Below are 102,089 nucleotides of genomic sequence, written 5' to 3'. Positions count from 1 at the left end.
TCCATCCAAAGTGTTTGTATCCATCATATATGTGGACCCAAGGTTTAAAGTATTGGTATCAAATATCGTATCAATCAGATAATTTTAAAAATGTATCGTCATATATCAAGTATTGTATCACTCTAGCTAATGTATTTTAGTGTAATTCTATAGAGAGACGTATCGAGATGTATCGTATCGGTTGGGTCAATTATGAATATGTATCAGCTAGTATCGTATGATATCGTGGGATACTTTAAACCTTGTGTAGACCAACGCTTCCACATAAGAGTTTAGAGTTCGAACCCTTTCAACACTAGGGGCAAAGTTCTGCCTTATATTATATTATCTTCACATGGAATTTTTGGATAAGAAGGAGAATTGGCCCTAGAGGAATTGATCCAATCAAAATGAACCGATTCATAAGCAGGTGACTAGGATTAGAAACAAATTATTGGAAAACATCTTAAGATAGCATGAAAATGGAAGGATATGGAGCAATCTTGCTTGGGTGATAGCAACTCTTCTTTAAAAAACCTAAGTTCCTTTCTAGGTAAGTGAAAATTCTCAAAATTTCTATGGTCTTCTAACAAGAAGGGACATGGGCAATGAAGAAGTATCAGCTATATATATAGTGACAACTTTGCCCAATATCAATTACATGAAACCGGCGAGTTTGTGAAGAAGATAGTGAAAGGCTGCAAAGAGTTGGAAGTCCTTGATCATATGGATTGTTTTGGTTTTAATGCTTACGAAGACATTCTAAAAATGATTTATTTCGTATATGAAAATACTTTATGCATGGGGGGCTCACATCATATTTTTACGCATAAATGATCTTTCATTTCAAACTTGATGTTGTAAATGACTTCATTCTGTCAAAGAGATTGTTTCCAAACTCGAACTTCATGATAACTTGATCATAAAGAGATTTTGGTAACGTTTTCTATAATAGTTTAGGTGTTTAATTTTTTGGGGAAAGTTAAGAACCAATTAGTGAAAAAAAAAAAACAAAATGGATTGAAAGAGGAGGAACAAAAATTTGTAAGATAGTCCCAATGGTGTAAGTCTCCCAATAGAATCCCCACCTTAAACTTTACTAGTAGACCCTTTTACTTGCATACCTGTCTCATGGTTTTGTTCGATAATTAAAGTTTTCGTATTACAAGTCCTTTTTTAATTTTTTATTTTGTATTTATTTTTTATAATGCAAAAGGAACAAGAATTTCTGGTGCGATAGCTCAGGAGTTGAGATAATTGAATTTTACTGATAATTTCATTAGCTTCTGAAATCTTATAAATACTAATAAAGAGATCATGATCATCTGTAAACATTCATTTTCAAACAAAAAATATTATTTTTGCGTAAAAATTTTTAGAAACAGTCCTAGGCAAAAACTAATGTTTTAGAATGAAAATATTACCAAATGACCAGACTTCTCTAACTCAAAAAAATGTCTCATACACAAGGGGTCATAAGCAAATATAAATTCATATATAGGAAATGATATTATTATAGTCAACGAAAGAAGAAGTTCTATTCTTTCTTGAGGCTTTCATATGACTCTTATAAAACCAAAGAGCTGAATTGAAATATAAAAATATAAAATTTCAAGTAAATTATATAATTATATTATATTGATGACTAGTAAAATTAATCCATAGAAGGTTGGATATGCCACCAAATGTCATATTCCAATCGCTTGTGTTTTGTAATTTTTTACATTTTTTATGAAAGGTAAAAAAATCATTTCAAATTCAAAAAAATAAAAGCTTTTTTATTTTATTTTTTATGGTAGGGAATAGAAAGACATTAAACGTCAACCCTAATATATCGCTAAAGATCTTTTGTTTGGCTCGAAATTCTCCAAAATTAGCTTACCCAAAAGATGATAATACATACACCATTTGTTGAAGTTATTATTCCTTTTTTTGAACTCTTGAACTTATAATTTAATGGTAGAATGATCAGAGTCCCTCCACATTATGTGGGGCTGTAGGGGTGCCCCATATGGATATTTGTGTAGTTTGGTAGATACTAGATAGGAAGATGGCTGTTGTATCATAAAATGGACTAGGTTTGTCCTGGATCTAGAAAATTTTAAATTCACAGTTGTGATGGTGTGGGCCTGATTTTATGGGATTCAATCATTCAAACACGCTTTCCATTCAAAGTATTTGTATCCATCATATATGTAGACCAACGCGCTTCCTTCAAACCCTTTCAACACCAAGGGCAAAGTCCTATTTTATATTTATATTATATGTAACAACCACCTCTTGAAGAGTAGTCAAGGTCTGCATAAGCTAGACCAAGCAAACCTCAAATCCAAAAAGAAAAAGAAAATAATAATAATAAAAATAAAATAAAAAAGAAAGAAATAATATATCTTTACCTGGAATTTTTGGGTAAGAAGCAGAATTAGCCCTAGAGGAATTGATTCAATCAAAATGAACCGATTCATAAGTAGGTGATTGGGATTAGAAACAGATTGAAACATCATAAGATAGCAAGAAAATGGAAGGATTTGGAGAAATCTTGCTTGGGTGATAGCAACTCTTCTTTAAAAGACGTACATTCCTTCCAAATAAGTAAAAATTCGCAAAATTTCTCTGGTCTTCTAACAAGAATGGACATTGGCAATGAGGAAGTATAGTTATAGTGACAACTTTGCCCAAGATGAATAACTACATGAAACTGGCAAGTTTTGAGAAATAGATGGTGAAAGGCTGCAAGGAGTTGGAAGTCCTTGATCCAAGGGATTATTTTGGTTTTATGCTTATGAAGACATTCTAAAAATTATTTGTTTCGTATATAAAAATACTTCATGTACGGATCTAACGTCATATTTGTATGCATAAATGGTCTTTCATTTCAAACTTGATACTGTAAAGGACTTCTTTATTGACAAAGAGATTGTATCTAAACTTGAACTTCATGATAACTTGATCATAATGGAATAACATCACCATTATCATCATCAAGCTTACAATGGATATCCAGCTAGGGAACATATATAATATTCGAAGGAAAAAACTTATTCATAGACTTTTATTCTTTTTTTTTTGGTTGGTAAGATTTATTCATAGACTTTTATTTCATACATAATCAAGTCATATAGCGAATAAAGGAGATTAATTGTGTTGCTATATATGCATTCAGGGGCACTTGTGTCTACCACCATGGGTGGTCATGTGTGCATAGCAAGGGCAGGTATTCTCGTTCCCAGAAGTTCCTGGAGGCACACAGTTACAGCGGTTGCAGCAAGTGTTGCACGCCCTTATGCACATCTTATGCCTTGACGACTTGCTGCATCTATAGTTGCACTTGGCAGGACAATCTGTCAAACCCAGCTCAAAATGGTTTATATTAGCAAAAAAATTATCAAAAATCTTGTCAAAAATCACAACTTATCTAAACTGCAGAAGTACTAATGAACATCCATACCGATTCCCTGAACTGTCAAGTGTCCTCCATTGTAAACAGCCATCTGGAATTTTCAGAACAGATGAGTCAATAACAGTTAAAACAAGGAGTCAATGGGTTCTCCAAGCAACTGCATCAATGAGGAATGAAGAAGCAGTTTCATGCCTGGGATTCATTTCATGTAAAGAAAGATGGACAAAGAAGGTACAACCATATATATCTTTAGACTCATAGAACATAATAAAGAATCACAGAGGAACCCAGAATTAACTCACCTCAAACACAACAAGAATGCAGAAGACTGTGACCAGTAATGACCTGTGAACTCTATCCATGTCGCTTAACTTTTGGAGAGACAGTGAGACTACAGAAGTAGGTGGGGATACAGGAACTTACAACTACTTATACATGCGAGAGAGAGAGAGAGAGAGAACTTAACGTGAAGAGCAGGACCTATTAATTATCTTAACAAACCAATTATCTCAACAAACCTATGCATCTTTCTGTAGTTTCACACATAAATACATTTATTTTGGGAGTTAGGAGAAGTCCTTTTGTGGAAGGCCAACCAAATTCACTGATACCTGTTAGTTTTAATTTAAAACGTTAAAATCCAAAATAGTTATTTCAATAGTTTAAGTTTGTTCTTTATTTTATTTAATCAACTTAATTACTTTAATTTCATTTATTTATTTCGGTTCCGTTGAGTCTCCTTTACAGAGATGTACCTTAAGAATTTAAAGGAATCATCACGTGTTCCAACCGATTTGGATTTGTCCTTCTATTCAAAAAAAGGAGGGAGCAATCTGGTTTTAAGGGCGATTTTTTAATGAAGGGCAAATTAGACATTACATATTCACCTTAACGGCACTTAACACCTTTAAAGAAGGGGGGCAGTACTTAAAGAACAAAATTTATTTAGTAAAGTCATGACCCTATTAATTATCATCACTCATTCCACTTTTTTAATGACTTATATTCTTTACTTATAAATGGAGAGGTTCTTAGTTTATCTGTAATGGTGAATATAATGAAGACATCAAGAGTATTCACAGATAATAGATCGATGGATAGATGAAATACACTCTTGTCACAAGTTCACCATTTCGAGATAGTTGAGGATGACACTAACGCCACTATCTTTCATATTTCAGTCTCCATTAAGAAAAGAAAAGCCAAGAAGGCAGTGAGTTTATATTATATATTTTGAGGATGATCTGGGCTTAAGTGGGTAGTGTCAGCTGTTTCTGTGAAAAATGTTAAATGGGTATAAAGGATCAAGCGGCTTGGTCATTCCTTCCCCGGAGATACTTCCTCTAGTTTTCTTCAATTCAATTCATAGCATACGAAGTGATTTCATTTGCAGAGAGGTCTTTAATAAGTATATCTTTCAGATAACAATACTCATACAGTCATACTGTTTTATGACCAGTATCTGAAATTGGAGTTAATGGTTTGCATTATCAGATTAATTATGTATCTTTTTTCCCTTGATAATTTCGATTACAGAAAGGCTTCCTCACATGGACCACAAAGATACATAGCATATTTCATCTCATGGGGAATTTAAACTAAGAGATTACATATCAAGTTACGTAAGCAATGATGAAATAACGATCAAACCACTGATCTTTTAACAATCCTATTTTTGTAAAAGATAGAGATACAGTCATCGTCTGATTCGTCTCCAATGACATTTTTAACAATCAACAGTAGATCTTTCACCATTCATATATGCGTAGAAGAAGATTTAGGTTCGATCGAGATTATAGATACTAAGATGCAGTCATGCAGGAATAGGCATAGAAAATTTTGTTTTTTAAAATTTTTTCCAACCCGCACTTCAGACCCAACAAACAAAAGGTGCCTTCATGGATTGATTATAAGGTTGTTTCATTATAAATCTCCATGTCCAAAAAAAAAATCCTGATAGATTATTTATAATATTTTTTAGTAAAAAAAAATCATAGAGAACTCATACAAGTAGCGATGTCTACCTTACATAATTGTTGAAGTCAAGGATTGGACAAAGGCCACTCATTTGGGAATTCAATCAACAAGGCAAACTTAGACAATGAATCTATTATACAATTTGTACACTTTGGGACAAAATAGAATTGACAAGAATTAAAAAATTGTTTTAGATCTAAAACATCAGATTATTTATATAAGATTTTATCATAAATATGTACAATAGATTCTTCCATTATAATAAATCTAAGAGAATAGCGAGGCTAAGCGCCTAAGTGGTTGTAACTTATTTCCTAAAAGAAATTGCACTAGCACCTCAAAATAAAGGCCTTAAAACACTAACATTTCATTTTATATTTCAAAAAACACTGACACTCTAAAAATTGAAATTTTATTGGACACATTAATCCAATTTGTCAATGAAAACTGTAAAGTCATTTTTCCCCTTCATATTTTGATAGAGATGTTTTTAGAATTGAAAGAAAATAAATAGTAATTTAGTGATTTTTAGTGACAAATTAAATTAATACGTCTAGTGAAAATCTAATTTTGAGATGTTTGTGTTTTTCAATCATATTGTGGCTTTTGCTCGGTTCTCTTTGACTTACACCCAATCAATATAAAAAATGATTTGATAACCGGCTATTGACTCGATAGCCTTGGAATACGGAATCTCAAAACGACAAAAATGAAAAAGAGGAAAAATAAATCTGCAGGACAAGAACATGAGGAAAATAAAACACTTTGAGGGCGCCGGGAACCGGGGGGACCCGGGACGCCGACAAAGGAGAGTAGGGAGGGTCCGGCCCCCGAGCGAAATATTGACCGCCAAAGTTTTGGTAAAATAGATTCATTCAAGTGGGCAACCCGAATTGGCGCCGGATTGAGGAATGTTTTTATTCTCTCCTCCGCCCTTAAACATCTGATTGCAACAGCATTGAAGTGTAAAGACAATAAATTAAGATGCAGTTGAGGGTGCCCATAGACTAACCCAACTTGCATTGGGGTTTGATTGGAGAAGTCTTAGAGTCAGAAAGCTTAGTTTGACAAGAAATCTCACAGGTCACCCACAACAATGGAAGAAAGAGACCGATGTCATCATATTCTCCCAAAGTAACTGAAATCTTTTCTTATGGAGCACTTAAATGTCAAATGATTGAACTTCAAGATTTTGTTCCAAGCTTTGTGATCATCATCTTTATTTGTGTTGATATCCTATATAGAGAATTTGTATCCACATCAACATTTTTGAATCTTAAAGACTAGTTACTGAAATCTAATAATCGATCAATCGGGTAAGAATTTGTAGAATTCTATCATACATAGCTAATAGCAGATTTGGATGAAGAAAATGAAAGTGCTGAATAAAAAATAAAAATAAAAAGCCCCAACTCATCTATCTTAATGATCTGTCCTCAAACAATCTTTCGGATAAATTGCCTTCTTCACTGGCTAATCTTACAAGATTATTCAAGCTGGAACTTTTCAAAAACAAAATAAATGGTAAAATAGATGAACATCAATTCACCAATTGGACCAACCTCTCTTCATCAATTTTCACAACAATTCTATCCAAGGGAAACTCCCTGTTACTGTGGGTAACATGACCAACCTTAACATTCTCTAGTTTCTCCATCAATAGTATCAATGGTTCCATACCCTAAGAGATAGGAAACCTGGAAAATCTTAACCAGTTGGACCTATTAGGTAACAAGCTATCAGGTTCAATAACCCCACAGATTGGGAATTTGAGAAACTTAACTAGGTTGGACCTAGGAATTAACATGCTCTCGGGTTTGATACCTACATAGATTGGGAATTTGAGCAATCTAAGTAAGATGGAAAGAATTTCACGGTGGATTTTTCCTTTTTTAAGAATCGAGTCTTAGAAACGCATGGGGTTGACTAAAACGGATCATAAACATGGGTATCTTTCACTTAAAACTCACCCTTCTAATTTGAGCCATTAATTAAGAATATGATACATGCAAACTGTTGTGCCACACTGTTGTGCACAGCAGACGATTTTTTTTCCAGCTAAGTAAGTCATTTTGGAAATTACCCAAAAGAAGATAATACGTGCACCATTTGTTGAAGTTATCATTATTTGTTTTTTTTCCCTTTGTGTGGTGAACTTTGGATTTATTATTTAATGGTAGAATGACTCACAATGCCTCCATATGCTATTGGGGTGTAGGATTACCCCATGTAGATATCTGTGTCGTTGGGCAGGTATGAAGACAATTGTTGTAGCATAAAATGAATCAGGTTTGTCCTGCATCTAGACAAGTTTATACTCATGGTTGTGATGGTGGTGGGCCCAATTCTATGTGATCAAGATTCTTTCCATCCAAAGCATTTTTGTCTATCCTAAATGTAGACAATGCTTTTACATAAGAGGTTAGAATTCGAATTTTTCGGGGCCAAGGGTGAAGCCTTTTCCTATATTTAAATTATATGTAACCACTCCCCTTGAGGAGTAGTCAAGGTGTATGAATTGGCTCGAACAAACCTCAATCTCCCCCCCCCCCACCCAGAAAAAAAAAATAATAAAAAAAGAAAAGAAACAAAAAAAATGGAAGAAAAAGAATTGAAGACAATAAGGCTTGATTAATATATCTTTATATTTTCGGGTTAGAATCTGAATCAGCCCTTGACTTGGGAATCAGACATGGAATTGATCCAATCTAAATGAACCGATATCATAAGCAGGTGATAAAGATTAGAAACAGAATGGAAAGACATTCCTAAGATGGTAGGAAAATGGGAGGATCTGAGCAATCTGCAGCCTTGGGAGATATCAACTCTTCTTTAGAAGACATTCTTTTCCATATAAGTGAAAATTCAAAATTTTTTGTATTCTTACAAGAAGGGACGTTGGCAATGAGGAAGTATCAGCTATACTGACGTTTTTGCCCAAGATCAAGTACATGAAACTGGCGAGTTTGTGAAGAAGAGAGTGAAGGCTGCAAGGAGTTGGAAGTCCTTGATCTCAGGGATTATTTTGGTTTTTATGCTTGTGAAGACATTCTGAAAATGGTTTATTTCGTATATAAAAATAATTCATGTATGGGGGCTTACATCACATTTTAACGGATAAATGATCTCTCATTTCAAATTTGATATCGTAGGGGACTTCTTCTCTCACAAAGAAATTGTTTCCAAACTTGAACTTCATGATAATTTGGTCATAATGAGCAATCTCACACTGAAATCATCGTCAAGCTTACGTTGGATATCCAGCTAGGGTACATAATATTCAAAAGAAAAAGCTTTTTCATAGGACTTTTATTGCATGCATAGTTAAGTTATATAGCCAATAAAGGAGATTAACTGTGTTGCTATATATGAATTCAGGGGCACTTGCGTTTACCACCATGAGTGGTCATGTTTGCATAGCAAGGGCAGGTATTCTCGTTCCCAGAAGTACCAGGGGGCACACAGTTACAGCGATTGCAGCAAGTGTTGCAGGCCCTGTTGCACATCTTATGCCTTGACGCCTTGCTGCATCTATAGTTGCACTTGGCAGGACAATCTGTCAAACTCAAATCAAAATTGTTCCTATTAGCAAAAATTATTGAAAATCACAAAGTTATCTAAACTGCAGAAATATTAATTATAATGAACATCCATACCGATTCCTTGAACTGTCAATTGCTCTCCACTGTAAACAGCCATCTGAAATTTTCAGAATAAATGAGTCAACAATAGTTAAACAAAGAGCCAAAGGGTTCTCTCCAAGCAACTGCATTAATGAGGAATGACGAAGCAGTTTCATGCCCAGAAGAAGTTGTTAGCATACCATTAGATATATAACAAAGAATCACAGGGGAACCCAGAATTAACTCACCTCAAATACAACAAGAATGCAGAAGACTGTGATCAGCAATGACCTGTGAGCTCTATCCATGTCTTTTAACTCCGGGAGAGACAGTGAGACTACAGAAGTAGGTGGCGATACAAAAACTTACAACTACTAATTATTATATATGTGTGTGTGAGGGAGAGAGTGGCCATAGGACTTAACGTGAAGAGCAGGACCCAGTGATTATCTTAACAAACCCATTAATTATCTCAACAAACCCATGCACCTTTTTGTAGTTTCTCACATAATACATTTATTTTGAGACTTAAGAGAAGTCCTTTTGTGGAAGGCCAACCAATTAGGGTGAGGATTCGATGTAAATAAGAGTTTTATATCGATCAGACATACACAGATCGATCAAATATCCTCCAGTCACGTCAATATATCCATAAATATAGTATAGATAATAGGGTTTAACCTTTCCAGTCAGACCAGTTCACCATCTTGAGATAGGTAAGGATGACACTAACGTCACTATCTTTCATATTTCAGTCTCCATTAACAAGAGAAAAGCCAACAAGGCAGTGAGTCTATAGTGTATATTTTGAGGATCTGGGCTTCTTCTTTTTTTCTTTGGTAGGGATCTGGGCTTAAGTGGGTATGTCTATTTCTGTGGAAAATATAATGCCCAGGTTGGCTAGGCTAGATCGATCGACTTGATCATTCCTTCCCTGGAGATTCTTCCTCTAGTTTTCTTCGTGATCATCTCATTTGCAGAAAGCTTGTTAAGTGTTTCTTTCAGATAACCACACTCATGCATGCTGCTTTATTACTGGTACCTGAAATTGGAGTTAATGTGCAAATCAGATTTTTTTTTTTTTTTTCCCCTCGATGATTTCGATAACAGAAAGGCTTCCTCTCATAGTACACAAAGATGTAGCAAATTTGAACTCATGGGGAAGTTAAATTAAGAGACTACTTTAGTTGACCCATCTCAGACTAAATGTCAAGATACGCCTGCAATGATGAAATTAATGAACCACCGATCATTTAGATCGTCACCAATGACATTTAACAATCAAGAGTTAGGATTTTACACCATTCATGGATATGAGAACCACCAATGGGAACATGGGATCCATATCCTTACAGGAGATTGTCTGTGGTGGTTAAATGTCTTTGATACAGGATAAAGATTCAAACTTAAAATCTCCTTGGTTATTGTCGTCTTGGTCATATTATCTCTATATAAGAGATTACCATCACCAAAGCACATCCACAAAAAAAAAAAAAAAAAAAAAAAAACTGTATAAATCCAGTAGAATAGTGAGGCTAAGTGATTTTATAACCTATTCTCCATGGTAAGTGAAATAAATTTAATTAAATTTTAATATTATTATCGTTTGTGATTTCAATTCATTATTACATATTTTTTATGGTGAGGATGATCTATCTTGGCTGTAATTTCATTTCAATGTTTTAAGATTTGTCTTGAAATAAAAATAATTTTATATCCACGCCGTGAAATGTTTAATAAAAATAATCAAACAATTATTAAAAATTAGATTCATAATTTAACTAAAATCCATACAATCACATAACTTGTTCTACACGTAAAAAAAAAACCTGCAATGCATGAACCAAGTAAAGCCTAGTTAAGCATTGACTGTAATTATGTTTATTTATTGAAAGACCTTGATCTTATCACCCTGAATTGTACCAACTCACCGATTTAATTAGATCTGGGAAATCTTTTCAGGTATAAGGGAGCCATTTTTATTAAAATAAAGATATTCTTTTTGGTAGAATAAAGGGATTGAAGTTCAGAAACCGCACCAGAAGTAAATAGAAGAAAGACAATCTAAGCAGCTAGCTAAAAACTCTTCTTTTTTTGGGTAGGAAGCAAGCTAGAAACTCAAATTATGTATGAATATTCTAAAAAGAACTTTAGAACATCTCAAATTACGTATGAATATTCTGATTTGTTTTCTTTTTAGGCTTTAATTTGCTGTTTGTTATACTTTTAAGTCCCATTGTAAAAATTCTATCAATTTGAGTCAATAAAAAAAATATTTTTTAAAGGTGCAAAGACACAAGCTATAAACTTGAGTTGAGTCATACTAGGCAAAAAGATCATTTGTGTATAAAACATAAGATTACTTTAAAAAGGGTTTGTGATTTTTTTTTTTTTTTACAATTTTTTTCTTCCAAAATTTACTATAAAAAAAATCCAGGACCCAAAAACGTGCAAAAAACACAAGAAATAAATAACTTATTCCCGACCTAAAAATGTCTAAATTTTAATTCTCTTATTTAAAGAGAAGTTTGACAAGCAAGTTAGAACACCTTTGAGGTGTGGTCAATAGGAAGTATTTTACTATATCCAGGCAGCCATTTAGCTATTCATTAGTTTTTGCCTAGATTTTGAACTAAAATGAAAGAATTCAGAAAAGGTTCCATTTTCATTCATTTTCGGAGGCCTTGAAAACTGATTTCTCTGTTTTGCACTCAATAAATGGATGGATATAAAGTGAAAATATCCGAGCTTTAGAATTAGGGTGACAAGAAATCATGATTTCAGCCAATGCAAGATTAGTAGAATGATAAGAACCATGCTTTTTAGTGGAGAAGTCATGGATTCGACCCTTGTGAACGACTGTCTCCCCCCTTGAGGATATAGTCGAGGTTTACGTAAGCTATCTAGATGAACTTCAAATAAAAAAAAATGAAAAAGTAAGATTTCATTATATATATATCTTTGAGCAGCGTGCTCTTTTTTTTCATATACAAATGGGTTTTTGTTAGTTTGCGTCTATATAATTATTTATTTTATTATTTTTATATTTTTTTAGTACAAAAGTGTTGTTTAATGGAAATTAGGGATGGAGATATTACATATGCTGTCGACAAAAGTTTTAATTATTTATTATTATTTTTTTTTTAGTACAAAAGTGTTGTTTATATGGAAATTAGGGATGAATATATTACATATGCCATTGGCAAGGGTTGGCAAGGGCTGAACCATGACCTCTTTATTGAGAAATGTTTTGTAGATCTTTGTTCAACACATCCCTAGTTATTCTTGATTCCCTTAGTTTGGAATAAAGGGGGAAAAAATGGATGGAAAAATTCTTGAAAAAAGTGTAGATTTCTTATTTTTTCCTTAAATTTCAAAATGGTAAATTGTTTGGTTGATTGGGGGTGAGAAAGTGAGAGATAAATTTCCTGTCAAGGAAGGCCAACTTCCCACCCCGTGCCATTTAAACCCCACATATGGGCTTTGTGGGAAAGTTGGGAAAAGTAAAAGGTAGGACCCATCACTCTCTTTTCTACAAACATCCTTTCCCTAGTTATTCTCCCCCCCCCCCCTGTATTCTCCTACCGTTACCTAGTTATCTCTAGTTCAAAAAACCCTAGTATTTCTTGATTCTCTAGTTATCTCGGATTTTGAAATTGGTCGTTGATGAATTTGAAGATGAGATAAGAACAACTAAGTTTGCAATATTTGGAATTTACTCTAGAATTCTTCTCTGGTATAATTACAAAAGAGAAAACACAAAAACTTGGATCTTCCCATCTACAGGCACTGCAAGATAGGATGACAAGCAAGCAACGAAAATGCATCTTCCAAATCTTTTGCACAGGGAAGACAATAGAAGATAGGGATGGCAGCAACAACCGGATGCTAATGCAACACCATAAGGGCTACTGCTATTGCTTCCATGATTGTGAGTTTGATCGTTATAATGCTGGGGTGGTGGTGACCTACCTCTCAAAATCAATTTCAGAATCATATCTTCAATCTTTCCAGGAAGATCAGAGTGGTCGAGACATTACAGCTGTTACCAGTTACCACTGAACTCGTCCGAACAATCGGATCCACAGAAGATAAAGAGTACTCAGAAACGAACTCACCAAATGAAGATGAGAGAAAAGCAAAGTGGTGAGGGCAATTTGGTCATACTGCACACTAAGGGGTGTTATGATCCCTGACCTGTGCTCCCCGCCTCGGTGGGACCTTAATACCACAAAAATTCCCCCTCACCCAACCCGGGGAGAAAATTTAACTGTAGTTAGACTGTTGTCCATCTAAATCAAGGAGAAAATTTAATTGTGGCTAACTAGTGAAGTTGTAAAAATGTGCATCTACTAAGATTTTCCACTTAAGTCTTAGCTTTATCCACCCCCGCTGAAGCTAAATTGCTTCAATGCTGTGGCAGCTCCTTGCAGCCTACTATCTGAGTCGTTTTGCTTAAATGATCTTTTTTTAGTAAAGTTTAATATTGAAACGAGTGATCGAGATTTTGTCTTGACCTAAAATCGTAGGCCACACAGTGCGATAGGTGCTGCATGTGCGCATGTAGCACCCAAGTAGAGCTCCACTTAAATGGGCTACTAGTAAAAACCTCTATTCTTTTTCTTCTCTTTCTTTCTTTCTTTTTTTTTTTTTTTTTTTTTTTTTTTGTTTTTTTTTTTTTTTTTTTTTTTTTTTTTTTTTTTTTTTTTGGGTGAACTGTTGAACTTTTCATTTAATGATAGAATGACCCACAGTCCCTCCACATGTTTTGGGGCTGTAGGGGCATCTCATGTGGATCGGATCATCTCTCCCAACGACAGCTTTATAAGCACAATTTATGTGGGCTCACAATTAAAAAAATTTAAAAATTCATCATCCTAATCTTGTGGGCCCTCTATAATTTGTAGTCAATAGCCATCAGGAGAGCACAGAAGTCGGGGGAGACGATTCAAACCCCACCCTATGTAGATATTTGTGTAGTTGAGCAGATACGAGGACAACTGATGTAATACAAAATGGACCAATTTTATTTTGGGTCGAGAGAAATTTAGACCCACAGCTATGATGGTGGTACCATGGTAGGCCCCATTAAATGAGATTCAGATCCTCTCCGTCCAAAGCACGTGTCTGTCTTGTATGAATATGCTAATTTGTTTTTCCTTTCTGGGTTGAACCAGCTATTTGGCATACTTTTGAGTCTTATTGGAAAACTCTATCAATTTTGAGAAGAAAAAAAAGTAAAACTCTATCAATTTGAGAGTTTCTTCAATGGAAAAACATATTTTAGAAGTACAAAGACCCAAGCTATACACTTGAGTCATAACAGGCAAACTCTGGGTTTTGGTTTTTTCTTTGAAAAGTTACTATTGCAAGAAAGACAAGAAATAAAAAAATTATTGCCGACATAGAAATGTCTAAATTTTAATTCTCTTATTTAAAAAGGAAAATTTGATAAGCAAGCTACAAGGCCTTAGTGCCAGTGGTGGCAGAGTTTGAACGTTAAATGGATATGTTGCCATTCGTTTTACTCCACCCTCTCTACCTCACCAATCGTCACCAGAAAACTGGATTCATTTCATAGTTAATGATTGAAAAAAAATCTCAGAAATCTTGTTTGACAAGAAATCTCGTTAGTCACCCACTATAATGGAAGAGAGAGACTTGATGCCATCATAATCTCCCTTAAGTTTCTGAATATGCAATGGAAATCTTTTCTTATGGAGCACTTCACTGTCGTATTATTGGAATCCCAAGATTTTGTTTCAGACTTTTGTGATTATCATCTCTACTTTGTGTTCATATCCTACATAAAGAATTTGTATCCACACTAACATTTTTGAATCTGAAAGACTTGTTGGTGAAAACTAAGAACCAATCAGGTAGGAATTTGTAGAATTCTACCATGCATAGCCTAATGTCAGGTTTGGATGAAGAAAAAGGAAGGGCTGAATGTCAAATAAATAGATATGAATTCATTTAGTTTGGGAAAAGCTAAGACTCCAAGGTCACCGGCATATGCAAATAAATTCAAACAAGAATTGATGATCTGAGACGTAATTGACAAAACTTTCCAAAAGGGTTGGAAGTGAAATTCAATAGGAATACTTCATATTAAAGCAACCTATAAATATCTGCTGGTTACTGAAATCTGGACAGTTTAGATCCAATAGAGCTTTTGGGATACCTCAAAACTATTTGCTGATGGAAATCCAAATTTCTACCATCAGGACTGTAATCTCATCAGTTGCTTCCAAAATCATAATAGTGGTGAATGAAGAGATTCTCTGTTCAACATGCCTGAATGAAAACTCAGCCCCAACAAATACAATAATCCTGTGATGGCTTTGACTCAAGAACTACACAATAGTCAGTCTTATGGAATTTGAGGCTGCTACAGCTAATCTACAGGGTCGGGGTACAATGGCTGAAATGGCTCAAGAACAGCCACAGCTTCGGATTTTGCTTCGGTCCTGCGCATTACTTGTGATGACTTTGACCTACACAATAGTCATTCTTTGGAATTTGAGGCTGCTACAGCTTAACCTACAGGGTCGGGGTACAATGGCTGAAATGGCTCAAGAACAGCCACAGCTTCAGACTTTGCTTGGGTCCTGCACATTAAAATAATCATGTGATCGCTTTGACTCGGGAACTACACAATAGTCAGTCTTTGGAATTTGAGGCTGCTACAGCTTAACCTGCAAGGTTGGGGTACAATGTCTGAAATGGCTCAAGAACAGCCATAGCTTCAGACTTTGCTTGGGTCCTGCGCATTTACCGTCAAGCCGGTCGTCAAATCAGAATTTCGGTCGAAATTTTGATGTCGACATCCAATTTCGACCGAGATTTCGGATCTAATGGTCCCAAATCTTGGCTTGACGGTCACCCAAGCAATTTCGCACAGCTTCCTTCTTTAACTTTTGTACCTTTCATTTCTTAATCCAGTGTGAAAGAAGTGCACATGGGCACAAAACAATTTAGACTCGTAACACACAAGACTTTGTTTCTATGTAGGACCCCTTTAGATTAACACTTCAAGAAAATCCAGGTGAGTAGTTATACTATATAATATGCAGAGCTGAAAGCCTGGAAGTAAAGAGAAAAACTGACTCAAATTGCTCCATGGCATCCTTCATTGCATTTGTTTTGGAAGTAATAGCTGCTGTTGTATGGGTTTCTTTCAGTTTCATCCCTGCAATGATAGCAGTGGCATCTGAATCATCATCACGTGAAGCTGCAGCTCTACTCAACTGGAAAGCCAGTGGCACCAACTTTCCTGGTTCATGGAATGCAACTGATACAAGTCCATGCAAGTGGGAGGGGATAGCTTGCGACACAAATGGAAGAGTAACAAAGATAAGTTTACATTCTTACTCCATTCATGCTGAGCTCAACAAATTGAATTTTACCTCTTTCCAATATCTAGTCAATCTTGATCTGGGTAAGAATGGGCTGTCTGGAACTATACCAGATGACATTGGTATGCTATCTGAACTCATCTATCTTGATCTGTCCGCAAACAATCTTTCGGGTAAATTGCCTTCTTCACTGGCTAAACTTACCAGATTAGTCATGCTGGATCTTTCCAAAAACAAAATAAATGGTGAAATAGATGACATTCTATTCACCAATTGGACCAACCTCTCTACCATCAATTTTCACAACAATTCTATCCAAGGGAAACTCCCTGTTACTGTGGGTTACATGATCAACCTTAACATTCTCTGTTTCTCCATCAATAGTATCAATGGTTCCATACCCGAAGAGATAGGAAACCTGGAAAATCTTAGCCAGTTGGACCTATTAAGTAACAAACTATCAGGTTCAATACCCCCACAGATTGGGAACTTGAGAAACTTAAGTAGGTTGGACCTAGGAATTAACATGCTCTCGGGTTCGATACCTACACAGATTGGGAATTTGAGCAAAATAAGTAAGATGGACCTAAGCTACAATGTTCTTACTGGTCCAGTGCCAGCTGCAATGGGGGATTTGGGCAATTTGAACCAGTTGGAACTAAACAACAACAAACTAAATGGATCAATACCTGCAGCAATGGGAAATCTGGACAATCTCCATACATTGGATATGAGTAAGAACATGCTCACTGGTTCAATCCCAAGGCAAATTGGAGAATTAGGACAGTTGGTGCTACTTAATCTCAGCCACAACAACCTAAATGGTTCTATACCTGCAAAGTTGGGGAAAGTTAATGTTTCTTACATGGCTGTGGACTTGTCTTACAATAATTTTGATAATCCTGTTCCAGAGAGCAATGTTTCGTGCAGTACTTGTGATTCCCCATCTAAGAGCAGAGATAAAAGGTTTAAAATCATGATCTCAATTATTATCTCTATTTCTATCATCATCTTTGTTGGGTTTTTGACTGTTGCAATTCGATCCCTCTTGAGGAAAAAGGTGAAAAATTCTAGAACCAAACCTACTGCAGAAAACAATGGAGATCTATTTTCCATATGGAACTACAACGGGACGATTGCTTATAGTGACATCATGAAAGCAACTGAAGATTTTGATATCAAATACTGCATTGGCACCGGAGGTTATGGGAGTGTTTACATAGCAAAGCTACCCACAGGGAAAGTAGTAGCTGTGAAAAAGCTCCATCGCCTGGAAGCTGAAGAGAAAGCCAACCAAAAGAGCTTCAGTAATGAGATACATGTATTGACAAAAATTCGACATCGGAACATTGTGAAACTTTATGGGTTTTGCTCCCATTCAAGCTGCAAATTTCTAATTTATGAATACATAGAAAGGGGAAGCTTAACTTACATTCTTGGAAATGAAACAGAAGCTGTGGAACTGGACTGGATGAAACGCATAAATGTCATCAAAGGGGTTGCACAAGCTTTGTCTTACATGCATCATGACTGCAAGCCACCAATAATTCATCGGGACATATCAACCAATAATGTCTTGTTGGATGAAGAGTTTGAGCCTCATGTCTCCGACTTTGGAATTGCAAAATTTCTAAATCCTGATTCATCCAATCGCACCATAATTGCAGGCACATATGGATATATTGCTCCAGGTCAGTTACAGTAACTCATCCTTTCTCTAGGCCTATAATTCAAAGAATGTTGGTAATTATTTGGTCCCTGTAATCATTTGAATCCCTAGTTGATTGTTGTTGGCTCTGTTATTTCTTTACTATCTTTAGAATTTTCTTTTGTAAATAGAAAAGAGAAAACCATTCTGATTACTGTTGCTAAATATTTTGCGTTTCTTGAATTTGCAACCTTTGGATATTTATCCTGACAAGATCATATGAAGAAACTAAACTATTTTTCTTTCTTTTCCCCACCACCTTCTTCAGAGCTGGCTTATACAATGGTTGTGACAGAAAAATGTGATGTTTATAGCTTTGGGGTACTGGCACTAGAGATAATTATGGGACGACATCCAGGTGAATTCATATCTTCATTACCGTTGCAGAATGAAAAGGATATCATATTGGAGGATGTCTTGGACTCACGTCTCCCACCACCATCAAAAATGGTAGTACAAGATCTGGTTTTATCAATGATGCTTATAATTGAGTGCTTGCAAGCTAATCCAAGAGTTCGTCCAACTATGGAATACATATGTCAAGAACTAGCACCCCTTGGGAACTATCCTGACAAGTCTTCTCCACAGTTTGATCATGGCAAGGACATCTCCAAATAAAATCAATTTCATGAAGTTTCATCTAATTGGATCTTCTATTGCCAAGTGTTTTCCTACTGTATGTAAAGTACTTTTCAGTTTCTTTCTTGAACTGAACCTTTTTCCTTCCTTTAGGTATTCCTAAGTCAAATCTAAATAAGCACATTGTTGCCTGAACTGAAAAACTAAACAATCTATGGTAGATGTTATTCAGAATTTGTTATGGTTTACTTCAATCAGAAAATTACTGTAAATTCTTCTTTTGTATCATTAGTTATCTTATCTCTATTTGAAAACAGTATCATTCTCCAAAATTGTACCACACTAAATGATGGTGATTAACTTTGAAAGGAATTGGGAAATTGAGGGATACTTGAAATATCATCATTCTCATAAGTGGCCAATCCTAAGACTGCTGTAGGACCGAAGAGGTACCTGCTATTCTTAGACTCTTCTGCTTAGTGGTCTCACCCTCTTGTTTTGTTGTGTCCATGCCCCCCACCCCCAACTACTAACTTTTTGTCTTTTATTGCCTCTTTTATTTGCTGTATCTTTTCCCCCTCTCCTCTTTCTCTAATCTCTTGTATCCCTCCCTTTGGTCTAATGTTTTCTCATTCCCCTTTTGATGGCTGTTCTTGGTTTTCTTGGTTAGGGGTGTTCACTTGGATAGCCCAAGTAATGTCTTTTGAATTTGGTTTTTCTTTTGATATGTTTCATTCACCCAAAATAATAGGTCTGATGAGACCAACTCCTATGGTCTCAAATATTCTCTCCCTAGTCCCTACCCCTACATTACAACCCCTGGACCAACATGATCAATTTAATTTCATTTTAGTATCCTTCGAAAATTTAAATTGACACAAATCGAATCACATTGCTTCCCACCATACCCAGACAAAAAAGTGGGAGCAGCTCTCAGTTATGCAACACCTGTCTCAGTTGATTTTCAAGACAAAAAGGAAACCAAAAAATAACCTGAATATTTTGTGTTAGGTATTTTACAACTAATCAATTACATAGAACTTGGTGTACAATAATGCTTCCCTTTTTACTAGGATAACTAATGAAACAGCTAAAATCTAACCCAGCATCGTGTGCATTGAGCCATACAATCTCCCTTGCAATCTACATTATAACCCAGAACCTTGGGATTGCGGAGAAGAAGGTTCTGAAGGGTTTTTCCTTTGATTCCCCATTCCTTCTGCAGAATACTGACATTAGTAATCAACTCTTCTTCAAGACTGCATCCAAGAACTTCAGGGAATTTCTTAAGCAATTTTCCAAGATCATCATCCGAAAGACCTAAACTCCTCAGATAATTCAATGTATTATCCACAGTTTCAACTTTCGGAACTTCCCTTGGTCTATCCTCACCCCAATAAGGTGAATGAATTTGACCAAATGCTTTTCCTAATATCTTGTCTCCCTCCTCATCATTGAAGCTGAATGCAGATAGTGCTTGCTTGCAAGCTTCCCAAGTCTTTTTCTCTTCATCACCCAGGACTATAGTTTGGGTTTTTGCAGTTGAACGTATCAACCATTTGTCAGATGTGCAAACAGGGTTGCAAACTCTTCCTCTGATTGCATCAGTTCGGATATTCGGAATCGGACCATCCAAAAATGACAATTTGGACAGTGAAAATTTTGGTGCAGATGTTGCAGTATCTGACTGGAGAAGGAAAAAAAGGTAGAATAAATAAGAAAAAGAAGGCTTCTAAGGAGAAGTAAAATTATTTCCATATAAACATGCATGTAATTCCATCAACACTAGCACTTTATCATACAGGGAAAAAAAAATTCTACTTAGAATTACCAATAAACCCATCACTCTCAGGAAAAATTGAGCAATAATTTCCATCAGCTATGTATACCAAACATCAATTAAAGGTGGATGTTAGTCTTCTTACAAGACACACAAATCCATGAAAGGAAACAAGAGGGCTCTCTATTTTCTGCACTTTTGGGAGAACCATTAATAATTAAAAATGACGTATGCAGCACCCATGTCTGCATCTGTGTCACACATGGACTTTCCTGTTTTGTCAGCTTACAAGGGGAGATATTTTTTAGTATTTTCTTAATATTTCTCAGAAGAAAGCAGAGGAGACTTTGTTCTCAAAAGAATATAACGATAGAAACCTAGTCATTACTTAAGCTTGGAATGGAAGATATCAAGCCTGCAATTCAGTATAAAGTTTCAAATAGAATGAGAAGTGTTTTGCATAAGAAAAATAGTTCCATCAGTGGTTGTGTAGGTTGGCATTGTTGCAATGCCATGATGAACAAAAAATTGGACAACAGGGGAATCGATTCTCATGCAAGTATGCAAAAACATGAATTTTATTGCAATGCCATGATGAACAAAAAATTGGACAACAGGGGAGTCGATTCTCATGTAAGTGTATGCAAAAACATGAATTTTATAAGGTATAGTACGTCATCATTTCGGTAGAAGGTTTCCATTTCACATTTGAGTTAAATTGTGAGTCAAATGGATGTGAAATAATGTCACTACAGGACTACAAGCCTACATTTTGGCTTCAATAAGATTTTATAATTTGCTTTCCTTTTGGAGCAGGGTGGTTATTGGTAGATTTGCAGTCTTAAGCCAATGACAGGAAGAACCCAAACAGATGAAATTGGAGTAACAGGAAATAGTGAGGAAAATAATGAAATGATTAAATCCCAGAAGCTTCTCCAACTAAGCTTCCTACTCCATTAACTTTTGTTACTAGTGCATAAACTTGATCCATTAATCACATTCAATTCATTGCACAAACCCAGGTAGGATTGTGAATTCTATGGTTGGAGGGGGGATAAATATGGGAAGAACAAAAGAAGCAGATTGCCACCAAGGAGATGAGAAACACAAAGTGGAAGAATCAGTCACAGTGCAGACATGGGGTATGAAACAGTTTCATGTGCATGTTTGGAATGACAACCTGAGAACAAGATGCACAAAAACCAAAACAGGATTTTGGTTAATAAGGACTGGTAGGGATTTTATTTGTTTCTTGGATTTGTTCTTGTTTATCTTCATCTTTTTTTTTTTTTATTTAAGTTTCCTAGTTTTAGTTGTTTTATAACTATGTTATAGCTTTGGATTATAAATCCTTTTTCTTATGCATATATATACGTATCATTATAGGAAAAGTACAGTTAAACTAAGTAAAAGTTATAAGTTTCTTCATGGGTTTAATCGTGCATGTTCCTCTTCCTTGGATCGAATAAAAGCCTCTTCTCTCAGGTAAAATCTTCCTCACTTATGGTGGGAGTGGAACCATAGGAGATGAACCTCCAATTCCAAACCTCTAGATGTGATTTGAAAAGCCATTTGCTTTGATGTTTCTGTGAGGATTCTGTCTCTCCCCCACCCCAAGTTTTGGTTACCCCAAGGAACAGGCTTATTGTTGTCTCCTAGGGTCTTGGCTCTTCCCTCTCGCTGCCTAGTCATATGTAACACCCCCCCCCCCCCCAAAAAAAAAAAAAAAAAAAAAAAACCTTCCCTTTGTACATCTTCTTCTTCCCCATTTTTGGGTCTTTGGTTAATTTCATTCATCTAACAAGAAAAATCTTCCTCACAGATTATTCTCCTTTCCTTCTTCCATTTGTCTATCAGTTTTACTTCTGGATTCCTTATCTTTGTTCTTGATATTCAATACTTTTCTGGGTATTTACTTTGGAATGAAATGACACTGTAGGAGCTGAGATGAGTATTTATGAATCCATCACGTGTACCTACCCATTGGGCAACAATCTTCCTTTTCATAGGCAATCCTACATCCTACCACATTCTATTTTAATTTCTAAAGACCACCCCTATTCTGAGAAATACAACTCACACAATCATAATAGGCTTGAACTTCAGGACTAGTTGCAGCCATTTTTTTATTAGTTTTCCTCTAGTTACTAACATCATTTCAGATGTATATAAGAAGGTTGAAAGTTAAAATCTTAACCTCAAAGCCATTATTGAATTGAAAGTTTTTGGTGAGAGGCTGTTTTAGTCACGATCTGGTTCTGTTTTCCACCTGTTCTTCTGTGGTGAGGTTGAAAAAGTAATATTCATCCTATTTCTTCAGGCTCAGAGGGAAAGCAGTTAAAATTCACAAAAAAAGAGGACCTTTTCCTGTTCATTTCTGTTCTTTCTGTCTTCTATTTCTATTTTCAGAAATACCTTCTCCAAATTTAATCACCAATCAGTCCTTGTTACTGTTTTCCTTTACTACCAGTGCTTCTCTAAAATTGCTTTTCATATCAATTTAAAAGAAGGGTTTGGAACTCAAGGTTGCATTACATTGTACTAGCCGCAACAACTGTTATACCATTGGAGCTCTCCATGACAACAGTACTAATAAGAAATCATCAGTGATGATTGATACCTTCAGTGAATGTTCATATGAAGATTTTGTTAGAAAACAAGCTTTAAACAATCAAAATAGCAGTTGAACTTGAACAAAGAAAAGAGAGAAGAAGAGAAGAAGAGAAGAAGAGAAGAGAGACGAACTAGTAAAAGACCTGTGATTCTTAGCTAAAGAGTCTAGAATCACAAAGCACTTTTATTTATAGCTTCTAATGAATCTAATACAATTTGAGAGACAAGTAATTGTCCTCTAGAAAAAATGAAACAAAATATTACAGCTTTAGTAACTTCCTAACTCCTAAAATAGAAAGTTCTGAAAATAGAAACTACCACCAAAATAGAAACTATGCTTTCTAAAAACTCCCAAAACTTATGTAGCAAAACTCCCACATTAGAAATAGAAAATAAAAACAATAGCATAATACTGTTCACGTGAACAGTAAAACTTCAAATTTATGTATACTTCAACACTCCCCCTCAAGCTGGAGCATACAAATCTCCCATGCCCAGCTTGCAACAGATAGACTGAAAACTTGGTCTGAACAGAGCTTTGGTGAATAAATCAGCTAGTTGGTCAGTAGAGCTCACAAAAGGAGTTGCTATAAGCTTCTTCTTCACTGCATCACGCACAAAGTGACAATCTACCTTTATATGCTTCGTTCTCTCATGGAACACTGGATTACTAGCAATGTAAGTGGCTGCCTGATTATCACAAAACATTTTCATAGGGGTAGAAACTGGAAATCCTATTTCCTCTAACAACGAACGAAGCCACATCAATTCAGCAACGGTGTGGGCCATAGCCTTATACTCAGCTTCAGCACTAGATCGAGCAATGGTGGACTGTTTCTTACTCTTCCAAGTCACAAGATTTCCACCAAGAAAAGTACAATAACCTGTGGTTGACCGGCGATCAATGACGGATCCAGCCCAATCTGCATCAGAAAAGGCAACCAAGTCCATACTCCTATTTGGTCGATAGATAAGCCCTCTTCCGGGCGCACTCTTGAGGTACCGAAGCACTCTCATCGCTGCGTCCCAATGAGCCTTCCTAGGAGACTGCATAAACTGACTCAACACACCAACAGAATAAGAAATATTAGGACGAGTTACAGTAAGATAAATAAGTTTCCCAATAAGACTCCTGTAACGATGGACATCATCTAACAAGTCACCATCATCACGTTCTAACTTCAATTGAGGATCCATGGGAATGTCGCTAGGTTTAGAAGCAAGCATACCAGTCTCAGTCAAAAGATCTAACACATACTTTCTTTGTGACAAACTTACTCCTTGTTTACTGCGGATCACTTCAATCCCCAATAAATATTGTAGATCACCTAAATCTTTGGTTTGGAAAGATTTTTGTAAGTGTGCCTTAACTGTATGGATTGCATCAACATCATTTCCTGAAAGAACAATATCATCAACATAAACTGCCATAATGACAACACAATCACCCTGTCGTCTAACAAACATAGAGTGATCAGAATAACACTGTACAAAACCAAAAGACTCCACAGTCTTGCTAAATTTCTCAAACCAAGCCCGTGGAGACTGTTTGAGTCCATACATCGCTTTATGAAGCCTGCAAACACGAACACTGTCCTCCCCCTGAGCAACATACCCTGGAGGTTGCTCCATGTAAACTTCTTTATGAAGATCACCATATAAGAATGCATTTTTTATGTCAAGCTGAAAAAGAGTCCAATCATAATTCACAGCCAAAGATATCAAGACACGGACAAAATTAAGTCTTGCCACAGGAGAAAAAGTCTCAAAATAATCTACACCATATGTTTGTGTATAGCCCTTAGCCACCAAGCGGGCCTTAAGCCTTTCAACCGTACCATCAGAATGGTACTTAATAGTATACACCCACCGACAACGGACCGCATCTTTCCCAGGAGATAAGTTGACTAAAGACCATGTATGACGAGAATATAAAGCATCCATTTCCAAATCCATAACGGCTTTCCAACCAGGAATTTTAAGAGCTTCGGTATGATGGGTTGGAATATGAACGGCAGACATAGACAAAGCAAGGCAACGAAAGCTAGGAGGGAGATGAGAGGTAGAAACAAAATTGGAAACAGGATAAACAATGTTAGAGTGTAAAGTGCAAGTACGAGTACCTTTCCTTGAAGCAATTGGTAAGTCATCTGAAGGCGGAGTGGGATCTCCATTAGAAGAATTCGCCGGTAGAGAGGATGAAGAAGGAACATCCGTAGGGCCAACTTCAGGCTCCACTAAAGGAGAGCCGTTAATATTGTTAGGAGGAACTCTACTATCCACAATATGTTCTAGCAACTTATGTCTTCGCTGATAAACCTGTAGAGGAACATTGCTAGTGGAAGGAACTAAAGAGGGAATAGGAGGAGTATCATCCAAAACACAGTCTTCAACAGACACAGATTGACTAAGATAATAAGGAGTGTCTTCAAAAAAGGTCACATCCGCACTTGTAAATTGTTTGCGAAGAACTGGATCATAACAACGAAATCCTTTTTGAGTTCGTGAGTACCCAAGAAAAATACACTTAATAGAACGGGGGGAAAGTTTATCCAAAGGATGTGGTATGTGAACAAAACACACACAACCAAAAATTTTGGGTGGAACTGAAAACGGTTCTCTATTGGGAAAAACAATTGAAAAAGGAGATTTTTCAGAAAGCAAAGGCATAGGCATGCGGCTAATTAAATGACCAGCAATCAAAATCGCATCACACCAGTAACTCTTTGGAACATTCATCTGAATCAAAATAGCGCGTGCAACCTCCAAGAGGTGACGATTTTTGCGTTCAGCCACTTCATTTTGTTGGGAAGTGAATGAACAACTAGTTTGATGAATCATTCCAAGAGAATCACACAAGTTAGATATATCATGTTACACATATTCTAAAGCATTATCAGACCGAAAAGTTTTAATAGGAAGAGAAAATTGAGTCCGAATTTCATGAATAAAACTTTTAAATGCAGTTAAGAACTCTGTCCGATCCTTTAAAAGATACAACCATGTAAGACGGGAGAAATCGTCCACAAAAGTAACAAAATATCGAAAACCATGCCTATTACTAATTCTACAAGGGCCCCAAATATCGGAATGAACAAGAGAAAATAAGGACTCACTACGAGAGATAAAGCGTGGAGGATAGGTGGCACGATGATGCTTCCCTAACTCACACGCTTCACAATTTAATCTAAACACTGATTTAAGGAGAAAAAAAAATTTTAATCTAGGTAAAGACAGATGGCATAAACGACAGTGCCACTGGAGAGCATCTACACAATCATCAGAAAGAGCCGCAATAAGGGGTAGCATAGTCCAGATAGTAGAGTCCGTTCCTTTCACACCCTCCACCAATCGTCTTCCTCGTGTGAAGGTCCTGGAAAACACAATAAGTGGGAGTAAAAGTCATAGAGCAGTTTAGTGCTTTAGTTAATTGACTAACAGATAATAAGTTAAAAGGAAAGTTAGCAACATGAAGTACGGATGATAAAGTAAGAGAAGGTGTAGGAGAAACACTTCCAGAGCTTAGAATAGGTGTGGATGTCCCATTAGCTATGACAACAGAATTTTTAGTGGTAGATTTAGAAAAAGAGCTAAAAAGTGATGACTTACCAATCATATGGGAAGAGGCCCCTGAATCAATGATCCAAGGGGTGGGAGTAGAAGTGAGAAGTGAGAAGTGTTGTGTTACCTGCTTGAGAAAGTGTGGCAGCAAAAGTACTAGTGGATGTGGAAGCGCCAGTTTCAATATTTTGCAATCGGTGAAGGATTTGGCTTACATCATCTCTTAGAGTCTAAGTCCCCTGAAGAAGATCCAGAACCACTATCGTTGTTTGCTACAGTATCAGTACCACCATCAGAAACGGCATGATTGGCAAGGTGCTTGGCCCACACGGTTTTCCATGTTTGGCCCAACAAGCTTCCACTGAGTGCCCTGTTTTACCGCAATGAGTACAAAGTCGAGATGTCTTATCAGACAGTTGAACACCACGACCTCCAAAAGACCTACTAACTCCCCCTGAACCACGACCACGTCCCCTTCCATAAGAGGTAGTGAAGGCTGAATTTTCTCCTTTATAACTTTTGTTTGGAGAACTCTCTTCAGGCAAGGCAATACGTTGAAGTCTAGAATATGCTTCACTAAGATTAGGGACATGCTCACCAGCAAGAAGATGTCCTTTGACAGATTTCAGTTCAGGGTTCAATCCTGCAAGAAACTTAGACACAAAAATTCATTCCGTTGGGCCTTCAGCTTCTCTATATCAGTGGTGAGAGGTTGAAAGACATTCAACTCCTCCATCATGCCTCTAAAGGAGTTGTAATAATCCTGCAGAGACTTGTCAGCTTGCTGAAATTGAAATAGCTTTTCATAAATACTAAAAATCCGAGTCATATTTTTAGCTTGGGAATAAGTCGCTTGCAAATCATCCCATATTCCCTTTGCAGTCTTATGGAACATAACATTCGCTGCAATATCAGGTGCCATACTATTCCACATCCAAATTTTGATGATTGCATCATCTTGGATCCAACTAAAATAGGATTTGTCAGTCTCAGCAGGAGCTTACCTTTTGCAAGTATGTACACCCGAACCGCTTGTAACCACAACAAGTAATTAGAACTACCTTTGAGCTTGATAGATGTAATTTGAACGTTTACATGATCTCCTTGAGATCCTTTTGACTCAGCCGTACTCATGATTGAGTCACGTGTAAGTGAAGACATTAAATTAAGGTAGATAGCACTCAAATCAGTTTTCCAAAACTTGAAGTTAAAATGAGCAAAAAAAAATTCTGCAACCTTAGGAGAGAATAGGAGAAAAAAAAAAAAAAAAAGAGAGGTAACAAAGGTATCCAAGTTCTGGAACGTGTAAGAGTAAGGTAATAGGTAGAAAAGATCAGTTCACATGAATATCTGATCTAACAGTCCATAATATACAGCATTAGGTGGCTGCACACCAAGGAAACAGGAAAAAAAAAAAGAGAATATTGAGAACAACACTATTTTGATTAAAAAAAGCTCTGATGCCAAGTTAAAAAACAAGCTTTAAACAATCAAAATAGCAGTTGAACTTGAACAAAGAAAAGAGAGAAGAAGAGAAGAGAGATGAACTAGTAGAAAAGACTTGTGATTCTTAGCTAAAGAGTCTAGAATCACAAAGCACTTTTATTTATAGCTTCTAATGAATCTAATACAACTTGAGAGACAAGTAATTGTCCTCTAGAAAAAAGGAAACAAAATATTACAGCTTTAGTAACTTCCTAACTCCTAAAATAGAAAGTTCTGAAAATAGAAACTACCACCAAAATAGAAACTATGCTTTCTAAAAACTCCCAATAACTTATGTAGCAAGACTCCCACATTAGAAATAGAAAATATAATAAAAACAATAGCATAATATTGTTCACGTGAACAGTAAAAGCTGTTTTTACTGTTCACGTGAACAGTAACGTGAACAGTAAAACTTCAAATTTACGTATACTTCAACAGATTTCTTCGAGAGTGAATCCAGACTGAATACAAAAACCTTGGGATCTAATGCAAATCGAGGGTTCAACTTGTTCTTTTAATTCTAATATGCTCCCACTTCTTCCAAAAGGTTCATTGTGCATCAGAAAGTCTTCTTACTAGGCGCAGAGCCCACAAAAACTTTCACATGAAATGACCACCTGCAGTGTCTATATCAACAATGGCAAGATGCAATGACTACCCAAACAAGTCCACGATGGATATATATGCTAATCATGTATGGATTCATTGACTAGTGAAGTAATTAAGATCTACCAAGAGTTTATTCTTGAAGCTGCTTATGTGTTGAAAGTCAGATGCATCTTGCAGGATCTAGGACCACATAAGTTCTCCAATAATTATGAACACATTCATGAAAAAGTAATGAATAGATGGAGATGCTGGAGGCTAGGTGATGCAGAATTGGCAGCAGATACAAAAGAGAGAAAAGCCCAAAGCTCAAGCCCATTTAAGCCTAAGGACATGACCCAAAACAGCCCATGGCTTGCATGGGCTAGGACTATTGGAGTGGGTTAAAATGAGCCCATGGTTTCATGGGCTTGGATCACTTTAGTGGAAGAAGAATATCAGCCCACTATTTTGAACTAAGCCCAAGTCTAGCTTTGAAAAGTCAACAAAAGGAGCTAATAGGTGGTGTTGGTTAGTGGTGGGGTATAGTTGGTGGATATTTCCATTATTGTTTTGACTAGTGGTGTTGGGTAGTAGTTGGATATTTCCAATGTTCTTTTGACTAGTGGTGTTGGGTAGTAGTTGGATGTTTCCATTAATGTTTGTAGTAGGTTGTGTTAGCTAGTGGTTGGATGTTACCATTAATGTTTTTGTCTCTTTAGAATGCTATATAAAGAGACTTATGTAAATGGTGAAAAAACAACTGGTGAAATGAAATCAAATTGCTTGCTAGCATTCCTCCTCTTGGAAAACCCTTGTGTTTGATCAAGGTAAATTGGTGTTCAATCTAATCGATCCACCTTGCGATGAGAAGCCCGGGTGTTAAGACTCCTTGTGTTTGATCAAGGAAGGTTGGTGTTTGATCCAATCGATCCACCTTGCGGTGAGAAGCCCGGGTGTTACATGTTACTTTGTTGTCCTTATTGTTCTCTTAATTCTCTTATATTGTTCCATCCATTCTTCTTTATAGCATACTGCTGTTTTGAAGACCTAGTTAGTCCTTGTTCTTAAACCAATATCCTTGTTCTACCACTTCGGTTTTCAGCCTTCCATTATATCTGAATTTTATCTATCTTAAGTCTATCAAATTTGAAGTTGATTCCCTGTAAAAGGTCCTATTTGGCTACTGTTTTGATCATTCAAATACAGTACTACATTACTAGGTATGGTTCTCATGGCTTAGCGGGGCCATCTATTTGCAGTTGGTAAATTTTGTTTAGTTTTAGAGGTGAGCTGTTCTATTCCGCCTTTTTTGCTTTTTGGGCTTCTATCAGACTCGACCAGCTGTCTCTTTCTAAGACTCAGACATCCTTAGACAATTCTGTATTTAGAGAAAGATTTTCTCAGCAAATGTCTTTTCTTCATCATTTGTCACTCACCTTGTTCACCAACCAAAGAAAATATTCTTCCTAATCATATCCATTTCAGGAATGAATATGATTAGCATAAACTGCTTGAGCTATGCAGATCTTTGTGATTCACTTTTTTCTTTTTGTATCAACCATTTACCTGTTCAAGTCCTAGTTTCTATCACTTATTATTAACTAAGGTGCTGAGTCCAAAGACTCAATCTTATGTAGAAGAAAATGTTAGCACCAACCAGTGAAATCCACCATTCAACCAACAGGTTATTTGATGATTGATTAAGATCATAGAAGATTCAATAAGTTACGAAGAAGAAAAACTTACAGTGGAATATGAACAATTTATTGTGGGTAGGAAGGTAAGCACAGGTGAAGTCAATGATTTTCCCACCATTACTCACTGTTAAAAGCCCAGATAAAAGAAAGAACAATTATTACAAGAGCAAAGGAAAATAATAGATGGAACAAATACAAAACCAACATGAAGAGAACTAAATAGTTTCATAAGAAAGAAAAATCCAAGAACCATAAAGAATTGATTAAAACAGCCAAATCTGAATTCCAACATGTAGTGGTAGGATTCATAAATGTTTCCCTTGGAAATTCAAAAGAATAAACAAATTGAAAAAATAAACAGCCAAGATATAGAAACACATTTTATCCGAACAATCTGAACAATATAGCATTTATATCATTAAATGATCTATACAGAAAATTACAAGCTTACTTAGGGACTTCAACCGGCTGAATTTTGGAAAGTAATTGGGATTTCCCCGATCATTTGGTAACAATCGACTTTAAATCCAACACTAATTTAGTTTTTTTCTGAACATGGTGGGCAGGAGAAGACTCAAGGAATTAAATGTAGGTACGGAAGATTTGGCAAACTAAAGAAAACAAGGTAACTGAATCAAGATTGACCATATCCTTTTTTTTGGGATGAATAAATAATTATATTAAAACAAGAGACAAACAAGAGATACAAAGAGAAGCAGGGGGGCAGCAGTCAGCAGCCAATCAAGAGGGCGACTGAAAGGAGGTGTTTAGATTCCAGGAACTAACAATCAACCTATTCCTTGGAGAGTAATAAACAGGGGGTTGGGGGAGAGAAATAAGCCTAGAAGATACTCAAAATAGATGGCATTCCAAATCATGATCGGGGATCAAGATTTGGAAGTCCATCTTCTCATGTTGTGCTCCCACCATAGATGGTAAACAGTGGCGGCGAAAACAAGCTTACCCACTTGGTCGCAAATCATGGAGCCAGAGAAAGTTCTCAAGATCCAATTCCAATCTCAAGCAAAACCAAAAGAACGTCTCGATCTAGGCCAAATAGAAGCAAGGGCTAAACTCAAATGGATTGGGAGAAGGGACAAGAGAAAACAGGTGGTCCAAGAGGTGGTCCGAGTTCTCATCACCGTTCCAACAAAGAATGCAACTTGGGTTGGCGGGGATGTGGTGACTGATAAGGAAAGCTTGGGTGGGGAGGGATAAGTTAAGGGATCTCCAAAGGGTGAGGGAGTGGTGGGGGACGTGACCATTGAACCAAACCAAAGGGGCCCAAAGAATAGAGGGGGAAGGGGATCTGAGGAGGTTCGAGGTGGAGGCGGATGTGTAGGTTTTGGTATAGGAAGGTATCCATAAGGTGTGGTCAGAAGTAGAGGTTGAAAAGTGGGAGAGGGAGTTCCAGACTTGTGTGAGACTAGGGTGGGGAGAAGGGGACCAAAAGCCATTAACAATAAAAGAGGAGAGAGGGATTGTGAAATCCAGCCCAAACCTAGCCAGGGCACCCTATCTGTTTTGGGTAAAGAAAAGTTAGTTTAAATGTTACACCTTAAAGTTGAACCTTGATTTCAGTGTCATTATCTTTGAAAGCCTTAGGATGTCATGCCAGACCTTTCCCTTAGGGTAGATCTGTAATGTCCGGCCTTATCCTAACCTTGACCTGGCCCGGAATCTGTTATGTTTGTAGGTCCGAAGACCCGAAGTGTGGGAAAAAGAGACTTGTAGACCCTTTTGGTTGATGATTTGGTGTCGGAGCCCAAGCCCATGGACATTGACGATGATGCCCCTCACTTGAGAGCATTGTCAATGTTAGTTATGAATCTGTACACCGAAGAGGGATGAATTAGTTGAAATACCTAATGAACTCCTGTGCTCAATCCAAATGTATTTCCCAAAACTAGACTTCTTGATGTACTTGTAGGAGAAAACCCCACTCAATTTGACCCCATATAACCCTCCAAATCCCTGTCTGAAGTTGCTGAACTATGTCTGGCAAATCCTGCTTGCGCATCGAAGAAGATGAGCTTAGTTGGTGGACCTAATGAACTCCCATGCTTGATCTGAAGGTATTTCTGGAAACTAGACTTCTTTATTGACTTGTAGAAGAAAACCTCACTCAATTTGACCCCGTATAGCCCTCCAAATCCCTGTTTGAACCTTGCTGTTCTGCTTGGTCGACTGATTGGTCGAGCGGGGACCGCTCGACCAAAGGATTGTTAAATCCGAGAAAATGCAATTTTAGGGTTTTTCACTCTTATTTAAACCCTACTTCGAGTTTCTTAGTTACGGCAGCCACCTAAACACTTTTTGAACGTGAGAACACCTCTCCAAAACTCTCTCTGGTGATTTCGAAGATTCCTCTGCAGATCTGAAGCCTCTCTTCTCTGGATCGACAATTCAAGGTTAGTATCTCTTCTGAATTTCTAATTATTCTTTCTTCGTTCTTGTTCTTGATTGAGATCAGGAAAAAGATGATGCATCCTTGCAACCATCTATTCCATGATCTCATTCTATTCTTTGAGATCTATGATCATCATCATGATCTTAACCCTAGCCAAATAAATTTCTTGAAACCCTAACCCTTGTATGATCTTTCTGGAAACCTTTGGTAACCTCCCATGTGAGGGAAACCTCATAGGCAATGTTTCTATTAACCTAAACCAGAATTTCTATGATTTCTTGTTATTTTCTTGATAACAATCATTCCCTCTCTTTCCGTGATCATAACCTTTTCATGAGAGCCATAAAGGTTGAAACCCTAGTTTCTTGGGTCAAATCAATAACCCATATTTTGACCATGACTTGATGATTTTATCTTCCCATATGATTCTAATACATCCTAGGAAGTTCCCCTTCGAATTTCAGATCAATCCGACTTCAAATGAAGAAGTTATGACCAATCTAAATTCTGCAATTCCGTACTGACTCGATTGTTCGACTAGGTCAGTAGACCAAGGCACTTGACCAATGAAGGCAGTAGCTTCAATTTTCGCTCAGTTTGATTTGTTTGCTCTCTGATCTTTTAGGCATCTTTCCTAATGTTACATCTATGATTGTTAGGGGTATATTTGCTAAGTTTGGAGCCTCTCTCTTTGATCTTTGGATTATCTTCGGCGATAATCAAGATAAGGACAGTTATTTCATAATAACATAGATCGCATACTCTCTGGTTTCTACTTTTTGAAACTATGAATTTGCTTACTGTTCTTATACTTTATACTTCTGATGTACTACTGTAAGTACAGTAGCACTTGTTTATGTATTCTTTTCATTATACAATTATATGAGATGTTATTACTGCTTGTTCGGATTATGCTTTTACATTCTCTTTTATATGATGAATTGTTGGTTGTGTATGTCATGACTGATCTGAGAATGTGTTTGATTAGGTATGGTTTAGGATTGGGAAGTGTCCTTTTGACACTTCTGTCCTTGGACATCGGAGGGAATAGTATGGGATGTTCTCCGAAGATGCCCATCGTCGCTTTCCCGAATCATTGGTTGTCATACCTAGGGATGTCTAGCAGTGTTTGGCTAGGATGTCCCCGTTATATCAAACCTGAATCAAAAGGGTATTGAGACCGAACGACCCGTGGTAGTAATGTGATTCACGGGCGCTCAAGACCGGTAACCAACCCGTGAGAGGACGGGAATCATATTGTGGGGGCCATTTATTGGAGGGTTGCATATTGCTAGACTTAGGCTCATGGGCGCTTAAGACCGGTAACCAACCCGTGAGAGGACATGAGAGCTTCCCGTTTACCATATGTGGATAACCAATAGGGTTGATGAGTCCGTAGTTCGGGACTATTAGGACTCTAGTGGAAAGGATACCGGAAAGGATCGCCCGAGGCGAGGAATAGAAGTATCTGGACCTGAGTTGATGTAACTGAGTAGATGACTTGCATTGGGCTAGGCTTTACCCTGACATGCGCCAGTACTTAGACCAAATGGTGATGTGATAGAGCGGTGACTTAACCCCCAGCCATGGATTGTCCCGAGGGATGCCGGACCCACTACCAACAGGAGCCATACGCGTGACTTACCCAAAGAAGTATGGTGCTATGACTTAAAGCATGTCTGCCAATAGAGACCAGCATACATAGAGTTTAGATGCATACATACATTATCTGTTTCATATTGCATTGCATCTTGTTATGTTTTGCCACATGTTATTTATGTTGTTATGAGTTAACTTGCCTTACTGAGTTTCTTTCGAAACTCACTCCTTTTGTACCATAGCTTTTGTTAGACTTCTCTACAGGTTTGGAATACCATGACGGTACGTACGAGGAAGCACATGGTGAAGAAGATGAAGACTAAAGAAGAAGATGTGGATTAGATTTTTCTTGTTTCTTCTAGACTTATCTTTTACTTTACTTGTATTAGCTTAGAGCTTTACTTAGATTTCGATCTACCTTCCGCATATGTTGTGGAGTATATTTCCTCTATACTCTACAGTTGTCTTTTGATTTGGTATCTTGTTAATTCGCACTCTGATATTCTTAATGATCCTTCTGAGATCTTTTCTTGAATTTTATTATTAACTTATTAGAATACAATGATTTGTTCTTGCTTTTGATTATGTTATTGTGCTAAATGGATATGATCGTTCCTAAACTTGATTTTTTGGCTGTGGATCACTTCCCCGGGTAATCCAGATAGGGTACTGGCTGGGGGGATGTGACAGGGATAGCTTTGGGGATGCGGGAATCATAGACAGTACGGGGACCAAGAAGGGAGAAGAATATACCCATCGGATGCCAGGGATTAAGCCAGAAAGAAGTGGAGGATCCAGAGGAGAGATTGCAAATAGGGCGCGGGGGCAGAGGGTAAGAAGTTATTTCCAGATCCATAAAGAGGAGGAAAGAATTGAGATAGTCTAGATGAAGTCCGATTTGAGGAGGTATAAGTATACCCAGGAGACCCAAATGGAGTCATGCTTTGAGGCAATTTTTCAGATGAGTTTGAGGAGGCATGCCAAGTTAACATCAATAATCCAACGGATTCCAAGGCCTCTTTCATATTTAGGCCGGCAGATGGCAACCCAACTAATAGGGTGGAGGAAATGGGAGCTTTCTTGACCCTTCCAAAGAAAAGCAAAAAAGAGGGATTCCAGGGTATGGATGGTAGATTTGGGGAGAGGGAAGATACCGCACCAATAGAGATAAGAAGATTGGAGGACGGACCGGATGAGCACCACTCTTACTCAAACGTAGATCAAATGGTTTAGTAAGGATGGTTAAACAGTGAAGTTTTATTCAAATCCAATGCCTAAACCTCATGTTATGATGAAGTTCAAAAATAGCAAGTTACTAATACAGAAAGTCTAGGGTTAGCAACTAATAGAAAATAGTTAGGATAGCTCTATCTGATACAGGTAGGCCAGCTTGATTGGGCCTTATTAGCATAATTTCATGCCTTTTTTTGGGGACGTATAACAAGTTGGATAATGATATTATGCTCTTTTGTGAGTTGTTGCTGCTATGGTGATTCCTACCATTAGTTGGTAATGAAGCTGACCTAGCTTTGATAGTATAGTGATATCAAGTCACATCACCTCTAACTCTCCTATCTTCTCTTTCTCTTTCTTATCCTCCCATACTGTTCTATTTGATTTTCAGCAACTTCTCTCTCTTTTTTTGAGGAAAATTTTCTTCATACTGTCTCTTCTTATTAACTCTTTTACATATCTCTACTCATTGTTTACGCAAAAACTTGATTTGTTCTCATTTCTATGCTTTCTGCTTTTTTGTCCTATTCTAACAGTTATCTTCTCATATTGGTTCTCTATCCACCCATTGGATGGGTTTCATATTTTGATATCATTTTCTATTCCTCCCTCCTCGACAATCGACCAGTATTTGGGAGGCAATGGACTAACTATTATGAGTCATAGTTTCTTAATTTAGTTACCAATTCTATATTTGCTTAGTATATATTTTCCTCTTATGCTTGTTTCTTCTAATTCAAATGTCAGTATGCTTTGACATTTGAGGTACCTAGCCTAACCATTAGGACCTCCATTTGACCCAACTTTCAGCTTCATAAGCTGAAGAAATTGAAAGATATAATTCTGTCCAGTTTCTCCGTTATACTCTCAGAGTTGTCTCTCCGTGATTGTGGTATTCCAGTAGGTTTTCTAGTGTTGACTTTTCAGCCTAGAAAATCCCATCACCATCTCTGCAAATAAATCCCATCTCAAGATCAGTCATTCTAAATACTGGATGCATCTACACTGAATAAAATTTTCAAATCAATTTCAACCTACTAAACAAAAGCAGCAACCCTGCCCCTACAACAAACACACTCACTCCTTATAAAGCCTGAACTGAAAATGCTTTTAGTAACCCCAATTCAGTCAACCAAAAGTTATGTTTAACCACCCTAACAGACTTCCCTGCAGGAAATGAGAAATATCATATAATAGGAAACATTGGAACCAACAACTAAACCACTGTGCATTTGCAGAATAACTTAACCAAATGCAAAAGAGGTAACTCTATTAATCTTGACTTCAAGTTAGTTGAATAGAATTGTTAGAATTTGTATCTTGAAGTCTATTCCAGTAAATTCTATGTGGCATGAGTACTCACCAGATGGTGGATATTGTCAACTAGGGGTTGTCTATCATGTAAATTTTCACCCAAGAAACTTTTTTTCTCTTTTCTTTTAAATTATCTTTGAGGACTCTTTCCAAATCTTTGATAGTGGTAGTTTCTTCACCCATACCCATAGGCTTAGAGCTCAGCCATATAGTTGCTTTGCATGTGTTCCAATAGTTTCTTTCGTGATTTAGCATCACTTTTCTCTTTGCTACAAATCCCCTAAATGGGTTTGAGCAGAAAGTGAGTGCCACAATATTAAGATTCCTATTCTATAGAATGATATGAAGTAGCCGGTCAATTCAAATTATGGAGAAACAGTGTTCGAATTACAAGTAAACTGTATCAAAATTGCAGATGAATGAATATAGTCAAACAGCAGAGCTTAAGATTTAATTTCCCTTCGGTATCCCTTAATAGTTCTTTAAGTATAAGTTCACAGTGAAGGAATAACCGAACAAAGATTGAATACAAATGGACAACAGAGGCACCCAATAAAACTCAACCATGAAAGTAGATCAGGTAGAAAGATTAGTACCCAGTAAAGAAGATCGTATATCCAAACTAAAACGCCTCCACCCACCAGTGATTATGGATGGGAACTTGTTAGTGAGATTGTGAACGAAAACCAAATCAGCGTTTCTCCTTTCGGTTTCTACGACAGAATGACGGACATTTGGGGCATATTCCAAAAGGTGTGGTCGTTCGTTCTGTTCATTCAAATCTTCAGCTCTCCTATTTACCGAAAAACCAAAAAAATTAAAAAATCATCAGCTCTCCTCGAGTTCCATGACTGGCTGACCATGAGAGTTGGTCTCATAGGTAAACCCAAAAATAAAATAAAATTGTGGTGAGTTAGGAATTTGGACATATTTTAATCTTCAAAATATTAGGTTAGGGATAAGTGGATAACATTTCATTATGTCACTATATGCAGTTGTCACGACGTAATTCCATATAAAAAGTAATTTTTTTTTTTTTTTTTCTCTTATTGTCTTCTTATTTTAGTGATGCCATTTTTTTTTTTTTTTACCCCAATAGCAACAACAATGACAATGGCACAAAGGGTTTTAATTTGGGATTGAAACGAGCGTAATTGTATCAATAACCGTGCTATATAATGATGTATGGTATTTATAGTCTTAGGAAAGTACCTAACTGGTTTTTAATAGTAGTTCATATTTCGAGAGCAGATAATGTTTATGCCGATCTATTAACTAGAGGCATTCTTTATTTAGGTGATATTTCTAAAGTTTAGTGGATGCAGCCACCACGAGGTCTTGATCCTTTGGTACCTCTATTACCGGAGAGGATGCACACTTGTCTCTGAATGAATTTCTTTGATTGTGTTTGGTAAAAAATAAAAACTGGTTTTTAATAGTGATTTTTTAGTTGGCATGGTATTAGATTTTGTTGATGGTATATACCAAAATTGTATTGAGTAATATCATTTACGCATCGAAATCGCATCATACCGTTCATGTGACATTTTTTTTTTTGTTGGTAATATGATTATTACCAATTTTAAAAAAAAAAAAAAAAAAAAAAAAAAAAAAAAAAAAAAAAAAAAAAAAAAAAAAAAAAAAAAAAAAAAAAAAAAAAAAAAAAAAAAAAAAAAAAAAAAAAAAAAAAAAATAAAACATATTATTTGACATCCTTGAGGTCCATAGTTACGATAGTAGAAGGGTCAAATATTAAAAAATTGTGTTCCATAAAAAATACATGAGCAAATCATGTTACACCTCCTGTGTTTGCGAACAATTATGTCACAGGGACAAGGATCAACTCTTCACATAGTTGCAGTGACGTATTTTTTATTTATTTTTAAAATATTTTTCTACTATTTGAAATAAAATAGGACAATATGAGAATGTTGAAAAAAATAGTCATGCTCACTCTTCCCTTAGCTCCATTAATCTAACAATAAAGTTACGATTGATACATAGCTTATAACATAATAAATGTAAACTAAATATAAATAAGTATAAATGTAATTATTTGAAAATATATGGGCATATATATATAATTTGCTAAGGGCCTGTTTGGTCATATGAATCTATAGAATTCAAACCCCTAAGATTAATGAATCCGAGATTTCTAGATTCATAAAATCCAAAATTTTTACTTTTTTGCCTAAAAACTTGAATTAAACCATTCTTGAGCATTGGGTGAAATCCATGGATTCCACTATAAATATAAAATTGATGAAATTTGTGAATTCACGTAGAGTAACCCAATAGAACTCTATGAACTATAATAGATTTGAGGCTAACAAAATGGTTAATTTTTTTAACCATAAATCCGTAGATTTAAATATAGATTTGAAGTCCCATTTCATCAGATCCTTGATTCATGTAATTAAACAGGCCCTAAAAACATTGAGAACCTTGACCTTAAGCCCTTTATCCCTATTTTTCTCTGTGTTTTAATTTCGGAAATCCCAATCATAGCCACACAAACTTTTCTCATTCTTGCTTGTTGTGGAGCATTCTTGGTTACTTCATGTGGAATAAGACACAACTACTGCTACTGTCTATCAAACCACCCTAATGAGAATGATCTAGCTTCATGTTCCTCAATGCTCTCTCTCCCTCTCTCAGTCCCATTTGAGCACCAAAGAAAGGGTATGCAGTGAAATTTTTTTATTAGTAAAACAGGATCTTATGTATTTATGCCACAACATGAAAGTTACAGAGATCTTGAAGCCAAATAAGAGAAATCGGCCATAGGGTATGCTATGATTTCAATAACTAGAAATTCAGGATTTGATTCCATTTAATTGATAGAAATACAACACACCATATCATATCATATCAATTCAGGATCGAATTGTATCAGTAGATAGAAAGCTAAAAATAACTAAGTCTTTGATTTGACCTTTAAGGAAGGAATAGTTCCTCAACATGCCCTCTTTGAGGAACCCAGCCTTTTCCAGGACCCTCTGTGAGGCCTTATTTTCCACTGCTGTGAGAGCTTGCAGCCTCACCACATCTGGAAAATCTATAAACACAGAAGCTAAGGCCATCTTCAAAGCTATGGTAGCTATTCCTTGACCCCAGCACTTAACAGCTAAAGCATACCCAATATCAGCTCTGCACCTGTCTTCGCCGGCTGCCGGAAAAACTGAAATAAATCCGATGGAACGGTCATCTAAACATATAGATCGACGCCATGGGTGAGGGATGCAAACATTTCTGATGAAATCCAAAGCCTCCTCCTTAGATTTGAAGGTCTTCCATCTAATAAATTGAGTCACCTGATCATCTCCTGCCCATTCCATGAAATCATCCACATCTGAAAGTCTAAACGGCCGGAGAGAGATTCTTGATGGATCCATCTTTTGATTATTGCAATTGTGAGAACAATAAGGAATTATATAACTTGAAGTGGTGAATAATAATATTGTATTGTTGCAATTTATTTAATTTTAAGATAAGGTTTTATCATATCATATGGTGGAAAGTGATATCGTGTCTACCAAAAAATAATAAAAAAGGGAAAGAGGGACATCATGAGATGATTAAGGTTTATTTAGAGCTTTGGTCACATGAATCTAGGGTTTCTTGTGAATGTTAAGCAGAGTCCTTTCGACTTCAGTCTGATTTTGGTTGAGAGCAATTAATCAGGGAAGAAGATGATGTTTAATATTTGGTTTGGTTTGGTTTGAACCTTCCTTGTCCGAGTTAAAGCAAGTAAACCGAGTGAATAGCACTTAAAAGCATTTTTGTTGCACATGGGTAATTCTACGGTGATAATTTAATGAAAAAACCCAGATTTAAATCTAGCATTTCGCTGCTTTCAGACAGGAGTGCCACATAGGTATTATTGTCAAGCAAAATCCTACTATCAACTACCTAGTTCGATCCTTAATCCCACGGGTCTGAATCATCTCTCCCTTAGGGGTGAGCCATGTGTTCCATCGTATCCGTAGTGCAACATTTGGCCGAAATTCGGTGTTTTGGTGGTGGGCGAGACGATTTCGGGGGCGAGACCGAGATGGTCCAAAAATTGCCTAAAATTCGGCAATATTTTGCAATATATTGCCAAATCGACCGATATATCGTCAAAATTTTAATATTTTGGAGATTTATTGCAATTTTTAAATGATTCTTCTCGTGATTCTATAGTTGAATCTTACCATCTATCCCAATGATTCAAGCATGAAAAGACAATGTCAAATGTGTTTAGGAGGAAAATCTACTTAGAATAATTCTTAGAAATAGTTCAAATTAAGAAGACATTTTGTAGTAAAATCTTCAAGATCAATTAACAATTTTATCAATTATATCCCATTGATTTAAGCATCAAAATGCAACGTGTGTCAAATGTGGTTAGAGATTTTACCCAAAAAAAATGTGGTTAGAGAAGAGTACATACATGAAAGAATTTAATTATGAAGGGATTCTGTAATGGAATCTTCGAGGCTAATAGGTAATCTTTTCAATCATGTCCCAATGACTTAGGCCTCATAAGGTAACATGTTAAATGTGACTAAAAAGAATAATTTGCATGGAAGAATTTATAAGAAACAATTCAAATTTACTAAGTATTGAGTATTGGCATCAAATTAGTGGCCTAAAGTGACCAAAAATACCCCTTGAAATGAGGGGTCGAAATCTAGACGAAACACCCCATAATATTACCGGAATTTCGTACATAGCTCATGCCATATAGTTTAAAACTATTAGGGAATATATTGTTTTTCCCTAACGGAAAGCTTATTTGGGCTTTAATCTCACCCCATAATATCAAGAGTTTGAATAAGCTCCCAGGAGAACAATGTCTTCCTCTCAAGGTTTTTAACTACATAATAGTGGTAAACCCCATTCCACCTACAAATATTAAAAAATAGTGAGAAGTGGAACCGCTATGTGTTTCAAAATCGTTACAAGAGCATATTGTTTTTCTTGACCGTGAGGTGATTCAGACTTTAATATTAATATCATCCCTTGAATTACCCAAATTATCAAACCTCCTATTGTGTTACATCTAAGTTTAAAAGCACTATGCATGAATCATATTTTTTTACTGGAAGAGTAAAAAGTCTCTGATGGTAGAGGGAGATGAAGAAACCTCTGGAGCATAGGTTTTGCATTAAAGATGGTTCTCGTCATTTTGAAATAATTAACTTACTTATGATTTCCTAATAACCAAAGATGTCTTTGATATATTTTCATCCTATATTTAGCATTTTTTTTTTTTCATCCTATATGGTCTGATTGATAAATTGGACAACATTAGGGATGCCATTAATTTTAAAATAACTTAGCGGGCGGTGTGGGAAATAAAAACCATGATGCCGGCATGGTGCCACTGAGTTATTTCACTCGACCGCTTTGACTCTTTCCAACTAATCTCTCACCCCCGGCCCTGTATAGTTACGTCGATCCTATTTTGTCGTTTTATGTTTGATGAAATCATTTGAGCTTAAATCTTTGTTGACTGGTAAATAATTAATTTCCTCTCTATCTCTCCAATATAAATCTTTGTCCAATATATTTAACGTCTTTCCTTATAAACCTCAGATTTTCCTGCGTTCAGGTTCTTCGGTTCACTCGTTATCGTGTACACTTTACTCTCACTGTTGGCCAGAGAACTGAAACGCCTGATCTTCCTTAATGGCAAAATGAGAACTCTACAAATCTGTTATCAAAGAGATATCACCGAGTCTAGAGATTTTTAATAAAGGTTGAAAAAGAAAAAAATCAATAACAAGGGTTTAATCGAAGTTTGCAATTTGTTAGAACAATGTTGGAATGGCCCAGTACAGGCAAACAGGAATGGAGAGATTTGGAGTACGAAACAATGATTTCCATCATGGAAATGGAAGCTCAACTTCGGATCACTTATCTATTGGCGTTCGAGGAACCACTAAACAGGGACGAGCGAGGAGATCCGGTCGTTCAGATAAGGGGCGGACGATCTCTGTTGGTACCGTTGTTGTGATTCTCTCTCTCGGCCTCATTTTCACTGGCTTCGCTTTCTATTACCTTTCCAGAGATAAAGGTCGATTCTTACTCCACTAGTTTTGATAATTATAGTGAGATGAAAAACAGTGAATGTTTTTGTCGCAAATTTGAGGTTCAATATTTGCGTGGAGAAATTCTCTTAGTTCCGAATTTGAATAGGAACGAGAGTGATCAATCTGTTGGTGTTCTTAATCGTTATAGCAAACTGATTAAAGAATAAAACAAAGAATTTGGAATGAGAAGTATTTTGTTTTTTCTTCGAGTTTATTGTGTATTTTAGCAGCTTTTGAGCATGGGTAAGGATGTTGAGCATTTATTGACTAGAATAAAATGGGATGTGCAGAACTAAGCAGGTTCCATGGCCAGGACAATGACATGAATAATGACTTGGATTTTCCTGCTAATGCAACTAGCAGGAGGAGGACTGAAGTGCTCAGTTTTGGTCAGGGCTCTTTGTCATATGGTAGGGATTCCCGGGATTGGGACCAGGATGACCGGAGAAGGGATGATGACTATAGTGAGGACGATTTAGAGCTGAAGCATGTTGGTGTTGGTAAAAACAAAGGGTCTCTTGATGAGAACCATTTTGGGGTGGAAGAGAGCAGCGGAGAATTGTATAATGAAGCAGGGCGCAATGAACTAAAACAATATGAGGCAGAGTTTGAAGCCTCTTTAGAAAACACCAAGCAATCGGGGCAGGAGGCTGGCAATAAACGTGAGCTATCTGATGGCGAGGATTCAGGGCTACAAGATGAGGATTATGATGAATATAATGACAACATTGATTCTCATGATGCGAGAAATGACGATGAAAGTCACTCTGGTACGGTAAGCAACTGGGGTGATGATACTGGAGACTCTCTTGATACCCTTGATGCTGGAACTGAGGACCGGCATTCTTCTGGGGAGGCCAATGATCCTGAGAAATCTTCCAATAACTCAACTCAGGAAGACTTTTCTTTTATTAGTGCTAACAATGGTGAAATAAGCTCCAGAAACACTGGTGCCCAATCTACTAGAAAATCAAGTTCTGGGAAAAAGTCTGCTTCAAGGAGGAAACCAAAGCACCACAGATTTTCGGGTAATTTTGCAACCTTATCCAAATGGAAGAATTTTAGTTGCTTTTCAATCTGTATGATATGCTGATTGTATATTTCTGCTGCCTTCTGATGTTGCCTTTAAATTAGTATGAGACATGCATTTATGATAAATTACTTGGAGAACCAACTTGTTGTCACATGTTGATTATCTCTTTCTTAGTGGCATTTTTTATTCCCTTCTTTTTGCCTGTATCAGTGTTTTAGAGGGCCATCCATGAAGCTCAGATCGACTGATGGTTGTTGCTGCTGTCTCCCCTTTTTGGGGTTAGATGCTATCTAGGACACAGAAAATGGTGGGCAGCTCCCTGCCCTCCCCACTGTCCTGGAAAGAAAAATTTAGTCTGAGAAACTCAGGAATAACAAAAACAATCTTCTATTAAGTAAGAACCCATCTATCTTGTAAGAGTATTCATGTCAAGTAATGCAAGTCAGCTGAAGAAATGTTGGACAATCTTAGCAGACTACATGAGAATGGGTGAGAGTGGATAGCAGCGCTTGTGACCAGTCAACCCATGGTCTTCTGAAAGTGTGGTGTGTCATATTTGAGGTTAGAAGATGCTGATCTATTGCAGAATTTACCGAATTCCTTTGCTTAAGTTACTGAATTCCTTTGCTTGGAGCAGACCTCTTAATCCTTGTACTTCTTTTTCTAATCTCTCTTAATATTTCATTTGTGCATGTGGAAGCGTTTTGTCAGTGTGCTTATGTGCATGAACACAGATTGGAATCTTAATGTACATATCACACAATTTCCTTGAATTTTTGTATGAGTAGTGCTCTTGAACCAGTGGCTTGTCAGTGCTTGTCCAGAACACTAATGCCCTTATAGGATATTGTCTCTCTTAGGGTTTTGGTGTCATATGCATATGTTTTTGTTTTGAATAAGTAAAAGATTCTTTGCATTCTACATTCGTCAAGTTGCCTGAGCTATGTGATTTCTGTATTTCTTCAGGTTCTTCCTGTGGGATGAAGTTCTTTAATTCTACTGCACAGCTAGTGGAGCCTTTAGAAAGTCACAAATTTTCAAGATTTTCCTTGCAATATACAAAAGTAGAAGAAAGGCATGGTGGACAAGAGCAATGGGAGCCCAGATTCGCTGGGCATCAGAGTCTCCAAGAAAGGGAAGAATCATTTATTGCACGTGACCAAAATATAAATTGTGGCTTTATTAAAGGTCCTAAAGAATATCCTAGTACAGGATTTGACATTTCAGAAGACGATGTAAGATTTATGAGTAGTTGTCATATTGCTGTATCCTCTTGTATCTTCGGAAACTCAGATAAACTGAGAACTCCTAGTGATAAAACGGTAAGGGTATTGTTATCTGCAGTTACTTTCCTTTCTTAGATACAATCAGCATAGAGAAATTAAAGTTTCTTGACAAGCTTGTGATAACAGTCCTGCATATTGTTCATTTATTTCTGCAAGTGCTTGGTGATATGATGATAGCAATGCATTAGCCTGATTCTATATAAGCTATTTGCATCTTCTGTGTACTAAGTGTATTATAATTTATGCATAACCTTTCAGATTTTTCAAGTAATATGATAGTTATTATCTTCATTTGATTGGTTGAATGTAATAATCTTCATTTTGCTACTATGAGCAAGGGCTGTTTCTTTAATGAGTTGGTATCTCAACTTAGATGCTATTTATTAAAAGGAATCTGAAGCTGGTTGACCAGAAATACGCCTGATGTAGGGAAAACCCTAGAAACTAGGGGACCTACAAAGTGGGCTACTAGACTCTTAGAATGAAACACCTATTCTTGACAGGTAGTAAAAGAAAAAGGAATTGCAGCTCCTGAATTCTGATTAATCATGCATATTAGACAGTTAAAGCAGAGAAAGAAACACAATAAGTCCTAACTGATAAGCACAACTAAACAAGATTCAATAGGGAAACAAGGGGATGGGGATCTTGGCACCATAACACTAAATTGATTGCAAGAGTATTAAGAAACTTAAAGAAGATAGAGCTGTCCTAATCAATATCAGATTTCTAACAAAGAATTTAGCAATTAACAATGTAAAGGGAATCTTAAGAAGTTTTGTCTTAAAGAAAACTACTGCCAAAGAATAAATGTGAAATAAGAAATATTTAAGGAGAGATAAAGTTCCCTGCTGGTTCTAGCTGCCAAAACAGGGGTTAGAAAACATTTAGGAACGGAAATAATAGAAAGAAAATATTTTTGAACAATGATGAAATCCAAGTAGGGACATAGGGTTAGGATGGAGAAATACATCTAGGCAATTGTATAAGAAGTGAGAAAAGAGAAGGAGAAAAAAGAAAAGAAGAAATAAAAGAAAAGGTACGTAGAGAAAGAAGAAAATTCTGATGGACAGAATAGCCGGGAAAGAGAGAAAAAAAAGATACTTGAGAAGAATAGAGAGAATCGATAGAGAGAGAAGAAAGAATAAAGCAATAGGTATGGCCGAAATGTCCCACCAGCCGGAATCTTAGTTCCCCCATCTGTTTTCAAATGGCCTCCCCCCTACTCTCTGCATCATCCACCCCCTCCATTGCCTTACCTCCTCCCAATCCATCACCTAAACCTCCTTCTCCCCCTGCTTCTCTCCATCTCCCAATCGACAAACCTTGGAACTCCTTTTTCTCTAATAACACCACCTCTGTGACTGACCTTGACCTTACCTTTATCCCTCCATCCTCTGATATTTCCACCCCCTAGCCCTTGCCCTTCTTCCTCCACTGCTCTTGGAATTAGCCGATGGAACTCTGCAATCCTAGGCAAATTCCTCGGTCCCATCCGTCCCCTCTGCATCCTCAAATCTTCACTTACTATACAATGGAAAGCGCAAGGCATTATGGATACATACCATATCGATTTTGGTATTCTTCTATTTTAGTTTGACTCTCCTGACTGCAAAACTCGTGCTTTGGAAGGATCTCCATGGTTTGTGGGAAAATCCCCAATATTTCTCAAGCCTTGGTTCCCTCGTTGCCTCTCCACAGGGTTGACTTCAGCACGCTTCCCCTATAGATCAACTTACCTGGTCTCCCTCTTGAATTCTGACTGTCTTAGCAGAATTGGTTTTGCCGTTGGAAAACCTCTTCGAATTGATGCAAAAACCTGAATATGGAACGCCTCTCTTATACGAGAAATTGTGTGGAATTTTCAGCTACGAACCCCCTCCCCCCTTCCCTCACCATTGAAGACGATAATGGGTTGAAATACATCCAAGTAATTGCTTATGATTGGGCCCCTGATCGTTGTGAACTCTACTCATCCTTTGGTCACGACTCAAGTTGCTGCTTGTTTACTGCTTCGGGAAGCTCTACCTCAACGTTCGCTACTTGTCCGCCTCCTCCTGAAGATATGAGGTCTGCTGAAGACCTCCCTGCTACTTTGGGAACAATCGATACCCTAGAAAAATCACAGTTTTGATCGATTCCTATGCTGTTGCCTCTTCTCCGGCACCACCCTTTGTCTGAAAAATTTACCGAAGAAAAAAAAAAAGGAAAAGTTCCAGTTTCTCCTCTGTTCCCGTTGCTCACCTGACAGGCTGGCACTGGATAAGCCTGTTTTGACTTCTGCTACATTTGTGCCCTCGCCAAAGTTGCCTGTCTCTACTGCCACCTACCACGATGTTGACGCCTCCTCTGCCATCAACATCAACTGTTTCGAAAACTTCCTAATGTTGCAAAAGATGGATGCTTAGAGCCAACCTCAGGTACCTCTTTCCTCTTCTCTTGCAAGAAATAAGGAAGTTTCGATTATTGGTCAACCACCTGCAAAGCTTGAAACCTTGGTTCTTGTCCCTGCAAACCTCCCTCTCGCCTCCTCCACGAAGCCCCCTTTGTCGCTGTCGATGTTTCCTCACCGTGCAAGCCTCCTCTCTCCTTGAAACCCTCTCATTTCAAATCCCATCACCTCAACTAGCAAGCCTCCCTTTTCCCCTAGTAAGCCCATCCTAAATGTTTTACCCTCTTGTGGGCCTCTACCCACTAACCTAGCCCACCCATTATCCAAACCTCTTCTACCCATTTTGCCTAACCCTTCTTCCATTAAAAATTGTACCAAAAAGCCTTTGCTTGGCCCAACCCATAACCGTAAACCTCACAACCCTTTTAAACCTATTTTTTTGGCCCAACCTATAACCCCAATCCTTGGCCCAACCCTTAAACCCAATCCCACTAACCACCAATTGTCTAACTCTCCTAACCCAAACCTGCCTAACCCTCCATCCTCTCTTAACTCTTTTATTAAAACCCCAAACCGTGGCCCATCCCAACCCCTTAACCCTCCTACCCCTCTTCCAGGGGATATTCCCTCCCACCAATTCCCCTCTCCTCTTACCATCCCTGCACTTAACACCACCCTTATACTTTGCACTGACCCCTCTACCATATCAGGTTCCCCCTCCCCTAGTTTTGGGTCTACTATAGACCCTAGTATTTTTGAGATCCTCTCCCCCTTGAGCTCCTCCTTGTATGAGACTTCCCCCCCTCTATTGATGATGCATTTATTAATCTCAAGTTGGTTTCCAATTTCCCCATCCCCGGTTGCCCCATTGACTCCCCCCTCCCCTTGTGGCCCCATTGATGCCCTTCCCAATAATGGTTCATATGTCTGATGTCCTTATTTGGAACGTTAGGGGCCTTAACTTTCTAGCTAAACAAGCTGAAGTTAAGCACCTTATCCAAGAATCTAAAGCCTCTTTTTGTGCTCTCCTTGAAACCCATGTTCATGGTGATAATGCCCATCGGATTGCCCTTTCCATAACTCCCTCTTGGTCCTTTCTCTCTAACTCTTGCCTCTCTCCCAATGGCTACATCTGGATTCTTTGGAACCCCTATATCTTCTAGCCTTACCTCATTTTCTTTTTCCCCCAGTTCATGCATCTCCAACTCTCCTCCCCCTCTTCCCCTTCTTTCTTCCTTACTATCGTCTATGGTTTCAATCATTCCTCGGATCGTTCCCCGCTTTGGTCTGACCTCCTCTCCATCTCTCCTTCTATGATTGGTAAGCCCTGGGGTATCGGAGGTGATTTCAATATTGTTCGTTACTCCCATGAGCGTGTTGGGGGCTCCCTGCCCAACCCAGGGGTGGTTGAAGCCTTCAACTCCTGTATCGAGGATGTGAATCTCCTTGACCTTCGGTGGTTTTATCATCACCTAACCTGGCATTACCGAAGAAGTGGTGAGGCCCGGATTGCTTCCAAACTCGATCGTTTCCTTGTTAATGATTCTTGGATCTCCCAATTCCTTGCTTCCCATGCCCTTTTCTCCCCTCCCCTCCTCTTTGACCATTCCCTCTGTCACATTCATCTCCTAAATCTCCCTTCCTTTGGCCCTAAGGCTTTTAAATTCTTAAATATGTGGACTTCTAACTCTTCTTTTCTCCCCACTATTCTTTCCACCTGGTCCCAGTAGGTATATTGTCACTCCCTTCGTCTTGTGGCTTTAGCTCGTAAGATTCAGAATAGCAAGAATGCCCTCCGTTCCTGGAATTCCTCCTCCTTCAGCAGTATCTCCTCTCGGCTCTCCTCTTGCTGTGCGGACCTTTCTAGGATTCAGTCTCTCCCCAAGATGATCCTCTTATTCCCTCCCTGGCTGAGGAGGAAAAATCCCTCTCCCTTAATCTTTCTTCCCTTGTCTCCCAAGAAGAAAGCTTCTTTCGCCAGAAATCGAGAATCAAATGGCTTGAGCTGAGGGATACCAATACTGCCTATTTCCATCGCTCCCTTAAAGCTCGCTTCAACTCCTTTTCCTATCTTCTTACTAGTAGTGGGATGTGGATCCTTGACCCGCCTAGTATCAAGAATGAAGTCATCTCCTTTTTCTTTAGTCCCCTTTCTCCCTCCTTCCTCCCCTCTAGGCCCCCTTTTCCCCCCTGCACCTTAAATAAGCTTGTTGGTTCTTCCTCTCTAGCCGCTCTTTGCTCCATCCCTTCCTCAGAGGAGATCATCTCTGCCATCCACTACCATAAATCCAATAGAGCTCTTGACCCTAATGGTTTTAGTATGGGTTTTCTTCCTTGCTGCTTGGGATTTCATTGAGAATGATCTAGTTCATGCTATTTGGAGCTTCTTCCTCAACCCTTCCCAGCTTGCCTTCATCAACCAAACTTTTCTATGCCTTATCCCCAAGAAGCCTGGAGCCTCCTCCCTTTCTGATTTCCGTCCCATCTCCCTCTGTAATCTCTTCTATAAATTCATCTCCAAAACCCTTGCCAATCGGCTCAAGCTTGTCTTGCCCTCTCTTGTGAGTCCTAACCAGTCAGCTTTTATCTCCAGCCGTAGTATCTCTAATAATATTCTCCTTTGTGCATAAATTGTCAGAGGTTTTGATAGCTCTTCCCACTCCCCAGCCGCTCTCCTTAAGGTTGACCTCCACAAAGCCTTTAACTCCATTTGTTGGGACTTTATTAGTGAGGTTCTCTCAGCCATGGGATTCCCTCCTTTTGTCCACTGGATTGAGGTTTGCATCTCTACTGCTCATTCTCCATCATCACTAATGGTTCCCCTGCGGGCTACTTCCCCTCCCGTGTTGGTATCTGTCAAGGGTGCCCGCTCTCCCCTACTTCTTCACCTTGGCCTTGGAAGTCTTATCCTGCCTCCTCCAATTCAAGATTGACCAACTCCTCATTTCCCTCATTCCCAAATGTAAAGCCCTAAAGCTCACCCATCTTGCTTTTGCTGATGATCTTATAATCTTCTCTAAAGCAGACCACTCCTCTATCTCCTCTATTCTCTCCACTCTCTCCTACTTTGAGTCCTTGTCTGGTCTCAAAGTCAATGTTGAGAAGTCCACTATCTTCCTCTTGGGTATCTCTGATTCCGTTTGTTCCTCCCTCTTACTTCTCTTCGGATTCAAGCTTGGGACCTTTCCTATGACCCATTTGGGTCTCCCCCATATCCCTGGTGGGCTCACCCGCCACCATTGCTCCTCTATGCTTGATCACATTAGGAAGAAATTCCAACTTTGGAAAAGTAAGCTTCTCTCTTTTGCCGGTAGAGTTGTTTTCATCCGTTCTGTCCTCCAATCCTTTTATCTCTACTAGTGTGGCATCTTCCCTCTCCCCAAATCTACCATCCATACCATGGAATCCCTCTTTTCTGCTTTTCTTTGGAAGGGCCATGAATCCACTCGTTTCCTCCATCCTGTCAGTTTGGGCTGCCACCGCAGCCCTAAATCTGAAGGAGGGCTTGGTAAACGTCGAATTTATGATGCTAATTTGGCCCGTCTCCTAAAACTCATCTGGAAAGTTGCCTCTAAACATGATTCCATTTGGGTTTCTTGGGTTTACTTATATCTCCTCAAAGCAGATTCCATTTGGACTTCCCCGCCCCTCTCCACCTCTTTTTGAATCGAGAAAAAACTTCTAACTCTTCGGCCACTTGCCCTTTCTGCAATCTTTACTCAAATATCCTCCGGTTCCTCCACCTCCTTTTGGCTTGACCCCTGGCATCCGATGGGCATTTTATTTTCTATTATGGGTCCTCGGGCTGTTTATGATTCCCGCATCCCAAAAATCATCCCCCTTTCCTCTTTCATCTCTAATAGCTCTTTGGTCCCCTTCTCCCCACCCCTGTTTCACTCAAGTTTGGAGTTCCCTTCCCCCCCTCTCTCCCTCCTCCTCCGACATCACCGTGTGGACCCTATCCCCTATCAAAACCTTCACTATTGCCTCTGCTTGGAATCTTCTTAGATCCCATTGCCCCCCGTCCCTTGGGCCCTTCTAGTTTGGTTCAAAGGCCACATCCCTCGGCATTCCCTAACCCTTTGGAGATCCCTTAATCTGGCCCTCCCCACTCTAGCTTTCCTCATCAGTCGCCACATCCTTGCCAACCCCAATTGTATCCTTTGTTGGGACGGTATTAAGGACCTTGATTACCTTTTCTTCACTTGTCCCTTCTCCCGTCCCATCTGGAGTTTAGCCCCTGCTTTTATTTGGCATAGATCGAGGTGGTCTTGTGGTTTTGCTCGAGATTAGAAGTGGATCCTAAGAACATTCTCTGGCTTCACGATTTGCGACCATGTGGGTAAGCTTGTTTTCGCTGCTACTGTTCACCACTTATGGTGGGAGCGCAACATGAGAAGATGGATTTCCGAATCTCGTTCCCAAAGCTTGATTTCGACTTCCATCTATTTTGATGTTTTTTCTAGGCTCATTTCTATGCCCCATCCCCCTATTGCTGATTGTCCAAGGAATAGGTTGATTGTTAGTTCTTGGAATCTTAGTTCTTCTCTCTAGTCGCCCTCTTGATTGTTTGCTCCCCCCCCCCAGTTCTTCCCTCTCTTTTCTCTTTGTATTCCCTTTTGGCGTGGTTTCTTTAATATATTTATTTATTCATCCAAAAAAAAAATGAATAAAGCAGCTATCCTAGTCAGGGAAGAAAAGAAGAAGAGAGAAGTCTAATCACGCAAGAGAGAAAGGAGGAGGAAAGGAGAGGATTTACTTGAGAGAGAGAGAGAGAAAACCACGCTAGAGAGATTTGCCCAAGAGATAGAGAGAGAAATCTTTTGTTTGTTTTCATTCTTTGCTGTCAAAACAAGTCCCATACAAGATTTAAATAATAGAATTAATCCCTCCCAACGCTACATGCTTAATTCCCAATATAATCCCTACTTAAGTAGCAAATATAACCCAAATTCAAACTAACTAAACTTGGGCCAAAATATACTTTAGGCCCAGCCGCAAAAAGACTCAAAACATAAAAATAAAAATAAAACCAATAGCAAGCTAATACCCAACCCACTAAGACTATAGAAAATAACATGACAAACTGCCTATGAGCAATGCTCCTCATTCGAACCGTAGGACCCTGGCAATCCGATAGCCTCCGAACTCATCGTCCATCCACATAGATGCTGTCGTGGAATAATATCTACGCCAGCGTTGCTGGTAAACTTGAAATTGTCCACTAATGTCCTCATCAATGCCGCTCCATAGGTTGCTGCACAATATAATACTCGTAAATCTATTTTCTATTACTAAATAATTACTATGATCATAATACAAAATATTTTTGCCAACCCAAGTGGGTGTGTTGAAATCATTTCTCAACAGAAAACTTATTGTAATGCACCCATCATCATAACAATAAAATATTTAATTTGGGAAAACCCTCTTGCTTATTTGGTTTGTTATTTTTTTTTTTCACTAGAAAATGTTTCTATTAAACTCTCTTCCCTTTCCTCATCATGTACGTGATGGAATGGGTCAGATTTGCCAGGGTTTCCTCTATATGATTCCACTTCTATTACTGACCCCTCATTTTTCCACATATAAGGGGCTACCAAATTTAGAGTGTATAAGAAGCACAGCCTTATCCCAGCTAAATGGTGCTAGCTACATTGATCCTTTCTTTCCAATCAGTTGAATCTGTTATCAAAGCATCCGCCTAGGTGGCAAAGTGGTTTTTGAACCGCTTAAATTGTGACAGCTAAAATAACGGGCTGATTTCTTGCCGCTTTTTTGCTTAGGCACTACCGCTTTACCGCCTAGATGCTAAAGCAGCTGCTTTTTTTTACATTTTGTGATTTGTGCATACTATTTTTTTTTTAATCATAATTTATTCTACAATGCCATATATAAATTTAAATATGTGAGCCATTTTGGAATCGATGCCCAATTTGCAAATGAACTCCTAGGCTCAAATTGCCTATCGGCAACAGAATGTGAAGCATGAGCCATATTCACCATTGATAATCAATTAATCATTAAATAAACAATGACTTGGAAATCGGAATAATGAGATCTATTAATTTTTCATCTACATAATTATTGTTATGAATCTTATGATGCTTGATGAGATGAAGTTATGTTTTTGGATAATTTTTCATAATTGTGATTCTTAAATTTTTTTTATGAATGTGATTGTTGAATGTTTGTTTAGTACTTTAGTTTGTTATAAAAAGTATTTGTATTAAAAAGTAGTTATATTAAAAATATTTACTCAACCGCTTTGGTCACTTTATTGCCGCCTAAGCGCCGCTTAATCGCCTAATCGCCAATACGGAGCTCCAATCGCTTAGCCGCTTTAATAACCTTGATATGATCCCACTCCTATTACTGACCCCTCATTTTTCCACATGTAAGGGGCTACCAAATTTAGAGTGTGTAAGAACCACAGCCTTATCATAGGTAAATGGTGCCAGCTACATTGATCCTTTCTTTCCAATCAGTTCTTTTCAACCCTTTTTTCGAAATAAGGCCTAGGCTAAGCATCTAGTTCCTCACCACTTCTCGTAGTGTTAATTTAGGCCTGCACTTGGATCTTTTAGCTACCTCAATTTGTCTTAAATCTCCTTTCTGAACAAGGGCATCTGATGGCCTTAGTTGAACATGATCGTGCTTCCTTAATCAAATTTCTCATAGATTGTCATTAACTGAAGCTATCCTCAAATCGGCACTAATATGGTCATCTTTCACTTTATCTTTCAAGGTTTTGCTACACGTCCATCTTAAAATTTTCATCCTGCAACAGTTTATTTATCTTTGTGATGCTTCTTAAATCTTAACACCCTAACTTTCTACAGCATTCACCATAGCCAGTTAGTCGACAGGTCACTTCAAATTTTGGAGGAACCAGGCATATATGGTTGAACAAGAACCTGTCAGAGTCAGTCATGATGCTGTTTTTACCCTCGTTGCATTCCCTAAATATCCCAACTGATTCTTGGAGGATGATTTATTCTTAATGATAAGTGTAATTTTTTTAAGACAGAAAATGGCAAAGACCCATGATAGTGATGCAGGTAAATCAGTAAGAGTGGACTTATTCAATTAGAAATGAGGCTTGGGGCTGTGTTCGAATTCATGTTGGGCCTTCGGTAATGAGGTATGCTAGGCTGAGAAGAAGCAAAACTAGACAGAATCACAGTGAAACTAAAACATGGAGAAAGAAAATGTGTTTGGAACTCTCAATCCATTCGACTGGTGGGGATGCCATATATAGAATCGAGGCCTTAATGGGGCTGGCTAGTTAAAATTTCAAAGCAAATTGATGGTTAGATTGGAAAAACCAAGCAAGGACAGAAACAGAAACTATACACCCAGAATTAGAAACTTGAGAGAAAAATAACTAGAATTTGCAGTCGCAAGTGGCTGGTTGGGTGAGCACCAGTCTTGAACTGAATCCAGATTGGAAGGAGTACAACAACATACTAATAATTGTAGATTATTTGGCCATAGGTTAGAGAGAAATGCATGTCTGCTCTGTGGGACACAATGGATGGAATATGAATCATATGCAAGTAATATAAAGCCTGTTGAATACCAGTGAGGAGCAAAACAGAGATAGATATAATGGTGAGTAGAGATCATAGTCGCCCAAAATATATCTACGTTGGATGAGGAAGCTTGCTGGAAAACTCTGCATGGTAAAGGAACAAAGAGAAAAGAAGATGTGAAGATGGAAATCAATAATGTCCAAAGGTCCATCTATGGGTATAGCAAAGGCTTCACCAGTTAGGAGCAGCTGATTCACCACAGCAGTCCACACTCATGTATGGCATAGATTCTCAAATATCCAATTTGTGGACAAGTGAGCCCTTTCTCTTAATCTATTGTTAATATGTACATGGTACATCAGTTCTTAGTAGCTGTCACAATAAGGGGGAATGTCTGTTGTACTATGAGTCAGTAGTTAAGTCTTAGAATTCCCTAATAATCTGTTTGCTCTCCTATAAATAGAACAAAGCGTCACCACAATAGACAAGTTGAATCTTTTGTGGTTCAGAATATCTCCTTCTCCAGTGTTTTCTGTTCTCTTCTCTGTCTTCCACTCTGCAAGTGATGGTGTCTGATCCTGATTAATTACAGGGGTATCATAACCAATCCTTGATAGCTGTTCTGAGAGTTGTCCAACGTTTCTGGTTTTTAGTGTAAATCCTCCAGCTATGTTTTGACTTCGCATTTCTGAAACTCTATTGGATTGAAGAAGAACGAATAGCTTGTCAGAAGATTGATTTGTATGAAAATTATATCTGCTACTGCTACTGCTGAAGTGATAATCAATTTGCCTCGGTTGCTTCTGTTATTGTTGATTCCCTAATCGATTCCTGCTGTATCATGTTCCGCTTCTCGTTGTTATTGATTGAAATTTATTGCTGATGTCAATTTCTTCATTTGCCATCACTTCTTATTTGATTTGCTGCAAGGGGTCCAGATGTAGTTTGCTGATTTGTAGTAAGTCGATTGCTACTGATTGAATGGCACAAGAGGGATGCTGTAGCTGAGCCATTTAGTTGGAATAAGGCTTGGTTGAGTTTGGTATACATGTGAATATGTGATTGTTTCAAAACACAAGGCCTCCAACTAAATTCTTAGTGTGTTTTTTTTTTTATGTTTTCTTAGATAGCTTCAAATTTGTAATAATTTAAGGGTTTGTAAAGTTGTAGTATCTGATTATCAAACTCCATATGCCTCAGCCTGGTTCTGCAAACTGCCTCAACATCTTTAGCATTTTAAAATTATGCTGGTCTTTTATTCAAACTTTCAATCTTGAATTAACTCTTTGAATTTCTTTGCAGGTCACACGTTTATCAAGAAAAAATGTTTGCTTTGTTATGTTTATGGATGAAAGTACGTTGCAAACACTTTCCTCCGAGGGCCAAAGCCCAGATAGAATGGGTTTTATTGGTTTATGGAAGGTTGTAGTTGTAAAGAATTTGCCTTTTACTGATATGAGGAGAGTGGGAAAAATACCAAAATTTCTAACTCACAGGCTCTTTCCTTCTGCAAGGTATGAAACCATAAGTAGATGTTGAATGTGTTGGTGACCACTTTTATAATGGTGCAGAGATGATCTGTATTTTGTTAGTTACAGCATACAAATGAACTTTCATTATTTATCAGTCATGTTGCTTTTTGCTTCTATCATCCTTGTCCAATTCGTTAGTTACAGCATACAGCATATATCTCTTCTGTTTTTTTGCTGAAGTTTTCCTAGTCTGGCAAGGAGGTATCTCTAGTACAATTTGGACATGCTTCTTATAAATGCTAGGCTCCAAGTTGTTGAAACTTATTCTTATGAATGCAATTGATGAATTTTTTTCAACTATATACATTAGTTCTCTGGTGTTCTTTGCAGAGTTGGATATTAGGATTATTGGTGATTGGCTACATGATTTCTTCTGCTATTCCTCTCTCGAGTAGACAATTACTTTTTCTTTCATTTTCACTAGATGCACCTACTTAGAGGGCTAGGCTGTACCGCAACATTAGGATTGCTCAAATTGCAACTTATTGGTTGTGGGTTCTAGTTGCGAAGAATAAAGCTGCTTAAATTATGACCCTCACCCAAATTCTGCAGTTGTGAGAGCCTTATGTGCTGGGTATTCCCTTTTTCATGCACCCACATCCCATTCTCTATTTCCCAATTTGTGCCAAAATGACACAGTGCCATTATTGTTCTTCAGTTTTCTGTACCTAAACATTTCAGTTTACTTATCTCATCTTGTCATCTGTTAGGCTATACACTTCAGTCCCACTACTTTGTGGTGTTGCTTACTTGTCAATATCACCATTCCCGTTGGAGCTATACCTCTGATTTCATTTCTTGTGAGAATGCCAAAGAGATGTTAGAAGTGATAGCTGGTATGGAGGAGTTGGTGATGGAAGTTCAAATTCTTTGCTAAATAGTACTTTTGAGTGCTAGCTAATTACTATTCATGGAGGTTTGGTCAGAGGGGCAAAAGAAATATAACTGATGAGGACATCAGTGAGCAGTTCCGAGTTTACCGGCAACGCCAACGTAGAGATCATCCCACGACAACATCTGTGGATGGATGATGAGTTCGGAGGTTATCGGATTGCTAGGATCTTATGGTTCGATGAGAAACACTGCCCATAGGTAGTTTGTCATGTTATTTTCTTTAGTCTTAGTGGGTTGGATAGTAGTTTGCTATTGAAATATTTTAATTTCATGTTTGAGTCTTTATGGGCTAGGCCTAGAGTCTATTTTGGCTCAATTTTGAATTATTTTGGGTTTGGGTTATATTTACTACTTAAGTTGGGGTTATTTTGGGAATTAAACATGTAGGGTTGGGAGGGATCAATTTTTTTATTTAAACCTTGTATGCAATTCGTTTTTGGAAATGAATGAATGAATGCAAAAATTAAAAGATTCCTCTCTCTTGTGCGACTCTCTTTCTTGGCGTGGATTTTTAGTAAGTTTTTCTTCTCCTCTTCTACCTTTCCTCTCTTACGTGGATCAGTTTCCTCTCTTCTTCTTTTCTTTTCTCTGCATAATTGTTCTTTTCTCTCTTTCCTTTTTCCTTTCAATTGATTTTTTCTAACCCTCTTCTCTCAGTTTTCTTTTCTTCCTTCTTCCTTCTTCTTTGTCGTACCTTCTTTTTCTTTATCACCTCTAGTACAACAGTCTTGCTGTGGTTCTCCATTCTAACCCTACTCTCCTTTCCTAGGATTCACCATTACTTCAAAATATTTTTTTCTCTTATTTCTGTTCCTAGATGCTTTCTAACCCCTGTTTTGCAGCCAGGATCAGCAGGTAACATTATCTCTCCCTAAATATTTCTCATTTATTCTTTGACAGCAGTTTATTTTAAAACAAAACTTCCGAAGACTCATTTTGGCCTTTAAATTGTTAATTGCTGAATTTCTTGTTAGAAATCTGATATTGATTATGACAGACTTTATTTTCTTTAAATTTCTTAATCCCCTTGCATTCAATTTAGTGTTATGGTGCTAAGATCCCCATCCCCTTGTTTTCCTATTAATTATTGTTTAATTGTACTTATTAGTTAGGCCTTATTGTGTTTCTTTTTACTTTACCTGTCTTATATGCATGTTAATCAGAATTCAAGTGCTGCAATTCCTTTTCTTTACTATCTGTCAAGAATAGGTGTTTCATTCTAAGAGTCTAGTAGCCCACTTTGTAGGTCCCCTAGTTTCTAGCGTTTCTCCTACATCAATAACCTTCCTCTTCCGCCAAAAATCCCGTATCAAGTGGCTCAAGCTTGGAGATGCCAACGCTGCTTATTTCCATCGTTCTCTTAAAGCTCACCACAACTTCAATAGCCTCCCTTGCCTTCTTACTAGTGGGGGTGACTGGATCTATGACCCCCCTAGTATCAAGGAGGAAGTTGTCTCCTTCTTTTCGAACCTCCTCTCCCCCTCCTCTATCCCTCCTCGTCCCCCCCCCTCAATCCGTCCATTCTCAACAAATTCATTGACCCTGCACATTATTCTTCCCTCTGCTCCATCCCCTCCTCTGAGGAGATCCGTACAATTATCCGATCCCATAAAGCTAATAGGGCTTCCGGCCCTGATGGCTTCATTATGGGTTTCTTCCTTGCCACTTGGGACTTCATTGAGGCCGACCTCATCTATGCTATCCGTAGCTTCTTCCTTAATCCCTCCCAGCTTTCCTCCATCAACAACACTTTTCTCTGCCTCATCCCCAAAAAGCCTGGCGCTTCCTCCCTCTCGTATTTCCGTCCAATTTCCCTCTGTAACCTCCTTTATAAATTCATTGCCAAAGTCTTGGCCAACCGAATTAAGATGGTCATTCCCTCTCTGGTGAGCCCAAATCAATCAGCTTTCATTGCTGGCCGTAGCATTTATGACAATATCCTCCTCTGTGCTGAGGTCATCTGAGGTTTTGATAGATCTGCTCACTCCCCAGCTGCCCTTATGAAAGTTGATTCCACAAAGCTTTTGACTCCATCCGCTGGGATTTTATTAGTGAAGTCCTTTCGGCCATGGGCTTCCCCTCCCCCTTTATCCACTGGATTGAGACTTGCATCTCCACCCCCCATTTCTTAGTTATTACTAATGACTCTCTTGCTGGTTTTTTTGCTTCTCGAGTCGGCATCCGCCAAGGATGTCCCCTCTCCCCTTATCTCTTCACCTTAGGCCTTGAAGTTCTCTCTCGTCTCCTCCAATCCAAAATTGATCAATTGCTCATCTCTCCAATTCCTAAGTGTAGATCCTTGAAGCTTACGCACTTGGCCTTCGTGGATGATCTCATGATTTTCTCTAAAGCTAACCATTCCTCTATCTCATCCATTATGTCCACCCTCTCTCTCTTTGAATCTCTCTCGGGCCTCAGAGTTAATTTTGAGAAATCTACCATCTTTCTCTTTGATATCTCGGACTCTACTCGAGCTTCCCTCCTCCTGCTTACAGGGTTTACCCTTGGCTCCTTCCCAATACCCTATCTTTTCCTTTCCCAAATCCTCTATCCGCTTTTTGGAATCCATCTTTTGTGCCTTCCTCTGGAAAGGCCAAGAAGTCTCCCGTTTCCTTCATCCCATCCCTTGGAAATCCATTTGCCGTCCCAATTCTGAAGGAGGTCTTGGAATCTGCCATATTTCTGACATGAATATGGCTTGCCTGATGAAACTCATCTGGAAGATTGCCTCCAAACATGACTCCATTTGGGTCTATTCCTACCTTCTTAAGAATGACTCCCTGTGGACTGCCTCTCTCCCTGCTAACCCCTCCTGGATCTGGAGAAAGCTCTTGCTTCTCCGTGATCGTGCTATCTCCGCCATTTCTATTCAGATTTCTACTGGTGTCTCCACCTTCTTCTGGCTCGACCCTTGGCATCCGATGGGTATCCTGTTCACTTTACTTGGCCCTAGAACTGTGTACAATTCACGTATCCCAAAATCCACCCCCTCTCCACTTTTATTTCCTTTGGGACTTGGTCCACTATTCCTCACCCCTGTCTCACATAGGTTTGGAACTCCCTCCCTCCCCTCTTACCCCTCACCGCGGACCGCATCACTTGGCTTCATTCCCCCTCTACCCCCTTTTCCACCACCTTAGGCCACATCCCCCGTCACTCCCTAACTCTTTGAAGAGCCCTTAACCTAGCCCTACCTACCCAAGCTTTTCTCATTAGCTGCCACATTCCCACTAGCCCCAACTGTGCCATTTGTTGGAATAGTTTAGAGGACCTGGACCATCTCTTCTTTGGTTGCCCGCTCTCCCTCTTTGTTTGGACCCTTGCCCTTGCCTCCATTTGGCCTAGATCGCGACGTCCTTTTGGCTTCGTCCGAGATTGGAAATGGACCTTGAGAAACTTTGCCAGTGCCACCATCTGTGACCTTGTGGGTAAGCTAGTCTTTGCAGCCACTATTCACCATCTTTGGTGGGAGCGTAACTTGAGAAGATGGACTTCCAAATCCCGATCCCGTGATATGATTTGGAATGCCATCTATTTTGATGTTTCAACGAGACTTCGCTCTCTCCCCCACCCCCCCTATTGCTGATTATCCAAGAAATAGGCTGATTGTTAGTTGTTGGAGTCTTTCTTCTCCCTTTCAGTCTTCTTCTTGACTGATCTCCCTCCCCCCTCTTCCCCTTTGTATATGTTCTATTGGTTTCTTTCTGTTATTTAATATATTATTCATCCAAAAAAATAACCTTCCTCTTTATTTTTTGGGGTGGGGCAGGGAGTTGGAGAGATTGTGTGCTGGTTTCGGCATTCAAGTCTATCTGGTTGTTCCTTTGGTGGTAGTAGTGGGGATGGTTGTTTATTTCCAAGAATTATTTGATTTTGATTGTAGATGCAGTGATTTTGTCATCTCAGTAATGTTGTTGTTTGGCCTATGTGATACGTACTGTTGTCACTTTGTTTTTTCTGATGTTTTGCTCCCTTCATTGATGCTGACTTTGTTTCCTTCTTGGATTTATATATTCCTTTGTATTGTGGTTTGAATTTTCTTTCTGATAAAATAAAAAAGTGGAAAAATCTCAAAGTTTTTGCATGGCATGTGAATTGAATTTGTATCTTCAGACGCTATTGTTGGTTACTGGAGTCACTAGTTTTAGAGCTCATGATGTATGCTGGGTTGGGCTCCCCAAAAATTGGGCAAAAAAAATAGACCCAACAAGGCATTCAAAGCTGGCCGAATACCCCAGGGGTATTTTTTGTCATTTTCCAAGCCCTCTTTTGGGGCTGAATATGGATCTTAATAGACTTCCCTCGATCCAAGGGTCAGGGATCTATCTTTATTTTTCTATTTGAGTTAGTATTTTAAGAGTTACAGTCCATTTTAGTTAGGGTTGAGTTGTTAGGATCCGGTTCCTTAATTTTAAGAACTGTATTTTAAAGTAGTTCTATTTTAGTAGAGTCCATGTTTTGTTTAAATTAGCAAGATTTTAATTTGAGTAAGAGTCCATTTAAGGTGGTAGTATCCTAAATTATAAAGGAAACCCACCCTGGGTCCAATTCCCTAGAAGAGTCCAAGTTCAATAGTTAGTTGACAGTGGGATCCTTACCACTTAAAGGAATCCTAAATCGAGTCAAAGATTCTTGTATTCAGGCTATAAATAGCCTTTTAATTCTGAATAAAGTAGTTTGTTTGATTTGAGTTAAACAAAGGCTTGGGCTGTGGGGAAGGAAACCCTTATGCCCTGGGCTGGAGAGTAATCTTAAGTTTAAAAATTCTAGCAGTAATCTCATCTTCTTCAAAGCATTGTAGCAGCATTAATTCAAGTAATCAAGCATCTTCAAGCTTACATTGGTAGAAATCCAGCAAAGCACCCACCCACTAGTAAGTCCAACACATCCCAACCCCTTCAAATATCTCTAGCCCTTTTTCCCAAACCCTTGAAGCCAACCCCCTTCCCTTCTTCTTCCCTATGTCCTCAGTCCTAGCTCTAATAGGAAAGTCACATTCCCAGCCCATATTGAACTCTTTTCCCTTTCCTTGGGGTTGCCCTTAAGCATAAAATAGAGTCCTAACATTATTTTACCCAAATAAAGGGCTCTTTCCACTTTATTATAAATAAAGGGCTTGGGATCACACTGATCAATTCAAGTCATTCTACCACAATCGTCTTTCTCAATAGATACTCATATTTAACACATAATATTTCACAGGTATTCGATCTGGCTTGATAGCAAATTACGTCTCCAAAAGGACCCTCTCCTTATTTTAGAGTACTTTCTGTGGCGGAAAGGTTATGAGTATGCAATTTCCAATCATTATGATCGGCATTGCTTGTGGGAAGAGGTGGCACAAAATAAGAGGCTGAACAAATTTAACAGTACCATTATTGATCAACAATTTGCATTCTACCGTGCTGATGGCCTGAGAAGATTCAATGCCTCAGATCCCAATAGAATTCTACCAAGCTGTATGTAACTATTGATAGATTTCATTAAGATACTTTCTTTCTTGTGTGAACATTTTGGGAATTAGCTGTTGCTTCCCTTAACGTGATATCAGTTTTCTTTTAACCAGACGTCCCTGAAGGATCCTTCATTGTGAGAGCACATACACCAATGTCAAACTTGTTCTCTTGCATTTGGTTCAATGAAGTTGACCGTTTTACACCTCGTGATCAGCTGAGTTTTGCATATTCATACCTGAAGCTGAGAAGAACAAATCCTGGAAAACCTTTCTATCTCAATATGTTCAAGGTGCAAAATCTTCCCATGCAAAAAAAGTTGAAACCTAATTGTATAACTACACTTACCCTTTTGTTGAGTTTTTTGTATTGTAGGATTGCGAGAGACGAGCTATAACAAAGCTATATCGTCACAGATCAAATAAGGGGAACTTACCTTTGCAAGCAGAGGGATGAAATGTGGCTTTCATGGAGTTTCTGCACAGGGAGAGTGTTCTTTGAAGTATATTCAATGCTTGGCAATGCTTTACATGCTGTTCTACAGGTTAAGCTTAAGCATGAGTATGCGAATCGTAGCTTTATCAGTGTTGCAGGCCTTTCATCATGGTCATTTTGTTGTGCAACTTGAGGAACATTGATTGTATACGTGCACTTTCCAGATCTGGCTCTGGATGCTGTATTCTTTTCTTCATTTTGGCTTCTCTTATCTCTGTAATGAAAAGAAATCCAGAATGAGCACCCACTGCCAGGGGAATCTTGTCCCTTGCATTTGTTGCTTCTTTGGAGGCACAAAAACCTCAGAAAAATTATAGCTGTAAAAGTTCTCCAATCAATTCCACAGGCAGTGCTATTTTTGTTACTGGATCGTGATTCTCACATCGGGGTTTGTCCAGCATTCTGTATCTATTGTCATCTGAAATTTTGATGAGTCATTTTTTGTATGATATGATATTCTGACATATTGATATTTGGTGCCACGAGAGTGTTCTTGTATGAGTATGAATTTCCCCATGTATTGCCGTTGTGTTACAGAAAATTTTTAATCCATTAGCTCAAGGAGCATTCATAGATAATTTGATGCTGGTCGGTGTTTGATGCTTCTGGACACTCATTGATTCCTCTCCCACATCCATTTTTAGTGGAAAATGAAAAAGAAGAAGAGAGAGAGATAGCGAAAGCTATGAGGAGGGGTTTTCAGACAAGTTTTACAGAAAATTCAACTGGGAAGTTCATTTTCATATGACCGTCTTAGCATATCTCTTAATCTATTAGTTTGGTTTCCCCAAGGCGAATTGCAGTTTACCTAAAAACATATCAAATTCGTTTATTGAATTTCACGTTACACAATAATAAGTTCCTTCGGTTTGAAAAACTTAAAATAAAAAAATAATTAATAATAAAAAAAAAAAATCCAAAAGGTGCAAGATTAGCTATAATTATGCTTTTTGGCCAAACACAGAAAAATAAATTCATTCAAAGAAACAAGTATGGGGAAATCCTCCCTAGTAGTAACAGAGTACAAAGGATCAAGACCTCGGCGTGATCGCATCCACCAAACTTTAGACATACCTAAATAACGAGCACCCCTAGCTAACAAATCTGCAGAAACATTATATGCTCTCGAAATATGGATTGCTACACAAGTTTCAAACCCCAACAACAAGCTCCTAATGAGCTTAACTAAGTTTGAACTATTCCAATCCAAAATAGTAGAGTCACCATGTAAACTAGAGACCATAGCCTGACAATCAGAAAAAAGTTTGATATGCTTGATCCCTATCGTAGAGGCAACTTGAAGAATGTCATACATTACTTCCAGCTCCGCTTGTGGTGTAGACAAAGCCCAACCCGATTTCATACGAGCAACTATAAAGGACCCAGGGGATGTCGTGATTAGCCCTCCACAACCACTACGAGAAGATGAGTCCCATGAGTCATCTAAGAATACATGAAAAAAATTGATATCATCAACGTCTCTTGTTCGTGGAGACACACCGTTTAATAATACACCTAATGAAACGATCAACATATGAGAAGCCAACAATTCAGATGTGGTCGATGTAGAAGCATCCTCCAAAAAGAGACCACTTATATCTTGTATCAAACCATTTAGAGACCAAAAAAAAGTATTTATGCTGGGTTCATGTCCTTCAAACAAATAAACATTCTTGGCTTTCCAAATTAACCAAGCTACTACACTCCAAATACTATGCACCAAATGTAAATTACCAGTATGCTGAAATAGAGATTCAATAAAGTTCCACCAGTCCACAATGTCATGACCATGGAAAAGATCTGTATCCAACCGAAGGGGAGATATATTCCAACAAAGTTTTGCAAAAGGACAAAGAAATAAAATATGAACAATTGATTCATGGGCACATTTGCAATAAAGACACAAAAGAGTATAGCAACCACATATTTGGAACAAATGAAAACTTGTAGGGAGAGCATTATGACCTACTTTCCAAAGAAACATCTTAATCTTAGGAAGTGTATGCATTTTCCAAAGCTTAGACAAAAAAGATAAAGAGAAAGAAGTGGTTCCTCTAGCAGATAAGCCCAAAGAGGCGTTTAGCTCCACAAAATAAGCAGATTTAACAGTAAAAATACCTGTGCGAGTATGTTTCCACATCCATTTATCCTGCACTGCCTCAAATAAAATAGGAATCCTAAGAATTGCACTAATCTCAGGCGCCCGAAAACCAAAGCTACAATTTAGAATTATCCCAGGATCTTGAGGGCCAATGTATTAATTCTCGCCAACCCATACAGGACTGCCAGTGGGTGAAGCTCTCCAAATACGGTTCAAAGGTAAATCAGGAATCCAAGAGTCAAAAAATACCTTTGTTTGATAACCATTACCAATACTTTGAATCAAACCCTTTTTAAGAACTTTTTTCCCAACATGTAAACTACGACCAACCCCAAGAGCAACCCCTTGAACACCTGGCATCAAGAAAATCATCACTAAGAAAATATTTAGATTTAATAATCCTGGCCCACAATGAACTAGGATTTTGAAGTAATCTTCAAGCTTGTTTAGCTAATAGAGCTTTATTGAAAAAGTAGAGATCACGAAACCCTAAACCGCCATGCTTTTTTGATTTACATAGCTTCTTCCCATGATACCCAGAAATACCCTTCTGAGAGCCCCTTCCCCACAAAAAAGTCTAATTTGTTGGGATAACCCGTCTGTTACCTGTTTCGATAATAAAAAATTAGACATTGTATAGGTTGGGAGAGGTTGAGAAATCTTAAGAAATTGAAACCGGTTTATTCATGTCAAAATCGTAATAGTTCGATTAAATGGAAAAAAAATCGTCACCACTACTACCTTAATACTTAACAGTTGAGATTAACAAGGTGACGATTTTAGTCTTTTAGGTGTAGCAACCCTTGAATAAATGGGTCCGTGTAGAAGTTAAAGTGGGTTTTATTTTAAGGGTATTTTCAGGAGCTGAGTTTTATCTAGGCCAGCTTGAATACACTTCGACTATATATTTAGGAAAGACACTTGACAGAGTAGGTGTGAACCCAAGACCTCCCCGTGAGAGGGCGGGTTAAAACCCGCTTGACTAAGCCACTAAGAAGCATGGGTCTCTAAAATTGCTTTAGAGTCGGATTTTAATTTTAAGGGTTTTTTGGAGCCGGGGAGTTTTTTTTTTTTTTTTGGGGGGGGTGGTTTTTTTTTTTCCCCCCCCCCCCCCCCCCCCCCCCCGATGTAATTTTAGGATTTTTTTTTTTACTTGAAAGAGTTGATATAATGAGGGCTAGTGTGCGGAGCGGACGATTTTTCCACGTGTTGACTCTGCGCACTCTCCCGAGGGGAACCGCCTGGTTCGGAAAAGTAGTGACGAGGACCTGATCAGGCCCTGGCTAGACTAAAATCAGGTTTGATTTCTCTAGCAGGAAGAAACGAAGGAGTCGAGATCTGGTAGGGAAGGGTTCCAACTTCCAAGTTCATAATCGAGTTGCAGTGTTTCATGCTCTATTCGTTCGACACTCTCCCATTGAAGTTGATATTCCAATCGATTCCATTATCAAAAATGATGCACATGTTTGGTTACACTGCTATCAGGCAGTTGTCTCAGATGATTGCCGCGGTTGCCTTCTTTCACGGTTCAGAGTATTTTCTAGCTGTTTCTATTCATGGTAGATCCAATGTTACGTTGAACTGTAAGTTCTCTCTCTCTTTTGTTCATCTATGTTGTTTTATGGGTTTCGGAAGCATAGAAAACCAATAGATAACTCTGTGAAGGGCTCATTAAGTTGTCTTGGCTGGTTCATTTTATTCCCGAATTTCATTAGAAAAACATATCCACGATCCCATTATGTAATGAAAATTTTCTTTTCTTCGTTGAAAGGAAATGTTACAAATAAAAAGCTAGAAAATTTGAGTCATGGACCGCAGCTATTCCAACAAAATAGAGAACTCTTGAGGGATATCCTTTGTTGTTGCTTCTTGGAATCAATTTTAACCTAATCTCAATTTTGAATGGAACGTGTCATTTATTGAGCTTCGACCTTCCTGGGCTATGAACAGAGTTCGTTCTTGATAATGGAGTTGGCAAAGAATCAGTGAGTTTTTGCTTATAGAGTCAGACTGTGCTGTCTGTCAATGAGCCTGCAGAAGATTCCTGATTGCATCAGTGATTACATTAGACTCTACTTGCATGTTGAATTATTATTAGCTGTAGATCTAGTTGGTTTGCTGGGTAAAATCCATTGAGGAAAAAGCCTACTTACAGTTTGTGATGGACTGATGGTAATATCCCATAGTTGTGGATTAAGCTGCTTGAGGTCCTCTATGGTGCTCTTTGTTGACCATAGTGATCGCTTCAATGTTCTTAGTTAAAGTCAAACCACCTCTGCATGTTGGACAAGGCGCAGGACTTATGCTTCACAGCAACTATATTAGGGGGTTGTTCCTCGGGGGGTTAGTGAAATGCATAGTCATAAAGACTGGGTTTGAGTTCAATTGTCACAAACTTTTGCAAAAAATCCTAGGTTCGACTGATTCTAGTCAAAATTTTCCATAACCCTGAGAGAGAAGGACCTGCATCTGGTTGTGGCCCGACAATAGCTACATTCAGTGAAGCAATGTCCGAGGTCTTCAGCATTGGATACCATTGTCATTGGGTTGCTTGAGAAATTTAGGGGAACAATGGAATCCTCCCACTGGATTCCAGTAATGCCTTTTTTTAACCTCTATTTATTTTATGTTCTTTAGAATAATGGAAATAAGTATCAAAATTTGGAACTTAAAGTGTGTTGTTGGTGTCTTTTCAAAACAGTAATTACATATCAGTGTGCTTTTTAATTTATTGCTGCTTTATACATCTTGTGGAGTGCTCTTCCCTGTATATTCTTGGAGATGCTTCTCCTTAATTGGCCATATATTTTCAGCAAATGGTTAAAAATGAGTAACTTTCCAGCTTTCAAATTTTTTTTATCATGTGGGATTCATTAAGTGTCAAAATTACAATTTTAAATGATATTTTAGAGCACATGACTGATGAACTTGGTTTTTTTTTTGAAAATTGTGGAAGCTTCAATCACATGGATCCATAATAACAGCTCAGTGTCGAGTGTACAATCTGAGATAGTAAAACTTTGCGAACTGTTAAGTTTACTGCCTTTTCTGTCACATATTTGTGTTTTTCTAGTTTGAAGTTAGATTATGGTTAATTTGCAGCTCTTCTGATCAGCAAACAATATGTTTTGGCAATGGGCTGTTCTTTTTTGGAGTACTTCATTGAAATTCTTCTGCTGCCATGGTTGAAGGAATATTGGTGGATTAGCAACACTGGTCTTGTTCTGGTGCTTATCGGGGAGGTAATTCGCAAAGCTGCAATTATAACAGCTGGCCGTTCATTCACACACATGATCAAGGTTCGTCATGAAGATCATCATGTGTTGGTTACTCATGGAATCTACAGGTACGTGCTTAGTGCTTGTAGAACTCCATCATGTTGTAAAACTTGTCATTTTCTGGTAGAATTGATCGGTATTGATTGCATGGTTTCAAGTGATATTTTCTCCGATTATTAACACAACAGTAAAATGAGGACTTATGACTCATGAGTGCTTTATTTCCCTTGATCTCACTGAATCCACCTCCTTTCTGCCTAAAGTTATTAGGACTTTGACCAGGACCGTCCTCTTAGATTCATGCATTGAAAAAAAAGTAAAAGAAAATGACTTGGGTCACAAATTCATCACTCCAGCATAGTTGTCACGGCGACGAGGCGATACAAGGCGGTTTAGGCTAGTTGAGGCGATGAGTCGATGAGGCGCCCTCCGAGGCGCTTTTAAGGCGGTTGAGGCGTTAAGTGAAATTTAGTGTACATCTCATTCACTCTAATCCATTATAAATCTATCATATCTTATATAATAAAAACTAATATTAGCCTACCTCAAGTCATCCAACAACACAAACCACACATAGTAGGTCCTAAATAAAAAGCGCAGGAAGAAACCAAGAGAAGAAGTCACTGCGCTAGCCACGGCGCCGGAGTGTCGCACGGGAATCGAAGAGAAGAAGAGAGGAAAAGAGAAAGAGATTAGGATTAGAGGAGAGTGAGAGGAGAGGAGAGGTGAGATTCGAGTGAAGAACATTATCTCGATTTGTTTGTTTTTATTTTGATCACATGTAGCGCATTATAAATAGCAATAGGTTCAAACAAAAATACTACAATCGGAATCTAATAAGTAATTCAATATAGCCTCAATTGGCATCTTTCATGTGATTTAAAAAGAAAAAAGCGGACGCCTAAGGATATAAGGCGCCGGGGGCGAGGGACACCTCACCAGGGGGCGCCATGCCTAAAAATAAGGCGATGCCGATTTGAGGCGCCGAGGCGCAAGGCGACGCCTTGACAACTACGCTCCAGTCAGGATTTGACACCAGCTTACAGTCTCAGTTAAAAATCTTCGATTTGGATCCTTTTCACATTTTTAGCTGTTTTGCAGGAACCCATGCATTGTAGATGCAGTTTTTTTCTTTTTAAATCCTGTTTTGCATCTTATCTGGAGATTATTAGGCATTAATATGCCTTCACCAATTACATATCCCAACAGGTTCATTCGTCATCCTGGATATTCTGGCTTTTTCATCTGGGCTACTGGTACTCAAATAATGCTCTGCAATCCCTTATGTGTAGTTGCTTTTATGCTGGTTACTTGGCACTTCTTCGCAACACGAATACAGTATCCTTTTTCTTGTTTATGCAGGAGAAAATGAAAGTCACAGCAGTCTCTCATGAAATGTTTTTCAGGGTCTGCCCTTTTTGTCTTATAGAAAGCTATGCTTAATTTACCCAGTCTGTCAATATTTTCAGATTTGCGGTCCTAGATTAGTGAGTTCCTACCAAGTGGTGAATGGAACATCATCTCTTCAATGGGAGGTTTGTCTTGGAACATTTCCTATATGGCATTGCAGATATGAAGAGTATTACTTGAGGCAGTTTTTTGGATCTCAGTATGAGGAATATTCACAACGAGTTCCATCTGGCTTGCCATTTGTAAAATGAATGCCTAAGAACGAGTGAGCATCCCCATCTTCTTTTCCTACATTTGCTTGTTTATTGAATGTCAAAACTTTCTTCCTTGTGTTGATTGGTTGTTCATAATCTTGATTGCAGCTCTGGGCAGGTTTAGGGTAACCAAGCGTCATTATTGCCTAACAGCACCTGTAACCTTGTATGGAGAAAGGACTTCTGGTTTCTTCTTCTATGTATGGCAGAATATCATATGAGAAGCATGGCGCATGGAGTTTGAGAACAGCACATAGCTTGCTGCAGCTGGTCAAATTTTCAATTGAGGAATGACTGTTAGAGAGTCGATAATGTAGCGAGCTATCAGCTCTGTATTCTGTACTTGTGTTATGTACATTCTGATGAGGGGTAAAAGGATCTCATTTGAATATATTTTGTCTATCTTCATCTGTTTTTTGCTAATTTTAGACCTTTTTTTTAAGGCAACAGTATTACGTACAGGGCTACAACGCTGTTCAGGGATATAAAACTGTAGAGAACTGAGTGTTTGAAGGGGCAATACAAGAACCATCGGCTAGTGGTTCTCCCACTTTTGGGAGAATCGTCATTTTTCACATCAAATGTTCCTTTATTTGGGGATCTAAGGTGTCTTGGCTTCCTTACAGGTACCTCTACTAATTCTTAAGGTTGTATTTATTTGCAAAGGTGGGGTGAAAAAAAGGGAGGGGGAGGAAATAAACATGTAGACTCCATATATAATGGGGTTTAGGGAGAAGGAAAGGAAATGAAGGGATTTTGAGAAGTGTTAAATGTGAGTTTCATTTTGTTGTTTTTTCACATTTTTTCATAAAATTTCACATAATTTGTGGGATTTTAAAATGACATGGGGTGGGAAAATTAATATATCATTTTAGCAGACAATCTTTCTTAATTTAAAAAAGCTTATCTGTCAACTTTTTTATCCCAATGGACCAAAAAAATTCACCCCTTTTTTTCCACCTCACCTTCTTATTCCAACAGACAACTCTTGAAGGGTATTTAAACTCTTGGCCTCTTACTTGCCAACTGAACCAACCCCTTGTGATCCATATGAGAGGTTTCTTTTGGGGAAAAAAAACACTTTGGCTATGTTCGTGCCAACTTGAGTCTCCTTATGGCCTTATGTTTATCTGTTCTTTATCGTAAGTAGCAGCAGCTTTGCCCCTTACCGTAGGGCATGGATTTAGATGTAGTGTTTGGGTTGAACAACTCTAATTCTGATCCTTTCTCATCACAATAAAAAATAAAAATAAAAAACTCTAATTCTGATCCGTGGTCGACACCAGATTGATGATTGATATGAACAAGGGTATCATTGTTTCAAGACAATCAAATATTCATATCTTTAATAAGAATTTATTTTGTATGCCTTATCAAATAGTGATCCCTACATATAATGAATCGAAGTTAAATCACTGCACACAGAAACGATGCTATGGAGAGACGATGACGTACACAGCAATGTGGGTTCTTTGCTATAGGGGTGGTGTTGTATGAATTCTCTTTGCTATATCTACCAATTCATATGCACTTGGAACACTTATGAAAGGGCAAATTTGCTGCATTTTTCAAGCATGCAGCCTTTCATGCATTTTGATAGTTGACACAGTACGTTCCCTTAACTTTCAAAAGCCAATCAGAAAAGAATTCAAGTTGGTTCTGCTCTCCTTCATATTGCACTTTGTTTCAAAATACACCCAGAAGACAAATCAAGAAATCAAGAATTCCAGTTGGTTCTGCTCTCCTTCACATTGCACTTTGTTTCAAAATACACCCAGAAGACAAATCAAGAGATCCAGACTTTATTTTTCTTTATTCCCAGTTCCAGATAAACCAAGTTAGAAAGACCAGTTGAAAAGTTATAAACTGCACAGTATATAAATAAGCAACGCATGGTCCTCCGTACCTGTCGTCCATGAAAAAAGTCTGCTCATCCTGTTTTTTCATTTTTTTCCCCGGCGGCTACCAAGAAACACAAATCATGCTGTCAATTTATATTCTCCAATCTTCATACAATCAATTTACAGGAAGAAGGGGGAAAAAAGGAGAGGAAAATAAGGAAAACAGAATCTCGACCAGAAATAATAACAAGAAGAAAACCAAAATTCCTCCTAAACATTATAGAATACAGGCAGGTATAATCTCTCAAGTATTATTGTCAGTTTTGCCTTCAAATTCAAAAATACAACTGCTGAGTCTTCGTCCTTTTCTATCTTGAGAACTTTCAACAAAGATTGTCCCAACATTTTACTTGTGCTGAAATGAGTGGAACTTCAGCTAGACATCAAGTGCAGTTTTTAGAGATGACCTGCAATTTCAGTCCAACCAATTTAATTAGCTCAATGGTATCTAACCATCTGTCAAGTATGCCTGCATGTTTCACACAAGTAGCATGAAAACTGTTGAAAACAGCAAATATGGTGGCCTTTTTGCAAATTACAATTCAAGCAGCTGAACGTCAAGACCTTGAAAAGTATATACAATAGGACTTGGGTAACCAGAAGATATTCAGTCATCCCCAACAGATTACATACTAAAAACGGTAAAAAGATCTGACTGCCGCAAGCAAAAAATACATTAGTCCACAGTACCTTGGTCATCCAACAATATTTAGATAGTTATAATGGGAAAACGATAGCTATTCCTTTTACTCTAGGACACTCGACAACTCAAATTCTCAAAGGACCATACATCAGATTGATGCAACTCGGTTGAAATCTCATTTGGTTGAACCTCAAAGATTGAGCAAGTGTGAGCCACCCACAAGGTCAGATGCTAGTGTGATAAAACAAGAGATAGGCACAACTCTTACAGAACACACACACACACAAAAAAAAACACTGACATGCACACACAGGGTGATTTAAGCTGACCTCAGAAATTAGCGGTTTAGCATGTGCTTCCCACTCTTGATCCCATCTGGCAGAAGATCCTGTCTTCAAAGCACCATTTCTCAGAGTCTTCAGGCCATCACATTCATCAGGGAAGCCTTTAAAGAGCATCTGCATAGGTTGACCAGCAGGAGAAATAAAATCAGAATCTAACTGCATGGCAAAGAAAATGCAGAAGAAGAAAGGTATCAATCTTCATTTCAAACCAGACTACTCCAAATGTCCTAACCTCGGAATATTATATGAACTCATAATCATGTTTTCCAGAACCCTAACCACCATATCTTGCTGAATGTTTGTTCTATCACGTTTCCTAGTCTAAACAAAAAGTTTACATCACAGTGGCTTTTAATTTTTTGCAGCAGAATCTGTCATTCATCCTGATGGCAGAAAACTCAGGAAGCACATGGATCAAAGCATCAGGAATGTTCGAATCAAATTGTTTGGGTTCTAAACTACTAGCTGCTCTAGCACTTCCCTCTATTACAGACGAGGCAAGTGGATTGCTAAATCCCCCACCCAATAACAGGACATGTCAACACTGCTAAGGTTTCAGGTTGCAAGAAAGCCTTCAGCTGCTACGTTTTTATACCAGATTAGATGCATCAGACATGTAAATTCAACTCTTCATGCAAGAAATAAGTCATGGTGCATTTACAGAAAAAAAGTTGGTAAAGACAACAAGGACAGCAGTCACAAGAAATTCGGAAGATTTGTTAGGGTACCAGTGTACCACTATGAACATGCTCAGGACCCAGCCATCCCAATGCCAGAAAAAAGAATTCCAATAGTAGCTTACCAGGAGTTCATCAGCCAGCTCAGATGATGATGAAAAGAGTAGTCCATTTTTCTCATTTTTAACAAGCTCGTCAATGCTTGCATATAGTGAAAAGAAATTAAATTAGAATGAAGTATGAAACAGCAGTTTGAAACATGCAAAAACTAGGAGGTGCTAGAGAAATAGGAATCAAGAGTTTTACCATGAGAATGAAACAGCACAAACTGGCAGTCCACAACCAAACATATCCACAACCTAGTAATAGTTATTTCCAAAGATGTCCTCAATTCAGATATTGAGCTTCAAATTTGCAAGAGTAGCAGTAAATGATGAAAGTACCTTCATGGGGAGGTCCAAGCCAGAAGAGGATGTATGGAGACAAACCCCCAAGTCAGCTGATCCTATCAGTACAGTAAAACAGTGGAATTATAGCAAGCAAATTAGTAGCAGAGGAAACAGAAAGTGATAAAACAACCCAGAATAAGAGCCTACCAAGAAGTAATGGATAATCCTCAGCCGGTAGCCACATAGTACGAAAAGCCACACGTTTCAGATGTAACCTCCTTATTTTCTCTTCATATTTCTCTCTTTCTGGCCCTTTACCTTTTCAGTAATGGTAGTTGAGACACTTGACTAAAAGTCCGCATGATATAAGCAAATTCAAAACAAGCAAATAACATGATTAAGGAGTCCTACCAGTAATAATAAACAACAGCCTTGGGTATGGATATTGTCTCTCACTATTGATTTCTTTCCAAAGATCTTTTTCAGTTGAGTCATCCTCATTTAAGATTGCAGCAACGCGCCTATCATACATGACTGCTGCTTCCAATAGCATACCAAAATCTTCATCTGGAGTCCTGAAACAAACAATCAATATTCAAGACCATACATCTGAAAACCTTAAATAAGTCCACTGCAGATGATATTTGTTGAACTATCCAACCCATAAGCTTAAGCTATCAGGTGGAGAGGGCAAGCTGACAATACACATGCATGCAGGCTCTCAAGAATTTTCAAATATGGTAGCATTCCCAATAATATTCAGCCAAGAGCTTTCTTCTATATGATCATCTATTATATTACAATCAAGTCATTCAAGTAGGCAACTAAACCTAAATGTTTATGGGAGAAATCTACATATCACATGGGTTCATCTTGATAGGCAACCAATTTTAAGTGAAAAAATAGATAGGATGCTCAAGGAAACTACACTATGCTGCCATAACTTTTAGATGGCAGCAATACCTAAATTTTCTGCAAAAACATAACTTATAGCCAACCTGAGTACCTACCTTCCCGTAAGTTCTCACAAAATTATCCCATTTCATGTTCTATAATGGTATTGCATCATTAGCAATCATTGCAGCCAAAAACATTACAATTTAACAACCACTACACAAAAGAATCACAGACCAAAACTCGTTATCAATAAAGTAGTAATTTTGCTAAGGTTTGTATGGTTCACTTCTCCTCATCTTTCTTGATATATGCTAATATGCATAACCTTATGATTTCATTAGAAATTTATTGAGCGAGATGTATATTTAATCAAGACTTTATAAAATGCAACCTCATTATAAATTACGAAGTATGATCCACAGACTAAAGGAAAGGAATGGTAAGTAGAACAACATAATTTGAAAATTTTGGTTAAATTTTGGAAAGATATTTGTCTTGATGAGCTTTAGGACTCTGCCAAAAGGGGCTAAAACGCTTCATATTTCTTCATAACTTAAAACTCATTGAGGATCAGTTCTTTCCAAACCCACCTAATCACCCATGACAAGATTCCAAAGAGATGTCTGGGTTAAAACTTCAAGAAAAAGATATGTTCCTGAATCTTTCCATCTTTATACAAGTTTATCACAAGATTACATAATTATACACAGAAAATGATGCAGTATTATTTGCTACACGCTAGCAAACTAAGATCTAAAGCCAAAGTACCCCTTCGGGTGTTTTTGCCCATCTTTTAATTCAAACATGGTGGGCCTTGGCACAACAGTTGGTGAACCAAAGTTGTAGCCCCCCAAGGTCAAGGCATTGAAACAACCTCCCAGCAAAAACTTTGGTGGTAAGATGTCACGGGAAAACTGCCCCGCCGACTCTGCTTGTGCAGAAGCCTTTGGCACCATGTTTGCCCTTTCTTTTATAATTTCAAACATGGTAATCATGCTTAAATGTGCATCCTCAGCATTTTTAGAGAAAACCACTTTTGGGTATAAATGGAACAAAGTTCAGTGCCATTTTGAGCATTTAGCTGAAATATTTCAGAGAGCAGAAATGGACACTGAAATCTAAATTTAAAACATTAGGAATCAGTATGTTAAATTGTATTGGGTCTGGTCATAACCCGTACCCAAGTAGAGAGGGTAAGGCGGTGGAAATAAGTCTATAAATTGTGGATCATTGTAAAACCCTAAAACTTAATGAAAACTAAAGTAGCCTCCTTTCTCTCGTGGACATAGGCCTTTGGCCGAACCACGTAATCTCCTCTTGTTCCTTCTAGATCTCACATATTCTTCATTGATTTTATATTGATTATACAATTAACATGGTATCAGTCAAGGTTTTCAATCTATCCCCTCTGCTGCAACTTTGATTTGTTAAACCAATTTTCCATCGTCAATGTTATTCAGCTGAGGAGTTCGTGATTCATTACGAGCATCTGTTGAAAAGAAGAGTCGTGTGTTTTACCTGGCTTCCGGTCGTGGTTTTCTTTCTCTAATCGAGCCGGGTATTGAGGTATTTTTTTGCTCGATTCTCACGGATTCCAAGCTATCCTGCGAAAATTTCAGCGAAAATTTCAAACAATCATTGCATCTTTTTATTCTGGGTTCGTTCGTTACCAGAAAGCGTGAATGGTTTATAATTGCACGTTACTGGATTTGAGGTAAAAAAGGTTTATCGAATTGCACGTTCTCAGATTAAAGGTGATGCACGTTATTGGATTAGAGACGTCGTGGTTCCGTTGGGAAAGACTTCGTCGCTCACCAAACAATTTTGCATTGGAATCGGTGATTTCAAATCCTCCTGGGCGATCCATTGCAAAGAATAAAGCACAAAAGGGAAGATTATAGTCTTCTATTTTATTCGGTTGCATCCCTTGCAAAGAATAAAAGACAAAAGGTAAGATTATAATCTTCTATTTTATTTGTTGGCGGGAATTGAACCCGGTTCTCCTGGGTGAAAGCCAGATATCCTAATCATTGGGTGCACGGCTGTGGGAGAAATTTCAAGCTCTTTGTTTTTTGGTTTGATGGCTCCTAGCTCTAGCCCATCTCTCACTGCCGGATAGTACCAGCAATTTATGCAATTTGTCAATAATGGAAGCCCTCAACCTTCTGCTAATCTATTTGGTGAGTCTATTTGTTGTTCCTCTATTTTTTCATCTCATTGGATCATTGATACAGGTGCCACCAATCATATAACCCACTCTTTGCATCTTTTAAATAATGTTAAACCTTATGCTAATTCTAAACCTATTCGTCTACCCAATGGTACATCTGTCCCAGTGACTCACAAAGGGACTGCTCCCTTATCTTCTTCTATTCAACTTCACGATGTGCTTTATGTTCCTGATTTTCATTATAATTTATTGTCTGTCAGTCAACTCACAAAATCTCTGCATTGTGCTGCTATTTTCTTTCCTGATTTTTGTGTTTTTCAAGACCTCACCACGAAACGGGTGATTGGGAGTGGTGAAAAGCATGCTGGTCTCTACTTTTATCGTGCTCATGGTCACTTTGCTCCATTTGTTTCCCAAACTTCACATAATTTTGACATGTGGCATTGGCGATTAGGGCATCCTTCTCATTTTCCTCACAATTTTTTATCTCAAAATAATTTTGATGTTACCATTTCACCTCAACATTGTGATATTTGTCCTTTTGCTAAACAATCACGTTTACCTTTTCCAATGCATGTTGAATGGAGTAATTGTCCTTTTTCTCTTTTACATTGTGACATATGGGGTGATTTTTCTATTGCTTCTTTTTCTGGTGCTCATTACTTTCTTACCATTGTTGATGATTATTCTCGCTGTACTTGGATTTTTCTTATGCGTCACAAGTCTGAAACTCAATGTCTTCTTAAAAATTTTATTGCCATGGTAAAAACACAATTTAATTATCTTGTCAAGAAAGTTCGTAGTGATAACGGTCTTAAGTTTCTCTCTCTCTCTTCTTACTTTAATGAGTTGGACATAATTCATGAACGTAGTTGTGTTGCTACTCCTCAACAAAATGGAGTTGCTGAACGTAAACATCGACATATCCTTGAGGTTGCTCGAGCTTTACGTTTTCAAGCACATCTACCTTTAACTTTTTGGGGGGAATGTGTTCAAACTGCAGTTTATCTCATTAATCGTCTTCCTACCCCCTTGTTAAAGGGTAAAACTCCAAATGAGCTTGTGACTGGTGTTTCACCTAAGTATTCTCATCTTCGTGTTTTTGGTTGTTTATGTTATGCTAAGAATTTAACTCCTCATCAATCTAAGTTTTCTCCACGTGCTATTCCAGGCATTTTTGTTGGGTATCCATATGGGCAAAAGGCATATCGTATTTACAACCCTGTCACTCGTAAGATATTCACTAGTAGGGATGTCATATTTCATGAGACGATATTTCCATACCAGCATGCTACCTTCTCTCAATCCATTCCTTCTCCCCACTCCTCTTCCCCACCTGTCCTTCCTTGTCCTGCAATTGATGATCCTATATCCCCTCCTCATCCTACTCCACCCCCTCTTCCCCACCTGTCATTCCTTGTCCTGCAATTGATGATCCCGTATCCCTTCATCATCCTACTCCACCCCCCTCTTTAATAGAATCACACTCTGAGGACCCTAGAGTCCCTCTTCGTCGTAGTAATCATCCTATTCACCCTCCTCTTCGCCTCCAAGACTTTCAGTGCAATGTTGCTTCACTACCTTCTTGTCCTTATCCCCTCAATAATTACCTCTCGTATTCGGCTTTTTCTCCTACTCATCGTGCTTTCCTTTCTAGTATTTCTACTGATTCTGAACCTCGTTCCTTTGTTGAGGCTTCTCATAATCCCAAATGGTGTGCTGCCATGGCTGATGAGATTAAGGCTCTTGAGCTAAACCATACTTGGAGCTTGCAACCTCTTCCCCCTAGCAAGGTTGCTATACAGTGTAAATGGGTATACAAAATTAAATATCGAGCTGATGGTTCTATTGAACGCTACAAGGCTCGCTTGGTTGCGAAAGGATTTACTCAAATTGAAGGTGTTGACTACCAAGAAACATTTTCCCCTGTTGCGAAATTAGTCACAGTGTGATGCCTCCTTGCTATTGGTCAATTAAAGGTTGGCCTCTCTTTCAAATGGATGTTAATAATGCTTTTCTTCAAGGTGATCTAGATGAGGAAGTTTACATGTCTTTGCCACCTAGTTTTTCCCGAAAGGGGGAGAATAATTTGGTTTGTCGTCTTTATAAGTCCATATATGGTTTAAAACAAGCTTCTCGCAATTGGTTCTCCAAGTTCACTTCTGCTCTACAACTTGCTGGATTCAAACAATCATTGGCTGATTACTACTTGTTTGTATCTTCTAGTGGGTTTAGCATCACTATTGTTTTGGTTTATGTGGATGATATAATTATTACTGGAAACGATCAAGTTGCCATCAATGCTTTGAAATTGTTTCTTCATAGTCGATTTCATATCAAAGACTTAGGCACTCTCAAATTCTTTCTTGGCATTGAGGTTGCTCGATCACCCAAAGGTATCTTCCTTTCTCAAAGGAAATTTACCTTGGAGATGCTTAATGACACAGGTCTACTTGGATCCAAACCCATTAATTGTCCTATGGAGCTAAATTTAAAATTGAATAGTGAAGATGGCGAACTTCTTCCTTCTCCAACAGAATATAGAAGACTTGTTGGAAGATTGATTTATCTCACAGTCACTAGACCTGATATTGTTTATGTTGTGCAAGTTCTCAATCAATTTATGGAGAAACCCAGAAAGCCTCACTTGGATGCTGCATTTCGAATTTTACGCTATTTAAAATCTTGTCCTGGAAAAGGCATTTTGTTATCTTCTGCTAGCGATCTACACATCAATGCCTATTGTGACTCCGATTGGGCAAGTTGTGCCACTTCTCGTCGTTTTACTACTGGCTATTGTGTTTTCATTGGATCAAGTCCTATCTCTTGGAAGAGTAAAAAGCAATCAACTGTTTCTCGATCTTCTGCTGAAGCGGAATACAGATCAATGTCCATGACAACTTGTGAATTGACTTGGTTGTGTTATTTACTTAAGGATTTAGGAGTTTTGCATCCGGAACCTATGGATCTATTTTGTGACAATAAAGCGGCTATACACATCGCTGCAAATTCAGTCTTCCATCATGAGCGAACAAAGCATATTGAGATTGATTGTCATGTGATTCGTGAAAAACTTCAGGCTCGGCAAATTCAAACAGTTTATGTTCCATCTAAGCATCAAGTGGCAAATATTTTTACTAAAGCTTTGAGTCAAGAACAATATCATTTTCTTCTTAGCAAGTTGGGCGTTCATGATGTTCATGCTCCAACTTGAGGGGGAGTGTTAAATTGTATTGGGTCGGGTCATAACCCGTACCCAGGTAGAGAGGGTAAGGCGGTGGAAATAAGTCTATAAATTGTGGATCATTGTAAAACCCTAAAACTTAATGAAAACTAAAGTAGCCTCCTTTCTCTCGTGGACGTAGGCCTTTGGCCGAACCACGTAATCTCCTCTTGTTCCTTCTAGATCTCACATATTCTTCATTGATTTTATATTGATTATACAATTAACACAGTATGCATCTCAAATCTTGAAAAAATATGTGAGTGGCGGAGTTACTTCATGTCCACAAAAATCAGCATAAGAACTCACCAGCTTGTACTGCTAACAACGAGGGCTGGCCTGTTCGGCTTCAAGAAAATGCCAGCATCAGTTCGGGTTGTAAAGAGAGTCTCATTCAAATCATTGCCAGCAATACTTAGGCTTCCTGCAAGAAGAATTAAACACACCCTTAAGATCATTATCTTTTACAGAACTGCTTCAGAAACAGAAAGGGTTGATCTATCACTTGATTATACTTTACCAGTGTTGACAAAGTCGTAAACTCCAAGAAGATGAACAAGCTCATTATTTAATCTACAAAACAACTAAGCAAGTTGAGATGTTAAACACGTCAGTTGACATCCGGGTGCCTGGATGTGTTGTGTTTACCAATCTCAAAAAAATAAAAAGCTTGAAGAAACAGTTTGCTAACCTCATGCTTCTCCTGAAGTGAAGCAGGATGAAAAAATTCAGGAGGCTGATCATATAAAACGGTTGCACTGATCATTTGAATTGCAGAAAAGAAAAAATTAGACACACTCCAGACCCAACACGGAGGGGGGGGAAATGCAAATAGCAGGAGGAAATGAACTTGTCAGGTGATCATCTTACTTGATTCCCCAGTTCTGAGCTAATTCATGCTGCATTGCCTTAGTGACACATAAGGCACCATTTGCCATCTTTCCATAATGCTTCTCAATCCTGTAAAATTTTAGTAGTAAAAAAAGTTAAAGGATTTAGGTTGAGGTGAAAGCCAAGGCTTTCAAAACATTAGTTTTAGCAGAAAATGACAGTTAACCATTTGTATACTGCCACAAAGCGACTGCTTCTTCCAAGGGACAACCCTAGTAGAGTATATCCGAAGTTATGCCAATCAACAACAAAAGCAGAATGCCTCAGCCAGCTTGCACATTTTACAGTAATCAATGTTGGTACCGAAGGTGGATTCTGTGAAACATCATACCAGAAACATAGAATCAATAATGAAGACATGTGAGGACTAAGCAGCCAACCCAAGAGAAGCATAAAAAGAATTCAAGGAAAGCCAACACTGCAGAAGTATCTGTACATGGAAATGAAATAATATGAAGAGGATAAGCTTGAGAAGATGTTCCATATTGATCAGCTACACTTGGGTGACTGCAATGGTTCTTATTCTACATTACCTTGATGCTATGAAAGTATGGTTAGAGAACTCATTGAGGTCTTCAGAAATTTCTCTTTTTAAAAAGGGTGAAATGCAGTGGGACTGAGACAGATCTTGATACAAAATTATGGTTCAGCTGAGACTGACTCAAACCAACATATGAAAATCTGCAGCGTTCACGTGAACTTACTTGTTGGACCATTACAAAACCATGTTCCTAGAGTAGTCACCTCATTGGCACACTACAACATCCTTCTAGGGCAGCCTTGCCAATGAAATGCTTCTTTATGATGGATCAAGGAACACCATCAAAGTCAAGTAAGGAGGGTCTAAGTTTCTAATGTTGCCTCATTCATTGAAGGATACACTGCAGTGCATGGTTCAAGTTCCAACTGAGATGTGCCAAAATTTTGGTTAATTCTTGGTTTCCCAAGAAACTGAGACAAAACCAAGAGTTAGTTGTAAAAGTCGCAGGTTTAGACAAGCTACTAAAATATTTTAGACATTTGAGTACTTTCAGCAACTTCAGCAAGTTTCAACCAGATCTGATATTTTGAGTAGCTTTGATCAGCCCATGTTGAGTTATACCCTTAAAATGTCCTTACAGATAATCTTTAGCAACCTTGTCATCAATTCAGAATCATCACCACAGGATATTTCACCCAAGGTACCATATTTAGACTATTCATCTAAAGAGTTTAACTATAGAGACTCAGAACTACTTCCATCAACTAAATTAGCCGAAACTTTTTCATCTTCATTACCCACAAAGCCACGAATTTTTTTCACCAGAAATGTACTCTCTATATAATTTCATACCTCCAATATGGACATTCATTTTCAACTCCAACAACTATAGGGCATTCATAAATTAAAAACTCCCACCAATTTCTTCTCAACAATCTTCAACAACAATTTAAGAACCGTCATCACGAAACATTTCATCTAAACTACCATATTTAAACGATCCATCTAAAGAGTTTGATCATACAGACTCAAAAATCCGAATTACTTCCATTGGCTAGCTGAAGCTTCTCCATCTAAAAGAGTTACTATAGAGACTTGAAATTACTCTCAAAAGTTGAACTAGCTGAAGAATCTTCATTACCTATAAAGCCATTAATTTCTTCATTAGAAATGTCCTCTTTATACAGTTTTAAACCTCCAACTAAATCCAAATGTTGCACCAACAACTGTAAAGTATTCATAAATTCAAAATTCCCACAAATTCCTTCCAAATATTCTTCAGCAATCCCATCTTCGAACTCATAATCATAGAGTATTTAATCCAAGTTAGAATATTTAACCGATCCATCTAAAAAGTGTGACTATAGAGACTCAAAACTACGTCCATCAGCTAAATTGGCGAAGCTTCTTCATCTTTCACAAAGCCATCAATTTCTACATCAGAAATCTCCTTTTTATAGAGTTTTAGACCTCCAATGAACATTCATTTACAGCTCCAACAACTACTATGAAATCAAAACTCCAATCAATTTGCTTTCAAATAATCTTCAGCAACCTTGTCACCAATCTTAGAACCAACATTTCTCCCAAGCTTCCATATTTAGATGATCTACTTCAAGATTTAACTATAGAGACTCAGAACTGATCACATAAAGTGAATTAGCTAGAACAACTTCATCATTATTGCCTATAAAGCCATCAGTTTCTTCATAAAAATTGTCCTCTTTATATGGTTTAAAACCTACAATGAACATTCAAATCTTGCTTAAACAACTATAAATAAAGCATAAAAAAATTAATAGTCTTCAACAATCTATCATCAAATTCATAACCATCATAACATAATATTTCTTCTAAGCTATCACATCTAGATGATCCATGGTGGGAGATCTCGCAAGATATCTCATTTTTTCAAGTAGGCGAGACAAGATGGAGGTCGAGAGCAAAGAGTTGGGATATCTTACTTGAGATCTCGTCATATCTCGATATATTTCGCCATATCTGGCTGGAACTCTCAGCTTTTGCCTTTTTTTGTGGATTTCGGCTAGATTTTCACTTGCAACTACTCTTAGCACATCTACAACATCGAAGGAAGATCAATCATTCTCTACTTGTCTTATGAACTTATGATTTAAAGACTTATATAGAACTTCTAATAGTTGTATAATTTTATTATTCTATTCTTGAAAATTGAGATTGTTATACTCTTATGGATGGAATTTTGATAACATTTAGGTTACTTAATGCATTTGATACACTTGCTTTTCATTTGTATGCCTTAAAGGTTCTATATTACATGTTGTATAACTTTGCATTCCCTAATCCTACAACATTTCGGTTTCACACTCTGGGTGAACTTAGAAATCATACTTAGGATTGTTTTCTGACAAATCCAAGGACACCAATGTATTCAAAAAGCCTTACATAGGCTAAATACAAAGTTTCAACTCAACTGGGACCCTAAAACCCACCAAGATGGGCCACCGAGTTGATGCTAAAAAATTGTATATCTCGACTGAGATCTCACCGAGATGGTCGAGATTTCGATTTTTCAAGGTGGCGAGATCTCACTCAAGAGCGAGATCTTCTACCATGAGATGATCCATTCGAAGTGTCTAACTATGGAGTCACAAAACCACTTCCATCAGCCGAAACTTCTTCATTTTCATTGCCCATAAAGGCATCAATTTCATCATCAGAAATGTCCACTTTATGTTGCTTCCAACCTCCAAGTGACATTCAAGTCCTGCTCCAACAACTGAAAAGTATTGACAAATTCAAAATTCTCATCAATTCCTTCCAACTAATTTTCAGCAACCTTGTCATCAATTTTAGAATCATAATTAAAGATAATTCATCCAAGCTACACTATTTAGACAATCCATCTAAAGAGTTAGACTATGGAGACTTATAACTACTTCTACTAGCTGAATTAGTGGAAGCTTCTTCATCTTCTATAATGCCATCAATTTCTAAATTAGAAATGTTATCTTTATATAGTTTCAGACCTCCAATGGATATTCATTTCATGTTCCAGCAACTTACTCTAAAGGAATCCAATTTGAATTCTGAGAGTAGATCTGGATCCTTTGCAAGGAGTAGGACAAGATTAGGGATCCCATTGTAATTAGGAGTCTTTAATAACCTGCAAAATATGACTCAAATTTTAAAGCAAAAGTAGATCTAGAGTCCCTCAAATATACTGGACCCAACTAAACCCTAAGTAGACAATAAAAAAATACCAAAATTACCAAAATACCCCTCAACTTGGACAAAATTGCTTAGGTTGCTGGTAGGGCTGTTGGATGTTGGTAAGCCCCCTGGACCCTCATTAGGTGGTCTTGGATTTGGTTTACATTGGGGGGTGGGGTTAGGGCTTGAGGGAAAGGGAAGAGTAACTGCTCTATAGCAATCAACATCAGTATCCTTCTTATCAGAAGAAAGATGTATTTCTTAGGAGTGGGAGGTCGATGGGATGATAGACAAATAAGTTGATTATTTTAAAGTATCGCTTTAGGTTTTCGATAGGCATTTCAATACATGTGCATTGTGTAAATCAAACTATTATGCATTCACAAATTAAAAACTCCCATCAATTTGCTTCCAAGTAAGCTTTCAGCGACCTTGTCATCAATTCCAAAACCATTGTCACAAAACATTTCATCCAAGCTTTTCATATTTAAACGATCAATTTAAAGAGTTTGACTACAAAGACGCAAAACTACTCATTACATTAGCTAAAAATTCTTCAAAATCATTGTCTATAGAGCCTTCAACTTCATCACTAGAAATGTATTCTTTATATAGTTCCATACCTTCAATGAACATTTAAATATTGCTCCAACAACTATTTAAGTATTCACAATTTAATAATCTTCAACAACCTTATCATCAATTTTCATACCCATCATAGCAAAATATTTTTTCTATGCTACCATACTTACACGATCCATTCAAAGTGTTTGACTATAGAGACATGGAACACTTCCCATCAGGTGAATTAGCTGAAACTTCTTCATCTTCATTGCTCATAGAGCCATCAATTTCTTCATTAGAAATGTCTATTTCATATAATTTCAAACCTCTAATTGACATTTAAATCCTTCTCCAACAACTACAAAGTATTCACAAATTAGAAACTCCCATCAATTCCTTCTAAATAATATTCAGCAACATCATCATCAATAACATTATCACATAACATTTTATCCAAGCTATCAAATATTTAGACGATTGATCCAAAAGGTTTTCTCTATAAAGACCCAGTACTAATTCTATCAACTGAATTAGCTCAAGCTTCTTCATTTTAATTATTAATACAACCATCAATTTGCTTCCAAATAATATCCATCAACCCCGTCATCAATTTCAAAACCATCATCATAAAATATTTTATCAAGCTACCATATTTAGACTTTCCATTCAAAATGTTCGATTATAGAGATATATAACTACTTCAATCAACTAAATTAGCTGAAACTTTATCATCTTCACTATTCATAAAGCCACTAATTTATTCATCATAAATGTAGTAGTTACATAAAACCTCCAATGAACATTTAAATCCTACTTTAACAACTACTAAGCATTTACAAATTTAAAATTCTAATCAATTTCATCCAAATAAATAATCTTTAGCAACCACGTCATCAATTACAGAATTATAATCACTAAACATTTCAACTAAAATATAGTATTTAGCCAATCGATCTAAAGAGTCTGATGGAAGTAGTTTTAAGTCTCTATAGTCAAAGTCTTTAGATAGATCAGTTAGATATCGTATCTTCGATGAAATGTTTAGTAATTATGATTCTAAAATTGATGACGAGATTTTTGAAGACTATTTATTTGGATGGAATTGATGGGAGTTCTAAATTTGTGAATATTTAGAAGTTGTTAAAGTAAGATTTAAATGTCCATTGGACGTTTGAAATTATATAAAGACTATATTTTGTATGAACAAATTAGTGGCTTTATGGATTATGAAGATGATTTAGTTTCAGCTAATTTAGCTGATGGAAGTAATTATGTCTCTAAAGTCAAACACTTTGAATGGATTATCTAAATATGGTAGCTTAGATAAAATATTTCGTGACGATACTTTTAAAATTGATGATGAGGTTGTTGAAGATTATTTTGGAAACAAATTTATGGCTTCATGGATAATGAAGATACATCTTTCAACTAATTTAATTGATAGAAGTAGTTCTGAGTCTCTATAGTCAAACTCTTTAAATATATTGTCTAAATACTATATAACATGGATGAAATGTTTTGGGGGTTGATTATCAAATTGATGACGAGGTTGCTGAAGATTATTTAGAACAAATTGGTGGGAGTTTAGAATTTGTGAATATTTTTAGTTGTTGGAGCAAGACTTTTTTTGGGTAAAAGTTGGAGCAAGATTTGAAGGTCAATTAGAAGTTTAAAGCTACATAAAGAGGACGTTTTCCATAAAGGAATTGATGGCTCCATGGACAATGAAGATGAAGTAGTTCCATGTCTCTATAATCAAACATATTGAATGGTTGTCTAAATATGGTAGGTTAGAAAAAATATTTTGCATGGTTACAAAATTGATGACAAGGTTGGTGAAGATTATTTAATTGTGAATACTTAGTAGTTATTAGAGCAAGATTTGAATGTTCATTAAAGGTCTGAAACTGCATAAAGAGGACATTTCTAATGATGAAATTGATGGCTCTATAGACAATGATTATGAAGAAGATTTGGCTACTTTAGATGATCTAAGTAGTTTTGTGTCTCTATAGTTAAACTACTTAAATGGATAGTCTATATATGGAAGCTTTGATGAAATGTTTTGTGACGATGATTCTGAAATTGAAGACAAGGTCACTAAAGATTATGTGGAAGCAAGTTGATGGGAGTTTTTAATTTTTGAATGCATAATAGTTGTTGGAGCAGAAAATGAATATCTACTGGCGATCTGAAACTACATAAATAAGACATTTCCGATGTAGAAATTGATGGTTTTATGGGTAATGAAGATAGAAGAAGAAACTTTGGTTAACTCAGTTGATGGAAGTAGTTCTCAATCTCTATAGTCTAATTCTTTAGATGGATTGTCTAAATATTGTAGCTTGGATGAAATGTCTTGTGATTATGATTATGAAATTGAAGACAAGGTTGTTGAAATTTATTTGGAAGGAATTGGTGGGAATTTTGAATTTATAAATACTTCGTAGTTGTTGGAGCAAGATTTAAATGTCAATTGAAGGCTAGAAACAACATAAAGAGGACTTTTCTGAAGATAATATTGATGGCTTTATGGGCAATGAAGATGAAGAAATTTTATCTAATTCAGTTGATGGAAGTAGTTCTATGTCTCGATCGTCTAACAATTTAAATGGACCATCCACATATGTCAGCTTAGAAGAAATTTATGTTATGATGGTTATGAAATTGATGACAAGGCTGTTGAAGATTATTAAATTTTTGAATACTAAATAGTTGATAGAGTAGAATTTGAATGTCCATTGCATGTCCAAAATTATATAAAGAGGACTTTTTTTTTATAAAGATATTGATGGCTTTATAGGCAATGATGATGAAGTTGTTTTAGTTAATTCAGCTAATGTAAATAATTTTGAGTCACTATAGTGAAACTCTTTAAAAAGATAGTATAAATATGGAAGCTTGGATGAAATGTTCTGTAATGATGGTTCTGAAATTGACGATGAGGTCACTGAAGATTATTTGGAAGCAAATTGATCGGAGATTTTAATTTGTGAATGCATAGCAGTTGTTGAAGCAAGAAATGAATGTCAATGGGAGGTCTAAAACTATATAAAGAGGATATTTCTAATGTAGAAATTGATGGCTTTATGGATAATGAAGATGAAGAAGCTTCTGCTAATTCAGCTGAAGAAGTGCTTTTGAGTTTCTATAGTCAAATTCTTAGAAGCATGACTAAATATTATAGTTTGGATGAAATGTTCTGTGATTATGATTCTGAAATTAATGACGAGATTGCTGAAAATTATTGGGAAGGAATTTGTAGGAATTTTGAATTCGTGAATACTTTGTAGTTGTTGTTACTACATTTAAATGTCTATTGGAGGATTAAAACTATATAAAGAGGACATTTCTGATGAAGAAATTGACAGCTTTATAGGTAATGAAGATGAAGAAGCTTAAGCTATTTCAATTGGTGAAAGTAGTTCTAACTTCTAAGTCTCCATAATCAAACTCATTAGATAGAGAAGCTTCAGCTAGCTGTTGGAAGTAATTCTAAGTCTTCTATGGTCAAACTCTTTAAATGGATTCATCTAAATATGGCAACTTGGATGAAATGTTCTCTGATGATGGTTCTAAAATTGGTGGGAGTTTTGAATTTATGAATGCCTAGTAGTTGTTGGAGCTGGAAAATGACTAACCATTGGAGGTTTGAAATTGTATAAAGAGTACATTTCTAATGAAGAAATTAGTGACTTCAAGGCTAATGAAGATGAAAAAGCTTTAGCTAATTTAGCTAATGGAGGTAGTTCAGAGTCTTTTTAATCAAACTCTTTACATGGATCGACAAAATATGGTAGCTTGTATGAAATATTCTGTGCTAATAATTCTGAAATCGATGAGCTAGCTTGAAACAGACATCTTAATCACTCTTTGCTCCCTATCATGGAGTTACGGGTCCACCACCTACCTTAATTTACGTGCCACACCAGTGTTTTGACTTCATGAGGAGTTGAATTCTTTTAAGAGAGTTAAGGTAAGTCGGTATAAGTCGGTATCTAAAACCACTCACAGGTTTGAGAATGCTTCCCTACACCAGCAGTAGTGTAGGTGCTGGGATCCCCCGACACCATCAGTAAATCGTGGAAGTAAATTTAGAGATATTTGATTTTTTACTTAGTCTTTTACTTGGGTCATATTTGGAGTTGTAATTGCTAATTGCAATCTAGTTTTGAATCCAAATTTCAGTTTTTAGTCCTAGCTAGAGTTTTCAGTTCTATGCCCAGCTATTATGACTCTAGATTTAGTTGCAGTTGCTTTATTGAGCACATGACTGAGGGAATATGAAGATTGCTCTTGAGCATTGCTGAATCCTAAGGTACTCGTCTATTTGCCACTGATAGGACCCTCTCAAACTTGTCCTGAGTCCTACCGAAACCTTACTGACAGCAATGGATATTATCATTCATGGCAACAGATTCAATACAGACAGCAACACAATATAACCCTGTTCATTTATCCTTTACTTTTAACAGACAAACAGGAGATAACACCAGAAAGCTATGAACTCAGATTGGCATATCAGCAGGATACTATTGAAGTAACAATCAATTTCATTAAGCAACTCTGATATGGATATAGCTGCTGAATACAGACTATGATTCTAATAACTAATAAAGACTACTGAAATTAAACAAACCAAATCAAAACTCAGATAAACAAAAGCAACACCATGGCTAGGCCATTCCCCAGAGGTTTCCTTCTCCTCAAGCACTTGCTTGCCTCTTTCCTCTCCCCCCACCCAGCAAGCTCCTCACCGCTTCTCTTAATCCTGCTCTCTCTAACAAACTTCCACTGTCCCCCAATCTTTCACTGCCACCTGGCAGCTCCTCAGTCAGCTTTCGGTTATGGCTGCTGCCCAATAGAATCATGCCACTTGTCCCCTGCTGATAGGTCTGCCTCCCTGCTCTTTGCTGCTGCTGATCCCCTGCTTCTCTTCTTATTCTTCTTTTGGTAGCCATGGGATATTAGGGGTTTATCAGCCACCCTATTCTATTAAAATCTTCAACAACAGTAAGTTGAATCATCCCCAACTCTACCTGTTCTTCTCCTTATCTTCGAAACCACCAAATCCTAGCATTCCCTCATCTATGAGTATCATCCACAACCCTAATTCCTGCACAGACCAAATCAGCCATCAAATACCTGCCATATATAGATCATATTCTCAATCCAAGTTTGGCCCTCACGTGACAGCCCTAAACCCTAGATTCTGCCATTGTTCCCCTTTTGAAAAGCCAAAAAATTAATTTTAGATCATTGTGATTCACTTCCAGCATAATTTGCATCAAAAGTTTTCTTTTTTTTTTGGATGATTTAAAAAATAAATAAAAGCAAGAAACTGAGAAGACTCCCTACAACAAAAGTTAACACAACCTTCAATAGAAGACTCCCTACATCATTTAACCAAAACCCTACTATCATGTATGCCTCAAAAACTTGTACCTGTCAAGAACATTGACCCACTCCGACGCCAACACTTTTTTTTTTTTTTTTTTTTTTTTTTTTTTTTGGGGGGGGGGGGGGGGAGGCGGGCTGTGGGGGACCCAAATGATCCAAACCAATGGACACATTTACCTGATTGGTGCACCTTTTTATATGTGCCTCACATTCTCTAGTTTCTGCTATTGATACAGCATACAGGACAGAATATCATTCTCTCTTTATTTGACAATATTGTTTCTTATATTGTATTTCAATTCTCTACAGTTCTCTTTCTCATTCAAATCCAGTTTCTATATTATGTGAACTGACATATGGGTAAAGCAGTATTTAGGTCAGATATTATAACATAGTTGCATTGCAAGGTACATAAGACCCACTTGGCACTAAAGTTTGGTGGATTTCAGGTTAATGCTTTAAAAAATTTTCTCCCACTAAGTCCTAATTCTGATACTGATGCTAAGATTTTCAGTTCTAGCTTTTTGACAATGACCTTGCCGCACTAGAACAAAGCAAATAAACCAGAGTTACAGAAAAAGCAAACAGAATTTATCAGTTCAATTTAATTTCTAAGGCATCAAAATAGATCAAACAAGGAAATATCCAATGCATGAAACTCCATGACAGCATTCCAAACAATAGCTGATTTTCCATAATGTTAAAAAATAATAATAAATAAATAAATAAATAAAAAGAAGATCTTCTATAACATGCAATATAACAATATTACCTGCACTATGAAAACATCTGGAGAAGGTATTTTAACACAGAGAAACCAGAGAAGCATAAAGAACTGAATTATTGGCTTAAGTAGAAGCATCAAAGGATAAATTATCCTCGGCAAACCCTTGGAAACTGTGGGCCATTGTGTCTGCACCCAAAATGGATAAACGATGAATATGCTATTTCATTATAAGAAATGAGTTGTTTGGTAAAAAGACAGAAGAATAATTACCATTTTGTGAATGTGAATTGACCGATTCTCTAAAAGGGCAGCATGGGGATCAGAACCTGTACATGGATTAATTGAAAAATGAAGCACTTCATAGAATATCAATGTATAAGAGTGAAAATTCTAAGAAACATCCAAGGCTATGTCACAGTGAAAAATAATAGGACCAAGAAGCAAAGTTTTTATTAGCAATCAAAAGTTCTTTTGGACAAGGATGAAAAAGAAATGGATGGGCCATAGAGTGAGCATGATGAGAAAAGTGTTCATGAAGCCACTGATCAATCTTACAATAGAACAAATTACCTCATTTCATTGTAGATCTAGACTCGAACAAAAGCTGAAATATAGAAAACCCTTTATGGTGTCGCCATAAATAGTTTTCACTTATGATGCAGATCCAGCATGTGTTGGCCTGTTTTCCTCTGAAATCAACCTAGATATGGGTATTGGCCTCTGACTAATAAGCCTCTTTGAGTAATTCCTCTTGTGCTTGCTAGTAAGTCCTGGTTCTGTCAATTGGGAATTGAAGATCTAAGGATGAGAAGAGTTCTAAAGGTGAATTAAACTGAGTATTCAATCCTCAAGGCTCTTATTCAAGAATGACACCTACATCGATCCCCTTCTCCAACCACATTTTGTTATATTTTTCTTGAATTTTGGAAGTTCCCAAGATACCCAACATTCAAGGTCAAATCTACACTAATCTAAACATCAGATCTATCCCACCCTTTACGCACATCATCCCCCCAACCCTAGTGACCTTAGATCCCAGTTTGAGCCTATTCTGACCGCCTCAAAATACAGATATTTTCTTAAATTTTTGTGCTCCCTAAAACTCCCAAACAAGAACCCTCATATCTTCTAGTTTAGCCATCAAAACCCAACCAAACTTGGGGGATCATATCTTTATATTATTACCTACATTCCTCCAAGTTCCACATTATTCCCATAACTTCTCCACCCCATATCTCAAGAGCCTACGCTCCAACCAAAATAAATCTCTCCAAAACTAACACCTTGACATTCTTCACACTATTTCTTTCTAATTAACCCAATAGGGAATTCAAAGGCCATTGACCACAGACATACTAATAGCTAAATCATCCCATCTTAGCCCATTCACAAACAACCCTTATATCCCATAACCACAATTTCATGAAACTCGGGGTCATATGAGTTGGTTCTCTTGAAAGATCTTGGAAGAAGTGGCCGTCACTCAATTGGTGCCGTATCAACTTAACATCGTGAGTGAAAATGGTGCTTACCCCCAACATACCCTTCACAACATGAGTTTCCATAGTTACAAGAACCAGGGAGCATTCCTAACAAAAGCTAGCCAACTTTGAAGCAACCACTCTGACCATCACTAAACTTCAAAAACCATCTAGAGAGAAAAGCTTGTTTCTTATGGGTAAGGCATAGTGATGTGAACTAGGGGTGCAAGTTTGGCCCTAGCAGCCCTGACCCTAAGCCCGCCCTGAACCCGAATAGGGCTTGGGCTAAAGATTTTGGCCCTAAGGGCGGGTTAGGGCCAAAATATTCTGGCCCTAAACTAGGGCCAAGGGCAAGCCTGGGATTACTCTCTGGCCCACCCAGCCCATCCCGACCCGTCCCTGATTTTGGCCTTGATTCGGCCCTGATTTTGGCCTTGATTTTGGCCCTAATCTTGGCTCTGATCTTAACCCTGATTCTGGCCTTGATTCGAACCCTGATTTTGGCCCTGATTCTGACCTTGATCTTGGCCTTGATTCTGGCCTTGATATTGGCCCTAATCTTGGCCTTGATCTAGGCCCATGATTTTGGCCCTAATTATGGCCCTGATTTGAGTCTGGACCCTCCACCCATACGGAGAGGAATTAATTCTAATCCACATGGGTGAATACTTGACACATGTCAAATTTTAAAAACATGATTATTTTTTGTAAAAAATTAATAAAAATAAATTATATCATCATTGCCAATGTAGTAAAGCATCCATCTAATTTTGGCCGGATCCTAACCCTAATTTTGGCTCTAGTCTTAATGTTAATTTGACATTGATCATGTACTAGATTTTTACCCTAATCTTCATATTAACATTGATATAACTATAAGTCTCGACTTTGACCTTCAGTCATTTTGATCATATTAGACTATGAGTTCACTTTTCTATATTATTTTTAAGATAATTCATATTTTTCGAACTAAGTAATTTTTAGTTCCAAAAAATCATTGATTTTTTTTTTTTACTAAGGCGAGATAATATATTATAAATAATAAAAGCTAGTATATAGAGAATTAATGTCTAACAAATCTACACCCCAACTTCTCATTGAATATTGACATTTTTCTTTTGCCTCCAATGTGATATTTTAGGGGGAAAAAAACTTATTAAGGATAGATAGCTATGTTTGTAACTAATATATCATTTTCTTTAACTACGAAAAAATATCAATACTAAATTATCATTGATTTACTTGTTAACAAAGTTTTGAATATGGATTTTTTTTGTTGAATAAGGATATCAATGGGAGAGGTTTTCAATTTCCATCACCAAAGCAATGGGAGACTTTCAGAGCTCCATATATAATTATGGAGTATAAATTTATTTATGTTTAAAGCAACACTATCAACTTATTGAATTTTTTATCATTTTGTAGGAGCTTAAATCATCTTATATTTCTATGAATTTTATTTTTAATTTACTTGTGATACTTTTATGTATTTTTATTTTTATTTTTGTATGAATTTACATTTGATATTTTAGGTCCAAGGATAGGACCAATTAAGGCTAGGCCGGGCCAGAGACAGGGCCAAATAGGGCCAATCAGGATCAAGGCCAACCCATCCCGACCGGCCCAATTAGGGCAGGAATGGGCTTGGCTTGGCCCTATAGGGCTTAGGGCTAGGGACAGTAATCCTTGGCCTTGAACTAGGGTTAGGGCGGGAATGGGCTCAAATTAGAACATATAGGGCTGGGATTGGGATTTGGATTGCAAAAGCCCAGCCCAGCCCGGCCCAATTGCAGCCCTAATGTGAACCAAAACTCTTCCCCTGGTAGGAACCCTGAAGTGGGTCCAAGGGGCCCACCCCAAAGTGACACACCTAGGGGTAAAACTAGAATAGGACTCTTTAAATAAGAGTTCCAAAAAAAAAAATTGAAAATAAAATACCTAATTATCAGACCGAGTCCTACTTGAAAGTTGGACTCTAACTAGGATTCCTACTCAGATGTAGACTTTTCAATAACTTGAGGAAAATATACCCAAACAGAAAAATAAAGATAGATGCATGACACTTGGATCAGGGGGATTCCAACCAGACCCCTCTTGAGCCCTAAAAGGGGTTAAAAATAACCAAATACCCCTAAGGTATTCCGCCAGCTTGGGATTGGGACTTTTGGGTCTAGCTTTTGGCCCAATTATAGGGGAGGCCCAACCTAGTTACATCAGACAAAGTCACCATCATTTATGTTCCCAATATTAGCCAATACAGCTCCCAAAGCAGACTTAATGTAGATGTAAGTATCATTATTTTTTTTTTTAATTGGGGGGAGGGGGATGGCAAGGTTTGCATCATATTATAGCTCCTGCAGCTAAGCTTATAAAAGACACCATTATTCAATCAATCAAACAAACAAATTGTCTCAATCAAGAGTGAGTTTCTGAGCAAAACCAAGCTGAGTGAGGTGCAGGCTGAGGATGCAAGTACAACAAAGTCAACTGAACCAAAATTTCCTAACAATGACGATACTCAGCCACCTATATTTCTGCAAAGCTTACCCCCATAGGCAACAATGTCCACCTGAAGAGATGCCTGGAACAATAAAAATAGTTTCAATAATCACAATAATTTCAAACCAAATAAAAGAAAAGTATCAAATAAGAAATACAATGACAACTGAATATCATAATTCATAAAATAGTAGAAGAACATGATAGTGCTAGAGATATTAATTTTAGAAAAATTAGCTATATAGTGCTAGAGATATTAATTTTAGGGAGAATTGAGTTGGTTTGAGCTGCACAAGCAGGCTTAAGGTTCATAGTGTTTTCAGGCCAGTAGCTATTGTCTTAAGACCTCCAGTTTCCGTGAGTATGGTAAATAAAAATTAATCACCTAAAAAACAAAAAAGGTTTCTTTCCATGCTTATTGAATTCCATGAGGTCAGGATCTTTTACTGCAATATTTGTTCTACACCCACGGAGATAAATTTAGCACTGCAAAAATGTAAGTGACAAGCCATTCTTTCACTTGCTTACCATAAATGAATTCCAAATGAAACTTTTTACACTGTGACCACTGATGTAGCAATCCCATGACCATGGATTTTCAAGGCTAAACTATAAGGAAGGAATATGGGAAACAGGGTAAGGTTGAATAAGTCTTAAAAATAAGACATGTGTTGGGAAATTATTATTAATAATAATAATAATATGATGATGATAATAATAATAATGATTAATAAATAAATAAATAAAAACAGTTACCAAAGAAATTAGAAGAAAGAAGGAAAAAAGTAATGATCCTCAAAGCTTCAATTTGGTTTCTAAAGAAGCTTGATCAAACCATGAGAAAAGCAGATTCCCTACGGATCCAAAAGCAGTAGGCAGATTCAAAATAACACTAAAATGATTCCACAGAATGCAAGCTAACACACTTCTGATAAGAAGGTGAAAGTTCAAGGAGATAACACATACAAAACTGTGCTGAATGGGAAAGAGGACTTCACTGACTTTCTGAGGTATAACCTTCATCACGACTTAGTGCTGTAGCTCATCATGCTTCATGCAGGAACGAGTGGATGGCAAAATGTTAGCTATGAAATAGAACATGTGGACTTACTGATCGGTTTGCCTTAATGGGTTTGAAGGGGACAGGGGCAGAGACCAACCTGAAGATTTCAGTCACATACCTTGGTTAAATGAGAAAGAGAACGAAAAAGACAACAAATTGCCGGAGCCAAAAACAGTAGTCACACAGACCGATATGTAGATAGCAGCCACATATCAAATAACAACTCTATTCCATCAGGATGTCATAAGCCTCTGCAACAAATGGTTTTCCCTCATTGAGTTTTCATTGTCCTGTTTTAGCGCGGGGCCAGTGTAAAAGAGATACTGATGGGAAAAAAGGAAAAAGCAATCTTCCCTTATTGGGAAACGGTGACTATTCTGCTTGGATATCGAAAAGCAATAAATGAAACTCTTCCATTGAAATGGTTATCATGGTTTAATCTTGAGAAAAAGAAAAAAGAAGAGAAGAGAGTGAACATCAACACTTAACATGATTTATAAAGCAAATTGAAAAATCAATTAAGGAAAACGCAATAGGATCAACAAGGTACTACAGCGAAGCATAATTAGTTGAGTTTTAGGCTTTGTATATCTGACTAGAACATAGCAGCCAGTCCAGCTCAAAAGACTACACAATTGACGCGGCAGGAAACTTAAAGCAGATCACTTTACTGCGCATAGAACCACAAATTAAAATAACAAAGTTCAGAAATGAAATTAGAAGTTAAAATTGAAAAGAATTCAATTAAGATACCTGGCGAGCAAGAGAAAGAGCATGATACTGCATCCGAGGGCTACGGCCAAGATCACCAAGAACCACAACCGCCGCTCTACCTCTCTTCGCAATCATCTTTTCCTGTGCTTCACCTGATCATAATCAATTACCACAGATTATCTCAATGTCTAGTACCTATAGAATCATATGAAGAAAAAAAACCCAAATCACAGCAAAAATAGGAATGAGATTCCATCTTGATTGATGGAAAATGAACAGAAGTAACCTTACCAGACATTTTGATTGAGAACTGTTGGATTAATCCGCAATGTGAATACAAGAACAGCAACTCTCAGTAAGAACAATAGGAGACGGACTTTTAAAGAAACTGAGAAATAATAAGCTTAGGGTTTAAAAGTCTCGCAAGTGATTAACTGAAAGAACGATAAAAAGATTCGAAGAGAAATGAATTAATAGAAAAGAGAGCTGCAGAGCGGGAAGAAGAACAAAGTCCACTGCTGCAACTTGGTATGTCTCGGTAGAACGGAGCCAAGAAACGAAGAACAGAGAATTAAACAACGATCAAGAAAAGCTAGAACGAGGAAGATACAGAATAAAATAACGATCATGTCCGAAAATTGAACTAAGCCGAAATGAAAGCGAAATGCTTAAATATTGAGCATGTTAGAATCCGCAAGACTTAAAATTCTTAAAATACGATTTGAATCCAAATGGTTTATTTCTTTTCAGTTGAACGATTTATATCAACCGTTTCAAATTTATTACCTGAACCACTGAACAAATCGTGTATTTCTCCAACACTAAAATACAGTCAATTTCCTTACCGTTAAATCAGAGATATGAGTCTTTGATCTCCTTGAAAACCATTGTTATTTACATTTTGGGATTAAAATTATTCCTATGACATATAATCAAAACTAATAATGAGGCTTCTGGTCTCATCTGAGAAGAAGAGCCTGGTTGAGAAAAGACCTAGAAATAAAAAAGAACAATTAAGAAATAGATCATACCCCTGGTTGAATGGTAAAATAGACGGTAGGGAATTGAGAATATACAATATTAGTTCAACTAATTAATGAAAATTAGCTCAACTTATTAAAAAAAAAAAAAAAGATTTTAATTGGGTTTAAATACGAGAGATAACTAGAAAAATTTTAGAATATCAATTATCAAGAGAGAAAAAGAGGTGATAATTTGGATTTTTATGGGAATGAAATGTGAAAGTTTCATTTAGACCAAAAAAAAAAAAAAAATGTGAAAGTTTCATTAGAGGAATTTTAATAAATAGACCCTAAGTATAAGGGAGTCAAAGATTTACTCATAAAAAAAAAAATCTCATGATACACAACATATATACATTCATAAATACAAATCAAATACTTGGAAGTCATTCCTACCTTTATAATTTTCCTTTAAATATGCATGTTAAAGGGTTTTTGCGGTTCTAGCTCTGGATCTCTGATTGGTTTCTAAATTATACTTCAGTTAATCGTTCATATATTCATCATTCATGTTGTTTATGGAGCAAAGTCATATTTATTCACTAGATGGTGTTTTACTTCTAACTTTTGGTAGTTACAATCCCAAACCCACTCTTGCTAGCTTCCAACTCGATCCTTGTTGATGTTCTTGCTCAATCATTTATAAGGAAGAAAAAAATTAATACATTGTGAAGCATATATTGTTCATATATACCATACTCCAATTTTTTGGCATATAGCTTGTCTATATGAAAAAACCTTTATGATCACTATTACATACGATGGTATAAACAAATCCGGATCCTCTATCCTAGCGGGTTGTCTATGCTCCTCTCACACTTCTTTATCATACAAAGAAGGTCCACCTCTAAATTCTACAAGAACAATTAGAGGTGGAACCCCCTAGAGAACCCCTTTCTAATGTATGGTAAAGAAATATAAGAGGACCCAGACCTCTACCCATCGAGATAAAGAATTTGGATCCAATACAAACTATTTAAACATTACATCAATAATGAATCATTTTTATATGTAATCTTTATTAATATGTTAAAATTAAAGGAATTGGATGCAAAGTAAAAGATAGTGAAACTTAACAACTGAATTTTTATTTTTTGGTAAACCAAATTTCATTGAAAAGAACCAGTAAAACACAATAGATCCTGAGTATGAAGCTTAGTGATCCAATGAGTAGAATACGGCCAAGCTGTCCTACTGAAAATGGACATGGCCTTCCTAGCTAGAGAGTGGGTGAACACATTCCCTTCTCTAAGGATAAATTAACTTTACGATTCACAAAGTCTGCAACTAAGACATGGATATCATATGCTACTATCTCCATTGCCAACGACATTTCTGACTGATCATCTTCAACAGCTAAAACCAAACCCATAGAGTCCGTATACACAAATATCTTAGAAAATCCATTCTCCCAAGCCCATAACATTGCCTCCCTAATAGCCAATGCTTCACCACATAACACTTCATCAAATTCCATTGGGATCGATGTTGCATGTATCACTGTTCCACAATAATCCCTAGCTACTAACCCAATTCCACTTTTACCATCCTCCAAAGAGCAATCAAAGCATAGCATCGTTTCTTCTCTTTGAATGTTTAGGCCCTCCATGGTTTATCTAGCTTTCTCCATCTTGCGCTTTTCTTCTCCAAAAAAATCCTTTGCTGCCCAAAATTCAAATAATTGGCTAGAACTTCTAGCTATTACTTCTTCCGCTGACGGACCTTTTACATTAAATAGCAATTCGTTCCTTGCTAACACATAGCCTAACAAGTGAATGCCACATTTGCTAAAAGCTCTCTTTTTCTTGTTTTTGATGGAATTTTCATCTTTCCCCATTTCTTTATAATTCCATGTAGATTTTCCTTGCTCTCCTCTACCTACAAGAAAATCCATATTAAGACTAAAGTAGATTGTCTTTGCGTAGGGGCAGTTGAAAAGGATATGATTGGTTGACTCAATCTGCTTCCCACATTTCCTACATGAGAAATCCAGCTTCAATTGTCGCTTCTTCATTCCTTCTCCTGATGCTACTCCTTTTGCATAAATCCTTCATAGGAAATTATGAATTTTTGGCAATGTTCTACAAGACTAGATATTCTTCCATACAAATTCAGAGACTTCCTCCCATTGGTGAACTCGAGATGAAGATGGCAATGCCATCATTTGCCTTTCCCTAGCATTAACTTGAATGTGATATGCTGATTTGATGCTGAACATCCCATTCTTGGAGCCACCCTACACTATCTTATCTTCTGTTGGAAATAAGGCTATAGGAATTTTCTTTATAACATTAACCTCCCTGTGACTAAACAGTACAACCAGCCAGTCTTCCTTCCACCTTCTACTTTCATGATCATCAGATCTTCCACCACCCAAATATTATAACCCAAGGGTTTATGTGATAATATTTGAAATCCAATGAAAAAAGGGATCCATTTGTGTTCCCAAAACTTTATATAGTTGCCCCTCCCCACCTTCCAAAACAACCCTTCCTTCAGAAAAAATTTTAAGAAAGGAGAATTTCAATAACTAAATATAGAATGATCTAGAGTTAGTCATCTTGCCACATAGAATAATAATTACAAGCGGGTTTTTTTTTTCTTCAAGAATAAAAGTTCTACTTCCATTCCCTCAATTACCTTTACAACCCCACTAGACCTAATTTATATGAACTAGGGCTCCAAGAGAGTCAGCTCGAGAGTCGACTTGTGCTAAACTTTTCGAAACCTTACTCTAAATACCCCTACCCAACCATGACCTTGACCCTTACATGTTAAAACTCTTATATTAGTTAATAAATTCCTAATGGTGTATAAAAGTAATCCCCAAAAAAAATATACAAAATGTTATTTTGTATGAAATTTTTTTTTTGTAAACTATTGAATTTGGAAAAATGTCCTTCTGTGAAGGAAGTCCGAAGTACTTCAAAAATCAACCATTTGAAATCCACTACATTGTGAGTAAAATTCACTTTACGGTGTCTCATGGTGGTTTCCAAATGATTAGTCTCCACCATGTCTTAAATGTCATTTATTTTATTTTTATTTATTTTTGGTAAATCAAAAGGAGGATGCAGTAGTAACACCCTTGCACCCTACGTTAGGCAATATTCGAACTTTCTAGTTCGACCAATGCAAGTATTAGCCTTGCAAGCATTGGA

At 37.5% G+C, this 102,089-nt stretch overlaps 8 protein-coding genes across 10 annotated transcripts; 3 read left to right on the top strand and 5 right to left on the bottom strand.

The window, feature by feature from the left end:
- Nucleotides 1-3,138: 3,138 nt before the first annotated feature.
- On the bottom strand, nt 3,139-3,741 carry LOC149021291 (cypmaclein-like). Its single transcript, XM_089147082.1, has 3 exons — nt 3,682-3,741; nt 3,428-3,470; nt 3,139-3,320 (listed from the first exon to the last, which is right to left on the bottom strand). Exons 1-3 carry the CDS (start codon nt 3,739-3,741, stop codon nt 3,139-3,141), a joined length of 285 nt encoding a protein of 94 aa, XP_089003208.1.
- Nucleotides 3,742-8,730: 4,989 nt separating this feature from the next.
- On the bottom strand, nt 8,731-9,287 carry LOC149021290 (cypmaclein-like). Its single transcript, XM_089149551.1, has 3 exons — nt 9,228-9,287; nt 9,013-9,055; nt 8,731-8,912 (listed from the first exon to the last, which is right to left on the bottom strand). The coding sequence occupies exons 1-3, from the start codon at nt 9,285-9,287 to the stop codon at nt 8,731-8,733; spliced, it is 285 nt and encodes a 94-aa protein (XP_089005677.1).
- A 6,801-nt stretch (nt 9,288-16,088) lies between these two features.
- On the top strand, nt 16,089-19,129 carry LOC149021289 (uncharacterized). The gene is made up of 2 exons (XM_089149548.1): nt 16,089-18,028; nt 18,314-19,129. The coding sequence occupies exons 1-2, from the start codon at nt 16,102-16,104 to the stop codon at nt 18,661-18,663; spliced, it is 2,277 nt and encodes a 758-aa protein (XP_089005674.1). The 5' UTR covers nt 16,089-16,101; the 3' UTR covers nt 18,664-19,129.
- Nucleotides 19,130-19,246: 117 nt separating this feature from the next.
- Nucleotides 19,247-37,780, bottom strand: LOC149021288 (Mitochondrial transcription termination factor family protein). Of its 2 annotated transcripts, none has more exons than XM_089149550.1 (3): nt 37,504-37,780; nt 30,401-30,490; nt 19,247-20,311 (listed from the first exon to the last, which is right to left on the bottom strand). In XM_089149550.1, the coding sequence occupies exons 2-3, from the start codon at nt 30,467-30,469 to the stop codon at nt 19,715-19,717; spliced, it is 666 nt and encodes a 221-aa protein (XP_089005676.1). In that variant the 5' UTR covers nt 30,470-30,490; nt 37,504-37,780; the 3' UTR covers nt 19,247-19,714. The 2 variants fall into 2 exon arrangements, with proteins under 2 accessions (XP_089005676.1, XP_089005675.1); XM_089149549.1 differs by having other exon boundaries at nt 30,401-30,475.
- Nucleotides 37,781-39,675: 1,895 nt separating this feature from the next.
- On the bottom strand, nt 39,676-40,314 carry LOC149021287 (Acyl-CoA N-acyltransferases (NAT) superfamily protein). The gene has a single exon (XM_089147081.1). It carries the CDS (start codon nt 40,300-40,302, stop codon nt 39,784-39,786), a length of 519 nt encoding a protein of 172 aa, XP_089003207.1. The 5' UTR covers nt 40,303-40,314; the 3' UTR covers nt 39,676-39,783.
- A 2,181-nt stretch (nt 40,315-42,495) lies between these two features.
- LOC149021286 (uncharacterized) lies at nt 42,496-64,380 on the top strand. Its single transcript, XM_089149547.1, has 7 exons — nt 42,496-42,971; nt 43,278-44,015; nt 44,987-45,342; nt 56,536-56,747; nt 62,862-63,118; nt 63,226-63,404; nt 63,488-64,380. Exons 1-7 carry the CDS (start codon nt 42,722-42,724, stop codon nt 63,566-63,568), a joined length of 2,073 nt encoding a protein of 690 aa, XP_089005673.1. The 5' UTR covers nt 42,496-42,721; the 3' UTR covers nt 63,569-64,380.
- Nucleotides 64,381-66,921: 2,541 nt separating this feature from the next.
- On the top strand, nt 66,922-71,180 carry LOC149021285 (protein-S-isoprenylcysteine O-methyltransferase A-like). Its single transcript, XM_089149546.1, has 5 exons — nt 66,922-67,291; nt 68,811-69,054; nt 70,196-70,324; nt 70,557-70,661; nt 70,759-71,180. The coding sequence occupies exons 1-4, from the start codon at nt 67,099-67,101 to the stop codon at nt 70,645-70,647; spliced, it is 657 nt and encodes a 218-aa protein (XP_089005672.1). The 5' UTR covers nt 66,922-67,098; the 3' UTR covers nt 70,648-70,661; nt 70,759-71,180.
- A 751-nt stretch (nt 71,181-71,931) lies between these two features.
- On the bottom strand, nt 71,932-98,894 carry LOC149021284 (UDP-Glycosyltransferase superfamily protein). 2 transcript variants are annotated; one of them, XM_089149544.1, is made up of 18 exons: nt 98,752-98,894; nt 98,198-98,216; nt 97,946-98,058; nt 96,178-96,211; nt 92,420-92,475; nt 92,195-92,335; nt 81,952-82,100; nt 81,765-81,854; nt 81,586-81,652; nt 81,415-81,478; nt 81,204-81,318; nt 75,016-75,179; nt 74,812-74,922; nt 74,659-74,720; nt 74,522-74,574; nt 74,341-74,416; nt 73,524-73,652; nt 71,932-72,958 (listed from the first exon to the last, which is right to left on the bottom strand). In XM_089149544.1, the coding sequence occupies exons 2-18, from the start codon at nt 98,202-98,204 to the stop codon at nt 72,935-72,937; spliced, it is 1,455 nt and encodes a 484-aa protein (XP_089005670.1). In that variant the 5' UTR covers nt 98,205-98,216; nt 98,752-98,894; the 3' UTR covers nt 71,932-72,934. The 2 variants fall into 2 exon arrangements, with proteins under 2 accessions (XP_089005670.1, XP_089005668.1); XM_089149542.1 differs by lacking the exon at nt 98,752-98,894 and having other exon boundaries at nt 71,933-72,958; nt 98,198-98,740.
- Between the last annotated feature and the right edge of the window lie 3,195 nt (nt 98,895-102,089).

Source organism: Hakea prostrata, chromosome 3 (assembly GCF_041222555.1).
Source record: "Hakea prostrata isolate BN-2017 chromosome 3, UWA_Hpros_2, whole genome shotgun sequence".
Taxonomy (NCBI): Eukaryota; Viridiplantae; Streptophyta; class Magnoliopsida; order Proteales; family Proteaceae; genus Hakea; species Hakea prostrata.
This window is presented reverse-complemented; position numbering and strand designations above follow the sequence as displayed.

Coding starts and splice junctions, on each gene's coding strand:
- LOC149021286 (XM_089149547.1), top strand. CDS start 42,722: ATGGCCCAGTACAGGCAAACAGGAATGGAGAGATTTGGAGTACGAAAC. Junction 42,972..43,277: donor TTACCTTTCCAGAGATAAAG/GTCGATTCTTAC, acceptor TGGGATGTGCAG/AACTAAGCAGGTTCCATGGC. Junction 63,405..63,487: donor TCTATCTCAATATGTTCAAG/GTGCAAAATCTT, acceptor TTTGTATTGTAG/GATTGCGAGAGACGAGCTAT.
- LOC149021288 (XM_089149550.1), bottom strand. CDS start 30,469: ATGGTGGGAAAATCATTGACTTCACCTGTGCTTACCTTCCTACCCACA. Junction 20,312..30,400: donor TAAATTGTTCATATTCCACT/GTAAGTTTTTCT, acceptor TTCCTTCTCCAG/TCAGATACTGCAACATCTGC.
- LOC149021287 (XM_089147081.1), bottom strand. CDS start 40,302: ATGGATCCATCAAGAATCTCTCTCCGGCCGTTTAGACTTTCAGATGTG.
- LOC149021284 (XM_089149544.1), bottom strand. Junction 75,180..81,203: donor GTTGTTAGCAGTACAAGCTG/GTGAGTTCTTAT, acceptor TGTTTGTTTCAG/GACTCCAGATGAAGATTTTG. Junction 73,653..74,340: donor AGCTGGCTGATGAACTCCTG/GTAAGCTACTAT, acceptor CAACCTATGCAG/ATGCTCTTTAAAGGCTTCCC.
- LOC149021290 (XM_089149551.1), bottom strand. CDS start 9,287: ATGGATAGAGCTCACAGGTCATTGCTGATCACAGTCTTCTGCATTCTT. Junction 9,056..9,227: donor GCATTCTTGTTGTATTTGAG/GTGAGTTAATTC, acceptor TGAAAATTTCAG/ATGGCTGTTTACAGTGGAGA. Junction 8,913..9,012: donor ATTGACAGTTCAAGGAATCG/GTATGGATGTTC, acceptor TGAGTTTGACAG/ATTGTCCTGCCAAGTGCAAC.
- LOC149021289 (XM_089149548.1), top strand. CDS start 16,102: ATGGCATCCTTCATTGCATTTGTTTTGGAAGTAATAGCTGCTGTTGTA. Junction 18,029..18,313: donor ATATGGATATATTGCTCCAG/GTCAGTTACAGT, acceptor CACCTTCTTCAG/AGCTGGCTTATACAATGGTT.
- LOC149021291 (XM_089147082.1), bottom strand. CDS start 3,741: ATGGATAGAGTTCACAGGTCATTACTGGTCACAGTCTTCTGCATTCTT. Junction 3,471..3,681: donor GCATTCTTGTTGTGTTTGAG/GTGAGTTAATTC, acceptor TGAAAATTCCAG/ATGGCTGTTTACAATGGAGG. Junction 3,321..3,427: donor CTTGACAGTTCAGGGAATCG/GTATGGATGTTC, acceptor TGGGTTTGACAG/ATTGTCCTGCCAAGTGCAAC.
- LOC149021285 (XM_089149546.1), top strand. CDS start 67,099: ATGCTCTATTCGTTCGACACTCTCCCATTGAAGTTGATATTCCAATCG. Junction 69,055..70,195: donor GTTACTCATGGAATCTACAG/GTACGTGCTTAG, acceptor ATATCCCAACAG/GTTCATTCGTCATCCTGGAT. Junction 70,325..70,556: donor TTCTTCGCAACACGAATACA/GTATCCTTTTTC, acceptor ATGGCATTGCAG/ATATGAAGAGTATTACTTGA.